The sequence below is a fragment of the Danio rerio genome, chromosome 20 (genome assembly GCF_049306965.1).
Source record: "Danio rerio strain Tuebingen ecotype United States chromosome 20, GRCz12tu, whole genome shotgun sequence".
Lineage (NCBI taxonomy): Eukaryota > Metazoa > Chordata > Actinopteri > Cypriniformes > Danionidae > Danio > Danio rerio.
In genome coordinates this window covers 196,051-317,946 of record NC_133195.1, presented here as the reverse complement: position 1 = coordinate 317,946, position 121,896 = coordinate 196,051, and the positions used below count along the sequence as shown (strand labels likewise).

General features: G+C 41.6%; 7 protein-coding genes across 12 annotated transcripts in view; 4 read left to right on the top strand and 3 right to left on the bottom strand.

Annotated features, from left to right (window-relative positions):
• Nucleotides 1-429: 429 nt before the first annotated feature.
• ccn6 (cellular communication network factor 6) lies at nucleotides 430-8,237 on the top strand. Its single transcript, NM_001166231.1, is given in 5 exon segments — nucleotides 430-516; nucleotides 4,688-4,940; nucleotides 5,941-6,180; nucleotides 7,593-7,786; nucleotides 7,956-8,237. Coding segments are annotated over 5 exon segments (1,017 nt in total). The 5' UTR covers nucleotides 430-468.
• tube1 (tubulin, epsilon 1) lies at nucleotides 7,800-22,286 on the bottom strand. Its single transcript, NM_200985.2, is given in 13 exon segments — nucleotides 7,800-8,233; nucleotides 10,988-11,140; nucleotides 12,490-12,664; nucleotides 13,222-13,362; nucleotides 13,881-14,021; nucleotides 14,096-14,268; nucleotides 15,451-15,638; nucleotides 15,720-15,841; nucleotides 19,138-19,253; nucleotides 19,712-19,766; nucleotides 19,842-19,894; nucleotides 20,454-20,527; nucleotides 22,036-22,286. Coding segments are annotated over 12 exon segments (1,413 nt in total). The 5' UTR covers nucleotides 22,061-22,286; the 3' UTR covers nucleotides 7,800-8,233; nucleotides 10,988-10,990.
• A 919-nt stretch (nucleotides 22,287-23,205) lies between these two features.
• lama4 (laminin, alpha 4) lies at nucleotides 23,206-64,063 on the bottom strand. The gene is given in 40 exon segments (NM_001039065.2): nucleotides 23,206-23,647; nucleotides 24,605-24,724; nucleotides 27,427-27,520; nucleotides 27,895-28,025; nucleotides 28,689-28,848; nucleotides 29,161-29,316; nucleotides 31,161-31,350; nucleotides 31,880-32,064; nucleotides 32,153-32,303; nucleotides 34,560-34,718; nucleotides 35,447-35,580; nucleotides 35,753-35,890; nucleotides 37,476-37,605; nucleotides 37,696-37,838; nucleotides 37,923-38,054; nucleotides 39,517-39,688; nucleotides 41,608-41,741; nucleotides 41,827-41,989; nucleotides 42,948-43,093; nucleotides 43,937-44,101; nucleotides 44,254-44,393; nucleotides 45,235-45,420; nucleotides 46,097-46,213; nucleotides 47,368-47,461; nucleotides 47,978-48,119; nucleotides 48,211-48,359; nucleotides 48,701-48,817; nucleotides 50,902-51,095; nucleotides 51,180-51,344; nucleotides 51,574-51,685; nucleotides 52,601-52,711; nucleotides 52,794-52,945; nucleotides 53,612-53,695; nucleotides 55,749-55,929; nucleotides 56,690-56,790; nucleotides 56,918-57,132; nucleotides 57,220-57,300; nucleotides 60,311-60,438; nucleotides 60,932-61,033; nucleotides 63,657-64,063. Coding segments are annotated over 40 exon segments (5,616 nt in total). The 5' UTR covers nucleotides 63,753-64,063; the 3' UTR covers nucleotides 23,206-23,501.
• Nucleotides 64,064-71,394: 7,331 nt separating this feature from the next.
• Nucleotides 71,395-86,473, top strand: znf292b (zinc finger protein 292b). 2 transcript variants are annotated; one of them, NM_001030212.1, is given in 8 exon segments: nucleotides 71,395-71,596; nucleotides 75,716-75,870; nucleotides 75,950-76,028; nucleotides 76,719-76,854; nucleotides 76,931-77,133; nucleotides 78,503-78,639; nucleotides 78,788-78,929; nucleotides 79,119-86,473. In NM_001030212.1, coding segments are annotated over 8 exon segments (7,860 nt in total). In that variant the 5' UTR covers nucleotides 71,395-71,434; the 3' UTR covers nucleotides 85,965-86,473.
• Nucleotides 86,474-87,082: 609 nt separating this feature from the next.
• On the bottom strand, nucleotides 87,083-94,164 carry gjb7 (gap junction protein beta 7). Of its 4 annotated transcripts, XM_073932920.1 has the most exons (3): nucleotides 92,930-94,164; nucleotides 92,800-92,861; nucleotides 87,083-90,795 (listed from the first exon to the last, which is right to left on the bottom strand). In XM_073932920.1, exon 3 carries the CDS (start codon nucleotides 90,779-90,781, stop codon nucleotides 90,017-90,019), a length of 765 nt encoding a protein of 254 aa, XP_073789021.1. In that variant the 5' UTR covers nucleotides 90,782-90,795; nucleotides 92,800-92,861; nucleotides 92,930-94,164; the 3' UTR covers nucleotides 87,083-90,016.
• Nucleotides 94,165-94,188: 24 nt separating this feature from the next.
• On the top strand, nucleotides 94,189-96,669 carry smim8 (small integral membrane protein 8). 2 transcript variants are annotated; one of them, NM_001271743.1, is given in 3 exon segments: nucleotides 94,189-94,625; nucleotides 95,899-95,989; nucleotides 96,102-96,669. In NM_001271743.1, coding segments are annotated over 3 exon segments (252 nt in total). In that variant the 5' UTR covers nucleotides 94,189-94,469; the 3' UTR covers nucleotides 96,107-96,669.
• A 24,406-nt stretch (nucleotides 96,670-121,075) lies between these two features.
• si:ch211-241j12.3 overlaps nucleotides 121,076-121,896 on the top strand; it is a 5,483-nt gene continuing 4,662 nt past the window's right edge. The window contains 3 exon segments of the mRNA NM_001030209.1: nucleotides 121,076-121,198; nucleotides 121,414-121,542; nucleotides 121,639-121,831. Coding sequence (NP_001025380.1) covers nucleotides 121,076-121,198; nucleotides 121,414-121,542; nucleotides 121,639-121,831 — 445 coding nt within the window.

Sequence of the window (121,896 nt, the reverse complement as noted above, 5' to 3'; positions counted from 1 at the left end):
TTTATTCTAAACAAAGTGAATATACACGACATTACAGCTGGATTAAACAGTCCAGACTGCTACAACTGAGAAAACAAATCAGGACTATGAAGTAACCAACTGTGGCTGACTTCTAATCTATAAACCGTTGCCAGAACGAGATAAACTTACAAAGGCACACTGTTGCGCATTTCACGATGTGCATAAAGAAAATGTTTTGCTGTCCATTAAAAACAGAAGACTGCAAGGTGTGAGGAGTGACAGCAGCAGCATACAGAGAGAGAGAGAGAGGAGAGGAGTGGAGGGAGGGTGGAATATTTGAGATAGAGTTCTGTGTGAGTTCTGTAGGGGAAAGGTGTGTTTGGAGAACAGACAGAGGAGAGCTTTGTGTACCTCTTTCAGACAGGTCAGCTCTCTCTCTCTCTCCAGCTTTCCCTCTTTCCGTACTTCAGTCATTCTGGGTGCGCAGAGCTCCTTTGCAAGCCGTGTATGATGCTATCACTACTGTGCTGGTTTCTGCTGATCTTTCTGAGTCGGGTAAGAGCCACCAATTCCATTCTCATTAAGCTTGACTAACCGTTAGCATCTTTATCTGCCCGTTTCCCCCACGATGGCTGATCTTCCTGTAGCAGGCCTTAAATATGCACTCAGACGCTACTGAAGTGATTCTGTTTGGGATGCTAACTGTAACACAGTTCATGGCATCCTATTCTAATATTAGCACTTAAAGAACGCGTAAAATCAAAACGTTAGTTCATGACTGTGCTGCTGGTGTTCATGCTTTTAGGGCTTACGCTGAATTATTTTAAAAGACAAAGAAGTTGAAGACGCTTGTTGAACTGCTTATTCTAAATGAGCTGAAACAACACAATCTGGAGGATTTGAGTTTGGCCAAGAGTTTATTGGCGGGGATAATGTACTTGTTTAATGTTCAGTCCACTTACATTTGTAATAAACTAATACATTAACCTAATTCCTACATGTTCTCCCAACACTTTAGAAAATGCAGGGTTCCACACATGTTGTCCCAACACAAACTGATTAAGTTAACTTAATTGTTTTTACAAATTGAAGTGGATTGGACATAAAACGTTTAAAGTTTCCCAAAACACTCAAGAATCATGTTGTTTCAGCTCATTTTAAATAAGTAGTTACTCAGAGAAACTCAGAGGCTGCATTTCGAGCAACGTATTTGTATGCAAGGCTGCGTCTATTAATCGTGAATCTATGGTCCGACGGCTTCGACTCAAGTGCGGACATTATAAACTCGCTTTGGTTTCTATTGTTATTTCTCTCTCACAAAATTAGCTTGTCCTGTAAACTTGACAGAAAGATGTAAGATTTTTTGGTTTTGACCTCTGACCCTTGTGTGAAAGAGACAGGCCTGCAGCAGACCCTAAAGTATAGAAACATGACAGCCTTAGTTTGATGATGTAGTCCATGCGATTATAGACACTAGACTAATGACATAAAGGAATAAACTTAAACTGTTTTTTCTTGATTTTAATTTGCCTGTCTTTGGTCAAATCTCTGACACTTGGATCATAGTATCAGTGTTCCCATGGGTCATGGCATTTCTGGAATATCATGGCATTTCAAAAGCTCTATTCTAGACATTGGAAGTCTGGAAAGTTTTGATATAGACTGTGTCTCAAACAATTAGTGCATCATTCAAAAATAAGACTGCTTATTGTTCAACAGGAATAATGACGACTGCATCTCTGACAGTAATAACAGCGCAATCTGTGCATTTAATCCTTCTATTTACTTTCCTTGACAATGACGTAAGGATGATGTATTTATTTTTTATCTGTGTCAGACACCGCTAATTAAAAGTTAATTGGTCAAAGGTTTACGAGAACTTTAAGGCTACAGCGCTTCATGTTTGTGACTTTATGAATAAAAACTGGTGCATTGGATTACTTGTTGGTGAAAATTGATCACACTGGATCAGTATGTTGTGTAGCAGGGAGCGGTCCTCCATGCACTGCCCGTTCTGTTGAAAATATCACCACTGTTGAAGAAGACACCACACACCCATTGAACTGTCTGACAGATTGCCGGGATTCTGCAAATTAATGACTCCAATATGTAAACGTTGCTGTATTTCTGTGCATGCTAATTTAGTTTGCAACCAATAAAATTGAAGCGTTATGTCAGTATTTTAACAAGGTAATGTGGTGATATAAATCAGGCGAGGTAGAAAACATACACATAACATAACATATCTACATTATTTCTATAATATTCTATAATAATCTATTTGCCAACTAATTACAAAATGTAATTAAGTGTATTAAAATTCTGACAGAATAAATTCTGCTTGGATTTGTTTGAGACACAGTGTATTTATATTGTGTCCAAGTCATGGAGTATCAGGGAATTTATTTGTGATTTTAAATTTGACGTTTATTAAACTGTATTGTTTCTATACCATGCATTTTTAACACTGTTTTGTCTATTGTTATGGTTCGGCTATTTCTCACTGTCATTTTATTTCTTTCCCACTTTTCCACCAGCAAACAAACGTAATCCTCAGATCCTCAATCCTTTACTTGATAAAATACTGTATGTGGCTGTTTTTTGCTCAACCAATTCGTTTTTTTTTTTATATTTGCGTGAAAATATCAGAATTAATGCAAATATATCAGGCTCATCTCACGAGGAAACGTAACTATTTTACATTTTGTCAGCTGCCAGCAGGCACAGGACGTCAACGTGATGTCAGATTAACACTGTATCCCAGCATCGTGGGGCATTGCCTTTTGTACGCAAATTAAAATCGGATTGACATCAGAACCCAACGTCAGACAGGGAGTACATTTTTGGACACTTTCAAAAGCAACCTAAAATCAACCAAATATCAGCGTCTAATGATGCTACAGCTTGATGTTGTGTGGACGCTACCACTTTAACGTCTATCAGATGTTGGATTTTGGTTGCCAGACCTGATGAATAAATGTCAGTAATTGACGTTAGTTTACGATGTTGGATTTTGGTCATTTTCCAACAATCTAAAATCAACCAAATATCAACGTCATTTCACGTCGTTATTGGATGTCAAAATAACAGTCCTTAGACGCCGGCGACCTAAATCTAACCTAATACTAACGTCTTATGGCCTTGTGTGTTTAGTGGCTAATTCATATGAATTCAGTTAAAAGAAAGTTCAGGTTATGAAAACGTATGATTTTAAAGGGGACGTGTGGCACTAAACCCCACCCCTAAACCCAATCATCATTCGGAGATGAGCAAGTCCCAGTACATTAATATGAATTAGCCACTAAATCAAAAATTATTTCTGTGAGATATCAATAGAAAATATACACGGATTTACACATCTTAATTACTAGACACCGTGGTGAAAATAAACAACTGTTAATCTCTTCAACAGCAAAATCTTTTAACGACAGATACACAGAACGGTGTCTTCTTTAAATAGGCTTTGGCTAAATGGCCGTAGCAATAATGTCACATGATGCATCTAAATCAGGTCACACACCTCTGCATGAGCACTTTCTATACACTAATATAATGCTAATTAGTATAAAACTATGCAGATGGTGCGGAAGCAACTTGAATAATTGTCGTAGCCGGCCAAAGTCTACATGGAATCTATGGCAATTTAAAAAATTGCCAGCCCCTTTTGAGCTATTTGTTTGATGTTGTGTTAAATTCAGCAGACTTTGCAGAATACAAACTCAGACTGAATCAGAGCATTGCTGTGTATTTGCTCTCTGCAAAGTGCCGACACTGTAAATGCAGCAGGGCAGTGGATGTTTTTCTTCCATAGGCAGGTCTAACAGTAGCGCAGTCAGTGCTGCTGAGTAAAGGAGCCGCTTGTTCACATCAGGATTGGGTTTGTCCTCTGCCAGACTCTGCATGTGGATCTGCTGCTATAACCTGACTGAAAGAGCCAGTGAACTACAGTAACTCAGCACAGAGTTAGGTCGAGCACAGCAACCTTATTAAGCAGAATGAATCTAGAAAATTGACATATTTAAAAAAAAAAAAAAAAAAAAAACCTCACAAAAAAAATAAAATTAAAGAGATTTTGGCTCGATTTTTGTTTTTTGGTTAAATGTCCTTTTTCTTCTGATTGGTCAACCAAATCTGAACTTGTGACGTCAAGTAATTTTAAGAGTGTACCCTCAGCTGATGATTGATTATGAAGCTTGTTTGGCATGCTGTCCCAGGAGAGAGCCCTGAGCTTATAAGATCCTCGAGCCCGGGGCTCCCTCCAGTTTGCATGCGAGAGGGGAGTTTGAGCTCAGGTAGATCTGATGCCAATTTATGGCTAATGACAAATTAGAAGTTGTTATGGAGAGATATACAGCTGACAAAGACAATTTTATTTTGGTCAATTCACCTATGTCGCATGTCTTTGGACTGTGGGAGGGAACTGGGGGAAACCCATGAGGAGAACAACTCCTTATAAACTGCACAGAAATGCCAATTGCCCTGGTAAGGACTTGAACCGGTGACATTCTTGCTGTGAGGCAACAGTGCTAACCCCTGGGCCACATTCTTGAAGACACTGGTTAGCACTGGTTCAGATGTGTTTGATTAGTGTTGGGGCAGGACAGTAGCACGCCAGGACCAAGTTCGCCCATCCCTGAGCTAATAGCGCAGTTGTACACCTGATGAGGTGAGGATCTCCAGTTCAGAACATTTTGCAATTTCAGTGTTATTTCTGCATGCATTACAGGGTGCCGATAGCAGGCGAGAAGGGACAGGCCCGGCGGATAAAAGGCAGTTCTGTAGCTGGCCGTGTAAATGTGGTGTCCGGCCGCTGTGTGCCCCTGGTGTCAGCTCCATCTTGGATGGCTGTGGCTGCTGCAAAACATGCGCACGGCAGATTGGGGAATCGTGCAATGAAAGGGACATCTGTGATCCTCACAAGAGCATGTACTGTGACTTCTCCAAAGACCAGCCGCGCTATGAGGTCGGCATCTGTGCTTGTGAGTGAGCCTATCTACTTACCTACCTACCAGCAGGCACCTTGATCTCAAAACAACATCAAACTTGAATATTTTGATGTGGATTGGGTATATGCACAGACTTTTAATTTTCAGCCAGTCAGCAGCAGGGCTTTTGGTGAACTCCATTACAAAACAACCTGACTTCTTTAAAAATCAGTGATCTTCACTGCTTGATTGATATACGATGTGAAGTGGACCAGACCAGACAAGGAGCACTGCATTAAATCACATTTCCCCCACCATGTCTTTAAAGCGACAATTTATTTTACCCCTAGTATTTTCAATAGAGTTGCTAGTACTACCGGCTGTAAAACACTAGCTGTGCCAACACAATCTCACAGCACTACAGAACTGTTTGATTTAGTGGCTAATTCGTACGATCTAATTCATATCAATTTAGTACGATTTGCTCATCCCCCAATGACGGTTGGGTTTAGGGGTGGGGTTAGGAGCTACGCCTCCTTTTCAAAATCGTACTATTCCGTACGACTAAACTCATACGAATTCATACGAATTAGCCACTAAACGTAAAATACTTACGCTTTCTCATGACATCAGGCTGGCTGTGCATATACCACATTGACTAACTTAAATGTAAAATACCCCATCAAATTAGCATTTAAGATTAGCATTAAAAACCCCAGTCAAATCAAATTACAAGACCATTTGTTATCAATTTTAAATGTCAATTTAAAGTCGTTTTGACATCAAGGTAGTTTACATGCATTGTAAGAATAGAAAATTAGTGTAAATTTGGATTTGAAGCGTTCAGATGAATACAGGTTTTTAATATTATAATACATTTTACGTAATTATTTTGATGTTCAAAAGGGAACCAATGTGTTGATGTCAAATAGACAGAAATGTTGACATCAAACTGATTTGGATGTTTCTTATGTCATGCTGTACGTCAGTTTGCTGGGTTTAATTGGTTGCCGGCAGTTATTAAACTAATTTAACTCAAATACATTCTTTGCAGACCTGATGGGGGTTGGTTGTGACCTGAATGGTGCTCACTATGATAACGGACAGGCCTTCCAGCCCAACCCACTCTACAAGTGCACTTGCATTTCTGGATCCATCGGCTGCACCCCTGCCTTCATCCAAAAGCCCACAGGAATGCTGAGTCCCGCTGCCCTCCAGGGCCAATTACCAGCAGGACTCAAGAGCAGTCGAAACCCCAAAAACCAACAGGACACCACCTATAGGACCATGTCAGGTGAATGTGACCCTGTGTGTTGAAATATTAAATTCAACAAAAACAGCATTCACAACATGCCACGTACTTTGACATGCTTCTGAATGCACGCTGTATTCTGAGGAGATGTTTGATGTCATTCTGCTTGATGGCACTATTTTGCACCAAAGTTTCAGTATGTAATTGTAAATTAATTAACTGTAGTTTATTCATGAACTAATTTCAAGAGGATCACGTGCTTATGATTTACCACCCAGACAGCATACCGATGTGGGCCACTTTAGGCAGTCATGCTGCACTGGTGGCCTTCCTTCAGCCCAGACAGAATGAATGTGAGCCTGAAGTGGCCCACCTGTACAATGGCAAAGGGCGGCCAAAGATTCAAATTCATACAAGGTCCATTTAATGCGAAGATTTGGCACTTATGCAGAATGTAATCTGAATGTGAACCTAATGTGGAAAATGATCAATTTGGCCCAAATGATGGAGGACACTTGTGGATCACAGTTGGTAAAATGTGTCCGAGTCATTTAAGGTTAATCTGGTCCTAAACCTAAAGAGGCTGACATGTGTAGGTGCAAATGTGGCCCAGTTATCTTAAGACATATGTGGGCCACTTTTGGGGAATATTCAGCACAGTAAGCTCTGGCTATTGTGGATTTGAGCCTATAGTGGCCCAGAGAAGATATGGCAAATATGGCCCAGTTATCCTTGAACAAATGTGGGCCACTTTTGGCAACTATTTGGCACTGTTAGCTCTGGCCGAAGTGGCTGTGAGCCTGTCGCCCAAGTGCTGTCACTCCATGCTACTGTGGGCCAGATTTGAGCCACATGAATTTAGCTAGCAGGGCACAGCCGGTCCTGTTGGCCCCACAGCAAGAACGCCGCTGCTTCTGCTCCTCACCGGGCCGGTGGGTGATTCTGTGTGGAGTTTGTATGTTCTCCTAGTGTCCGTGTGGGCTTTCCCAGGGTTCTCCGGTTTCATCCCACTATCCAAAGATATGCATCAGACTAAGCAGATCAGGCACTCTGTCTAGCTTCCTTCCTTCTCAAAGTAGTTTACCTTAGCCACTTCAGTCAGGGAGTTTTTGAGATCTACCTGAGCTCTGCGAACGGGAGGGAGCCCAGGACTAGGTGATCCCTTTAGCTCAAGGGTCTCTATCAGGACAGCATGTCAAACAAGCTTATAAATCATCAGCTAAGTGTGAACTCTTGAAAGAAATCCTCATGGAAATTGCTAAGAAAGCCTGTGATAAACTTGCCTTCTGGTCTTTACAAACTGCTGTGCTAACAGCTCTCTGTGACAGATCAATAATTGAAAGTCCTCATCAGTTCCCCGTTCCGGTCAGTATGTGAAGTCTAGGGTGAGGGCAGATGTTTGGATGTGTGCTGCTGTGGGATGACGTGATGCTCTGTGACTGTAACACTGAAAGCTTACAGGGATCCTCCTTTAGCCTGGAAGAAGAACTGTTTGGTCCAAACCACAGCCTGGTCGCCCTGTTCACGATCCTGCGGCATCGGCATCTCTGTGCGAGTCAACAACGACAACAGCAAGTGTGAGATGAGAAAAGAGCGCCGACTCTGCCTGCTCCGGCCGTGTGATAAAAACACCCTAAAGAGACTGAAGGTAAGAGAACAGCCCATGTTAAACACAGCCAAACCGGCATTTAATACACACTGCCTGAGAAAAGTCTAGTGGTGGATCCCAGCCGTAAGAGCAACACATAATAACTCGACTTCTAGTTGATCATTTGGAGTTAAATGATTGTACTGAAACTCCTCTCTGTCCTGCATAGATGCCAAAAGGGAAAACCTGCAAACCCAAATTCCAGGCCAGTAAAGCAGAGAAGCTCTCACTGTCCGGCTGCACCAGCGTTAAGAAGCACCGGCCGACATACTGCGGCGTCTGCACAGACAAGCGCTGCTGCGTTCCCAATAAGTCCAAAATGGTGAACGTCGAGTTCCACTGCAAAGGAGGATCCAATGTGCGCTGGAAGATGCAGTGGATCACGTCCTGCGTGTGTCAGAGGAAGTGCAGTAACGCTGATGACATGTTTTCAGAGCTGCACTTGATCTAAAACACAAACGGGAAGAACACAATGTTTTCAGCTTTACCTACCATAAGCTATATAGAGCTGTGTTTCCCAACCATGTTCCTGGAGGCACACCAACAGTGCATATTTTGGATGTCTCTCTTATCTGAGCCATTAACTTCAGGTTTTGGAGTCTATTCTGATGTTCTGCTGAGTAGGGAGAGGTTTAAAATGTGTACTGATCAAGTCAAGTCATACTGTTGGTGTGCCTTTAGGAACAGGGTTGGGAAACACAGCTACAGAGCATACATGTACAGCTACGGCCAAAAATACTGTAACCAAGAAGGGAAAGACGCAAGTGCTTTTTAAACGCACTTTAATTTTAGAGTACTGTCACGAATATTGAAGTGTTTAAAAAAACCTAATACATGTTGGGACAGAGTTACCTTCACTGGTATTAAAATCAAGTTATTTAAGTAGCTGTACGCTTTTATAACACCTAAAGGCCTGGTTCAGAAACACTTCATTTAAACTTATGGTTTACATGGACTGTAAATATGGTGTGTGTGTGTGTGTGTGTGTTATTTTAATTCACTCGCCATATCATTCCTTAATGAAATGGTGTGTACTGGAGTTCTGGCATTCTAATGAAATCAACCTTGTATAAATTTGTGTGTGTTCAGCTGTTTGTGTAGGAAATGTTTTGGCCACAAATGAGCAACTAACAGCGTGTTTTATGCTGATGTTTGGAGCACAGCGAGAAGGGGGAGATTTGTTTGGAAACGAATTATGGAGCCAGAACTGTCTAAAATCCAATTGTTAAATTCACAATACAGTTCATAAATACACAAAATCAATTCATAAATATATATTTATATATGTGTATGTATGTATGTATATGTATTTATACAACAGTTCTGTCTGGTTCTTGAATCTGATAGGCTGATAGGCCTCTTCACCCTTCACCTTTGTGTATTACTCCGCCCACATACCGCTACAGTTTGACAAATATTACTGCTTTTGACAACATAATGTGCTTTTGAGGCTTTTTACTGGAGAATGTAGTTGTTTAGATTGCAACTATGCAGTTTATTTATAAGAACAGTGCCTATTTAAAATATTTACCATTTCTGAGAGAGCTCGTTGGTAGCCATTAGCCTGCCATAGTGTAGTAGATTAAAGACGGTTGATGTTTTCCATCCACAAGATGGTGACAGAACCACATAATAAGCCTTTACGCTTAAAAGATATTACAGTCTGATTTCTAACTATAGCTGGTCAAATCATGAATAAACTGGTAAGTTACCATACCTGCCAAGACTTCTGTTTTTATGGGAGTATCCCATATTTCAGACCAATCTCCCGCGACAATCCCGTTTTTTATTTCTTCCGGAAAACTCCCGTAATTTCACCCACCCCCCTTTTTGGTACAGTCTGTAAACACCCCTGGGCTGCCAACTTTGGTACAGTACCCAATCGCAGTGACCGCCCAAAACCTGCTGCATCCTATCCCCCGGGTCTCTCGGATTTTCAGAGACATGTTGGCGGGTCTGCATTCTTAGTTGATCTCTCTCTTTTGTATGCTGTAGTGCTGTATTTATAACGATTTGCTGGCATATCAGGAATGTGTATGTTGTGTTGGCAGAAAGAAAGAAGCAAAGTCTGCAGGTGTCTATCGTTTTTCCTTATCGCGAACACAGCAGCAGTCTAGTAGTGAATGCGTTGCTTTTTTCGGGGTTATATATTGTGATGTCCTGATTGCAACAGAGAAATACTGTAGACTGTAACACTGTAAGAAGAGATCTCTGTGGATGGATGGCATTTCATGACACGTTCAGCCTTATAATCTTAAAGTGTGAGCAAAATGAGCAGTTTTGTCATCACTTTAGACATTACGCTAGAGAATCATTCCAACACTAGCTCTACAGTGGCGTTGGTGAATGAGTAAAGGCTTCTGCTGTTTTGACGTCAGCTGCAGATGTGAATGAATGGCGGAGGAAAGTTCCTAATAAAAAGGGTTTTTAGACTCTCCGTGTTTGATTTTATTATTTATATAGACGATTATGCTGTCAAATGTTGTATAAACAAAATATCACACTCGTAGCAGTGCCATATGGCTGTATATCAGCACTAGTGGGACAATAAGGCACCAGGCCACGCACGCCTCCCACCAGTGCTGATATACAGCCATATTGCACTGCTACTTGTGTGATATTGCTCATTTATATATATATATATATATATATATATATATATATATATATATATATATATATATATATATATATATATATATAAATATAAACACACAACAGTCCTATCTGGTTCTTGAATTTGATTGGCTGATAGCCGTTCGATATCCCGCAATAACAGCATTTGTACAGCCTCCTCACTCTTCTGTATTACTCCGCCCACACACAGCGACAAGAGGACACTTTACAGTTTGATAAATATTGCAGCTATTGGACAACACAATGTACTTTTAATGCTTTTTTAGTGGAGAATGTAGTTGTTTAGATTGCAACTATGCAGTTTATTTATAATGGTGCCTATTTGAAAATATTTACAATTTCTGAGAGACAGTGCGGTGGCGTCTATTAGTCAAAGACAGTTGACATTGTCCATCCACAAGATGTCACCAGGACCGCATAATATTCCTTGCTTAGAAGATTAAAACAGCGTGGTTCTTCAAACTTCAGCTGATCAAATCATTATTAATCTGCAAAGTGAAGTAAATTCACTTCCTCGATTACTCAGATATAGGTAGATGGATAAGAAATGTCTAATATACACACAGGTCAGGTGGCCATGGTGAGTCTGGGGGCATTGGGCATGAGAGGGCTTTCCAGGTGTGTGTAGTCTTCAATAAGTGTTGAGATTGATGACAGCGCTTCAGTGAATCCAGACTGCTCCATGCCATCAACGGCTAGATAATGATGCAAATGAGCCTGTGGGGTAGGGGCACAACAAACACCATTAACATACAGAGCTTCAGAATATCTGCACCGTGCACAAGAATATATCAACATTCCATAATCTGTGACAGAGCTGTTCAATATGACTATATATATATATAAACAATGCATGTTGTTATATTATATATATATATATATATATATATATATATATATATATATATATATATATATATATATATATATATAAAACAACATGCATTGTTTACTGCAATACTTTTTTATTATATTTATGATCAAAATCGTGAATAACAGCTCAGTGTCAGAGTGGTTTATATTTAGCATTTTATTGTAGTATTTTGTGTTGAGCATGTAATCATTCGTTTTTGAAATGAATCTCTGTTTTGTTTTGTAGTTTATTCATATTTATTTCATATTTTTTCCATCAGTAACCAAACAAATAGCATCCATAAAATAAATCCATCAGTAAGTGCTCCAAATAGCTCTACATAAAGTAAAAATATGAACGAGTACATCTGAGTATAAGATTTAAACTGTAAAAACCTGAAATAGTCCCTTTCATGTGGTCAATATGTATATAAATATTAATTGACTGAAAATGTACTATATTGTGACTTATATAGTTGTCAGGATATGAGATTACTGTCATATTGCCCATCCCTAATTTGTGGAACATTACACAAAATACTACAGCTATAATGACCTCAGTGATTTTCCTCTGGTGCTATCATTTACAATTTACATGAGCATCAAAACAGCTTCAAAGGAGACCTATTATGCCCTATTTACCATATGCAAAATAGGTCTCTGATGTCTCTAGAGTGTGTAGGGAAATTTCAGCTCTAAACACCACACAGATAATGTTTTACAACTCTCTAAAACTGACCCTTTCAGGCTTTGATACTAATGCTGTGGTGTTTTGGTGACTGTTGCTTTAAATGCAAATGAGATTGTGCTCTTCTCAGAAGAGGGTGGAGATATAAATGCCTGTGTGTCAGTATAGTGGCAGATTCATAAACAAGACTGACGTTTTATGCTAATGAGGGAGAGATGGTGAGTAGTGGGGGGGTCTTTCCCCCTCTGATGACACGTACAAAGGGAAAATGTCAATCACAGTGTTTCTGCAGACTAATTATATCTAGTCTGATTATAACAAACACAATTAATACATGTTTACCATTGCTGATATATTCAGACACATTTGAGTTTAAACCCCTTATAAAAGTGATTTCTGCATAATAGCTCCCCTTTAACTTAATCAAGGGTGACAGGACTGTTCAATTGTTCAACAGATGAAGTCATAATCAACAAAAGGGAATCATCACAGTATAATGTATATAGAGAGGTGCTTTAGGGTATACCTTCCTGCGGTAGAGCTTCATAAAGCGTTCCCTCAGTTCAGAAAAGGTGGACTTCACACAAGTGTTGTTGGCTAAGGCCAGCAGAGAATGTGAGTGACCCACAGGTGGGACAGAACACAGGCTGGTCTTCCATCCTTCCTGATTCCATGGGACAAACGGCAGGGTGGGCCTCAGCCTAGGAAAAAAAAAAAAGATTAGGAAGATCTTGCAATCAGAAGATGGCTTCTTTACCAGGGATATCCTGTAGAATATTCAAGATTTAGATCGATTTAATTCAGTGATTATACATTTAACACTTTGCTAAGAATGATTAGGGAACACTTTAATTTAAGACTCACGTGTGCATAAAGACATAATCCACCTCTCTATTGAAGATGCAATTCATAGCCATATTAACAGTCAAATATGATCAATTATCTTCTAGAAATATCCTCTTCTAAACGCAAATGTTGCCACTGTATTGAAGCACACTAGCTTATAGATATCTTAAAACTATCAATACTGACGCTAATATCTAAAACAATACATTTGAATTTCATGGAACCTTTAATTTTCAAGGTTTCCTCTGTTAATTTAATAATGAACTTTCTGACTGCCTCTTTATCTACATTCACTGATGCAATCTCAAAACATTTAACACTTAATTATACCTGATCTGACTTTGTGTTTAAGAGCTGACCACTCCGGATCTGTAAACACTGATATGGCGTAAACATTCTAAACAAGACGAACCTCTCAATGTTCCGCCGCAGGTCCGACAGCTGAACGTTTCCACGCAGCATGAGTGCACAGGCCAGATACAGGTTGTGTTTGGGGTCGGCTCTGATCAGCTGATGCTCCTTACTGAACGCATCCGAGAACATCTGATCCAGCCTACAGAAAACAGCATTAGCTAGGAGTTTTCTCCTGGTGTGTGTGCACCTCAGTTCTGTGTCAGGACTGTTCAACTGTTCATCAAGTCCTTTAGGGTCTCTTCCCTGCAGAGTCCAACTCAAAGGCCAGGTCATACCAAGCCGATGGGCAGTTAGTAGACGTCTGACCAGACACTTTCTTCATGAGATGTGATGAGACACTAGATTGGGTTCGCGAGAACGAGGTTTTTATACATTTTTATAGTTTTTTTAATCCTCAATGATGAAATGAATGGAAAATATTCCAAACTCTGAGCTACTGGATGGCAACATGAGGCGACAGTACAGTTTTGTCTGCACTAGTAGCTGTTGGCTTGGTGTGTCCTAGCCTTAAATGAGATCTCAATGGTTTCACAGTTTCCAATCAAACATAATTGGAAACAGGAAATATAATCTGCTTTGCTCTACAGTTTCCGCTCTTTTTTTAGGGGTAAATTCCCAGTACTTTCCCCCTGCATAAACGATTGACTGCAAATGTACCTGCGGGGTGGCACACTGACATCAGCGAGTGTGTAGAGAGGAGTCAGGCTGGACACAAGGTAGTGTAAACGTGGGAAAGGGACCAGGTTCATGGCTATCTCATTCAGATCCATGTTGAGAGAGCCCTCAAACCGCGCTGAACTAAGAATAAAAACAACTATATGAGTGATCACATCTCTATTTAGTAGAAAATGTATTAGCAGAGGATTTAGCACCTGGTAATATTAAGAAGCAGATTGGCCACAATGTTGTTCATGGCATCAAAGGGCTTCTCCACCTTCACCACCCCTCCTTGTCCAGAGATGATGGTACTGTCCTTCTTGATAGCACAGCCTGGTTTGCCAGTGTTGGACATGTGTTTTATCTTACCGACAATATCAACCAGAGACTAGAACAACAGCAGAAACAAGAACAGAAATCATCAAGATTATTTACCTTCAGGTTATTTCAAAACTATGAAAAAACAAAAAGTACTACACTACCGGACAAATGCATTGTCAACAGGTTTTATGAACAGCAGATAATAACAGCTCTTCTAGTTGGTGATTTGGTGTCAGAAGTGTCTCTATGAAAGGCGAAGGCCTCTAGATTTTGCTGATTTGAGCTCAATAAATCTGATCATGTCTTGATGTTGACTGATTTGATGAGGACAGTGCGCTCTGACTCTGCTCAGACGAAAGTCTCATCACTGAACAGAAATAATGTCCAGTATAGAATATAAAGTCCTGCTGCAGTGGAGACAGAATGAAGATTGTGTCTGACTCCATCATGAGCTTGGAGGACTGCATCTATACATCTCTGACATGACTCACATCACTGATTAATAAAGTCATCTGGAATGAAGAAGAAAGCCTTCAGAGTTCATCAAGAGTCTTTGTGTTCATCTTCAACACCTCCTCCTTCATCAGCTCAATATTGTTGATGTCTGGTGACTGGGCTGGCCAATCCTGGAGCACTCTCTGCTGTCAGGATCTTTGATGTGGAGGCTGAAGTATGAGCAGGAGCGCTATCCTGCTGGAGAATTGTCCCTCTCCTGTGGTTTGTAATGTAATGGGCAGCACAGATGTCTTGATACCTCAGGCTGTTGATGTTGATCATCCACTCTGCAGATCTCTCCATACTGAATGAACCCCAAACCATGATGTCTCCTTCACCAAACTTGACTGATTTCTATGTGAATCTTGGTCCATGCTGGTTCCAGTAGGTCTTCTGCAGTATTGGTGATGATTGGGATGCAGATCAGCAGATGATCCAGCAGAGAAATCCACCTTCTGACACTGAAGTTAGTGTATTTTACATAATAATAAAAAAAACATTGATCCGTTTTGGCGGAAGTGACAAACTACAAGTATTTGATGTTTATATCTTCTAAATGCTATATTTTGTCACAGTTTTGTAGCACACTAGCTTATAAATATCCTTCAGATTAACAGATTGATACTAATATCTAAAGACCTCTTTTTTATGTTACTTTAATACTAAATTCATCCTTAAAAACCTTCAGGCAGTTTTTTTCCATTGCAAGAAAAGAGAATAAAATTATTTAGTTTTACATAACAAGCTTCAATACCTGGTTGTCGACCGGCAGGACGCAGTCTGCATGTTCTGTGAGTTCTTTCATGGCTAGGACGCTGTTGTAAGGAGAAGTGATGACATCATCTTCTGCAGTGGGGTAAACGGAGGTCACGATCCGATACACCTCGGGGAACTCCTCTTCTAGAAGCTTCAACACAAACGTGCCTAACCCTGAACCAGTTCCTAAACACACAAACGCATGCTTAGTACACTTCATGTTCCTCAATCACCACACAGGTGACATGATAAAGAACCGAAGCTCACCTCCCCCCATGGAGTGAATAAGGAAGAAGCACTGAAGGCAGTCACAGTGTTCTGCAGCCTTGCGAACCTGATCCACGATCTGCTCTCTGTAGGCCAAACCATATGTGTGGTGCCCGACTGCCCTAGGGGACACAAACCAATCACACTACCAATCAATGATCAGCACATATTATTAATCACCTTTTTGACTCTTCTAAAGCACAGATAAACCATATGTTTGCAGATATTTCAGAAACTTGCTAAGTGAACATATTTGATTATCTGAAAAACAATGCTGAAGTCAGACATTCATTGAGTGAGTTACGTGCCGGAGCCTCGGTCTTTGTTTTGGTCTCTATAACTAGCCCACTGCCAGTTCAGCCAATTATATCTCAGAGCTCCAGGTTGCCTTGGTGGAAAACAGAGCATTTAATTTCAGTCTTGAACGCTGCCTCAATGCATGTCGCCCAAAATGCGACCTCTGGAGGACAGCAGATTTAGAGTTATAAAAATCCACAAGGTGATTTATAAACCACGATTATTATAAATATTAAAAATGTAAACATTAGCCAGGCAGGTTACATTGTAATACCGTGTCCGAACAACATGCAATGCAAACACGATTCCAGCAACAAACAATTTGTCTGCACCAGAGACAACTCAACAGAATGATTCAAATACAGCTACTCAGAATGAACACAATGGTAAGACTGAGTGTACGTAAAACATATTAAACCTTTAATATTATAAACACATGCTGAGTTGGCTCTAACATTCAATTTCAAACTATACGTTTATTTTCATGGTCTGAGGTAATCTGTCTGCTTCCGCTTTCAGTAAATGTAACGTAGTGTTGAAATTAGCATTGGTAGCATATAACACTGAATAACGCACATAATCAGCACCTGAGGTAACGGTTATGACAAAAATTAATTTTAAGATGGAAATATTCATTTATTATGTGTCGTCACTCATATAAGACTTGGTGTTGGTTCAATAGTCAGGCAGACTCACTCTTGTTGTTGTTGTAATTTGTGTGCAGTTCAGATGAATCAGTCAGACGTGTTTTGAATTTGGAATGCAATACCTAGTTCAACCACTGGGTGTCAACCTTTAAACTTAAACTAGATTTCACTCAGAGCCAAATATCAAATTCCCTGACTTTCACTGTAATTAACCTGAATTTCCATCACCTATAATGCATAGAAATACAGGCACCTGTTGTGTTTGAGTAATCCCTCCAGAATTGTTAGCTGAAAATAGCTGAATTTAATGCAATAAAATAAATAAATAAAATAATATATTTAATTATAAAATTCTCCTGAGGTGTGTGGCTAGCTTTAGACGCCTCATGTGATATTATTGAAATGCAAATTTAGACAAAGCCTATTTGAACAAAGCTGCATTTGACAAATCAATCAATAAAATGGTCCTTTTTTCATGATTTTTCCAATGTTATCATTGAAGACATTTGAACAGTTTTCTTTATTTAGATCAGTTATATTTATAGGGTTAAGACACACTTCTCTCTCACTACCAGTGTTGCATTTATATAAGTTATAGAGACCAATCAGTCCTGAGGTAAAAGAGTTTAAAATAACAAACAAATATCCCACGATTTCCATGAAAAATAGATAAAAATTCCCTGACTTTCAATGTCTGGAAAAGACCTTTTAAAATGCCATAATAATTAGTTTCAACATGTATTTCACTTTTATATGTACACGAACCAGGGCTAACAATAAACCCTTCTAAATGATTTGGCGTTTTTAAACCACACAAATGCGAGTCAGCGTGACGATATCAGACTCATCTTTGGCCTGAGGTTATGACTTGCTGCTGTCATTTTGATCAAAATCAAAAAATGATTTGACCCTTGTCTAGAAAGATGACAGGTAATTAAGTTTGAGCACTGAAACACTTGAACAGTCAAAAAGCATGAAGTGTGACTGTTTGGTAACATGCCTTGAGGACATCCAGAGAGCTTCTGAGGTATCAAAAACATGGGTGTGTTGAACAGATGAGGAATAATACCAGGACTGGTTTACACCTGATATTTAGATGCCTCCTGGCCAAAGGGTGGTCTCTGTGACTACATAAATCATGTCAAATCAAAAGAAAAACATTAAAAGTGTTAAAGTGTGAAAAAAGGGCAGGTTAAGGCCTGACGCACCAGGAGAACCATTTCCAATGCACAACATGGGTGTAAAATGCCGCAGAACACTTCACTAATCAGTTTATTTCAGTATGAAGTATTCTTTATCGATAAAGTCAAATAGATATTGCAAATATAAATTTCAGTCAACATAAATTAATACTTTTTCCTTTCTTTGGTTCTGTGTTACTTCAAGATTACAATATATATATATATATATATATATATATATATATATATATATATATAGTTTTAATAACTGATTTCTAATAACTGATTTATTTTCTCTTCTCCATGATGACAGCACATAATATTAGACTAGATATTCTTCAAGACACTAGTATTCAGCTTAAAGTGACATGTAAAGACTTCACTAGGGTAATTAGGGTAAAGTTAGGGTAATTAGGTAATTAATCATTGTATAACCATGGTTTGTTCTGGAGATAATCTAACACTAATATTGCTGAAGGGGCGAATAATATTGACCTAAAGGGGACAAGAGGGACCTTGTTGTGGTGAGGTGACAGTGTTACATATATTTTATATACATTTACAAATTCCATGACCTGGACAGAAATATACACATTTTCCTGAATCCCAATGTGTACAACAGACATTTAAAATTCCAGCATATTCCAGAAATTCCACGGCCTGTGGGAAGCATGCAGAGCCTTTCAGTGGAAAAATCAGAAAAATCAACAGTGCCACATTTGAGCACTCAGCCAATGAGTTTCCCAATCCTTACTCCAGACTTAAATCATTGGAGAAGCGCTCAGTTAGTTTGGATGTTCTGTTGATTTCATTTATTTTTTAAACTGTACAAATTTACCAATGTTGCCACCTTGTGGATGAAGCGATTAGTACAAAAACAGTAGGCACATGCAGAAATCAGGTTGCAGCATACAGGTAACAGAAGAGAGCCTTTGGGGATTAGCAGATCCAATGAACACCATACTGTCCCATGATGCCACTATGCTGGAAAACTCATGAACAGGATTGAAGCGATGCAACTAACGCATGTAGGTCATCTAATAATGACATATGGTAGATGGTAGTATTATATACTATGTACTTTTCTAACAGTCATGTAGTAAATTCAAACTCAGATGTAGTACATACTCGAGTAGTAGGCGATTTCTAGTCACAAAAAAACATGGCCATGGACTCCCATATAAACCAGCAGGTCTCGTCAGCTATCTGTACCTGTAAGGTTTTTTTTTGAACACATCAAAAGCAAAGCGGACATCCACACTGAACGGAGTTTGCACGTAAACAGACTCTCACCAGTTATTCCCTGAACCAGAGACATCGCTTATGAGCTGTGCGCTGCTGAAGAGAGAACGCAACGGCCCCTGCAGAATCCCTCCAAGCACTCCCTCCTCCATATCCACTAACACGGCCTGAAAAACAAACATACAGCGGTTTATCTATCATGGTGGAAATTAAGCATCGATTTCTGTTGTTCTGATAAAGCATCATCATCTTCTGGAGTACCTGACTAATTCATCAACCAAAGACTGTGTACTGTATACTGATGTAGGAGTTAGCATCTTGATTTTCATTCCTGGATGTGATGATATATTGTTATCAAGTAAATGTGATGATTCCTGCACATGGTTGAAAACTAGTATAATCTGTTTAGCTACATATATTTAGGAAGATGGTAAAACTCTGCTGTATAACTGTAGGTGACTTGTAAAATGAGCCTATTTCTAAAATAAGTGGAGTGTTCCTTCATGAACACTGTGTGCCCGTCTGTGCTGAACTGCACACATATCTCAAACTGACACACAATACATCCACACATGGCAGAATATAGGCTGCTGTTTCCATGCTCTAAATTCATCACGTCGCTCACCCTGGCCTTCAGAGCTGTGATCTTGCCGCCGGTTGCCTCTGCTCCGTACCCTCTCCTATAAATAAAGCACACACAATAATTCAAGAGAGCATAGGACATAGACATGGAGTGAAGAAGAAAGATAAGCTACCTCTGGTCAACGTTCCTAAAGAAGCTGCTCAGCGCATCATCATAAACTCCCATCTGCAGAGGGGGAAACACGATTGAACACCAGACAGGGCAGCACAGTGGCTCTCCTATAGCGCATGTGTTTGGACCCAAGTCAACACGGGGAGAACATGCAAACTCAGAAACACTAACTGACCCAGCCGAGGCTTGAACCAGCGACTATCTAGCTGTGAGGCCACTGAGCCACCGTGTCACCCCCTAAACAAACATATTTAACTTACATATTGACTTAATTGGACCACTTTAAATCACTGTATGAGCCATAATCATTAATAAGCTAATTAAAAATATGTTCACCTTTAGGAAGGTTCTGTGTATAAATCAGACCGCTGTGTTTTATCAGCAATAACACTTTGTTTTTAATCTCTGATGCTCTAAAAGGCAACACAGTGCAATATAGGAGGGATTAGAATGTATTATTTTGTTTTCTAGAAATTGAACTGAACTAATCTTCTGGTTAACATATTCATGCTTTAATACTCAGTTCAGCCTACATGTAACCTGTAGTAGTTGCCTGCAACAGGAACTAGATATAATGGTTTAAATGGCATATGTGTGGTGTGATGTTTCTCACTTGATTCACGTGTGCATGTTCTCTGAGTGCGAGATCCCAGAAGCGGCAGCCCACCTGATTCCCACACTGACCAACTTAAAGACAGAAGAAAGAAAAGGGGAAAATAAAGATTCAACACTGACACAGAGATAATCATCATGGACTGAACAATACATCGATATGTGTGATGATAATAATAATAATAATAATGTGCGATTCCACAATAGTCACATCGCAGTATTAAATAGATTATTTATTAAAGATTAAAAGATAAAGAAAAAATCCTTTACACAAGGATGAACATGCTAATTTACCTTTGATTGTTCAGTTTCTGTACTGTGAATACTGTTGGACTGACCAGAAAAAACAAAAAGTGCTGTATTTATTACTTTTATTTCGCTCTGTCGGATTTATAGATGCTTGTAATTTGTTATATTTAATGCAGATGTAGACTAAGATTTGATCATTTCAGTCCATCTAAATGAATGAAATCTTTTCAAATAGAGCTGTTCAATTTATATTCATATCACAATATATATTGCAATAAAACTAAATATTGCAGTACGAGATTTTTTCAATGCCGTGCAGCCCTGTCCATTTAAAGGGAAATAAAACACTGTATAAAAAAGCTGAGTTCTAGACAATCCCTTCATGTTGTCCCAACACAAATTGTTGTTTTTGCAAATTTAAGTGTATTAAACATAAAAAGATTAAGTCCCCCTCCCCACAAAAAGAAGAATTGCGTTGTTTAAACTCATTTTTGAGTGTATGGCAACAAATTTATTTGTTTGACAATTTTAGCAGTGATTAATGCATGTGTTTAACTGATTTCATTTTTTTAGTTACACCAAGTACTATATTTTAGTCTAGATTTCCCCCCCAAAGACCAAATTTTGTGTGTAAGGCTTTCTTGTTTTAAGAGTCTCTGATAAAGGTAAAATATAAGCATAATTCAGCCAAAAAAAAAAAAAAAACATAATTATTAGTAAATTTAAATGTATGAATGTGAAATCTTGTTTACAGTATAAGTAAATACATTAAATGTATATATGTTTAATCCTCTTGGTTGGATAGCCTTTGGATAGTCAGTAAAAGAGTACATTTCCCAATAACAGTAAGAAAGGGTTTAAACAGTGAATATTACAATTTATAAACTGAGTATACAAGTAGACCAAGTTTAACAGGGACAGATGGAACGACTAAATTCAGGGTTTCTGCAGGTTTCACCAAGCCAAATTTAATCATTTTATTTCTTTTTTTAGACCATTAGGAATAAAATGTCAGACTTTTATAGGGTTAAACGCTACGGGTTTTCTTGGTTGCCCAGCAGAATAAAATATTTACTTGACGCATCAATAAATGATAATAATTAGTTATTTCTGTCACATATTTTAAATATTGTGTTAAATCAGGCAGACCCCAATGAACTGAGGTAAAGTTGCCTTTATATTCTTTTAGTTATGAACATTTACAACTCGTGACGGGCTCCCTATATTGTTTACACTGAATATTCGGTCTGAAATCACATGTAACGTTAAATATGACTTTAAAACCACATTAGCACTGTTTAACAGACTGTGAACAATGCTGTAAACTCTCTTACCTTGGACTACGACAGACTGCGTCATCTCTTTATTTTACACACTCATCTATAACAGACAAGTCGGAGATCAGTGGTTTACACCATTTTAGTTCAACTGACATTGGTTAAGTTACATCGCCATCTCAGCAGTGTCTTTTTCCTCGTCTTGGTTCTAAGCGGCGTCTGGCATCTTCACAAGAGCTTCTAAACACCGTCCATTTGTACGGTTGAGTTGTCGCTATTTTGCCAATGTTGTCGTTGCTGTTTGCTATGGAAACAGTTAGTTTCCGTTTCGCGCGTTGAAATCAAAACCATGCGTCGCTGATTGATGACGTGTTATTACAGCGCGCAAGGATGTTGTGTATGTAGTTTTTTCCTCCTGCCGTTTTCCTTTAGATGTATGATTTTAACCACACATGTACATACTCAGGCCTTCTAGCTTCTGTACTCTTTAACAATAACTAAACTCATCATTTAAATGGTAATCTTTACGTATAGCTAATGTCATTTTATTTGTATATTATAGAACAGAAAGGGACTAAGCCGAAAAGAAAATTAATGAATGAATTATTGAATAGATTGTATGATAGATGCATACATTTGGAGCACATCAGTTACAATATTATTCATTAGATTACTTACAATGATACCAGTAAAGAAAAAAACGAGGAAAAAACTACCGAAATCAAAACAAAGAAATCTCATGGTTCTCTGATTTGAGGATAGATATAATATAAAGAAATTAGGGGCAAAACAAAATAGACAACAGTGATTTAGAGACAACAGAGTACACACATTAAAGGTTGTGTTATTGTATTCGTTTTGAGTGCTTTTCTTATTAAGTGAATCTGGAATCGTACGTAATTTTTAATCTCTTGCTTAAATGCTGCAAAAATTGCCACAGTAATTGTTATCATCTTTTGCCAAATGCCAACAGATTTGTAAATCAAGCTGCATTTACAGAGGAGTTCATAAATATGTCCATGGATGGATGGATGGATGGATGGATGGATGGATAGATGGATGGATGGATGGATGGATGGATGGATGGATGGATGGATGGATGGATGGATGGATAGATAGATAGATAGATAGATAGATAGATAGATAGATAGATAGATAGATAGATAGATAGATAGATAGATAGATAGACAGATAGAGATTTAACCTCAAAGCAAATATCAGAAAACATCAAGTGAAGCAGTTTATTGAAATGACAGGACAGTATATATATGACTGCTTAGTCTTTCTCTTGGTCTCTCACACACTTTTGTTTAATGTTTCAGCCTTTCACACACATGTAGATCTTTCGGTCTCAGTTGAATTGCCGTGATTAGGTTTAGTAATAAATGCAAAAGTAATAAAACAGTTATAAATGATGCTTAAGAGCATTATAAATGCAGGGGCGGTGGTGCTCCACTCTTTATTCCACCCAAGCAATAAACACCTCTTCCTTTGGGTGGTCTTGAAGACAGAGCGGGCACAGCTCAAGCAGAAGGACAGGCGCCCACCCCGACTGATCCACTGACCAGCGCAGCTTTGCTGAAGCTCACAGGGGTCTCGTTTACAGACATGCTCCTCATGCAGCCCGTGAAGCCTCTCCTGCTGAGCAGACTGTGGGACAGCATGGAGTCTGGAGCAGAGAAAGAGGTCAAACAGACATGAACAAGCTCTCACAATACAGTATAGCATGTAAAGAGAAACAGTGTTATGATATATATATATATATATATATATAACCTGCCAATATGGTAAGCCAAATAATCTGATGTCAAAAAGGAAAAGCAAGATTATTTTGCTCACACAATTGTCAAAATATCTAAATATTTAGCTTGTGTTTAGCTCCTGTGTGTAGATTCAGAAATTTGACAATTATGGCTAAGAAACTAACCCTAACTGAACTTAAACACTAAATCCTGAACCACACTGTTCCAGTTACTATGACCATTTATGTGAAGCTGCTTTGACACAATCTACATTGTAAAAGCGCTATACAAATAAAGCTGAATTTAATTGAATTGAAAAGTTTGTTAAAGAGAAATAACTGAACATAACCATAGGAGAAAGTGCTAATTTTAGACAAAAATGTCAGATGAACACTTCATATATATATATATATATATATATATATATATATATATATATATATATATATATATATATATATATATATATATATATATATATATAAATACACAGTATACAAGTCAAAATGTGTAGCCCTCCGGTGAAATTGCAAACCTTTCTAAAATATTTCCAGAGTGCTGTTACACAATTTGTTTTCAACATATTTTTAGATGTAATAGTTTTAATAAAACAACTAATTTCTTTTGTTTTTGCCATGATTATTTTGCAAGATATTAATATTCAGCTGAAAGGTTTTCCTAGATTAATTAGGTAAACTAGGTAAGTTAGGTTAAATTACAGTCAAGTCATTGAACAACAGTGGTTTGATCTGATGCTAATAAAAGAAAAAAATCCTAAAGGGCTAATAATACTGACCTCAACATAAAAAATTTAATAAAATCTACTTTTATATATCAGATGACTAAATGTGATGTGGACTACTGTCTGCCAGCATTAGACTGACCTGGAGCTCCACCGATAAACACTGGCGAACTGCTGCTCTGGGCTGCGTCACTGACAGACCCCACAACGTGATTCACCTCTGAGTCCACATCCAGCTGAAGCACGCTACCATCTCTGATCACTGCAAAAACAACAAAGCTTCATCATTTAATGCACCAAAATTGTCTTACTCATGTGATGATCTATGGCAAATTCAAGTGAAACCTTTAATGAGTACAGAGATTACATCTAGGTACCATTGCTGAAAAGAAAAGGAAAAAACATTTAAAGTAATTTTTATGAAATAAAACGAATTACGATTTTCAAAGCACAAGGATTAAAGGATTATTTCAGCCAAAATAATTTAAACTATTTTGTTAATTACTCAACCTCATATCATTTCAAACCCCTGAGGCCTTCCTTCCTTCATTTTCAGAACACAAATCAAGTTATTTTAGATGTAATCCAGGAGCTCTCTCATCCTCCGCTGACAGCACTGATCCCGAGACATTCAAAGTTCAGAAAAGGAACCCAAAACATTGTCAAAACAGTCCTAGTGACTTTAGTGGTTCGACTGTAATCATGAAGGAGCTCCAAGAACACTTTTGTACACCAAAAAAACTGCAAAAATGACCTTTGTATGACAATACGTTCCTCTTCTGCGACAGGTCAGGGTGTTTTTACTATGGGGAGTACAACGTATTATCATTAGAGTCAGCGGCGAAAGCATCGTATTGGCCAGAGTAAACGTGCACTCTGATCTGATGATGAAGACGAGTCATTGGTTAGTCATTTTTTTAGGGTTGTTTTGTTGGTGCACACGTGTAGAGGAGCTTCACATGATTACAGTCGAATCACTGAAGTCACAATGAATGTTTTGACAATATTTTTACTTCCTTTTCTGCACTTTGAACGTGTCATGAACACCACTGCCTATAGGAGGATGAGGGAGCTCTCGAATTTCATCTAAAATATCCTAATGTGTGTCCTGAACATGAACGTAGATCTCAGTGGTCTGCGATGACATAAGGCTGAGTAATGGCATCATTTTCATTGTTAGGTGAACTATTCCTTTAAATGTTGTCCAATGAGTTAGTTAAACGTTTCAATGATGCAGATGTTATAACAGTACAGTGTGTTGCACACTGAATCTGAAACTTCTGTGCATAAAGTTTACACATTTGACACACAGTATTAACCCACTGCCTCCAAAACCTTCGTCCGTCTTAAAAACATTTGCATATGGTTAGTTATATTATACTTTGAATATTATAATAATATATTATATTTTGAATATTATGTTATTATATTATATTTTAAATATTATATTATTATATTATATTTTGAATATTATATTATTATATTATATTTTAAATATTATATTATTATATTATATTTTCAATATTATATTATTATATTATATTTTGAATATTATATTATTATAATATATTATATTATATTATTATATTATATTTTAAATATTATTATATTATATTCTATTTTGAATATTACATTATCATATTATATTTTGAATAATATATAATTATATTATATTTTAAATATTATATTATTATATTATATTTTGAATATTATATTATTATATTATATTTTAAATATTATATTATTATATTATATTTTCAATATTATATTATTATATTATATTTTGAATATTATATTATTATAATATATTATATTATATTATTATATTATATTTTAAATATTATTATATTATATTCTATTTTGAATATTACATTATCATATTATATTTTGAATAATATATAATTATATTATATTTTAAATATTATATTATTATATTATATTTTGAATATTATATTATTATATTATATTTGAATATTATATTATTATAATATATTATATTATATTATTATATTATATTTTAAATATTATATTATATTATTATATTTTAACTATTATGTTATTATATTACATTATATTTTGAAAATCATATTATTATATTATATTTAGAATATTATATTATAATATTATATTATATTTTAAATATTATACTATTATATTATATTTTAAATATTATATTATCATATTATGTTATATTTTGAATATTATATTATTATATTATATATTTTGAATATTATATTATTACATTATATTTTGAATATTATATTATCATATTACATTATATTTTGAATATTATATTATCATATTATATTATATTTTGAATAATATATTATTATATTATATTATATTTTGAATATTATATTATTAAATTTTGAATATTATATTTTATGGTATATTTTGAAATTCAGGACTGTCTTAAAAGCGAAAATTTATCAGGACCACCTCCAAGCGAAAAGCAAAATGGCGTAGAAGAAACTAATACAAGACTAATTTTTTTTAATTTATTGTATGCTAGTTTGTTTGGTCTGTCTGTGTCTCCATACCTTAGACAGCCTGCCCCATGCCAATGTCCCCATTCAGGATCATTTGTTTCACAGAAATCTGTAGTCTTCTTTTTAACATGTGTTTTCTGTATTGCTAGCAAAGTATTAAACTGAGCCACGGACATCCTGAATAGATCCGAGTACTCCTGTAGCTGTTTGAGCTCCTCTCTCAATGAAGGAATAGGACGAACCCAATATTTCCTCCTCCTCTTTCTTTAGTTAAGCAGGAAGCAGTCAACAGCATCATCTTCACTGCTTGAAGACTCCATTTTGTATTGTATTGTGAGTTATTCAGCTCATGGATTAATCAATACGCTTTGGATTCAGTGTGCAGGGTTTGAATACGAATATGAATTTTGAATACAAAATAAAGTGGACAGACTTCAGTGTGCGACGACCTTTAGAACAGAGTTCAGGTCTCTACCTGTGATCTTGTGCCAGTTTCCATCACAGATTTCTTGTGTGGGAGAGACGTGGGTGGAGAACTCCGCGATACCATTATTCACCACAACCACCACCTGCAAAACACCATCAAATCAGTCAGTCATTTTCCTTCAGCTATAGGCCCTGATTTATCACAGCGGAATGAATCGCCAACTATTCTTCACACTTCTTATTAAATGCATGAAATGCATGCACAAGGCCACAATAAACTGGGTTTTTCCATTGTCAAGCTGGCCTTCGCTATTGCCTGCTCATACAACTACCAACAGCACACGGCATTAATGTAGGAATTATCAGCTAATACTGTTCCCCTGTCATGGTCACATCAACCTTAAAGAACTTGTATGATGGTCAACTTGCATTTTAAATCATGACTATATTATTGACAGAAATGTGATGGCAGAGCATGGAGTGTTTAGAATGACTGCTTAGATTAGGAGTTCCAGACCTGGCTCTGGTAGATGTACACGGTGAGATATTCCTTCTGCTCCATGAAGACATGCAGTAGCACCCCTGAAGCCACACGGGGGCGAACCTCCATCGCCATCTTAAAGCTTGAGCCGAAATGAAAGGAGTCATCTGCACGACAGAAAAAGAACATTCATTTATGTCAGCACATTATACTCCGATCCGATTCAAGACACACAATCCCAGCCACACCATCCAGGCCAGGGAGAACCAAACATGGTAAACGGCACCTTCTTTACTGGATGCAATTTAAAAATGAGCTGACGCAAGTATGCTAACATGATTTATGTGTACAATATTTATTAAAAGGGTGTCACAGTTAGGGTGGCGCAGTGGGTAGCACAATTGCTTCACAGCAAGGAGGTCACTGATTCGAGTCCCGGCTAGGTCGGTTGGCGTTTCTGTGTGGAGTTTGCATGTTCTCCCCATGCATTTTACACAGTGGATGCCCTTCCATCAGCAACCCAGCACTGGGAAACCTAACCTAACACTAGATGGAGTGTCCTGAAACGTGTGTGGGTCTGCAGCTGGATATTATAGGAGTGTTCTTTAAGATGTTTGGACTAGAAGCAAGACAGAAAATCCAAGTAATTAAGTAAAACAGCATTTTTTGCAGTGAATATCTGAGAGAGAAGTCCATACAACAACATTAAAGTAAGTAAATTCCTGTGGACAGACAAATCACTGAGCCATGGTGGAAATATACACTGTGCTCCTCGTTCTCCCAAACATTTACTTAAGGACGTCTGTGTCAAGAGTAATAAAGTACATTACCCAGCAGCACATATCCTCCCTCCTCAGCGAAGTACGTCCCCGGTTCCGAGGGGCCCTCGTAGCAGGGGGTGACCCCAAAACTGTGGGAGGCAGAGGTGAGCGAGCGGCCATTCAGCTGGAGACTCCGCACACAGCCAGTGAAACTCGACACAGATGTCCTCTAAAGTAGGAGAAGAAAGAGTTGAACCTCACACTTCTTATTACACCCTTTCCTCCTCAACAACATCTCGTAATATACTTGAGAGGGCTGATCACAACAGAACACAAGCAGATTTATGAATGATATTTACCAAACACATAAATGGAGAGACATAGAATACAATACTAATGTTTCCAGTACTGGGTTGCTGCTGGATGGGCACCCGCCATGTAAAACACATAAAATAGTTGGTGGTTCATTCCACTGTGGCAACCTCTGATAAGTACGGGACTGAAGAAAGCTGAATGAATGAATAACCTGAGAGCACAATACCTGAATGTTTTTCATGGCCTGATGAGGTGGGACTCCGCCAACATAGAGAGGGTCTTGGACAAGCAGCGAGGTGTTTCTGCCTGGAGCTCTGTCCTCTAATACCGTAAGACCATCGATTAGCATTCTGCCCATATTTCCAGCTCTGATAAAGATAATCTACAGAGAGGGAGAGCAAAGTAGAACATGTCACACAGAAAAGACTGTAAAAGACCGCAGCTCTGCAGAGTTTAGCTCCAACCACCTCCAACTCACACCTGATCAACAGTCTCTAGTAGCACCTTGATTAGTTGATCAGCGGTGTTTGATGATTGGAGCAAAACAGCAGAGCTGCGGCCTTCCAGGAGTCCAGTTTGAGGCCTATGATGTAAACAAACCCGTAAACACAGCTGAAGCTGATCGTGTTAGGAACTAAGCAGCTTTTGTGTGACGTGTAGTTACATATTCTGAAAGGTGTGCATCAGAGATCACTTCAGGTTACATCGAAGGGTACCAAAGGCACCGCCAGACCCAGGGGCGCAACCACACATTTACTGAGGGGTATGCGGGTTCAAGTTTTGCGCCCCCCCATCACCAATCCAATTATATTTTATAACAGGCAAGTGATAGTGCCAAAATATTTTCATCAATATATTAAAGATATTTTTTTCTCATTAACATGCTTCAAACAAATACATTTCGCAGTTCTGAACACAACTGAAATAGTATGAAGTAGTAAAAGTATAATTACACAAAGCATGTTAAGTCACAAAGAATTACATCTCATCCCAACCCAAATTTCTTCTCAATTTCATTTTCCTAACTAAATGATTATAGCACATTGACATGCCTTGCTTCTGTACTTTTTGTACATTTGTGAAAACAAAATGATCGATATGGGAGTCCTAAAGGGCAAAAGAACATAAAAATGCAATTACTTCTCATATGCGAGGTATAAGGTCTGTCTTTGCATAAACAATTGATTGAAACTGCTATTACACCCCTCACAAAGTTAAATAAAGACTGTAAAATGTTTAGTGTAAGAAATAAACAGAGACAAACTGCCCAAAATGTTCTATTTTAATAAAATGTTATGGGCAAACTTTTTTTTTGTATGTGACTAAAATTAAAATTGTTTTGGGCAAAAAAAGATACCACAAGGCCTGATGTATCAATATGATACATAATAAATTTATAAAAACTTGTTTATGGTTTAAAATGGATCTCGACAAAAGGATTAATAAACATTTTAGTTCCAAAAAAATGTGAATATTCTGACTATTTGTTCATGTGTCAGTTTTAACAAGTTTAGGAATCATTATAATCAAGTATATTCAAATTATATAGGGGAATTTTTAATCCAAATATTTAATCTGAAATACCTGTTTATGTGAAATAGGTCTGTACTTACATAAACATATATTTTGTGTGATCCCTCTTATTTTGGCAAAATAATTAATTAATTCATTATTTAATTATAAATAATAATAATAAATAAAGAAAAAAATGTCAGATTAATCTTATAACTTTTGACCTCAATTGTAAGTATGTATGATTTGACAGTTTATTTTGATAATTTTTTTAAAAATCTAAACAGTTACATCTACATCAATAGTTTACACTTGGCTGTGTGACTGCATGTTATTGTGTTAAATGATTTTAAATTAGAAATGTGTGCCAACGTATGCAACTAATTGTATCATTTTTTATTTATTAAAATGCAATATTATACACGTATAATATGCAAAATAAACATTTTTAACAAAGCATATTTATTTATTTTTATTATTTAAAACTTTTAATAAGGATAATTTCAAAAATAGTTTTGGCGCAATGGCACCCCCCCATGTGTAGCGCCCCTATGCGCCGCATATACTGCATACACCCTTTTTGCGCCACTGGCCAGACCCACCATACCGATATGAGCCAGCCTTTAGTGTGAATGTTGCTTAATGCAGCAGAAATTGTGTTGTTTGTCATCTCTGAATATCTTGAACGTGTGAATCTGAATACACCATCCTTACATCATGCCACTGTCCATCATTGTACTTCTCCTTGGATCGGATTCTGACTTGGCTTTGGCCCGAGCTGAACGTGAATACCAGTCTTGCATGAGTAAGGAACAGAGCCATTAAGTTCTCCCCAGACGTGTCGGCGAGGTAGAAGATCAGACCAAACGCTGAACGGGTTTTCAGAGACAGAGAGAAGTGAGATCTAGAAGAGTGGGGGAAGAGCACCGTTATTTCTCACCATCGCTATTATCAATTAATATTTGTATAATTTGCAGGGGATTATTGCTCGACCACAGCTCTCTGCATTGCTTTAAACTGTTTCAGTCGGCCGCTAGCTCTCTGCAAATCTCACATGGTCGCCCACTGAAGCTGACTGCGCTCAGTCAGTAGCTGGATGGGAGACCACATGCAGAGGTGCTCAACCTGCTGTCTGTGTGGGTCCTAATGCCCCAGTATATGATGGGGACACTACTGCTCAGTGAGCGCTGTATTTCGGATGAGATGTTAAACTCTCTGTGTGTTAAAAATCCTAGGATGTCTTCGAAAAAGAGGAGTAGGGCATCCTGGCCGAATCTGCCCACTGGCCTCCGTCCATCCCCATATCAGAACTGGCCTCATCACTCTTTTGTTTTGAGGTATTGTGTGTAGACCAAGTGTTGCAAAACATGTGAGAGAGGCAATTGAGCTGTTCAGAAACAGATTTGCTGGATATATTCATCATCAATACTCACTCGTGTTTGATGGCACTGGCGATGCCCGTGTACTCATGTCTGCTGTGGGCAGATCCACCATAGTGATTTGCATGGGGGGTTGCTCGTGGGCGGGACGACAGGTAACAGGACGCCTCCTCTTTCTCTGGAATGTTCAGAGGATTGCTCTTCAGGCCATGTGGCAGGCCGGACTCATCCCTGCCCACCTGATAGTGGAGACAACACTATGTTCAGATGTATAACAGTGTAGAGAGACAGTGTCTTCATGCAGCTGTGTGTGCCAGTGTGTTTCACCTTGCGGGAGTGCCCTGCACTTCTTCTAGAGGAGTCTCTGCTGTCTTTGAGCAGAGCAGACGGGGGTCTTTCAATCGGGCAGTCCTGTAGCGAAGCCTGCACATTCTCACTGTAGCGCTGGAAATCTTCTGGCTCTATATCTCTGTCCTGCCTGCATCACAGACACACCACAACCACACATGACCACAGTTTTAAGCTGTTCTTTAAACCTCCTGCTAATTTACCCCACACCGGTCGTTCAAGATGACCAGGGGACATTATTAGATGACCAGGGGACACTGAGTTGACCATTAGAGCAGATTTTGAGCTGTTTGAGATTCATATAATGGCAGTCAATGCTGATTTATGGTGTTTGAGATTAAAAATAAACATATGCAAATGAGTCCAAATCAATCACACTGAGGTCTCGTGATGTGAAATGATTCCTCATTGGAAGAAACTGAACATTATATACAATGCTGCTGGCTGTAATTATGGCCAGACAGAATCTGTGGACATATTTAGCTATTTCTAAAAAATATAGACAGAATTATTTTAGGAGTATCGTAGCTAAAAATGTACAAAAATAAACAGCTTTTAACTTTTATTTAATGTTTACAATGCAAATCCATCTAGATCCAGTTCTTTGGTAAACAAAGCAAGTCTCTCATATAATTTATCTCTACTAAAAGACAGAAAATATTACTGTACAAACTGTATTGCACATAAATCATATGAATATTTTCATATCAGTCAATAATATTACTGAAATTAATTTAAAAACTGAATAAATATAAGTTTACACACATTTACACAAGCAAATAAATACTCAACGATGAGCCGGAAACCTCCAGATTTCTGCACGTACAGATTTTGTGTGGTGCTGGCTATAATCCACAGCCTGGTCTAACAGTTCTCCACACATGTGTGAATGTAGTCCAGTCGCTTTGATGATGAATAAAATCACATACGCCACCCAGGCTCATTCTGAAAACGTTGTCCCGTGGATGTTTCTGGAGGCCGTGAAATATGTCCCGGGAGGTGCGTGTTTTTGCAGTCTTTGTTTTCGCAAATCTGCAAGAGGCCGCTTCGTATTACGAATTTCTCTCACAAGTGTCGTTCGCGCCTGCTGTTCTCGCGTAAACCCACCAGAGGCCGCTGTCGACTGACCGTTTGTCTGACTTGCCAGCTGACCAATCCAATCGATTGACCCACCCCCTCCTCCTTCCCTAAACCCAACCAATTTTACAGATTGACCCGCCCACCCGCTTACTTCCCTAAACACCAACAAACAGTTTCATAAGCCGTCCAGAAAAAGAAAAGCCCTCGTCTGATTTTTACCACGTTTTCAGATTTTACCACACTCTCAGCCTGTTATTCACTTTAATTTTTGGATTCTGTTTATGTCTTACCTGATTTCTGGAACCGCTTTTCCCCGGACTTGACCCCAGTCGTCGTCCTCATCTTCTCTCTGCGTCTCAAATCAGCCCACGTACACTACAAGCTACCTGGACAAACTGGTTGTGGCGGGAAAGCCCTTCACACGGAGGTAAGCGCGAAAAGGAACACCGCCCTGTAGCGTTCGTTTAAAAAAAAAGTAAATCCAGCCATGTGTACCTCCGGCTACATAATTCACGGTCTCCAGAAACGTCCACGGGACTACGCTTTCAGAATGAGCCTGTGTTGCACCGATGTCTATCAACAAACTGTGCCACCTGCCTGGCCTCCCGTTCAATCACACCCGCACGCTTTCAGCATCAGAAAGGTCCGGACTACATTCACATACGCAACGTTTGACCAGGCTGTGGATTATAACTGATAATATTGTGACTCTTCAGTTTCTTACATGGATTGTTTTGCTTCACTGTGTCTTCAGTAGTCATGGCTGTTCATCTGGACTCGTTTGCATGTGTTTATTTCTAAACTATTGACTGCATTTATACGAACCACAGATTCAGTTCAACTGAATTAAGAACAGCGCCGCCATCTTGGATGGCCCGTTGGTAAGTATATTTTGGATAAACTACACCTTTAATACAGTATTGTGGAATTAAATGTGAGAAAAATAGAGGCCATGCAAACATCGAATGTAGTTTTGTTCAATCATAACTCTGTCCAGAGCTGAGTTAGACGGCCTCAAGAGAAGTTCCCAATATTAAAGATGATTTTCAAAATAATAGAAATGTGTTTCCTTCTATCTATATTTGTATTATACATGATATAAGACCTGAAATGAGCACATGAGAGGAAAAAGGAAGCATGCAAAATGTGCAAGTTAGGAAGGTTTAGGAATATGTTTATCAAGGAATCAAAACAATAACAGCATGTGCAGAGAATTTACTAAACATCGACTTCGCAGAGAAGAGATTTCCTGAGAAAAGCATTTTGAAAAGGGCTTTGTTTGGTAGGTGAGGGTTTTATACATTACCTGCTGATGTAGGCATAACTGATGCACCCAGTGAAATTGAGTATGGAACTGGATGTAGAGCCTCCATAGTAGAAGGCCTTTGGAGTGTTGTCTGACTGAGACGTGGAAGACGGCTTCTTCTTATCCTGCTTGTCTTTGTCATCAATGACAATTTCATATCTGCCAAGAGATCATGGATAAACAGCTGATGTAACAAGCTTGCACACACAAACACACAAACGTGAATACATGGATTACAGGGACGCTCCACAGGTGTAGTGAACTTTATACTGTACTGTATTGCCATACTCTTAAACCCAACCAAGGTCACACTGCAAAATTTAAATGTCAATAGACCTCATAGGTGTGACTTTAAGCATTTTGTATTAGAGGTACACGAGGTGTGACCCTGTAAACCACTATTAAGAGTATAACTAAGAGTATAACTAAGTCATACCATCGTCATTATACAACTTAGTGTCCCTGCAAACCACATATACCAGTACAGAAACATACAAACTACACAGAAATGGCAATTGGCCCAGCTAAGACTCGAGCCAGTGATCTTCTTGCTGTAAGGCGACAGTGCTAACCACTGAACCACCGTGCCGCCCACATAACCTATAATGTCAAAGCTAAATTATATTTGTTATATACCAAGGATATTACATACATTTAAATAAAGCTGTCACTAGTCTGCGTTTCACGTTATCAGTATTGCATTTGGAGTGTAAATTCAGGCTCTTTTGGGGCATTCTGATGAACATCGCATAATACATTAATTTTTAAATGGTATATGTCACAGGAGTCAGTGTAAAGTGCACTAGGAATGGACTTATTTTAATATGACATTGTGGAAAATGCTGTAGGCTATAAGGATATGTCAGAACTCAGAGTTGGCAACTTACTTCTGATTGGTGACAGAGGCGACTAAGAAATGAGAGCGGCCATCATTGTAATGCTTCTTCTGGGATTTCACTCTAGTTCCTTTGGCCTGGAGTACCACAGCACCGTTCTCCAGAGAAAGAGAAAACTCATCCGACTGAAACAAAGACAAAGACTGGATTGGTCTAATGTCTTCAGAAAAAAAGCATACCCTTTATTTCAAACATCCACAAAACTTTCTCCTTCATTTATCAAGCATTGGGGCATTGCAATCAGCTTCCCATTACAAACTAGTGACAGAACTTTAGAGGAAATAAAGCAGACTGTACCCCATCTCTGTGGTAGAACAGGAGCCCGCTGGGTTGTAGTGTTTTGAAGCTCAGTCCTCCTTCAAATGATTGGAATGGAGAGATTTTATCTGAAGAGCTCAGGTAACCATTGCCAGTGAAATACGCCTTATGGGACATCTGTAGATACAAGACCATGACAGGATTTGGTCAAGAAGCCAGCGCTCACCACGGTTACACAGACTTTGGTAAGGCTTTCTGCATGTGCATTTAATTGGCACAGTCTTTGCGTGCATCATCTGCATGACGCTCCTCAGATGAGGCTTTACCATGGCAGAGCAAACTGAAGATGCACAGTGTACAGGACATCCAGCTTGCATTAGAAAATGGTCAGTTTACTGTTAGGAAACCCACATAAGGCAGTCTGATGTATGAGAGTCTTTTTCATGCAACAGATGCAAATGGAAAAAAAATGACCCTTTGTGCGATGTGAAAACACCTTAAAGTTTTACCTTTTAGCATTAAAGGGGGTCGCACACAGGATGAGCTGCGTGGTGCATCACCATGCATTTTAGAATTGTAAACACAGATTTCTATCAGGGCTTGACTGGACACTGTTCATGTTTTTGCTGCGCACCTGAATAGTTTCATTTTAAATAACATGTGAATGTGTGCATTTGGCTAATGTTACTTCCAACTGTCATGTGCTGATGGGCACTCATGTCTCCTCACATAGGGGCAAACAAACCTGACATTAGGTTGTGCAAAGATTGTCGACTTTTTTTATCTGTTTTTTGTTTTGTTTGTCTTGTTTGTTTGTTTGTTTGTTTGCTTTATTCATAGAGCACATTTGAAAACAACAGATGTTGACCAAAGTGCTTTACAAAAAGACCAGCATACAAAATCTATACCTATATATAAAAATTAAGCAAAATATATAAAACAGATAAAAATTAATTAATTACAATCAAAGGCAAGAGACGGTGATTTTTTAGATGGGACCAAGTGAAAATTCCTAAATTCCTAGTCGAGTAGAAAAGTATCCTAAGCAGGCAGCGGCTGAACAAACAGAAGTAAAAACCTCGGGGGAGTGCGACTATAAAAGCAGTCCCCCGCAGACGTCTACTGTTAAGCATCGTTTGAAGCATTTTGAATTACAAGGACATTAGGCATGTCCTCATAAACCACCATGATAAAGTACAACTGTGTCATTATACAAAAACCTGTCCCTGTAAACCACCAAATCCAGAGCATACAACTTCATCCACATTAACTGGGAGCTGATCATTTCAATGTGGTGAGACCTGATGAAGAAGAGAGCACGCAGACGGGAAGTTGTAGAAGTAATTTGCAATCTGATCTACGCTTTCTCTGATCGTCTTCACTCCCAGGAGAAGTCCTGTCACTCATTCAGGACATGTGCTAGGGCTTCCCTTAACATAATAAACCTAAAAACTTGGACTGGCGTGAAAAAAAAAAAACCTGTCAACGGCAGGAAAAGAGTTAAAGAATTCGTTCATCCAAAAGTCATGTTCTGAACTGATGCTAAAGACATTCTTGGTACATTTCAGGGCTTTGATTGTTTCAGCATCTTTGTTGTCTATGGAGGGTCACCGATATCTCAAACTGCATCCAAAATGTTCTAATCAGAATATGGTCTTACAGGTTTGGAATGAACTAGAGGTGAGTAATTAAATACAGAATTACATACAATTGCTGGGTAATCAAATAATCAGCACTGCCATCATGAAGGTGTGCTGCTTACAAACGATTCCTCAGGACAGCCGCTGCTGATACCAATAGTTCCTTGCTCCTCCAAGAGGTTGAAATCCTTTTTCTGGAACTGGAAGCCTTTTACACAACCCTTCAATCCAATCAAGGATGTCAGCTCTGGCCTGTTGGACATCCAATTATCTTGGTTAAAAGTATGAAATCACTAACGGTAGTGGATTTCTCTGCGCTTTATTTGGAGCATATGATCTTACCTAGACTGCAGAATTCTCGAAGGAGCTCCTCCTATATAGATATCAGAAAAGGGTAGGGGTTTCTTTTCACTTTCAAAGGACTTGACATGGCTTCTGTCCACCAACAAAATGATCTTCTTTGAATGATGATAGATCACAGACACCTGAGGGGAAAATGACAGGGTGTTACAAAGAGTGTCCACGCTGTGTTTAAAGATATAACGTGATGTACTGCTGGAAAACATTACCTCGTGATAGCGAGCGTCATTGATCTGCAGTTTGGCTAAGTTAGTCTCTATGATGACAGGACCGTTAGCAAAACCAAAGTCGTACATCAGACGGAGAAAGCCATTTTTCAGCTCCAGCACAAAGAAATTGGTCTGCAAAAGTCCAACACAAATGCATACATTTATTTATTTTGCACATTCATTTAGGAAAATGCGTGTATGTATATATATATTCATTCATTTTCTTGTCAGCTTAGTCCCTTTATTAATCTGGGGTCACCACAGCGGAATGAACCACCAACTTATCCAGCAAGTTTTTAGGCAGCGGATGCCCTTACAGCCGCAACCCATCTCTGGGAAACATCCACACATACTAGTGACAATTTAGCCTACCCAATTCACCTGTACCGCATGTGTTTGGACTGTGGGGGAAACCGGAGCACCCGGAGGAAACCCACACGAATGCAGGGAGAACATGCAAACTACACACAGAAACCCCAACTGAGCCGAGGATCGAACCAGCGACCCAGCGACCTTCTGGCTGTGAGGCGAACGTGCTACCCACTGCACCACTGCGTCGCCCATATATATATATATATATACACACAACAGTTCTGTCTGGTTCTCGAATACTCTGCTAGATCAGCACTCGTACAGCCTCTTCACCCTTCTGTATTACTCCGCCCACATTGCGTGACAGCAGATCAACATTCTTCAGTTTGACAAATATTGCAGCTGTTGGACAGCACCATGTACTTTTGAGGCTTTTTTAGGCAAGAATGTAGTTGTGTTGTAGCGGAGCAAAAATAGTTGACGTTGTCCATCTACAAAATGGTGGCAGAGTATATACTATAGTAATCTGCTAGTGTTCGCTTTGACTTTTTTAGGGTTAATTATTGTGATCTCCTGATTGCAGCAGATAAATACTGGGAGATCTCTGTAGACTGATGGCATTTCATGTTGTTCGATCCTAAATACCCTGTTTTGTCATCACTGTAGACATTACGCTAGAGAATCACTCAAACACTAGTCTGCTGTTTGACCTCAGCTGCAGATGTGAATGAATGGCAGAGGAAAGTAGTTCCCCGTACTAAAGAGTTTCTGAGACTCTCCGTGTTTGATTTTCTTTTTTATATACATGATTATGCCAAAGAACTGTTGTATAAACACAATATCACGCGAGCAGCAGTGCAATATGGCAGTTCTGTATATCATCGCTAAGTTAGTCAGCCAACACACGCCTCCAACCAGTGTCAATATACATGCCATATCGCACTGCTACTCATGGTCTATTGCTCATATATTTACAGTATGCACATGACATAAGTATAAAGCCCTTTTTAAGCAATCTTAAATGATATCCAGGGGTTTCTGTGTATGTGTTGTTTTAAGTTGCAGTCTTTCATTTACAGTTTCATGAACCAGTGACCTTCCTGCTGAGGCCACAGTGCTGACCACTGAGACACTGACACACTTTACTATGAGATTCAAATGTATGATGTTTTAAGTTTTTTACTAGATGTTTTAGGAATTATCTTCAGAATTACATGTTTGTTTTGTGCTAGAATGCAAGAATATAAACAAAGGAAAACCTTTGGAATGAATCTACATTTACCTCATTCACCATGAGGAAGAGGATGCCGTTGTTAGCAACAGTTCGAACTTCAATATCAAATCGAGTGACGACGCCAATCTTTCCTCGCCTCTCAATGTTGTTGACTAAAGCGTAGCCGGTGCCGTCAAACAAATAACTGGTGACACGACTCTGAGAGAAAGCCAGCTTGTGCCTGAAAACACAGAGAGATTGTCATTCTTAAACACACACAGCATGTGGAAATAAAAAGCCACACAACACATCATAAAGCAGGACTGATCATACAAATACAGATCTTTACAAGCACAGACAAAACCATGAAATAGAGTTGATCATAACCAAGTACTCACACTTCAGGATCACATTGAAACAGTTTGTTAGACACACATTTTGGTAGTTTGAGGACACTTTGATTGTCACAACACTGGAATTTGGTACTAATCGATACTGTCCAAAACTGTTCAAAAACGTACATTTCCTAATAACATTTGAGCGCTGTTGAGGATGTAAACAATGTGCCTGAAACTTCAAAATAACTGTTGCGCTGCTCTGAAAAAAAAAAAAAAAAAAAAAAAAAAAAAAAAAAAAAAAAAAAAAAAAAAAAAAAAAAAAATCGCACTAAACACGTCTTGCCCCTTATTGCGCCGGGGGTTTGTCAGGGCCCATATGTTTATGATAGGGCCCATATGTTTATGATAGGGCCCATATGTTTATGATAGGGCCCATATGTTTATGATAGGGCCCATATTTTTATGATAGGGCCCATATGTTTATGATAGGGCCCATATGTTTATGATAGGGCCCATATGTTTATGATAGGGCCCATATGTTTAGTCAGTTTGAAGTTGAGATGACGACACTGCAAATACAAAACTGCCGGTTTCCACACAATCCACTCATGTTGTCTCCACACAAATCGATTAAGTTAACGTAACATATTAAAGTAACATAACATGAACATGAAACAATTAAGTTGTCCCAAGGAAATCTTAAGAATTGCACCTTAAATAATGCTGGTTCCACACAATTCCTCAACATATTCCCAACACAAACTGATTAGGTAAACTTTACAGATTCAAGAATTATAAGTGGCTTAAACATAAAAATGCTGTCCCAACAATTTCTCAATAATTGTGTTGTTTCAGCTCATTTTAAGTAAGTGGTTTAAACAAGCAGCAAAAATATAAATATGTTTTGAGTATGGAAAAGTTTTTATTTATTATTATTTTACAAATTAGAGCAGCAATAATGCTTTACAGTGTTGCTTTTGCAGTGTGAAAAGATATCAGTTACTTAAAGCGAGTAAACCACCTGCCTTAAAAGCAACAAACTGACTTTACTTAGAAATAAAGTCAATAAAGCACTGTTAAGCTGACGTCATTTTTATAATTATGCACATTTTTACTTAAAATAAAATAATAGTTTGTACAGTGTAGATCTGCTTTTGGGCTTAGTCCCTTTATTAATCTGGGGTCGCCACAGCGGAATGAACCACCAATGATTCCAGAATATGTTTTATGCAATGAATGCCACTCCAGCTGCAACCCATCACTGGGAAACACTTATAAACTCTCCTTCACACTCATACGGACAATTTTAGCTTACTCGATTCACCTGTACTGCATGTGTTTGGACTGTGGGGGAAACCGGAGCACACCCACGCCAACACAGGAGACCATGCAAACTCCACACAGAAATGGTAATAATAATAATATAATAATAATAATAATAATAATAACAACAATAATACTGAACCGCTGTGATGACAGACTTTGGCTGAGGGATTTTAAAATGACCAAAACAACATTAGAGGTGTTTTACAATGTGCTCACTCCACTGGTTTATCCATTCATGCAGTCCCTTTAAACTCGTTTTTGATATTATGATTTGTTAAAAAAATAAAAATAAATAAAAAAATCACCTGACTTGATCACCTGATGCGCATGCTGAAATGTAATCACGTTATTAAGCGATTTTTCCAAATGTATGGCCAGGGGCTTTTCCATTAAGCAGTTTTTATGTGACTTTCCAGTATATGCATACAATAGGTGAATGGAAACCTAGCTTGTGTTGACTCTCAGTGTTAAGGGGTGTCTGGACAGGCTTCTTTACCTGGGACAAGGCACCGATGCCTTAACATCCATTTTGTGAAGTTGCTTAAAGTTGTACAAACTGATGACATCATTATTCAGGGTCTCTAACTCAATGCAGCCAACGAAAGGAGCCAGGCTCAAAATCGGAGGAACCTGAAAAGGACATTTCTGTTACAGACCAAAGCAGATTCTCCATTTACTCATCTGACAAATGAACAGAGAGGAGATGCTCACACACCGTGACACCAGGAGGCACTCCTCCAACTATGAACACCATGTCTTTAGGGTCCAGGTCAAACAGCGAGTCTGTCCCGTCTGGCTCTCCTTTCTGGATGAACTTCTGCTCGGCTGTGGTGTCTTGACTGGGAACCGTCAGGAACACTTTGCCATGGCGTCCCAGCCTACCGAAAAGATGAAGGAAAAGAGTAAATCCTACACAAGGTCCTTTAATCAGCTGAAATACAGAGGAAAAATCAACTCAGACTGAAAAGTTTATTTACAAACGGGTATGACTTTTAAAGGATCCTGTTCCTACAGCTTTCACAGTAGCTGTTTGATTACAAAATGAGTGTATTTTCATGATAGTGGCAATTTTAGTTAAAAACAGCACTGAATGAAAATCAAACTGCTGATATACAGAATACATATAAGCTAGCTTTGGCTTTTATGCTTTATTTTTGTGAATAATTCAATTTCTTTTCAGCTTAGTCTCTTTAATAATCTGGGGTCGCACAGTGGAATGAACCGCCAACTTATCCAGCATATGTTTTGCCCTTCCAGCTGCAACCCATTACTGGGAAACATCCACACACTCTCACTCACACACAAACACTATGGTCAATTTAGCGTACCCAATATCCCTTCACCGCATGTGTTTGGACTGAAACCAACACCAACAAGGGGAGAACATGCAAACTCCACACAGAAACACCAACTGACCTTTTCGCAGACTACTCTTCGACTGTTCTACTGTTTGCTCCTGTGATTGACCCTTACCTGTCTGACTACCCTTATTAATAAAGACTCTGCAATTGGATCCTAGTTGTTAGCATCCGTATGTTACAGTTAGCATCTTGCTCTTAAAATTATACTTATTATATTATATTATATATAATAAATATAATATATAATTAGACTTAAATACTTGGATACCTACTTAAACTTGGACTTGAACCACTGACCTTCTCGCTGTGAGGCCACAGTTTTAACCACTCAGCCACTGTGCCACCCTGCCTTTTAATTGGTTTATTTCATTATAAAACATATATTGGGTTGCCAGAGTGTGCAGGTTTTTTCTGGCGTGAACACACGGTAAGAAATTCATGATGCATAATCAGATGATGGAATCAGTTGTTGTACCTCTCCACTTTAACAAGGTTGAAGACAGGAGGCCAGGAGCTGACTGGCTTGGAGCTGAGTGGAATCTCCACTTCCTCTTCACCCAGTTTGTAGACGTACACCAGATTATCGTTCTTTATGGCGAGTCCCATGTAGTCCCTCTTTCCCTGCAAAAGTACAAACAATGTTATACAGGACAATCTATTGCATATGAATCTGAAAACAACAACAAAAGTAACCCTTAAACCCTTTTATTAGAGTCATGAGATTTTAACACGGATCAGAACAATTAGTGTAAAGTTGGTTTATATTGGCGCATTAGGACTTTCTCCTTGATAAAAGTATTCAGGGTTTCTACAGGTATCATCAAGGCAAATTTAAGACTTTTTAAGACCCTTTTAAGACCATAAAGAATGACATTTTAGACTTATAACAGAGTATACAATAATTTTTCTAATGGCCCAGTTTTATCATGAGGAATGGTGTAAATGTTTTTAGTTTATTTTCCCCTGATTAGGGAACATAATTTGGGGAATTTGCTGTAAAATGTCTAACAGATACTGTGAACTGTGTCTAATTAAAAACCTAAATATAAAAGATAAGATTTTATTAAGATGTATTGTTGGTCATTGGATGGAAATCAGCCCAAATTGAGTAGCTTTACCTGGACAAAGCAAAATTAAGACCTGATTAAGGGCAGAAGCAAGACATGCCCTGACAGCCCCAACCTAAAGGCATCAAGTGAAGTACAGGTGTTTTGAGGGGGCAGGGATGGTTCTAGGATTATAGGAGATCTAGATTGTGGAAGCACGAGCACCTGCATTAACCATATCATTCTCATACAACAGATCAATAATCAAGACATTAGGTAACTTACATCTTACACTCAGGAATGACTAACTCCTGTTCAGTTCTGCTGTGCTAATCAAACCATTTCATGTCTCCGCCAACACACAGCTATGGTGTTCATAACACATGCTCAGGCCCACTTCCCCCTCGCCGGTGCTCACTTGTTTGTCTCCGAGGTAAAGCAAGAAGCGATCCTCTATGGGGTCTTTATCTGGGTCTACTCGGATGTAGAAACTAATGGACGTCACCGTCTTCAGCTCGTCCAGGTTGGTGTGGGGATGAACTTCTACAGCAGACTGGCCATCAAACTTCATGGACACTTGCACCTGCAATTATAGAAGAAAAGTCAACTTACTAAGATGCAAAGTAATCCTGGACGTAATGCGATCCTCATCGATGTTCAGTGTCTGTATGTTTTAGAGGAATGGAAAGTCCCGATGGAGACTCTGCATGTGTTGCGCTCTACAAGCTGATTTACCTTCTTTGCAACGCTGCGGGCCTGTGCGATGAGCTCTCTGATTTTCATGATGTTCGTGGTGACGTTATTCACAGGTTTTTTCTCCTCAACCACACGCAGCTTGCTGAGCAGCTCTGGCACAATGGCTGACAGGTCCTTCACTAAGCAAACACAAGGACAGACATCATTAGTTATGGTAGACAGCATGAGATCTCTATTCCAGAGAGCTGCTGTCTGACTCGATGTGTACGTTAGCAGTTGCCTTCTACGAACTGTGACCAGATTTAGGTCTGTGTGAACCGGAAGTCACTAAGACTTTAATTTCAGTATGTTGATGTACTTGCAAACTAAACTGAATATTAAGTAGAAGGCAGGCAGGAAGGGTTTCTCTCCCTAAATCATTCCCTCATAGCAAACTAACGGTAAGAGGGGCTAATTCTGTATCCCTAGTCCTACACAAAACCTAAACCCAACTTCAATCGTACTATTAATAAGTAGTTTATTAAGCTAGCAGGGTTAGGTAAAGGTCTGGTAATACTGTAGCCCTGGACACATATTTCCAATGAGCCTGGGTTACGTCAACCTCATTACTAGTTTGATTTTACACAATATGATGATGTTCATAGTAGGTTTTTAAAAGTTTTGAACAGATTTATGATCTTTTTTTAAATCAAACGACTTTAAAAAAACAATATACAGTAGTATTAGTAGTAGTATTGCTATTAATAAGCAGCTAATTAGTAGTTTATTAAGCTAGCAGTGTTACTTAATGCTCAATTGTGATCTAAACTAAAGTGTTACCTGTTTTTCTTATTTGTGTTATAATTTCTAATAAATATTCAACAATTAAAAATGTCTAAAAACTAGGACTGCTGTAGTCAAAGCAAGAAGGCAGCAGTTGCTGGGTGTTTCTGAATCATTTTATGAAACTAGCTAACAGCATGAGTAGAAGCCAGTGCACGTGTTATTTTCAGCTGTGTGGAATTAGACGATCCGCCGTACCCGCCTCGCCAGCAGACAGAACAGTGCGGTCGAACGCTGCAGCAGAATAGGCTTCACTCTTCATGTTGCCGTCCCACTGCTCCACTCTCTTCAGAATGGGAGTCACTTTCTCCAACACCTCAGCGGAGCGGTTCAGAGTGCCCTCAGCCACTTCCTGAGTGAACTGCAGACGCTTCGGGGTACGATCTTCAACAGAGACATGCAAAATCACTACAAAATGTGCATATACACGTAGACAGGTGAAGTCAGAATTATTCACCCCTCTGTTTATTTTCCCCCAGTTTCTGTTTAACGGAGAGCAGATTTCTCCAACACATCTCTGATCATAACAGTGTTAATAACTCATCTCTAATAACTTAACTCTTCTCCATGATGACAGTAAATAATATTAGACTAGATATTCTTCAAGACACTAGTATTCAGCTTACAGTGACATGTAAAGGCTTCACTAGGGTAATCAGGGTAAAGTTAGGGTAATTAGGCAAGTCATTGTATAACAGTGGTTTGTTCTGGAGACTATCGAATATAAATATAGCTGAAAGGAGCTAATAATATTGACCTTAAAATGGTGTTTAAAAAATTTAAAACTGCTTTTATTCTAGCCGAAATAAAACAAATCAGACTTTCTCCAGAAGAACAAATATTATCAGACACACTGTGAACATTTCCTCAATCAGTTCAACATCATTTGGGAAATATTTACAAATGTAAAAAAATAAAACCGAAGGGGGGTGAATAATTCTGACTTGAACTGTAAATGCAATGTTAGTAGACTTATACAACCTCGAATCAGTAAGGGGACAAACACTTTTTCACACCCTTGTAGCAGTTAAACGTAAAGCACAGGACAATGTATTCTTACCTGTGTGAATTGCATTGATCTCCGTGATAATCTTAGCTATTTTTTTAGAGGAGCCGTCCATCATTTCATTGGTCTCTTCAATGTATTTCTTATTGTCGAGTACGATAGATTCACTGTCTGAACAAAGAAACAAACAAGAATCACACACATTCTGCATCATCTAAAAGGACTCCAAGCACACAGCCAGTGTTTCCAACTTACTCAAGTCAAATAAACTATGTTTTATTTTATAGTGCTCACACATTACCACCGTCTTCACAGAATTCAACAGGAAAATAACAAACAATAATGCTAATCAAAACTGTTTGCATGTCCAGTTTGTTATCAGGCAGATGTAGCAGAACAGTGGTGTTATTACTTATTTTAAGTATTTGGTTTTTAATACAGGTTTAGTTCTGGGCTTCATTTCCTGAAACCTTTTTTTGGCAACACCATGTTCCTTTTAAAAGCGTGATTGGTGTGATATTTAAAATACAATTCAGAGAACGGTCTGATACAGTCTTTATAATCTACTCAGAAATGCATGATGAAACGCAGCATGAGTTATTAAATAAGCTTCATTCATTTTGGAACAAGTTCACATGTCATTCAGATTCATATCTGTTAAACTGATGGTATTATGGTACATTCAGTGTCAAGACAAGATGAAAATAAGCAGGGGAAACCAGGCTAAGTGATATTAGGAGCTCTATGGCCTATTAGTACACTTTGTGATACTGACACAGGGATCGGTCATGGTGCCGTTGGGTGGGAAAGAAGGGTTGTATGTCCAGCAGGATAAGCTTAAACCGATCATTTAGTCTGACTGTCAATAATCTCAAGAATACATGAATGTAATTAGAACTGTTTACAGCTAATGCTGTTTAATCTTAATGCAAAGAGCCTTTTGTGTTCACCATCTCCTTACTGAAAAAAACAGCGTAAACCAGCCTAGGCTGGTTGACTGGTTTTAGCTGATCAACCAGGCTGGTTTTAAAGGGGTTTTGGCCATTTCAGGCTGGTTTCCAGCCATTTCCAGCCTGGTCTTAGCTGGACATAACTGATTTTAGCTGGGCTCCCAGCCTGACCAGCTAAGACCAGTATGGAAATAGCTGGAAACCAGCCTGAAATGGCCAAAACCCCTCTGTTCAACCAGCTAAAGCCAGCCAACCAGCTATTTTTTCAGCAGGTCTGTCAATTTTTACATTAAAAGTTCAATGTTAATATATTTAATATGGAAATGCTGAAAAACAAACAGTAGAAAAGCATGGAAAGAGCTCTCTCTGCTTTACCTTGCTGCTGAAAGTGTAGAGACGATGCTTCATTCAACACTTTTGCACTCTGAGAGCGCATGAGGTCCAGCTGAGAGCTTAGCTTATCGACCGCCTGAGAGAAACATGGGAAGAGAGCACATTAACCACACTTTCTACACAGAGATACAGTACAAGTCAACTCTTTAAAATCAATTAATTCAATCAAGACAGTCAATTTCTATCATGTCACTATATCCTTAGAGTACTCTGGAGTACCACACTCAAATGAATCTGCTAGTCATTTAGCGCTGTGGTATAATGTAGACTGGGGTGGTTTGCTGCGGACCGCGATGTGGCAGGAATGAAATCCAGCAACTCCATGTCTGAGATCACATTGCTGAGTGGGAAAAGGTGATTTGCCATCTCAAGGCTGTAGGAGAGTCTTTACCCAAGGTGGAGGAGCTCAAGCATCTTAGGGCACGGGCACAGCAAGTGTGACAGAGTGCATAGGGCCCTGGCAATTTAGGTGCCCAGTGACATTCACCACCCCAGCTCTTCGCTCATGTCATCTTCCCTCAATCCACCTTCCGTTACGTTGTTTTCCCACCACAACTCTTTACTTACAGGAAGAATGTGAGTAAATGCTTACACCGTGAGTCCTGCTGGAGATGTTGAGGGCGGTCAGGCTAGTGATGTTAGCATCGTCTACGCTCTTGACAATATTGTCGTACACGTTGAAGGCGTTCAGGGCTTTCTGCACATGTCCGTTCGCATCGCTTCCTTTCAGATTACTAAAAAGGAAGAAGAGACGGTTGTTTTTTCATTTTGTGGAACATTTCAAACAACATACAGATGGAGAAATGTGAGTGGTTTGAAACTCACTGCTGCAGCTCTTCAGCGTGTCTCTGCAGTTGATCGGCATGATCCTCGGCTCGCAGAACTAGTTCTCTGTCTGACTGAGATATCTTCTCTGTCCTTCTCTCCAGTAAGACACGGGCTCCGTCAATTTCTGCATGCTGTTCTCTCACATTCTGCAGATTCAATAACATAACTGTGATCATAAATATATATATATATATATATGTATCAAGAGGTCACTGGCAAGTAGAGGTGTCTAATGTTTATATTGCTTTAGATTTTGATCCATGAGTTTGGTTTGGATTCAAGAGTGAGGTGCATCTTACCATGCTAAGGTCTTAAAAATTCTGTTGTGTTAGCTTTACAACACTTTAACTTATAGGATGGGTTACAGGCTTTTTAAATTGCTATAATTATACATGTGTAACTGTAAAGGCATGATATATCTCTATATAAAATATTATATTTAATCTCTGTTCCAGGACAACTAGAGTAGAAGTATTCATAACATTACCGTGATCACGTCTTCCACCTCAAGAACAGTGTGATTTGCCTCAGAGAGAACTGCCGTAGCATCAACAATTGTTTGATCGACGCCGTCCTGGATGTCTTTCAGACGTTGCTGCTGTGCCTGGAGAAAGGGGGAAATGTTATTAATCGACATTAATCGACAAAGACGGGACAACAAAATACTGTGTTTCAGGCAATCTGCATTTGTTGAACTCATTTGTTGTGCCTTAATGTTTCTAGGGAAAGACACCAATTGCAAATATTCCTTTTCTATCAAGGATACTACAAACAGAGTAAAATATACTCAAATATTACTGCATTTCAAATCAGAAGAGTTAGGACAGTCTGAAAAACGCTAATGAAAAAGAAAGATATGCTTTGACTGGTATTTCATTGCAGACCAAAGTAAAGCATTTACCACCCAGTAATGTTGCCAATGCTTTAATGGACACTGTTAACATAGGGCTTCCTTTTGGTATAGTACAGTTTTAACTGGCATTTGTGGAAGTAACTACATAATGTGGTACTTGACAGGTTTGCCGCAGTGTGAATGAGTGTGTGGGTGTTTCCCAGGGATGGGTTGCGGCTGGAAGGGCATCCGCTGCATAAAAACTTGCTGGATAAGTTGGCGGTTCATTCCACTGTGGCGACCCCAGATTAATAAAGGGACTAAGCCGACAAGAAAATGAAATGAATGAATGAATGAACTGGTATTAGTATTGTGTGGCACGGTAGGTTGCTGGTTTGCTGGTAGGTGAATAGGGTACGCTAAATTGTCTGTAGTGTATGTGTGTTCGTGCTGGTCCTCCATGTTGGGGGTTGAGCACTGTGCTAATGACCAAACCTTATAAAAATCAGATGTTACGAAACACCAACATGAAGCAGCTAAATATCAACTTTAATATTAAAATGGCACAAACTAATTATTACGAAAGCAACACAACTACATTCTCGAGCTGTTTCAAGCATTTACACATGTAATTCAGTAGATGCTGATGGGTCCAATAGTTTTATTGTTTGCTCTAAGATACAGAACTATTGAAGCAGAATTTCTGAGGTTTTTAGGGTGGAATTACTGCCGACTGTCTGAACAAATGCCATTGCTGTCAATTACACAACACAAACTGCTCACATACAGCGCAACTACAGACAAGACGCTAGTGCTATTGTTTTAAAGGGAAAAGGAAGCTCCTAGATGTAAACACTGGCTTGGAGATATGATTTCAACTTTGCATTTGGAGAGAATATGGTAAAGTATATGGGAGAAAACTGGAGAAATTTGACAAAATCTGACATCCCTTTATCCCAAAAAACAGCCTGATCTCACGAGAAAACGTAAGTATTTTACGTTTTGCCAGTTTAGTGGCTAATTCGTATGAATTCGTACGAGTTCAGTCGTACGAAATGGTACGATTTTAACAAGGAGGTGTGGCACCTAACCCCACCCCTAACCCCAACCGTCATTGGGGGATAAGCAAATCGTACTTAATTGTACAAATTAGATCGTACGAATTCATACGAATTAGCCACTAAATGAAAAAGTTACGAATTGCCGTGAGATTGTGTTGCAAAAACTCTACAGACTAACGCCTCATCTGTATGTAGTGTGTTAATATATTGTTCATATTATTATGATCATACTCTGCAGTTCCTTTGAGGGATGTTTTGTGATATGGCCAGGCTTTTTCCTTCCAAATTTAATTGCATTCCTTGCATATGTAATGGTTGGACAAAATTTGAAGAGTTCAGATGCAAAAACCTCTAAGTGCTGTTGAAAATTTACCTCAAATTTTTCTCAGCCTCCTTTGTTTATGTTAAGATATTTCACTTTAAAGACCAGGAAAATGACTTATTCTCTGCCATAATAGTGATATTACTGTACATACACACAGGAGCCAGATATAAATGCTCATTTTAGAGGAACATTTCAGACGGCATTTGGAGGTTTTTGCATCTGAACTCTTCATATGTAAAATTGTGAATCTTTTTATTAGTTTTTGAGAGAAAGAAATATCATCACAGTTGAAGAGAGAGAAACAGAAGACGCGAAGCAACAAGATACTGGAGAAGACAACAACTTTCGATAGCAAAAATGATGAGAGATTGTGAAAGTAAAGTCTACAATTCCACTTTAACACCTTATTGGTCATCAGTTCTTGAAAGAAAATGAAATCTGTATTTAATATATGCATAATAAAAAGGCACCTCTCTCCTCTGTAGTTTGAGCTGGTTGCTCTTGTATTTGTGGATGGCCTGTTTCAGTGCGTCTTCAGCTCTGCTAAGGAGATCCTGAGCTTGAAGGAGTTTAGAAGTAAACCGACCCAGAACTTCCTGCATAGGTGGCAGACGGCCCTGTGTAGTCATCAGATTTCTGTCAAAGCTGCGCACCCGTCTGAGCACTACAATCAGACATATAGAGAGAGAAGGTGAAGGAAAGCACACGGGTAATGCAGTTAGACATGAGCGAAATCAAACAATCGTACACTCATGCGCCTCGGAGGACTCATCTGTAGCAAGCGGTTCTTTGGGTGACAGGTTCAGTTTTCTCATCCAGCCCAAGATCCGTTCAGCTTCATCCAGTTTCTGCAACTTCACTTGAGGATCCAACTCCTGATAGACACCGTATAATTCCCAGTCCCTGATCATATCTGAAATGCACACACAAGCGTTGGGTTTCTGTTTAAGAGGGCATTACAGATAGACTATAAAGCTTTACAAAGGGTTGAAGGTTTGGCAGAAACATCCTGAGGTAAATCTGAGTAGGTACATCAGATACATATCAGTTACCGGGCAGCCCTTTCTCCAGGTACCACAGACATGCTTTACTTAATCCAGCACAGCATCACACACAAATACAGAGTCAGAAGGTCTCGATACCTTCAATGAGGACATTGAGCGATGACAGGTTAGCAGTGAGGGTCTTTGCTCGTGTGGAGCTGTTCAGTGTCTCTTGATCCACTTGGTTTCCCAAATTCTGCACTTCATTCTCCTGACAAAACAAAATAACCATCATTTCAGTGTCATCTCTAATGAACACACGGGAAGCTGTTCATGTTAATGCAGACTCCATGTGAACACAGAATGAGAATGTGCTGTTGTAGCACTGCTGCAGTTGAAGAGTCATGACGTGAACACACTGACATGATTATGCTTTCTTTTTTTCATTACACATTTGTGAATGGCGGCACGGTGGCGCAGTGGGTCACGCTGTCGCCCTCAGCTGGGTCAGTTGGTGTTTCTGTGTGGAGTTTGCATGTTCTCCCCGGGTGCTCCGGTTTCCCCCACAGTCCAAACACATGCGCGATAGGGAAATTGGGTAGGCCTAATTGTCTGCAGTGTATATGTGTTAGTCCTGGTCCTCCAGGTTGGGGGTTGAGCGTTGCGCTAATGACCCACCTCAAAAAAAATTAGATGTTACGAAACACCAGAATGCTGCGGCTAAATATCAACTTCAATATAAAGCGGCTCTGAGAGTAAGTGAGTAAGTGCTGTACTGTATATTGGATGTTGAACACATTTATAATGTATTTTCAAAAATGTAATTTCACTTAGCACCATTTTGCCCACAACCCAAACTCATATTCATCACATGCCTGATTGTGTTGCCCTAATTCCTCATGTTCGAATAGACGCAGCCACTGGAATCTGTTTGGCTCGAGACTTCTGGTCTCATTTACTTCCACTGATTGTTACACATCTTGACGATGGTGATTGATCAGATGATTTTCTGATGGTATTATTCTATTTTTTAAGTAAGTCCTGAACACACTTGTTTGTAAATAGTTTGACAGTTTTCTGCCGTTTATTTTGCCAAGTCATTTCTGACTGAATCGGAAGTTTGAAAACAATTGCAAAAACGAGCACACTAAACGAATAATCGCAGGGAAATGAGGAATGATGGCACCTCTTCTGCGAGCTGGTCCATGTCGGTCAGCAGATTTTGAGTTTCTTCTTCCAGGACATCTGTATCTCCACTCATCATGGCATAATTCTTTCTCCAGCCCCTAAACTGAGCCTGTTGAAACAGCATTCACAACATGAACATGATGTTTGACAATACATGTCTGCAAACTCCAGTGCGGTTTGAGAGTTGTTACCTGTAGCCGGTGCGCAGTGTAGTTGTAGTACTTCAGTCTGTCATTAGCTGCAGCTCCTGTGGAAATGTTCAGCACGCTGTTCCTCACCTGGTCCAGAGTTTTGTTGGACTGGCGAATGTCTCCGATCAGATTCCAGATACACGCGTCACAGCCTGGGAAGTCAAATGATGTTGAACAGATTCAGCAGTTGTTCACAGTGTTTCCTCTAATATTTGTTCTTTTGGAGAAAGTCTGATTTGTTTTATTTGGGCTAGAATAAAAGCCATTTTAAGGTCAATATTATTGGCCCCTTCAGCAATATTAGTGTTGGATTGTCTCCAGAACAAACCACTGTTATACAATGACTTGCCTAATTACCCTAACTTTACCCTGATTACCCTAGTGAAGCCTTTACATGCCACTTTAAGCTGAACACTAGTGTCTTGAAGACTATCTAGTCTAATATTATGTGCTGTCATCATGGAGAAGAGGAAATAAATCAGTGATTAGCGATGAGTTATTAACACTGTTATGATTAGAAATGTGTTAACCCAATGTTTGGTTGAATATGGCAAATCAAGCATGGCATAATTCTTTTATTTTCTATTAAATTTAAATGACACTTTTTAATGCAACGGCTGAGTTTTATTCGAGCCAGTGTTGGGTTACAACAACCAGCATTTTCTTAGAGTGTAAATCTATTATATTTTCTAAACAAAACCGCCAGATTTTGGGGTTGTGGACATTGTTGGATCCCCTTAAAATGTTGGAATTATTTGAACTGCTTTGTATGTCTCGCTGAATTAATTGACCTGGTTTGTTTGTGTGGCTAAACTCACTGATATTACACTCGCTGATTTGCGAGAGCTCAGGCAGACACTCTCCTGTGTGCAGGTCACAGTTCTCTTCTGGACAGTCGCATTCTGACAAAGACAAACATTCAGATTAATGGACATTTACATGAAAAAGCACATGTGTACACATTTATACACACACTACTAAAAATGCAGAGTTTCAGAAAGATTTTGCAGCACCTGCTCACTTCTGAAAAACACAAGCGTTAGCCAAATAATAGTGGTCACATGAATTTAATGCACACAAAAAATGTTGTATTAAATGTTGTTATATGAAGAACAGAGTCATTTAAGAGATTTTAATTCGATTTTTGTGACGCAATTGGTCATAAGACAAAGACAGCCAATAGCAATCGACAGCAGAAGCTGATCTGTGAATATTGTATATCCTGTCTATTGACAGACGAGCTAAGCTATGTGCTCTTCAATGTGCTCATAGTGTAACACAAGTAAAATAGCTCTCATTACTTTCACATTTCCTATTTGACACACATGTGTAACACACCAGTACTCACGCATAACTTGGGCCACAGTTAAGGCTGGTGTTTCAAGATGTCATAGGAAACACATCGTCATGTAAATCCCTGTTCTGATGGCCAAGTGAGTGTGTGGGTTTTATGAAGTCGTGAATGAGGGAGTGTGAGAGCAGCTGTTCAGATTTTCTGCACGATATAAGGGTGATGAACAGTGACTCTTTGCAATCTCCTATAAGATTCACTTGTCAAATGGAGGGGTTATTGCGGTGAAGCGGAGAAGAACAGTGACAGCACTTTTACAAAACATTTGGGATAATGTAATACACAAATCAGCAGAATGTGTAGCAGTTCATAGGTGTTTGGATATGCATTCATTCATTCATTTTCAGCTTAGTGCCTTTATTGATCCAAGGTCGCCACAGCGGAATGAACCGCCAACTTATCCAGCACATGTTTTTACGCAGCGGATGCCCTTCCAACTGCAACCAATCTCTGGGAAACATCCACACACTCATGCACACACTCATACACTACGGACACTTTAGCCTACCCAATTCCCCTGTACCGCATGAGTTTGGACTGTGGGGGAGCACCCGGAGGAAACCCACGCCAACACGGGGAGAACATGCAAACTCCACACAGAAACACCAACTGACCCAGCCGAGGCTCAAACCAGAGACCTTCTTTCTGTGTGGTGACAACACTACCCACTGCGTCGCCGGTTTTTGGATATTTAAATGAAAGTTCTTACATATATCGTGCCATTTAAATCAGCTGCTAAGTCTTGCTTTCATTGTTGATCTGATGCTTTGGTACTTAGATAAGAGGATAAAGTGCTGCTGAAGTCTCTGTCCAAATATAAAAGCGCTTGATATTAAAGACGACAGATGTCAGGTCAGAATGACGTGCCTATAAGCTTATGAATATATGAAATAATACCATTATATTTTTAATAGTATGTAAATATAACAAAACCTGTGTTAGCCTAAATATTACACAAAACAAAGCTAAAGATCTGAATGAATTATGCTCCAAGTTTAAAGTAGATATCTCAAAAATATATATATATATTGTAAAATGTTTGTGCTTTTGATGACATCTGGATTACACTGGTGAAGTTACACTGGTTACACTGGTGAAGTGTATTTATTAACTCTTTTAATAACTAAAATGTGTGTAATATATTTCCATGTAGTTTGATAATTATGCAGCCTCTCCTCTTTGCTTTTTCTCTTTGTCTTTTTATTTAATTTATTTTTTTCTCCTTTATTCCATTCGTGTTAAGAAATGTAAAATGAGTTTGTTGTGTAAGAAAACTGTACATGCTGGTTCTTGTTAATAAAAAAAGGAAACGCACTCCTCCTCCTGACTCTAGCGCTTCACTTCTCTCGTTGAATCGCTGAATGATTCCTCCATTATAAGTCATTCTGGATAAAACCGTCTGCTAAGTGACTGACTGTAAACGTGATGCATGTGAGAGAACTGACTGATGAAATATGTGGTGTGTGAACATGTTGTTTCTCTCAGTGTGCACTTCATTATTTGGATGAATGTTTTCTTCTTGCGAAACAGAAACGCCAGAGGAATGTGCTGAATCTGCTCCAGCACTGAATCAAACCATATGCAGTAAGACAGCGCAGACTCACTCCTGCAGCCGGATGGGCTGTAATCCCAGAATCCCGGCAGGCAGCGCTCGCAGTATCGACCTCCAGCCCCCGGGCGGCACTGGCAGCTGTGTGTTAGAGGGTGGCAGGTGGCACGCAGGGCAGCAGAAGCACATTCACATCGACGGCAACCCATGCAGGTGCCAAATCCAGAATGACCGTCCTAGACAAAGACAGACAGAATAGCTTTGCAGATTTTCTCCGCTTCTGATCTGCATTGCAGTCTAGATTAAAGGAGACCTGTGATGCCTCTTTTACAAGATGTGAAGTAATTCTGTGTGTGAAGATCCAGCTCAACATATAACTCTCTGATCGATCCTGATTGTGGTGTTTTGGTGTCTGTCGCTTTAAATGCAAATGAGATTGTGCTCTTTTCAGAAGAGGGCGGAGCTACAGACGCCTGTGTGTCAGCATAGTGAGAGTCGCAGTTCTAACAGCTGCGTCTCACTCAGGACTGTTTATGCTAATGAGGGAGAGATGGGCACTAGTGGGCGGAGCTTTCCCCCTCTTATGACACGTACAAAGGGAGAATGTCAATCAAAGCACTTCTGCAGACTGATTATATCCAGTCTAATGATAAATAATTGAATGAATTCCATTAGACACTAGATATATTCACACACTGCTGACACACAGCTGGGTATAAACTCCTTATTAACGTGATTTATGCATCATAGGTTCCATTTAATAATAGTAATAAAAACTCTGTAATCCAGAGAAGATGAATGTTACTTTAGTCCCTTGTTTCATTTGTCCCACCTTTTCACCTGAGAGTTTATTTCCAAACCCATTAGTCTGCTTCAGTTCAGCAGGTTTGTCAGCCTTTTACATGTTTACCTGTATAAATTTGACTTGAGCACTACATTTAAAGCCAGACACTATAGATATTTGCAGCTTTTGCTGTGTTGTATGAATGCCCTCACCTCACACCTGTCACACAGCTGACCTGTGACCCCAGGCTTACAGTGGCACACACCTGACCTGTCATCACATGATGCAGTACCACACTTATTGCACTGGCACTCTGAAACAGAGAGACACCACATGACATACACAAACACACGTCAGCTAATGCGGGACCGGACGTGTTAATTAATTAATAAGTGTTATTAGTTAATAAGTAAACTTCACTTAGTAATCCTGCCCCCTACCTTGACAGTCTTTAGCACTGATGGCGTCGCCATAGAAACCAGGTGCACACCTTTCACAGTTGTCCCCTGCAGTGTCACCCCAGCAGTTCAGGCACTTTCCTGTCACATTATGGCACTCGTTGAAGATCAGGTTGGGGTCAGAGTTGCCGTTACAATCACACTTTTTGCAAGAATTGCCCAACTCCATGGGGTTGCCATAATAACCCGGAGCACATCTTGTTGGTGGGAAATGGAGAACGAGAGTTAAACAGAAAGATCCAGAGCTCCAAAACCATGCATTATGAGAGGTGTTGAAAACTGACCTCTCACAGTAGTGCCCAGCATACCCGTCCTGGCAGACACATCTCAGAAACTCACCCCTCTTATCACAGTGAGCTGCAAAGCTATAAACACACACACACACACACACACGCACACACACACACACACACACACACACACACACACACACACACACACACACACACACACAAAAGATCACACTCATCGTACACAACTTCACATCCTCCGTCTCAGAATTCACAATCAGCCATATTATTTCAATATTACTGGAACTTTATTTAAGATTTTTTGAGTTTATTCACTGTAAAAAAAAATACAATTTGTCTTGTTTCTAATCCAAATATCTAAAAGTTCTTAAATCAATAAGCATTTTCTAGACAAATATTAAAAATATGGTCTTGTTTAGAAATAATCTTCCTTAAAACAAGCAGAATAATCTGCCAATGCAGTAAACCGCTTTGAAATAAGATTATTTTGCTGGTTTTAAGTTAAAAATCACCTAATTTTACAAGCATTCATTTTCCTTGAGCTCAGTCCCTTTATTAATCAGGGGTCACCACAGTGGAATGAACCGCTAACTTATCCAGCATATGTTTTACGCAGCAGATGCGCTTCCAGCTACAACCCATCTCTGGGAAACACTCATACACACTCATTCACACTCCTACACCACAGCCAGTGTAGTTGATAGCGCATGTGTTTGGACTGTGGGGGAAACACCTGGAGCACCCGGAAGAAACCCACGCCAACACGGGGAGAACATGCAAACTCCACACAGAAACACCAACTGACCCAGCCGAGGCTCGAACCAGAGACCTTCTTACTGTGAGGTGAAAGCACTGCCTACTGCGCCAATTTTTTTTACTTGTTCAAACTACTTAATGAAAATGAGGTTAAACAACACAATTCTTGAGATTTTATTGGGACAACTTAATTTTTCATGTTCAATCCACAAACATTTGTTACAAGTGTTAAGTGAACTCAATGGATTTAATGAATGCATTGTGTGCATTTTGTACAGATTTTTTTTACCCGTCCAAAAAAAATGCTTCTCGATTTAAGAACCTTCAGATATTTGGACTAGAAACAAGACAAAAACTGTTCAGGCAGTGTTTATTTCCACATGTCTTCAGTGCTGGAAATATGTTGAAGAAAGATGAGAAAGTTCACACAGGCAGCCCACTCTCAGCCAAACGCCCAATTCTCTGACTAGAAAGCCGAATATCCACAGCCTCTGATGAAAGGAAAAACAAGATGCTATTGTGCTTTGCATAACATTAAAATAGTTTGAGCTGGAATGTCTCTCAATGATTTTAATGGCCATAATGAGAGCTATGGATAGTTGATCTTTATTTATTGAGGAAATTTACCTCAGAGGTTTAAAAGAAATGATAAGAAACAAGATCGCTCAGTCTAAAGGCCCTGGCATTGACCTTAACCGTAACGTATGCAGCAATTGGAAGCTTTTTGGCTCAAGACCTCCAGTCTGGTTCACTTCCATCCCACTGATATTCTCTAATTATATTGCTCTGCTTGTTTTGTATATGGGATTTGGTTGTGCTGTTGACCTTATTCTTCACGTACGTTAGAATCTTTCTGGCTTGAGGCTTCCACTGATTTGTAGATGTTAAAGACCGCTTGTTACGCTGCTTGATGTTGTGATCTGACATGTTCTCTTTATAGTTTGTATAGTGATGAACACTTGTTTGTAGAGTGAGTAGTTTGACCGTTCTCTGTGTTTATTATTCCTGGTCATTTCTCCAATAAGCGACTGAATCTGACGTTCTAAAACAAATCGCAAAAACAAGCGCACATCCGCATCACTTTCACTAAACTAAAAAAAGAACTGAAGTGATGACGATTCTGACCAAAACAAAGTTCCAGATTTTGAGGAGTCAGAAACCTGACGATAAGCATAACAGTGTAGCGCCACTTCTGATGAAGTCAGAGACACTGCCCATGCCCAGGTGCTGCTTCTCTCTGGAGAAAGCTGTTTGAAATGCAAGTATTTTACGTTTTGTCAGTTTAGTGGCTAATACATACCAAAACCCGTGCGAAAAACTACGATTTTTAAAAGGAGGCGTGGCAAACAAACCCCACCCCTAAACCCAACCGTCATCGGGTGATGAGTAAATCGTACTTAAATTGTACGAATCAGATCACACAAATTCATACGAATTAGCCACTAAATCAAAAAGTTACGAATTGCCGTGAGATAGCTTAGGAAATGTCCTGTGAACTAAAGTAACCCACGTTCCCCGAAGAGGGACCAGAGATGTCTCTCTTTACACTGTGCTCGTCTAGCAATCTACCAATAGTGTGAAGACACACGTTGAAGTTCCCACTGAAGGGGAACTGTTGCTCTCTCAAAGCCACTATTGTTGTTACTTTAGGAGTCCACACAAGCTGAGTGACGCATTTACAACCCTGCCTACTGCAGCGTACGGGTGTTCAAAAACAGACCGTCACTCAGCCTTTCCTCTTTGGCCTCAAACTAATTGTTTCACGTAAATGTACATTTTCCTGCCATGTTTGGCTGAGCTGTGCTGAAAAAAAGCCTAGAAGTAACAACAGGCAAAAGTGTAAACAACATGACAAACACAATACACTACCTGACAAAAGTATTATCGCCTATCCAAGATTTAGGAACACAAATAATGACTTGACTTCTAGTGGATGATTTGGTGTCAGAAGTGTCTTCTATGACTGTTGATGTTGATCATCCACTCTGCAGATCTCTCCATACTGAATGAACCCCAAACCATGATGTCTCCTTCACCAAACTTGACTGATTTCTATGTGAATCTTGGTGCATGCTGGTTCCAGTAGGTCTTCTGCAGTATTGGTGATGATTGGGATGCAGATCAGCAGATGATCCAGCAGAGAAATCCACCTTCTGACACTCTTACACATCATCAGCTAGAAGACCAGATACTATCTGCTGCTCTTACAGCTGAGATCCACCACAAGACTTTACTCAACATAATGTTACTGATGTTTATTTCAATTTAATGGCTGTCTAAGAGAATGAGAGCTAAATGGGTAGGGTTTTTGCAGGGATGATGTTGTAATTCTGCATGTGCAATAGTGTAAGCTAAGTTTAAGACTCACTTGTTAGACTCCAGTGACAGCGGGCAGGCACACGGTCTACACATAAAGGTGCCATCAGGAAGAGACACGGGCAAAAATCTGTCTTCACACTGCTCACAGAAATCTCCAAGAGTGTGGTCCCGACAATCCTGAAACAGATGATGCAGAAAAGGAGTGGGGGGGGGGGGGGGGGGGGTTAAGCAAAGAAAAACCCAATCATTCCTCCTGATCCTCAGTTTAGCTGGAGTTAGTTGTAGTTATGCACTTGAGTAAAGGGAAATCTTCGCTCATGACATTTCTTCCAAATTCATTTAGAGGATTGTTGTTAAAATAACATTGTGCCGTGTTTATTTTTATTGGTAAACAACACAACGCCAATGTTCTACCATCTGAAGAGTTCAAGCTGCTGTGACGTGCTTTGAATCGTGCACTTTTACTTGCTGTTTAATCTCAACCGAACCACAAAGAGAGGGTGGGGCAGTGTAGCTCCTCCCCTTTTTAAAAATCAGCCAATAGCATTGTGTTTGATCACCGCTCTGCCAGTGAGAGTGGCTGAGCTCAAGCACATCAAAAGAAAAGCAACTGAGACGCATCTTGAAGAGGGCAGGGCAGTTTGGAAAGAGTTCCTAAACTAATACTCACAATACAGATCCCGGTGATGTCCTCACAGCTATCCGCATGGCCTTTACAGTTACAGGGCAGACATGTCTCCTGATCACTCAAGAAGTACCCTCGAGCACACACCTGCAATCAAGACATTCATTCATTCATTTTAGGCTTAGTCCCTTTATTAATCAGGGGTCACCACAGCGGAATGAACCACCAACCTATCCAGCACGTTTTTTACGCAGCGGATGCCCTTCCAGCCGCAGCAATGAAGACATATGAACATTAATTAATTAAGGCAGAAATATAATGATCTATTATATATATATAAACTAATTCTGAACACAAAGTAAACATTATTGAACACAGAACTTCAATTAGTGGATAAATCAACTGTAATAATGACTTATTAGAATAACTTGATGTAATAACTTATTAGAAATTAAATATTTTCCAAATATTTCAGATAATTTTATAACACGTGTGTGTCTGTTTAAATGTTGTCTTTAAGAAATTATATAGATAAACCTTTCACACTTTAGGGTAGGATCTCTTCCCCAACACTTTACCCTTTATTAAAGATAATTGTTCTTTACAGGGGACAGTGGTTCCAGTAGAAACACACAGTATCAATGCACTAAAGCTTCTTCATGGTTGAACAAGTTTTCTGAAATGCTCTTCACACTGGTTTATTTAAGTAGCAATGCCTGAAAAGCTCTGGAATAAAGCATAACTGGTTCTTTGTTTTTACCCCAGACAGTAATAAAATGAGTTTATATCTTTAAGAGTGAATGAATGAACATATCAGGGGGTCTTTGTAGACTGAAAGCCCTCATGTAAACAGTTGCTAACATAAACTCAGAGGAATCTCTGGACAAAGGATCGTGGGAAGCTGAAGTTTCCTGTCTGAGTCATCATCACTGCTTAAAAGGAAGAGCCTGAGAAACTGAACCTCTGCTTCACATTTGTGTCTAGATTAGAGTCATAATTCATAATGTTTATGCCTTTTTGGTGCATAATTTACATTTTTATTATTACAAAAGGATTCAGCTGAAGTCATAATAATTAGACTTCCTGAAAAATTTATTGATTTAAAAAGTATTTCCCACAGAGAAGCCTTTTACCAACACATTTTCAACATAACAACCTTAAAAACTAATTTACCTGATCTTTAGTGTTTATAGTAGATCATCGTATTCAGCTTAAAGTCCAATTGAAAGACACTAGATTGTTATATTGTGTAGATAAGTTAGCTTAATTAGGCTGAATTAGGAAATATATAAGTGATTGTATAAAAGTGATTTGTTATATAGACAATTCAATATTTTTTTTTCTTAAGGGGCTAATAATATTGACCTTAAAATTGTTTTTTTTAAATGTAAAAACTGCTTTTATTCCAGCCAAACTGAAAGAAAAAAAGCATATATAAAACAGAAAACAATATATATATATATATATGAAATACTGTTAAAAGTTCCTTGTTTGGTTAAACAACACTTGGGAAATAGAAAAGAATAAAACATGTCCAGGAGGGCGAATAGTTTCACCTGTTCTCTTCTGTATTCTTTATGTTTTATAGAAGTATCTGATCGGGTTTCAGTATCAGCAGATGCTCAAAATCAAATGATTCGGACTCAAGGGGAGAAAAATCTGATCGGGACATCCCTACTAGCTACTAGAACGTTTTTTTTTTTTTTTTAATCGTCTCCAAAACTGATATTACTAATCTGGTGTTATCTAAACAAATATTTTCACATCAGGGAACTGTAAAATAAGACAGCTTATAACTGACCCCATGTCTGTTCTAGTGTTAGTGTAAGAGAGTTAATGTGTTGTTAATCTAATCAGTAAATGTAATATTATTACCAGTCAATTATTAGATTCTAATTAAGTCAGATTTGCTCATCCTCTAATAATGATTATTACATGATAAAAGTTTCAGCAATTCAATCACAACTAGAAATCCTGACACCGGCCGAAGCCAACTCCATAAAGTATCGGAACACAGCTTGAATCTTTCTGATCCGCATGGAATGTATTGGTGCAGAAGCGTTCCCACTCTCTTCACTTTCCAGAGGAGCAGAATGTCTCCCCCAACAGATGGCCTCCATTCGCCTGTGCTGCATTTCCGGCGGGGAGTGATTATTAGACCATCTAGACTCTCAACAGCTGCTGCTCCGGGACGGTGGGGGTTGGAGCAATTTTGCATAGCATGACACGCATAAACCCTTCTATCAATGAAGATCTCACTGTCGTGGCATATTCAACAGCGAATCTGATGTTTAAGGGAACGGTCCATTCAAGAACAAGTCCACACCCAAAACACCCAAGTACAACACTTCCCCCTGATCAACAGCTCCTGACGAATCTCAGTATCAGTACCGCTTCAACAGCCCAGAGAAAAGTACAGCATCTCCCACAGAGTTTACAGTGCATTATACAACACACATAATGCTAAAAAACCTGCTATAATACAGAAATAACCCTGCACTACTGAGCAACTGCCGGACAGACTGTACAGTGAGCCTCAGCATAGACAACAGCTCAACTGATCTGAACTTCTCACACACACACACACACACACACACACACACACACACACACACACACACACACACACACACACACACACACACACACACACACACACACACACACACACACACACATAGAAATAACTCTGTATTAAATGTGCAGCATACATGTAAACAAGCATGGCATGAGATCCAGCTTACACAGTGTTCATAAAGCAAGGACTCACCCTGTAGACTGTGTTGAACTGTTGTGTTGAATCTGCGGGCACGAGTGCTGACAAGACATACAGAAAGCAGACAGATCCAGACAGCAGAGAGGCCATGATTCCCCCTGCAACAACTTTTAAAGCCCAGGCGGCGCGAGCGGTTGTGTTCCCTGCTGTCGAGGCTCTCTCACATCTGCGTCTGCCCCGACTTCTCTTTGCCTTCTGTCCTGTGTAGTTTCCACTGCTGTTCTCTTCTTCTCCTCTCGCTTACGCCCTGCCCTGCCAAGCTGGACTTCCTCCCTCGAACACCCCGACCCCCCTCTCCCCACACATGGTTTCTTCACAAGATCTTGATCAGGATTCACATGCAGCTGAGCAAACAGCCCAAGCAGAGGACGTACATCTCAAGCGTAATGTTCTCGTGTCCTGTAGGCTGTGTGTTATTATAGGAGAGTATTCATTTGGCTTATTCCTGACCGCAGTCTGGTCATTATACTACCCTATGACCTTGGCTGAGGCCCTCCCCCTGCCTGCGGATGCCTCTTAACCTCTCTAACCTGCTAGAAACACTATCCCCTACAACACACACACACACACACACACACACACACACACACACTCTCAGCTGAAATGCGTGACAACACCATGTGTTCAGGAAAGCTAAACAGGGTGTTTTCACTGCTCTTCTTGCAGTGTGTTGATTGTTCTTTGTGGGAAACTCCATTAGTGGAGATCATTTTGACTGCTGAGGTTCTGAGTTGTGTAGGCCGTGAACACATCATTTGCTTAATGAACAACAATATTCAGTCATTCTCCTTCGGCTTAGTCCCTTTATTATTCTGGGGTCACCACAGCGGAATGAACCGCCAACTATTCCAGCAAACATTTTACACAGCGTATGCCCTTCCAGCTGCAACCCAGTACTGGGAAACACTCATACACACTCGCACACATACACTACAGCCAATTTAGTTCATCAATTCCCCAATTCCCCAGGGCCTGCACCTCCTGCAGGGGTGACCTCAGGCTTGAGTTGGATGAAGGGCTTGCAGGCCAACAATCAAACAGGCTGGCAATGTGGTGCTGTTAGCAGATGCAAGGTCACATTGTACTGGTGAATTATGGGAGCACACGTTGGCAGATGTTGAGAAGAGCTTTGGACCATTAGGAGTCAACATCCTCTGGACCTTAAACTTTCCCCAGACTCACTGAAAGCCTCCTGCTGCTGGATCTGGAGGAAATATTTTGCTCCTGGAGTTGGTAAGGAGTGCTGCAGCCCTGCACTGACTTCTTTTGAGCTTAGACGATGGAGTAGCTTTAGACTGCAGAGAGTTGGAGATTGCCAGGAGATCTGCTGACTCCCAGTGCTTGGCAGAGGTCAGAATGCTCTATTTTCAGTGACTGGAAGAAAAAGCTGAGGCAAATGACGAAGCTGAGGAGATCCCAGTGATGATGACTGGAAGGGCATCTGCTGCGTAAAACATATGCTGGATAAGTTGGCGGGTCATTCTGCTGTGGCAACACCAGATTAATAAAGAAACTAAGCCGAAAAGAAAATGAATGAATGAATGAATGAATGATTCCATGTATAAACAAACTGTGGATCTGCGGTCTCAGAATAGCAACTGGATAGGCTGTATAATATAGCCATGTTGTCCTTGATCTAGACCACTGGTTCTCAAACTTATTTCACCAAGTACCACCTCAGGAAAAAAAATGTCTCTCCAAGTACCACCATAATGACCAGTATTGAAATACAGAGTAGCGTATTAGACTTGATAGAGCAGCGACAGCTCTGCACAGTTCCAAAACGTGGCAGATTAATTCCTATTGTTATGAATATTTATTATTGTCAGCCACTTTTAACATTATTAATAGCCTAAACATGAACTACAACATTAAAAATAAAGAAAGCATCCACGTGTGCTTTTGAAAGTTCATTTAAAATGGCACTGTTCTTAAAGTAAACAGAAAACTGCTGTGCTTACATGTAAAGTATTAACATATAGTAGCCTAAACCTGGAAATGTTCCTTGGACCTCATAAACATCATCATATTTATTTATAAACTCTTGCTGATAAATGTTGAAATATATGTTTTATAGGACTTTTTTGTATATCTTTAAATTGTAAACATTAATATTATATTTATATTACATAATTAAATCAGAAATGAGATCTGCTTACTGTGCATTAGAGCAGGCTTTGTGTGACAGAAAAGTGATTAAACTATAGCTGTCAACATTGGGATATAAAAATACGGGATACACCCCAACAACCATTACAAATATGGGAAGGAAATTAACTTCAAATGATAGAATACATAACAAACATTAAAAAAATGAAAATAAAATATAAGGATTAGCCTATTAAAAGATCACATCTGTGTTATCGTATGCGTTAAAAGTGTGTTTATTATTTTACTTTAATTATTCAGTGATTCCTGCGCGTACCGTACCACTAGTGATACACGTACCACAGTTTGAGAACCACTGATCTAGACAATAGGTTACAGGGTTAACAACATCGTGTTGAGTCTGGTTGTGTTCCTGTCTGTAAATAGATCAGTCACACATCCACCTGAATAAGCAGGAAATGAATTGATGAATCTGCAGCTGGATGCGACGCAAATGAGCAGGGTAAGATGGGGAAGCGTTTAGCCAAGTTAAATACATCCACTGTGAAAAGGCAGAACACTTCTAAAGAGTAGGTCAATTATTATGGGGCATGAACATCACACCGTGAGTGAATTAAAAAAAGAGATGGTCTGATGTAAAGGAGCAGGTGAAGAGGAGAACAGCGGCGCACCGTCTCAGTGTGGAGCGAGCAGGTGGAGGAACAGGGGAGCTTTTGAAGAGAGAGCTGCCTCACTTTACTGTCTGCAGTAGTGCCCGTGTCTGTGGGACACACAGATGTGTTAGAGGAACACTGTCAGGGCGGTATAGCAGCACTCCTCCGCTCTTATCAAGGCAGCACCACCAGCATTTCAGCTGCCCAATCGCCCGCTCTACAGCTGACCGAGTGGAGAATGGCCATCACTGTATCTGCACGCTTGTTCAGTGTTAAGGGGGTAAACAGCCACGTCTTTAATGGATAACCACACTCTCCTGATATGCAGATAAATAATCACTCTCAATAAAATTAAATAAAATAAACTTTTAATAGAAGTTATAATAATAATAATAATATCTTTAAACACATCACTCACCCTAACACCTTGGAGATTTCGGATTCCCCCATTGACAATGTGATCTAATATGGCCAACACTGCCATTGCCATAGACTAAGCGTTGTGTACATCTGCAAATGCTTTTATATGTTCTAAATCACATAATTGGTAAAACAAAACAAAAAAATATTGTGTCAAATAACTCATTTGATTAATTATTAATGAGCAGCAATGTTCTTCACACGTGTTGGTGCCATACTGTGTAGTGTGCAATTTAACACAACTGCCTCTAGGGGTCGCCAGTGGAAATAAAACAAACACACACACACACACAAGAAACACACGAACATACGCTAGACATTACGTTGGCATGGACCGACACACATTCTCACGCTCATTTCATCGTTAGTGAATCCAAACGTGATCATGAAACCTGGTGTACGCAAAGTTTGTGCATGCGCAGCGCAGATGCATGAAAGTGTTTGTTTTTCAAGGTAAAGCTTTGTGAATGTATTAGTTCATGTATATGAGGCATCCATGTGTGTCTGCGCCAGTAGCCTAGTGGATAAGTGCGCCGACATACAGCATCATGGTGCTCATGATGACCCGAGTTTGATTCCCAGCTCGAGGTCCTTTGCTGACCCGTCCACTCTCTCTGCTCCCATTACTTTCCTGTCTGCTATCTACTGTACTGTCCAAATAAAGCTGAAAACCCTCTAAAACTATTATTAAAGATGAATGTATGCATGTGTAACCCGTGTTGCTTGATGTTTTCATATGTGAATAAAGCATTTTACGTTTTATTTGACGTGGATTTGTTGTTAATCTGCAGGAATGGAGCGTTCACTGTGTGTTCTGCTCACTCGGCATGTTTTTTCTCCATTTGGAGCTGGAGCAGGGATTTCCACACAGTCTGTGCTAATTAACAGCAGATGTGGAGGAGCGAAGAGCCCATAACACACAACAGTAAGCCGTTTATTTGTGTCTCAGTAATGGAATAAAGAACAGACAGTATTGAGGAAGGACAGAGGAACGCCTTCGCCTGTCTGTCAATGAGTCTATTCATCCCAGAGTTCAAAGTGTTGGAGGTGAAAGGTCAGCAGATCATGAGTGTGTATGGCACACACATTGTGTCTACTGTACTGCAGAAACAGGGAGGACTTCTGTAGCAGCCCACGAGCCTTCCCATCCCTCATTCTGCCGACAAACACACAGTTTGGTTCAGATATCAGTTTTGGGTTTAGAATCCGGCACTTCCAAGTCTATCTTTAGTAAATGTTCATGTGTTTACCTGCACTATTATTCTGCAACTTCAGCCCATTTTTGCAGGTTTTTATACAGAAATGAACTCATGGTGGCAAACCCACAGCTTTTCCCTTAAGGTGACACTTTTATTATTAATTATTCGCCCCTCATATTTCTGTTTAACAGAGAGATTTCTCCAACACATTTCTGATCCTAATTGTTTTAATAACTCATTTCTAATTACTGATTTATTTTCTCTTTGCCAATTGCCCAGGTTAGGGTAATTAGGCAAGTTTTGTATAAGGATGGTTTGTTCTGTAGAATATCGAAAACAAATATAGCTAAAAGAGCTAATATTGACCTTAAAAGGCTGTTTAAAAAATTAAAAACTGCTTTTACTCTAGCCCAAATAAAACAAATCAGACTTTCTCCAGAAGAATAAATATTATTAGACATACTGTGAACATTTCCTGAATCTGTTAGAAATAGTCAAAGTCAAAGTCAGCTTTATTGTCAATTCAACCACATGTACAAGACATATAGAGAATCGAAATTGCGTTACTCTCAGACCCAAGGTGCTTAACATTAATATAAAAAAATACATAATATATATAATTATATATATTATATTATACATTAATATATAAAAATATTTTTTAAATAAAAAAATAATATAAATCAAAGGGGGTGAATAATTCTGACTTCAGCTGTATATATAAAAGTTTTGCTGCGATTGGCGCACCTGCTGAAAGAGTGAGTTATTAAGGATATATGAATGCTTTAGTCATCATTAATAATAATTTTGTATGTACACTATTTAGTTGAGTTTAGAACATGATCTTATCTTAATCTAAACAATTTTCAAAAGTGATGATGAGGTTTGAACCAAAGTAATCCTTTTACAAAATAAAAATTACAAAAGTCCAAAATTACAAAGTCTTTTACAAAATCTGCTTATTACAATTAAATGAGTGTTTACATATTTATGTGACTATGTTTTGATCCGGGTGTCAACAGGGTCTTAAAAAGTATTAAATATTGATGTATCAATATCGAGAAATTTAAGCTAGCCCCTTAAAATTTATTTAAAAGTCTTTTGTTTTTAATATAGTTTTTGATTATGCTCAAGTTTGCCTGAATTTAATCTGCGGATATTGGGATGCGGTGTAGTTTATGAAATCGAGCTGTTAATCCTGCAGTACTACTGGCGCCACCTGCTGGAGAAGAGTGAATCTGTTTTTATGAAGTGTTTATGAGTAATGTTTAGTGTATCATTAATATTAATTATTATGAACATTTCTACATGTAAATATATAAAGCATTTAGTTTACCTTGCAATGTAAAAATATTCAATCGATTTTAAATGACTATCTGATGTAGGCCTGTGTTGAATCTTTGTATGGATTATCATGAAAGTAGGGGCGTAAAACAAATGATGGATAAGTTGGCGGTTCATTCTGCTGTGGCAACCCCAGATTATTAAAAGGACTAAGCCAAAAAGAAAATGAATGAATGAATAAACAGGCATAAACATTTTAAAAGCGAGTTGAAATGTTGTAGCTTGTTTTGTTTGCTCTTATTTTAATTTAAATGTATTCTTCTACTCTTAAAGATGTTTGGTGTGTGTGTGTATATATATATATATAAGTGACTAAAGTTTTAACGTTATTAAGAGGTTACGTGAAATAAAATGGTATCAAATTACAGCAGGTGAATGTTCACATTACTTTGATTAAGCTGAACTTGACTTAGCCGGAGAGTTATCCTGCCCTGGACCAGGCTGGTGTCCCAGCATGAGTTGCCAGAGTAACTGAGTTTGAACTATCATAAATTTGATTTATAAAACCGAATCTGCCATTAATAAACCCGACTTACCAACATAAGCCTGGCTTATTCTCTAAGCTTGGTTTATGGAACAGGCCCCAGGGCTTAAGGCTGAGGTTTACATGAATAAGGCTTCATGTATTGATCAAAGCAGATTCAGAAGCTGCTTCCATCTTCACCTGTCTCTGTAGAAGCTCCATTATACTTTCATAAATTCATCATCCACACATGAGTTATTATTAATTTATTATTTTTTATAAAGCAGAAAAGATAAAGATAATTCTGCTCACTGCATTGACTCCTCCGTTCCGCTTTTCACCACAAGATGTCGGTATTGTGCGCTGTGCGGCGAGTGATGAACCTCTTCACGACCCTGCTGAAGGGAAAGCTTCATTTCACCATCACTACTGAAATCCACATAGCACAGTGCAAAAGGCGCCATCACAACCATCACAGACGGTAGGAAGGCAGGGTGACAAAAGAAGGAGCGTGAGTAAAACAGTCTGCCTCCTGTAGATAGATCTCAGCTGGAGCGGTAATCAGCGCAGGTATGGGGTTGATGGGAAATGTAGTGCAGAGCGAGTGAGAAGCCCGTCCATATTCAGGTGAGGGCGCCCTCTGCTGGTCAGAGGAGTGAATCGCGGAGTTTGTCTCTAAGTCGTCTGAAATGAGGTATTAAATGGACAGTATAGTGATCTGGAACAATGGTACTACTCAACAACTTACACTGACACTGAAATGATCCACTTTTGTGGAAATATGTGGCTCACCAGCGACAAATTAAACACTAATTGTGTCATTCATTCTTTCATTCATTTTCTTTTCGGCTTAATCCCTTTATTAATCAGAGGTCACCACAGTGGAATGAACCGCCAATATATTCAGCATATGATTCATGCAGCGGATGCCCTTCTAGCTGCAACCCATCACTGGAAAGCATCCATTCACACTCATACACTACGGTCAATTCAGCCTACCCAGTTCCCCTATAGCGCATGTGTTTGGACTGTGGGGGAAACCGGAGCACCCGGAGGAAACCCACACCAACACGGGGAGAACATGCAAACTCCACACAGAAACACCAACTGACCCAGCCGAGACTCAAACCAGCGACCTTCTTGCTGTGAAGCGACAGCACTACCGCATCACCTTGACTATTTATTATTAACTTTTATTATTATCACTATAATTATGATTATAGTTTCCCAGTACTGGGTTGCAGCTGGAAGGGTATCCGCTGTGTAAAACATATGCTGGAATAGTTGATGGTTCATTCCGTTGAGGCGACCCCTGGAAAATGAATGAATTAAAACAATCTTTAAGATGAATCAAATAAATCATCAATATATAGAGTGATATCTCTGCTTTAGCGGTGATCCGTTCCAGTTGTTCAGTCTGAGAGGAGGAGTGGGGTTATGCACACAGCATCACTTACAAGATCAACACTCGAGCGCAGAGCCTCAGTGACGTCTCGCTCACGTGACTTCGTCTGTACGTCAGCACGCACAGTGATTAGGCGTCACGTGACAGGCTGTGCGTACGCGGCGGAATTGTAAGTGAAGATGGCGGACGAGGAGGCCGAGCTGGAGCGCAGCGCGCGGAGCGACACTTCCAGCGCGTTGCAGGCGCTCGCGACGCGGCTGCAGGAGATCAGGGGTGCCCTGGAGGACCGCGCGGAGCCCGCGGAGGAGTCCGCGTCGCAATACTGCTATCAGTTCTGTCAGGTGAGCGCAGATCCGCCGCGCCGCTGCCTGCCGACACCACACATAAACACACACAAGAACACACAAACACACGCAGCCTCCGGTAAACCCGCCGATCAGCTCACAATCCACCGCACACCGAGTCCCCGCTGCCCGCCGCTACTGTGCGGGCGCTCGGTGTCTCTTTCAGGTCCGGTGTGCAGCATTGTAAACAAGCACGCAGCGCACGCACAGCTGCAGGAGAGCAGGGCGCGCGCACACACACACACACACACACACACACACACACACACAGCTGACCACCATCGCACACATATAAATACACACCGATGCAGCTGACCATAACACACACATATATGTAAACACACACACAGCTGATCACCACCGTTATACACACACTCATCTATAATCGCACATACAGTTGACCATTACTCACACACACACACACAGAGATGACCAACATCTCACCTATATATGTATATATAAATACACAACCATGCAGTTGATCATAACATACACACATGTAAACACACAAAAGCTGATTACCATGCTGATCACCAATGTTGTGCGCACACACACCCAAATAAATATAGAAATACACACACACACACAGCTGACCACCGACATCAAAGTGTACATACATACACACACGCATACATAAACGCATACACAGCTGAACACCACCATCACACACACACACACACACACACACACACACGTATATTAGAGATGTGTATTTCAGGACTAAGGTCTGTTCGACACACATTTCAATGCCAAGCCTATACATTAAACACACACACACACACACACACACACTTGTAAAGCTTCCCTCACAGCTGAGCATCTGCATCACTCACTGACTGAACAGACAGATCATACAGTATTCCTGCACTCCTCCTCCTCCATCATGATCTATAACTATCTGCACAGATCAGCATAATCTCATCATCATCATCATCATCTGTGAAGATGTGCAGGGATTGGCTGATTATGATGATTATTATTATAACACACCGCATCATCTCTGCACATCGCTCGTCTCTCACTGCATTTCATCACTGTTATTGTATCTAGTGAGTAGCAGATCATAACACAGCAACACTTCCACAGTCACGTGGTGTCAGGATTACAGATTAAACGAATAGTTTAAATAAAAATGAAAATTCTGTCGTTAATGTGCTGTAAGGTGCTCTGAAATGTGCATTATTATTGGATGTTTGTCGTAATCTCAACTGAAACGATTCGCAGAGTAGCTCCTCCCCTTTTTAAAAAAATGGCCAATAGCATTTTGTTTTTATCACCGCTCTGCTATTGGTTGAGCTCAAGCACATCAAATGAGAAGGGGGCGGGGCATGTCAGACACTAGAGAGCATTTGATTGGTCAGAAGATTTGATGAGAAACCGAACTATACGGCGACAGCAAAGAAATCAGCGATTCGTTTAGGTGGAAGAGACAAACTGCAAGCTCTACATGTTCATCAGGGGTATATCGTCTACATGTGAATGTTGTCTCTGTTTTGGGGCACACTAGCTTATAGATATCCTAAACACTAACAATACTGATATATGAACATCTAAAACTCTTGATTTGAATGTCTTGGGCCCTTTAGATGCTTGTTAGGGCTGCACAATACATGCTATTATCTCGCTGTGATCATCCACAGTAGTCTCGTCGCAGGATCTGCAGTGTGGAGTCTGGATTATAGCTGTTATATTTGATGGCCGCAGTCAGAACACATGAGATGAGTCTTAAAGGGTCACGATAGTCGAGTGAGTCCCACATGTGATGGATTGATTACGCCTGCCTCTTCTGGGAGATTTTAAAGTGGAAATGCTTCATCAAGTGATGGATCTGGCCACTGGAAACGGCAATATGAGATGCCGATGCTTCATTTAAACTAACAAGATCATCCATAATCCCACAAACGCACATGGCCTGCACTAGGCATGGGATGATAACCAGTTTCGAGGGTAACTGTGATTTGGAGAAGTCTAGGTTTGTGTGTGCATTACTGTTATTATTTGATTAATTTTTAAAAATTTTTAAACAAATTATTTACACAGAGTACAACAGACGGTTCATAAAACTGATATGTTTATCGAAGGTCATCATATCGTCAGAATATTACACCGGCCCAGGCCTACCCTGTACACTTGTGACGTTTGAAGCCATCGTAAACGCCTCCTGTTCTGGTTTGTCAGTGTTGAGTAGGACTGCATGATACTGGGACATATGCAGTAGTGTAGAGTGTCTCACGATATAACTAGTGAAATGTTGTTTCATCAGCAGTTTAAAAATGTACTTATGTAATGATACTATACTAAAAAAAAAAACAGGTTATAGATAATTTTCTGAGCTATTAAAATAAAAAAGAATGATCTAGATGCAAACATTTAAGCCTGGTTTATACTTCTGCGTCAAGTGACCGGCGTAACTCACGGCGCATGTAACGCCCGTAGCTGTGCATTTATACTTCTGCTGCTGTCTCTGACGGTCTGCATTAACACTTCTGAAACACTAGTTGGCAGTGAGGTGTAAATGTGTCTCTGTGTCGAGATTCTTCACTGCTGTTTTGCTTTTCCTGAACACTTTCTGGAAGTACAAGTGGCTCAAACTTGCTCATTTTGAGGCAGGAACCGGCGGACGTGCAACAACTTTAACTATGAGGTAAACACAAAACAAAACTTTCCATCCGGAGCTCCTTCACGCGACTCCACACTTGTAAACAATCGCTCCATCGGGCTCGCGCAGATCTCGGTTCCGCCCTGATTCGTCAGGGCTACCAAGCCAACCAATCACAGAGCTTGCGCTATGCATTAGTGCGACGTGTAGTTAAATTTTTTGAGAGGTGCACGTCAGCGACGGCCATAGCGTAGGGCTATGCGTCGTGTAGGCTGCGCCGTAGCATACACGTGCACTTGAGGCAGAAGTATAAATCAACCTTAAGAGTTTAAAACAGCACAAATGACGGAAAAAACGGTTATTTTTATTTTCTGTTAGTAATAACGTCTTTACCCTGACATGTCTTGATAATGTCTGTGTGTCTGTATTTTATTCTTAAATATGTTTAAACATCTGAATAATTTTCATATTAGTTGATTTCTATATATATATATATATATATATATACACAGTTGAAGTCAGAATTATTTGTCCCCCTGAATTATTAGAGCGCTTATTTATTTTTCCTCAATTTCTGTTTAACAGGGAGAAAACTTTTTCAGCATATTTCTAAACAATAGTTTTAAAAACTCATTCCTAATAAATGATTTATTTTATCTTTACCGTCATGACAGTAAATAATATTTTACTAGATATTCTTCTATACAGCTTAAAGTGACATTTAAAGGCTCAACTGGGTTAATTAGGGTAATTAGGCAGGTTATTGTATAACAGTGGTTTGTTCTGTAAACTATCGAGAAAAAATATAGCTTAAAGAGGCTAATAATTTTGTCGCTAAAATGGTGTTTAAAAATTAATAACTACTTTTATTCTTGCCGAAATAAAGCAAATAAGACTTTCTCCAGAAGAAAAAATATTATCAGACATACTGTGAAAATTTCCTCAATCTGTTCAACATCATTTGGAAAATATTAAAAAAAATTTTTGAAGGGGGTGAATAATTCTGACCTCAACTGTGTATGTGTATATATATATATATATAATTTGGTGTTTGAGGGTTTCGGGCCTCCATCATCAGTGCTTCAGTATTCTTCTTCTTCTATTATTATTCCCTCCAGAACAGTCTTGAGCATCTGTCTGCGCTCCCGTCTCACTCTTCCCAAAGCCACCGCATTGATTGTGTTTCGTTCTCTGAGGTGCAATAATTCACACAACTCTTTCATGAGCATTTATCTGCATCAGAAGTGCTGGATCTGTTCAGCAAAACATTTGTCTGTGACTAAACAACTTAACAATAGAACTAAAGCAATGTCCACTGTGCTGAGCGAGAGCGCTTCCCTGTTAAACTGAGCAGAGCGTCAGTGATGAGGTGAGTGCAGTGTGAGTGCAGGCCATTCGGGGAGGGGGGACAGTCGCACCCGGGCACGGTTCAAGGCAGCCGTGCCTAATGTGAGTACACCTGAAGTTGGCGCTCTGCTTGTTTCAGTGGTGTTTACGTGAGTGCTCTTTGGTTTCAGACGCTGCTGGAGTACGCCAGCCTGTGGAGGATTGAGGATGAGCCCCTGCCGGTGCTGGAGGTGTACATCACAGCGCTGCTCAGCTTCGCTCAGGCCTGTCCGCTGCTGTCGGCGCAGTGTGAGGAGGTGCCGCTGCTGCTGGAGAGACTCTCGCTGTGAGCTCATCTTCATCTCTTCTCTTCTCTCTGAAGCTTCATTTAGGTTGTTCATTAACTGTGGGTCTTTCTTCTGCAGGAGTTGTGCAGAGCTGCTGCTTTCTCTGCCGTGGAATATCCCAGATGCGTTGTGGGACAGGTTTAGGACATCCGTTCAGGTACATTTAGCAGGCTGTTGCTATTGTTGTTGTTTAGTATAGGAAACTAATGCATGCTAATACTGAAATGATGAACGATGATCAACCAGTCGTGCGTTTTTTTTTTTTTTTAAAGCAAGATTTAAAGCATTTTAGTTCATTCATCTATGCATTTACATCTATCCAAATTCATTTAGTCAAGTAATTAAACTACTTGTCAGACAAAACAATTAGAAAAGTTTAAGTTTAAATACTGTTTTAATTATGTAAATAGTGATTAATTACTTTAATTTATTTACCCTGATCAACATCCTGGCATCTGGACCAAACCAATTGTGCAGCATATCCAAAGAAAGCATATTAAGTGCAAGGAAAGGGAAACTGGTGGAGATTTGAGTGAATTAGTGTTGGAAATATGGATTACAGTCAGAATCTTCTGGAGTTTTTTTTTTTTCAGTGCAGAATTTTATTAAATAAATAAATAAATCTGCAGATTAATGCAAGATACCTGTGATGGTATAGAACTAAACACAAACATATACAATATAAAACTGTAAAAGTCTTAGTTAATAATTAAATAGCCCCTTATAGCATTGACCGGTCTGCCGCTTGCAGTGTGGGTTCCAGAACTGTGCATCTTATTGTGTGTGTGTGTGTGTGTGTGTGTGCGTGTGTGTGTGTGTGTGTGTGTGTGTGCGCGTGCGCGTGCAGATCGCTCATCCTCTGGTTCAGGAGAAGGGAATCAGCCATCTGACCATCCTCTCCACCATCGCCAGAGAGCAGGGCGTCTGGAGTAACCCGACCCTGCAGGCGATCCTGTCCAGTGAGACGCCGGCCGGGGAGGAAGGTGCTGTCCTCATCCTCATTTCACAGTCATGTTAGTCTGAGTTGGCCGGCTGACCTGTGTGCTGTTTTCTGTGTAGTGCACGAGTTCCTGACGGCGGAGGGGCCGACGCTGCTGCGCATGCGGCTGAAGCAGCTGATGAAGGAGGGCCGAGCGGATCAGGCTGCGGCGCTGGCCAAGGCCTGTGCGGACCTCTCCGAGTTTGAGGAGAAGGGACACTTCAAGCAGATGCACCTGGTGTGTTTGTGCACGGTTGCTCCACAGGACGTCATAATGGAAGAGGTAAGAGACTGTTCATGAAGAATTAGTGAGGGGAAGATCAGATCTTTTCACTAATCAGATCTTTTCGGATTTCACAAAACTGTTCACCGGTTCTTAAACTACAACGTAATCATGTCATCGACTTAATGACGACAATCCTCACATATTAGGACTCCACATATCAAAAATATGCAGTCAGCAATCGAGATTTCAATCAGTTAAACATCACTATGGTCTGTGGAAGCTCCAGTATTTTCAATGGGGTTTCTGTTCTCGCCTGCAGCTAATGATGGCGCCTGCATGTAAACCGTCTTTCGTCTATTTTTAACACTTGAACAACTAAATGAATGCTGAAGTCTGTTTAACTGATTGTATTTTAATTACATTACAACATCCATGCTTTTAAAGGAAGCGCGTGAAATTGAAAGTCTTGGAAAAGTCATGGAGTTTTAGTAGTGAAAATGTGTATGAACCCTGCACTAGCTGTGCATATACACCAGGGGTGCCCAAACTCGGTCCTGGAGGGCCGGTGTCCTTCAGAGTTTAGCTCCAACTTGCTTCAACACACCTGCCAGGATGTTTCTAGAATACAAAGGAAGAGCTTGATCAGCTGCTTCAGGTGTGTTTGATTAAGGTTGGAGCTGAACTCTCCAGGACACCGGCCCTGCAGGACCGAGTTTGGGCACCCCTGATATAGACCCATTGAATGCAAGCAGAGAGTGGGCTCATTCTCACCCAATGCATCTTAACGCGGCGCTCAGGAATGTGTTTTAAAAAAGCATAGCTTGAGGTCCACGTGATGGAACATCATGAAGGTGATGTAATGACAATAACAAACCCATTAGAAATATAAAACAGTATGTTATGATAAGCACATGAAGATGCATCAAATAAATCAGCTACAACGATGATATAATGGTAAAAGCGTTTGTCATGCTGGCTTTCTACTATACTATAAACAGATGCTTGCAATGGTTGCCCCGCCTTTAAGATCTTCTGATTGGTCCTCTGCTTTTGGACCTGACAGTGATGAGCTGCTCTGTGTGTGAAAGTTCAGGAACTTTCAACTTTACACGGTGTATAAAAACTGGCACAAAAGACGCAAAGCCTATGTCTGAAAACCAATAGAAAGGCAGAGCAGTGGAGAGGGAAAATGCATTCTGTGTGACCTCACTGGCTGTTTGTAAAGCATACAGCACCATCTACTGTTCAAATCTAATCTCAATTCAAGAGAGAAAAGCAATGCATGACTTGTTTTCTATTTGCCGCGGCTCTGTTCAGCAGATTCATAACAAGTGTCACATCATGGCTGCTTGTTTTCATACATACAGCAGTAGACAGATTTAAAATACAGCATTTACACCCCTGATTTCTTTCTCTTCCTTTCCAGCTCTCGAAAGTGGACTGCCGTGATGCTTTAGAGATGATTTGTAACCTCGAGGCTGACGGTGAGGAGAAGGCTGCGTTCACTTTGTGCTCTGCTTTTTTGACACGTCAGATTCTGCAGGAGGATTCCTACTGTGCTTGGTAGGTTAAAACATTGCCACTGCTAGGAAAACATTCAAGATTTCTTTTGCATTAACAAATGAGAATTCTGCGGTTATAATAAAGTCTGCTTGATTTAATGTGTCGTTTTAGATTTAGACACTCAGAGATGTTGTATGTTCTCTGGCAGGGAGTTGACTCTGTTCTGGGGGAACCTGCTCAAGCGGTTAGAGCCTTCAGAGCAAGGCTTTTTGGACAGATGCCGTCAGATGTCGTTCCTGTCTAAAACTGTGTTCCACCTACTCTTCTTCATTAAATTCATCCAAACAGAGGTGAGCTGTGCCTGTTCACACTTATAGCTGTTGGTAACGAAACGAACATTTCCTCAGCATTTTCTCCAGTGCTTCTAAACTGATCAGTTTCCTTTTCTGTTGAACACAAAATAAGATATTATGAAGAATGTTGGGAAAATCTAGCTCTATACTTCTTATAGTTATTAATTTTGTCCTCCATGTCAACAGATGGGCAAAGTTGGACTTCCAACCTGTGTTGAGATCTGCATCCGCGCCCTGCGATTGGACTCATGTGAAGGAAGCACCAAAGCCACTGTCTGCAAAACCATTTCTTGCCTCTTACCCTCTGACCTGGAGGTGAAAAGGGCCTGCCAGCTGACGGAGTTTCTCCTGGAGCCCACCGTGGACTCGTACTATGCAGTGGAGACTCTCTACAATGAGCCAGACCAGAAGCTGGACGTGGAAGATCTGCTGGTATCAAACTCGCTGCGCTGTGAGCTCCTGTTAGTCCTCAAAACCCAGTGGCCTTTCGACCCCGAGTACTGGAACTGGAAGGCCTTAAAACGCCACTGTTTAGGACTTATGGGAGAGGAGGCCTCAATAGTGTCCTCCATTGATGAACTGAACGATGGAGACCTTGAAGGCCTGGGGGAATTTAACGAGGACTTCAAGGATATGTCTCAGTGTTTTTTAGACACAACAAATGAACTGAATGATATGGCAGATCAGAAGCAGAAGAACAGAGAGATGAAGAAGTTGCGAGAAAAGGGCTTCGTTTCCGCTAGGTTTAGAAACTGGCAGGCCTACATGCAGTACTGTGTTTTGTGCGACAAGGAGTTTCTCGGTCATCGAATAGTGCGTCATGCAGTGACTCACTTCAAAGATGGAAGCTACTTCTGCCCGATTTGTTTGGAGACCTTTGAAACTAAAGAGACTCTTGAACCACATGTTGCATCGCATGTGAAACTGTCTTGCAAAGAGCGTCTCGCTGCAATGAAGACTAGTAAGCAGCTAGCCAGCCCCAAAACAGCCACTCCTGACATACCCTCCCTGAAAGCTAAGAGCAGTGAAAATCAGGTGCGTAAGCCCAAGACAAAAAGCAGCAGCGGTGGGCAGGCCAACAAGCTGAGTAGTAAGGGCAGCAATGACTCCGAGGGCTTTGGAGGTGAAGGGAATACTTGTCCAGTGCAGTACTGCAGGAAGGGATTTAAATATTTCCGCAATCTCATTGCCCATGTGAAAGATCATGGCGACAATGAAGAAGCCAAGCGCTTCCTTGAAATGCAGAGCACTAAAATAGTGTGCCAGTACTGCCGTCGCCAGTTTGTCAGCGTCGACCACCTGAACGATCACCTGCAGATGCACTGCGGCATCAAACCCTACATTTGCATTCAGCTTAACTGCAAAGCCAGCTTCAACTCCAACACAGAGCTCATCGTGCATAAGAAAGAACACACTGTCTTCAAGGCTAGGTGCATGTTTCCAGGATGCGGCAAGATTTTTCACGAAGCCTATAAACTGTATGACCATGAGGCACAGCATTACAAAACATTTACCTGCAAAGCACCAGACTGTGGTAAAGTGTTTCATTCACAGTCTGAGTTGGACCTCCATGCCGAGAGCCACATCACAAAAGTGGAAAGCAAAAACACTGAGAGTCAAAGTATTGAACCAGCAGAACCTCACCCAGAACAATGCAATCAAACAGAGCAGGACTCAGCCCAGCCCGACCCTCTCTCAGTCATGGATTTAAATGACAGAGGCGCAGAGTCTGAAGAAGATCGCCAATCAGGCATGGTCATAGTCAAGCATTCTGTTGAAAACATGCTAAATAGCGAATTTGCAGTTTCTGCTGACTGTGTTCAACCTGGGACAAGTAAACCTGATCAACTTCCCACCCACCAGCACATCCCTCAGATCAATGACCACCCCGGCAAGTCAACTGAGGGGACTCGCGCGTCTCGGTTAAAACCACATAGACCAGAGGAGTCTCTCTTGGAGGCATTGATGAGCAATTCAGATCCCATGCCATCTACGTCTTCATATCAGAGTGTATTAGAGGACTTACTGCCTGCCCCAGCAACTAATGGTCAGCTGCAGTCGGCAGACTCTGCTTCTACTACTCCACTATATAACAATGGAGTATTTAGGCAGTACAATCCCAATCCCGTAACTCCATCTCAGGCATCATATCAGAGCCTGCACAGTAGTAGAAGGACGCCTCCACCACAGGCTGCACACAACGCAACACCGCTCGTCTCACTGGGTCAGATGCTTCCTCCCGTTTCTCAGACACTTCCTTTGCAAATGGCTTCCGTACCAAACGATGGACAAGTTTTGGAAAACAAATGTGTGAAACCGATAGACACAACGATTGTCCAAGTGAAAGAGAGACACAAATGCCCTCACGAAACTTGTACTCGAGACTATAGCTCGTATAGAAGTGTTACGAAGCACATGAAGGCTGTTCATCCCGACTTTTACACGCAGTGGAAACTTGCCAAGAAGAACAATGTGGCAGGCCGCTCAAAACACCGATCTGTAAATGGAGGCCACAGTTCTGTTGTGACTCCTCGAGACCAGCCGGCCCAAAGACGCCCTGCTGTTCAAACACAGAAATCCCTCAGTCAGCCTACGTGCTACCCATCTAACTGTGCAAACCCCAAATATCCTTCCGTCTCTTCTCACATCGCCGCTTCCCCAGGGCACATCCGTTCCAATGAAATGGACAATATATTAGATCCTATTGTTCTCTCTCAGCTTGGCAATGGTAATAATCAGCCTCAAATGGCAACAGACCACTTGTGGGACCCCAGGAATAATTCAGTACTCCAGCAACAGAGATGTCATTCAATGACGCAAAGCATGAACACTCTTTCTAGCAGTCATTTTACTCACATGAACCCAGCTTCCAATGATGATGCACAGCAGAGAGGCACAAGCTATACCACCCTGCAGAGTAAGCGTAATGGCTACCCAGTGCCAGCTCGAGCAGACATCAATCAAAAACTCAGTAACACCTCAAATGATGACCTGCATGCAGTTGGCGAACTCAATCCAACTCAAGTCATGGGTCCTAATGCGGTGGTAACTGCGCAGTCTTCAGCCGAGACAAACCTGGGATCTGCTCAGATGTCTGTGTTGTCCTCTTACGCAGACACTATGAACAGTTCAGTTCCCAAAGAGTCCTCAGCGGCTTACCTGCCGCAAGCAGAGGATTCCTTTCCTCCAGTACCCAGCGCACAGTGTTTGGTGAAGTTGGAGAGGGAAACCACTGTAGGCTTTCCACTTTCTAACAATGCTCCCCCATCAAATGGCAGTTCTCCAAGTTCACAGGATAACACTGGGAATGCGTCGAGTGATGGGGAGCACAAAAAAGTTAAGCGAAACAGAAGAACAAAATGGCCTGCCATTGTTAAAGATGGCAAGTTCATCTGCTGCAGGTGTTACAGAGAATTCAATAGCCCCAAGTCTCTGGGTGGACATTTGTCTAAGCGCGCTTATTGCAAACCATTTGAGGAAGCTGACCTGACAGCAGACCTCCCCAGCTCATTTCTTGATCTTCTCAACTCGCCTCACCCCGCCCCATCCTCACATGTGACCCTGCCACAGATCAAGGGCCCCCTTGATCCGAAGCTGTACCCAAACGTCACTTTCCCCCAAGCCAATGGCACTTACACTAGCATTGACAAACAGATGGGAGGAACATTGCAAAGCCAGTCGAGTCCGTGTGTGGGCTCTGCACAGGAACAGCAGATGGTGCCAAACCCCTGTGGTTCATATGCTCAGAGCAGTCGGCTGTCTGAAACCAGTGTCATACAACACACAGGTAGTGTCAAACATCAACTTCAACCAAGTTATTCTGAGATGTCCAGCACGCTGTTTAACGACAGTGTCAGTGATCCTTTGCTTACTCAGCTGCTAGCAGATGACCGGTCTACATCCAGCCTGAATAGCAGTTCCTCAGATCAAGTTTTTCAAAATGAAACTTTAAACAGAATGAAAGACAACAAGGAGAAGACACCCAACATTAATGTAAGCGATTTATCAAATGATGGACTTCTGGCAGCCATGGCAAACTTCACTCAAAATATGGTGTCTGAAAAGAGTGTCAAAGAAAGATTGCGTGAGCAGATATTAGCTGGAGAGTTTCACAAAAAGGGCAGCCTGCCTCGTGGATCAAGTGTTGACAGTTCCTCCTCACAAATGTCTGTGTCGAGTCCTGTCAGTGGGGATCTACAGCGTACCTCAAACCTGGTTACGAATACGCCTCAGAGTGAGCAGCAACCTAATGTAAACGCATCTGACGTCCTTGTTGAGACTGTTTCACAAATGAGCCCAAACGATGGCTTAAATCACACCATGTCATCTGTGCTACCGGAAGGTGCTGTCAACGATCAGCCTAGCAATATGCCTATTACCAGTGTCGATGAAGTGTTAGAAATCCAGAAAGCACTGGAGAAGCTTGATCTAGACAGAGAAATTAGTGAAGTTATCAGAACTGTAGATGTTCCCGCTGTGATACCTGTACAGCCTACTAAGCCAGAGCTTAAGCCTACTAAGCCCAAGGTTTTACCTACTGTGAAGGCAAGTTACGTGAAGCCATTTGTGTGTGATGTAAAAGGTTGCACTTACAGTGCTATGACAAAAGACGCTCTTATGAAACACCTTGTCAAGACGCACAATTACACAGAGGATATGCTTGCGCAAATGAAAGACCAGTTTAATGTTGCCCCTTTCAGGTGTCAAAAATGTTCCAAGGCCTTCACGCGCAACTCCAACCTCAAAGCCCATTACATATCCATTCATAACTATTCACAGGAAGAAGTAAAGAAGATGAAAATTAGGCCTCAGTCCAGTCAACGGCTCCTGGAGAGTGATAAAGGCAGCCCTTGCTCAGTGCCGGAGGTCCCCAGAACAGTTAAAAACACTCCAGTTGTGGACGCACGTCAACCGCCGAAGGATGTTACATGTCCATCAGGCTCCATGAGACACGATACTGTCAAAACACCCCATTGCATCCCTCCACCATTTGTCCCACAGTCTGCTTTTGTGCCTCAGAGTAGAAGTCTTGCTGCAGGAACACCAACAGTAAATCAGATGGCTGTTCAGCCATCAGTAATCATGTCTAGCCATTCTTCAGTGACTCAGAGAATAGATCAGAATGCAAATGGGTGGTTTCCCACTCCTACCCCTGTTCCTGCTCAAGCCCAATTGTCTCCACTTAAAGAGATTCTACCCATAGCCCCATTTACACAAAATCCTTCAGCACTGCTTCACAAAGTAAATTTGCCCTTGGACAAGAAGCCCAAACCTAGCAAGCCTAAAGTGGCCAAGCCGAAAGAATCTCCCAAAAAAATAAAAGAGAAAAAACCTGAGGCGGATGATGCTTTTAGCCCCTATAGACCCTATCGGTGTGTTCATCAAGGCTGTGTGGCGGCATTCACAATCCAGCATAATCTGATCCTGCATTATAAAGCTGTGCATCAGTCTGCTTTGCCCAAGTTTGAGATCAACAGCCATGACGAACAGAACGATGAGGAGGCCGAGGACATGGACCAAGTTGAGGAGCGTGAGGACAAGCTGGATGTGGATGTCAAGGAGGTGGATGAGTTCAGGTGTCAAGTCAAAGACTGTTCTTCCATTTTCCAGACAGTTCCAGACATGCTCCAGCACTACCTTCAGCTCCACAAGTTACCTCTTGAAAAAGCAGGTGCCATGATGTGCAGCATTAACCTAGGTAGATTTCAGTGTGATCAGTCTGAATGCTCTGAGACCTTCACCGGTTTCTGGAAGTACATCCGCCACGTTGACAAAAAGCATAAAGAAACCCAGCTCTCAAAGGTTAACGCTGTGGCGGGGGTGTTCAGATGTCCGATGGAAGGATGCGAAGGCGCGTACAGTACACGATCAAATCTGCTGCGGCACACAATGAAGAAGCACCAAGAAGTGTACAAACGCTTGCTCATGAGCCCACGTGGAACCAAGACTGGGGTAAAACTTGGTCGTCCCAGGAAGTTCCAGAGTCATGTTGTCGAGAAAGAAAACCGAGCGATGAACAAGAAGTCTATTAAGAAGCCAATCCTTAAAAAGAAGAAGCCCAACACCAACAACTGGACCAAATACGGGAAACCCATATTGAAAACGCAGGAAGAAGCCTCCGCCATGTGCACCAAGCGCTTACAGCTGCAGTACGCATGTATGATAAAGGGTTGTGAAACGGTGACGAGTTCAGAGCGAAATATAATGAAGCATTATCTTCAGCATGGCCTCCCAAAACAGTACTTGGAAGAACAGAGAAGCAACTTCATCTACTGTAAAAAGATCCCCCGGTCCAAATACAAGCGCATCGCTTCCAGAAGCGACGACACCGATAAATCCGAGGAGAGCTCCATCGAGACTACTGAAAACGAGGAAGTTGCTGAGCCCGGACAGAGTGAATCTGAGTTCTCGAAGCCCACGTCTGGGAAAGAAAGCACAGAGGACCCTGATCTGTCCGATGGCAAGCCGTCTACAGACACCTGCTCAGAGATATCAGTGGTGGTTAAGCGGCGGAGGGGACGGCCGCGCAAGGGCAACGTGAAAGAGCGCAAGCCCACTGGACCTAAAAGGATGACCCGGCAGGGAATTGCCGGGAGCTCCTCTGTCAGTTATGCGGACCTGAACTCTGACTCCACGTCCTCCAGTACTACTTTAATACAGGAGGAAGCTTCCAGTAAAAACACGCCGCTCAGCTCCTTCAAGCCCATGGGCTTCGAGGTGTCCTTCCTTCAGTTTCTGCAGGAGTCAAAGACATCCCAGAAGAGAAAGGCAACAGTGCCGCTCAATGGGAATGCACACAAAAGAATGACTACTTTCCAACTAAAGACTGCCACAGTGGTCTGTAAAAGAGCGGACGCGGAGCTGCGTCCCAGAGAAGCACTCAAGCTGGTGGAGTTTAAAAACCCGCAGAAGCTGACCTCGCTCAGTAACGTCAAGTTTGAGGTGCAGAAGGTTTTTACCAATGTCCTGGAGATCCTACTCAAGCAGCTTCAGGAAATGCGACCCACAGTGATCCTTCAGAAAGAGAAGTAATGCGCAGATCCCTCTGAGCATCAGGATGATGGCTGACTTTTATTAGTTTTAATTGGACACAAAGATCGAGCGTTGATTGATTGATTGTCTGGGAAACACTACACACTATCTTAAAGGTCCCCAGTGTGATGTTTTTTAACAGAACTGTGTATGTTAAGCTCACTTCATAGCCGCAGTAGTCGATGAAATACCTCTTAAAGCATGTATGTCCTTATGAAGCTGTTCAGCACATTTCTGTTGCCTTCGGAGTTGATTTCGTTTTGTTTTGAGTATTGGATAGACCTGTACTTTTTAATATTCCATTGGACTCTTTTTCTATCCTGCAGAAGTGAATCTTGATTCTGATGTTATGTAGTGCTGTGTATAATTCGTAACTGTTTTGGTCCTGTTTACCTTGTACATTTTAAATTTGTCAATAATGTTGTGTGTGGCTCTTTGATCAACTACTGCCACCAGCAGTGTGTATGTTAATCAATAGCAACCAGTTTAATACAGCTTGCGTTTTGTTACGTCGTGTTGCGTCTGGTCATTGGATGTGTCTAGTCTTGATGTTTTTGTACAGGGGTGTCCAAACTCAGTCCTGGAGGGCCGGTGTACTGCATAGTTTAGCTCCAACTTTCTTCAACACACTTGGCTGGAAGTTTTAGCTAGAAGGAGCTTGCTCAGCTGGTTCAGGTGTGTTCAGCTGGAGTTGAAACTAAAATATGCAGGACACCGACCCTCCAGGACTGAGTTTGAACACTCCTATTCTAGTAGGATAAGGCATGGGATGATAACCGTTTTCAAGGTATACCACTGTTCACTTTAATTCTAGACTTCAGAGTTAATCACTTTAATTTGCTGTTGCATGATCTGTGTCTGGTGTGAGACTGAACACTGGTAAAGCTTTAGTAATAGCCTGCTCATGAACTGCTGTAGCGCTGGAGGCTCAGACAGTGGCCCTCTGTGGTGTGGAGGAGAAAAACTTACAGCAGGGAACACTAATGTAGACCTGATCACGTCAGAAAGGGAAGAGGAAGTGTACACAGGCTAATACGGTTGCATTAGTAGAGGCTCGCTCAGCCTGTCCAAACACATGAAGAGACAGCACACATTACACAGAACAAACACACCGAGCAGCCGGCTGAGCAGACACTAATGAACTGATGTTCATTTATAAATGATGATCGATATTGAGTAGCTGCTGTATCGTTTGTGCTTCATTTATGCGTTATTTGAAGTGAATGATGAGGAGTTCACAGTTCTATATGCATTTATTTAGTTCAGTTTCTCCCAAACATGTCATGTCTGTCCTCATTTCCTCATCACTTGCTCCAAACCTGACCGTGTTTCTTTCTCCTGTTGGACATGAAGGGAGATTTACTGTTTATTTTTATTCCTACTATGGAAGTAGATGTCTGTTCTTTCCAGCATTCTTCTGAATATCTTCTTTTGTGTTCAACAGAAGAAATGAACTAGTACATATTTTAAATAAATTTTAGTATCTAAAGTTTATTTTTCTGGATTTATTTTCAGTGAAAGGGTCAGTTCACCCTAATGAAAGGACAATTCTGTCCTCATTTACTCGCAACTTCCAAACCTTCATGAGTTGAACATAAATACAGATGTTTAGAAGAATGCTGGAAACCGGTGACCGCTCATTTCCATGGTATTTGTTTTTCCTGTATGGATGTTGATGGCTTCAGGCTTTCAGCATTCTTCTGAATATCTTCTTTTGTGTTTAACAGAAGAAAGAAACAGAAGTTTACCACCACTGAGTGAGGAAATGAGGAAGAGATGATCATGTAACTGATGAAAATGCCAACATGTTGTCTTTAAATATAAACCCATGAGATTCTATTGAGAGGACAGAAAGATCTGCTTATTAAACAGTAACTGCAGGTGTTCTGCTCAGACGTGGAGCTGAACATGTTTTAAAGATGAGGAGTTTGTCCAGAAACACTGATCCAGCACAACTGTTCAACACACATTCATTCCCATCATCTCATCTGGTTTACATTAATATAAATGTTCATCCTGCACAGATAAATGCATTAATATTGAAGAACCATTTGAGGACATGACAAGACTCACAGTTTGAGCATACATTAATGAACTGTCACTGACTGACATCTGAAACTCTCCATCATCCCTCACAGCGCTCGCCCGTCTGACAATTACCAGATCTTTCAAAACTGAATCAGATGTAAGATGATCACAGAATTTCTGATGTGTTTACACCGCTCATCTTGACTAACTATATTTCTGACCATCATTATTAGACACATTTTCACAAGTGATTTGAAGCATTGAAGTGGACTCTGCGTGTGTTTATAATGCTGTCAGTGTGTGTACAGTTACTGTAGTACATTTCATCTGATGATCAACATGACGTCTCCATTTTTACCTTTATTCTTAAGTTGAAATAATGGAAATATTCAGCCAAAATAACAAAGAGTTTTGTTTTATTCCAATAATCAAAATATTAAGTACAGATCATCTCGGTGTATTACTTTTGTGTTTATTTAAATGCACTTAACAAAGATAAGTGAAGTAAATTGACACTAATTAAACGCATTACGTGTATTCAACTTATAGGACACATTAGAATAACTCTTATCTTTTAAGTAGAGCTTACTCAAGTTTTTAAAGTATTTTTTACTTAAGAATTTAGGGCAACCGTTCAATTATTCATTCATTCATTCATTTTCTTGTTGGCTTAGTCACAATATTAATCCGGGGTCGCCACAGTGGAACGAACCACCAACTTATCCAGCAAGTTTTTTATGCAGCGGATGCCCTTCCAGCCGCAACCCATCTCTGGGAAACACCCACACTCACACACATACACTACGGACAATTTAGCCTACCCAATTCACCTGTACCGCATGTGTTTGGACTGTGGGGGAAACCGGAGGAAACCCACGCCAACACGGGGAGAACATGCAAACTCCACACAGAAACACCAACTGACCCAGCCGAGACTCAAACCAGAGACCTTCCTGCTGTGAGGCCGCAGTGCTGACCAGCGTGCCGCCCAGAACTCAATATGAACACCTGTATTTCCTCGTTGTTTAGATGTTTTCTGATCCTCATATTGCAGATTGTCTAATAGTTGTATATCAGGAAAATATTGACCAATCATAAAACAACAACAGCTGAATCCAGCTTTCACGTCTCATTTACATATACATTTAAATAAAATGAACATTTAGGACTGCTCCACACATACATTAACATTAAACTGATTTCAGAAAGTGAAAGTGAGAGTCTCTGCAACTGGCAGACGTCAGATATCTGCAGTCAAACTATCAAAGATATCTACATTTCTGCTGTTAGTTTCAGCTAAAGACACATGCAGTTCCCCCAAACCTGAAGAGTCTGTCCTCATTTACTCGCTAGTTCCAAACCTTTATGAACACTAAAGAAGATATTTAGAAGAATGCTGAAGACCGCTAACAACTGACTGCCATAGTATCAGTCTTACTACTACTGGATGGAAGTCAATCGTCTTGGGCCCTCGCAATTCACAAGCACAGAGTCCCACACATTGCCGCAGGTCTCCACCCAGAGCGACAGTCAGCTATGAAGCCGCTGCTAGTGTGGATGAGGCATTAGTCATGTTTATTAAAAGTGTGAAAGAGAGTTTGTGCTGCTCTATGCATGTGCGTCCACACTTACACCCCATTCACACGGGGCGCCAGCGTCAACGCTTCCCATTCACTTTGAATGCGAGACGTCGGGCGTTTCTGAACTGCATTGTGGATCCGTTGGCACCGCTTTAGAGGTGTTGCTTGCTGCAGACGTTGGGACTTTCTTAACCTTTTAAGTGAAGCTTCAGCCAATCAGATCGCTGTATGCAAATACACTAGCTAGACAGTGGCCGATTGCTGACTGAATTTCATTGGCTGATGCTGCTATGACGATCGCGTCAGCCCCAAACTTCAGACACGCCCTCAGTCAAGCGTTGACGCTGAGCCCCGTGTGAATGTGGTGTAATGTCAAGAGCAGATCTACACCCTCTGCCTGACCTGCACTGACCGACAGTGGACACACAGCTAGTGAGTCTGTGTTCAGGCTGTCTCCTGTCCCGCCGGCGCAGACTGATCGCCCTCCTCCTTGGCTGTGCATGAGGGTTGCGGTGGGCCGAGAGTAAAGGTGGAGGGCGGGCGAGTGGCCCCATCCCGCACCGGAGTGTATCTCTTGCTGAAGCTCTTCCAGCACTGCTTGGACACGATGTAGCCCATCTCCAGCAGGTTGAGCGCGATGCACAGGATGGAGGTGCAGCCCATGATGTAGAGGAAGATCTTCTTCTCGGTGGCTCTGGCGATGTAGCAGTCCACGCTGTTGGGGCAGGGGCTCTCGGTGCAGCGCAGCAGCCGCGGCACGTGGAAACCGCTGTACAGCAGGTAGAAGGCCAGCAGCGTGCCCACCTCGAAAGACGTCTTGAGGACCAGGCTGGTGATGTACGTGAACAGCAGGCCGCCGTCAATGCTGCCCTTGTCCTGGTAGAGCCTGCGCTTGTGCTTGCGCTCGCGGTGCTCCCGGTAGGCCACGTGCAGAGCCACCAGCAGCGACGGCGTGGACACCATGATGAGCTGCAGCGCCCACAGACGCACCTGAGAGATGGGGAAGAAGTGGTCGAAGCACACCTGCTCGCAGCCCGGCTGCTGCGTGTTGCAGACGAAGTCCTTGAACTCGTCCTTCCACACCTGCTCGGCGGCCGCCACGAACACCAGGATGCGGAAGATGAAGAGGATGGAGAGCCAGACCCGGCCCACCACGGTGGAGTAGCGGTTCACCCCGCTCAACACGTTCTCCAGGAAACCCCAGTTCATGATTCACACAGCGGCTGCGGAGACACAGAAGAAGAGCATCAGGACCACAGCACAGCAGAACCATCAAGACAGTCATCTGAAGATCACAGCAAGAATAAGGTCAGGCTTCATTTGCAGATATGCCATGCTAGTAAAACAGAACTGATCGTAGCACAAAGACAGATTACACAGCAAGTTTGTTCCTGTAGTCAAAAGACCAAGAGGAGTCTGGCTGCAGACTCAGTGCAGTGCAATCTGAGCTGCATCCAGTGCTTTTTAATCCACTCACCTAACCCCACCCCTAACCCTACCCGTCACCGTGACAACACAAGTGCATTGTGTCTGACATTGCATCGCTGAGTGATGCAATCTCAGCTTGCATCATAACGGCTGCATCCAGGTACTATTGAAAAGACCTGTGCTCTGGATGCAGATCTGCGGCTAGAGGACATCATTAATCTCTCAGCGGCGTCACTAGTCTCTCAGAGAACATTACTTGTCTCTTGTCATTCACTCGTTTTTATTCAGCTTAGTATTTATCAGGGGTTAGGGTTATCAGGTTGCTGACTAAAGTGAAGAGCTGTTGGGTGGGGGGGCAGGTAATGTAATAGTTATAGTTATAATACTCATAGTAACTCTGTGGGCCTCAAAAGTGTGTGGGCTTTTAGAATCGTCCTAACTTTTCCTCCGTAGTAGTGTCCCTGGCTGCATGCAACCCCTAACCCCCCACCCCCCACAATGACCCCTCATTTGCTCCATTGAGTGCATTGTGTCTGACATTGCATCTCTGAGATATGCAGTCTCAGCTTGCAAACCCAGGTCTGCATGATGAACATACCCACTTTCAGCTGTATAGCAGAGCTCAAACTCACATTTCAGTATTCAGAAATAGTGTGCTCACAGGTGGCGCTGTGGTCAGCACAGTCGCCTCACAGTAAGAAGGTCTCTGGTTTGAGTCCCGGCTGGGTCAGTTGGTGTTTCTGTGTGGAGTTTGCATGTTCTCCCCGTGTTGGCGTGGGTTTCCTCCGGGTGCTCCGGTTTCAGTCCAAACACATGCGCTATAGGGGAACTGATCAACTAAACTGGCCGTAGTGTGTGTGAATAGGTGTTTCCCATTGATGGGTTGCAGCTGGATGGGCATCCGCTGTGTAAAATATATCCTGGAATAGTTGGCAGTTCATTCCGCTTTGGTGATCTCTTATAAGTGATTAAGCCGGATGAATGAATGAATAAGCATGATCACACTATACTAATGTTGCAGTCACCAGCGGTCCAGCTACTGCAGATTGCTGGAGAACTACAAATCTGCTACCAAATGGACTACAAATCCTGTCATGCACCTCACACAGCTGTTCCAGACATACAGCTGAAGCTCATCGTTGACTCATTACCTGGACTATAAAGACACCTCTCATTTCCGCACACATTGCTGAGTCTTGTTTGGTTTATACGCTGTAGGATTGTCTTGCCCTGTTTTCAGACCCTCGCATTGTTAATTATTGCATGTTGTCTGCCGCCTGAACTCATCTCTTTGCCTGTGACCACGGACTACTCTTTTAGATAACCTGCATGCTCCTGCTTCGCTCCTGTGTTGACCATGACCCGCCTTACTATTCTCTGTAGAATAAAGCAGCTATGCTCAGAGTATTACTAGAGTTCTGGTGTGAGTATTGTATGACTCTTAATCCTGTTGTTTTGACTCATCATGGTGTAAGAGTTGTGTAAGTTTGCCTTGCCTTATCAGCTTTACAGTGTCCGCACAGTATGACTCAATATTGTCTTTATTTCAGTTCTAAAGGCAAAACAGTGATATTATAAAGAGGAAAGCGGCTCTTCAGCTGATGAAGAAGAAGAAGACCTGTCCACTGAACACTTCCTCCATGACATCAGAAACTGAGGAGAGCGTCTGACGATCATGCCGGAGGATCACTGTGGAGTTTGCTCATGCGCACTGAAGCTGGGACACTCCTACGCCCGACATCACACACACACACACACACCTCACACACACACACCCTGAAGATGAGCGCTTTACTCACTGTTTTCAGCAGCGTGTCTTCATCAGCACATGTTCAGGTGTTCAGTCCTCCTCCTGGAGCTCCTGTGCAGATGAACAGCAGTGGGATGATGAAGTCTGTGTGTGTGCGTGTGTATCAGTGAGCTTCTCACCTGATGTTCACTCCTGTGGTTTTGTGTCATTTGATAGTCAAACACACCTGCGCAGGTGCTCCACCTGTTGGGTTTCCATAGCAGACCTGCTGATCTCTGGCCAATCAGAGCAGCCGAGATCTGTTTGCTGATGCGCAGACACTGTTTCCAGTGTAAACACCCTGTGTGGTTGTGTGTGTGTGTGTGTGTGTGAGAGTGAGAGAGGTGTTTTCCTGAATGTACACACACTTGTACACCAGCTTTAACTCAATTTCTACTGTACAGACTGAAATCTTCTGCATTTGACATCTTCAGCTTGCCTCATTCTGTGTGATTTATGAGCCGTTTCCTCACAAGGACCAAAAAATGTCCCCACAAGGTCAAAACGTACTGGTATTGCTATATTTGTGGGGACATTAGAGTTACAAGGTAATCCACATACACACACAAAAGTTCATAAGCTATTGTACAGATACTGTTTTAAACTAAGCCATGCTGAGAGGTGTGTGTGTGTGTGTGTGTGTGTGTGTGTGTGTGTGTGTGTGTGTGTGTGCATTAATAAGAGATGTGTTCATCAGCTCTGCATATACTGTTACGGAGACGCTGCTGTTCAACACTGTCCAGCAGAGACCGACACTATAATCCCTCATTATGCACAGATCATCAGCAGCACATTACTCTGCATACACACATCGTCCCTCATAACCCTCATTACAGCTGTCATACACAGATGAGTGTGTGTCACGCTGGCCACTGATTCCCGCAGGACTCCCAGAGTTCATCAACACTCTGTGTTCATCTTCAACACCTTCTCCTTCTTACCCCAGACATGCACAATAATGTTCATATCTGGTGACCGGGCTGGCCAATCATGGAGCAGCTTGACCTTCTTTGCTTCCAGAAGCTTTGATGTGGATGCTGTATGAATGTGCATGTGCCAATGTTTAGGTGTTTCCCAGTACTGGGTTGCAGCTGGAGATGTGTAAAACACATGCTGAAATAGTTGGCGGTTGATTCCACTGTGGCAAACCCTGATAAACAAGGGACTAAGCAGAAGCAAGATGAATGAATGATTTGTTATTGATATTTAATTAGACTGACACCCTCTCCCCGAGTGGTGCGTGCACATATAGATGGGTATTATATTGAGTTTGACAGCAGGACATATCACTGATCAGATGGACAGTCTTCAGTGTGATGATGCAGAACACTGCGCAGGCTGCTGTTTACATGTATTCCACTGCAGTTGTGTTATCTGCCACCAGAGTGCGCTGTTTCCGCCGGCTTCTGTCCTCCTGTGGGTCAAAATAACGCCTGATCATCGATGTTCAGTGTCAGTTGGTGAACTCAGAATGGAAACGCTGAGCAGATGATGGCTGCGGGAAACACTGAGGAAAGACAGAGGCAGACTGTGAGGACGAGTAAACACTGACGAGTAAATATTAACTTGTTCTCTGTAGCGGTAACAGGACTGAAGGTGGCGGTAATGCGGATTGAGCCGCTGCTGATCCGCATAGAAGAAGCGCAGAGGATCGGCTGGCTGTAGCGGGTCAGCGTCAGCATGAGCTCCGGGCAGAGCAGCAGCAGCAGCGGGAAAGCCGGGCCGCAGGAGCCGCCCAGCAGCGCGGCGGAGCCGGCATACAGGAGCCCGGGTCTGCGGGGGGTCAGAACCACATCACTGTTCCGAGCCGTCAACCCGGAGCTGTTCATCCGACCTGTGAGTCTCACACACACATGTTGGTGCTTTATGAGGACTCTTCATTGGCGTAATGTATTTAATACAGCAAAACTAGCTTATTATTTGGTGCCTGTTGAGGTAATGTTGGTTTTATATGTGCACATTCGTTCAGTGACAGCTTGTGACTCGCTCCAGATATTGTTTACCATGGTACTCTGAATTGTGGGTCTGAATGTGTGACTTCAGATCAACATTAGCACTGTTTAGTTGACTGTGAAGTGCTGTACTTTGACTATTGGCTGATCATATGATTCCCCTATTTAGAATCTTCAAACTACTCTTCTGAAATTATATTATTAAGGAGAAAGTCGATTAATAAACCAACTTTACCTCAATGTCATACCCCTAAACCCAGACCTCGTTTCGTCAAAAGACCCCGTTAAGTATATTAAGCGTTTATGAATTACAAGGACACAAAGACATGTCCTCATAAACCACCTCAATGCTGTAATACCTAGGTCATACCAATGTCATTATACACACATTATTATTGATGTGTCAATGCAATGACCAAAACAAGACCAAAACACACACACACACACACACACACACACACACACACACGCGCGCGCGCTCATATTTGTTTTTGTGAATTGTCCACGCTCACAGGAAACTGCAATTTGAAATCATATAAGAAAATTTACTGTGAGTTATTAGACATTTAGAAAAATGTGGACGTGCATAATATGTGCTCAAAAGTCGCCTTTTCCAATAACACACGTGTCATAACCGTGATATTATACAAGTTTGTTTGTCTTGATTCTTCACCAACACACATTTAAGAATGACAGTACTGATTGACATGCCGTTCAGTATTGACTGATGTGTAATAAATAATACAATATCAAAAATAAAACCGCAAAAAAACAGAATCAGAAAGAGCTTTATTGACAGGTATGTTTGCGCATACGAGGAATTGGTTTTTGTGACAGAGCTTCTACAGTGCAACAGAATTACTGAGAAATAATCAAGTGAGAGGAATAATGAGATGGTCTGGATCTGGGTTTAACTTGAACTGGGCTCTGTTGTGTTTGAGGACTTCTCCATTGTTTAATTTCTCCACTAGCGTACACTAAATAATGTTCTGCATATCTGTGATGTGCGGATTATTGCTGCACGATTGTCCACTCACCGGCCACTTTATTAGGTACACCTGTCCAACTGCTCGTTAAAGCAAATGTCTAATCAGCCAATCACACGGCAGCAGTCACTAAATCCCTTTTCTTCTCCATTCTGATGCTTTGACCTGCAGCAGATGGTCTTGCCCATGTCTACATGCCGAAATGCAGTGAGCTGCTGCCATGTGATGAGCAGTTGGACAGGTGTACCTAATAAAGTGGCCAGTGAGTGTATAATATTTTTTCATATAACAGACGTTAATCCTGTTCTGAGTGCAATTGTTTTTAAGTGTGTGTGTGTGTGTGTGTGTGTGTGTGTGTGTGTGTGTGTGTGCAGAATAAGCCGGTGATGGCTCTGGGTCTGCTGGCTCTGTCCGTGTGTGTGGGCTATCTGGGTTATCTTCACGCCATCAGAGACAGCGACCAGCAGCTGTATGAGGCCGTGGACAGCGATGGAGAGACCTACATGAGGAGGAGGACCTCCAGATGGGACTGAGAGCTTCATCTTCATCATCAAACCAGCCGAATGATCTACCCGAGCGCTCGTTTGTGTTGTTGATGATCATGAGCTGGACGTGTTGTGGTTCTCCTCTTTTGCACTGTGTGTGTTCAAGATTCAGTGTTTGTTCTCATATGTGCAGTGAGGAAACTCTCTCTGTTCAGTACGGTTGGTAGTTTGCTCAGTTTCTGTCTTCCACTGAATGCCAGGGAAGATTTAAGGTATAGAATAATCCTGAATAATTATAAATAAAATAATGCAACAAAACGTGCAATTAGAAGAGCAGGCAAAAGGCAAACTAACCATAAACACATGAGGGAAATGTTTGAGCTGTATAATACTGGAGAAATGTGTAAATAACTTTATTATTGGCAAACATATTTTCAAATAAATACTTTAAGATTGATCAGTTTTCCTCAGTGGTTTGATGTTGGTCGTGTCCTCCTCTATGAGCATGTCGTGTGGGTATTTCCCCTGATGGCCTGATATGTTGGATGAGAACATTCCCGGGTTTCTCTCACAGTCCAAACACATGCGGTGTATAGGTTCATTGGTTAACTTAATTGACCATAGTGTTTGAGTGTGTGTGTGTGTGTGTGTGTGTGTGTAAATGTGAGTGTATGGGGGTTTCCCAGTACTGGGTTGCAGTGAAAGGCATCCTGGAATATTTGGTGGTTCACTCCTTTGTGGTGACTGCTGATGAGCACCCGGAGGAAGCCCACGCCAACACGGGGAGAACATTCAAACTCCACACAGAAACACCAACTGACCCAGCTGAGGCTTGAACCAGCAACCTTCTTGCTGTGAGGCGACAGCACTACCTACTGCGCCACTGCGTCGCCCCAAAGAAAAATGCATCAGTTAATAGTCTGGCTGCAGTTTCAGACATGTACTCAATAGAGCTGGTGACGGTATTAAAGCACTGCATGCAGTCAGCTGCTGGAGCAGACACACACACAAACACAGATCAGCACAGACACTGCTGGTGTGTTTACAAATGTGTGTGTGCAGGTGTTTCTCCACAAGGAGGCAGTGTTGCTCCTTTTTGACTCAACACAGCTGAGCACACACACTCACTCACACACGCTCAGTGTCAGGTGTAATCAGTTAGGAGGTAACTAGTTACTGTAATTAAATTACTTTTCCACTAAACAGGGAGAGTAAAGAATGACTTTTTACTTGTATATAATTTAATCACAGTTTCCTATAATACACTTACTTTAATACTGTGCCTGTATTCAATAGCTGTATAAATGCAGAGCAAAGTCATATACAGTGTGCAGAATAATTATATTCTACTTTATATTTATACTAAAGAGGAACAATCATGAGAAATTAGTTCAATATAAGGTATAAACTAAGAAAAGCAGAGTAATTGTGTGTGTGTGGGCTTATTTATATGGGTAATTGTTCAACTACGGGCACTGTTATGTGTTTTAATCATATATCCAAAAATATCTATTATTTTGTTCAAATTCCTCTTTCTGTCAAACTAACATTAAAACCAACTTTAATAATGCCCCAGCTTTCTGTTAAATATTTTTATATTATTTAACCTCCTTTTATGTGTTTTCGCCTTGTTGCACACCCAGAGTTATAAATAACATTATAAAATATGATTTATCTGGTGTCTGTTAATGAAGCACCAGTGAAATAAGTTAAATATTGTGTAGTTATTAATGTGAGACTGTCATCAATATTATTATTTATACAAAATGCAGCTGTCGCAGTATCAGTGTCATTTCAGCACTGTAATGTGCCTTTAACCGTGTGTGTGTGTGTGTGTGTGTGTGTGTGAGAGATTATTGAGGCGGTTTCTCTGAAAGTGAACAGTGTCATCTGAACATCTTCAAGATGGAGGAACATTTACACTCATCAACACTTGAAGAAAAATCAAGGTAAATAGTGTTTAATAAGGAAATACATTTATTCTCCAAACATGCTGTACCTTCAAAGATTAAAATCAAACAAAATGAAGGTAAATCAGAGTGTTTTGCAGACATGAAAGGCCAGCATCAACTCAAAGCTCATCGCTGAAGATATTCTTCATTTTTTCACATTAAACTGTTGAAATGTAATTTCCATCAACACACACACACACGCACACACACACACACACACACACACGTTTATAACTAATTATTAAAAAGTTCTCATCACACATTCTCTTTCACAGTGTATGAGTGCATACTCTAATTAATATACAAATTCAGTTTATTTATTTTCTAATGAGCTCCTAACCAAATGAATATTGAATGTTAGAGTGTGACAGCTGTACAATTCAGCACACGGCTCATTCATTTCATTCATAAATCTATAATTATTATTTACAGTAGGGAAAGATTGGTTAAACTAGATACAGAACTGATCTTAGACAATGTTTGAGGGCCATCATTTACTTCCGTTTGATATAAGCTGTATATTGAGCTGTGCTGGAATTGACCTGTGTTCAGTTCATGATGGAGAAATGCTCCTCTCCTCATCTGAGTTCTTACAGGTCTAAAACTGGACAAACTGTTTAACCTATTGAGGCGGTGTTTCGTCATTTTGAACAAGTTTTTTACTCAACTTCACAAGGATAAAAGTGCACATGAAGAATGGCTTTCTCACACACACACACACACACACACACACCCTACCTGACAGTAGTCTTGTGGCTGATCCATGTTTTATGAACACAGATAATATCTGCTCTTCTAGTTGCTGATTTGGTGTCAGAAGTGTCTCTATGAAAGGTGAAGGCCTCTAGATTTTGCTGATTTGACACAATAAAATCTGATCATGTCTTCATCTTGACTGATTTGATGAGGACAGTAAGTGATATGTGAATCCACAAGAGCAGCACAGGTTGTGTGTGTGTGTGTGTGTGTGTGTGTGTGTCATCTGAGCTGACATTACATCCTCACACGATCACTTTCTGAGGAATCACAACTTTCCAAACCAGTGATTCCAGTTTTGGACATCAGAGCTGTGTGTGTGTGTGTGTGTGTGTGTGTGTGTGTGTGTGTGTGTGTGTGTGTGTGTGTGTGTGCGCCTCTGACAGAAAGACGGGTGAAGAAGAGAGCTGACTGAAACTGAGACATCGTTTCACACAAAATCACTCACTCACTCACATTCTCACATTATGGATAAGGCTATGTGTGTGCGTGTGTGAGAGAGGGAATGAGGCTGTGTGTGTGTGTGTGTGTGTGTGGTTCATCATGAGATGCTGCAGCTCCTCCAGTGTTTCTCACAGCAGTAGTGTGGCATGACCCGAGTGTTGCTGAATGCTGGATTTTCCTGTTCTGTCAGGATGTCTGCAGCATGATGTGTCTGTAAGCTGAGCCATGACTAACTTTACAGAGCTTCCTCAGAGTAAATGTCTTAATTCAAAGAACACAAAGGAAGATATTTAGAGGAATGCTGGAGACGGGGAACCATCTTACATCTGAAAGTCAATGGTTACAGATTTATAGCTTTCCTCAAAATAGATTTGTGTTCAACAGAATGAAAGACGCACACAAACGACTTGAGGACGAGTAAATAGTGAAGACATGTTTAGTTTGGAGTGAACTGTCCCTTTAATATCAGTACTGATGCGTCTGATTATGTTGGCAATAATAACTTATATTAAATTAATTAGTAAATATGTAAATGGGCCAGGTATGACTTTAATGTTAAATGTTTTGTGTTTAATAAACAGTATGAAGGGGCACTGCTCATTGTTTTGACGCGTGTGTGTGTGTGTGTGTGTGTGGGCGCGGTTTGGCCGTGGCCCCGCCCACATGCTCTACATTATAAATGAGATCTGCTGCCAGCAGCTCCGATCGCCCAGCCGCTGAATGAGCTCAACATGGCGGAAACTCGCGCTCACTCTCCGTTTCTGCCCGTATCCCGGCGCCGCTGCACAAGTTCACTGTAAAGTTTCCCTGAGCGCTTCATATGAGAAGGCTGGTGGAGGAGAGACCGTAAAACGGCCGAGATGAGCGGCGCACGCGCAGGTGAGGACAGGTGCAACTCCGCAGGTGAAGTTTGTTTGTCGGAGTCGCACCGCGGGCTCAGCTCAGACCGGCAGCACCGACTCTGAGGAGAGTTTCTGAAGTGTGTGTCTGTGTTTCAGAGCTGCAGAGCGGCCCGTCATCACCAGCGCTGCCCGCAGAACATGTGCTGAACTCCGGAGCGGTCACTTTCCCCGGTAAGTGTGTGTGTGCGTGTGTTTCTCAGCGTGTGCTCGTGTCTCATGATGACCGAGGAGTGTGTCCATAGGAAGGGGCGGATTTAGTGATTTGGGGGCCCTGAGCAACTCCTGCCATGGGGCCCCGAGTCCTGAAATGCACCCTTTCTACTTCTTTAATTTTTATTTTAACTTTTACATCACTCAATCTTCTTTTTTACGCTTTATCTTTATGTAAGCTTTACATTTTAAATAATTAGGTGTCTAAAAATGAGTTTATCTAACAATTATAATGTTATTTTTATAAGTTTGACTGCTCCATATGGTGGATATTTTTATAATATTATACTTTATTGTATATTAAATAATATTTATGTAAAAATGTATTTGTTTGACTCTCACTATACAAAATATGATAGAAAATTATGTTCTATATATAGTTTATAGGTATAATTTATACTTGTAGATAAGTATTGGGGACCCCCAGATGTCCTGGTGCCCTAAGTGGCTGCTTGCCTTGCTCATTGGTTAAACCCCCTCCCCATGTCTACAGGTGTGTTTGACCAGTACGGCTGTCCACTGGTCCTGTTTCCCTCTGAGCATCACTGTAAACTGGAGGAGGAGCTGAGCAAAGAAGAGGCGGTGCACTTTATACACTACTGCCTGCGCCTGCACCGGTAACACACACACACACACACACATATATATATATATTTAATTTTTAGTTATTTATTATTCAGTTATTTAATATTTATTTATTTTTATTATTTTACAAATATTTTAAATACAATTTTTGTCAGTTTTATTTGAATATATTTTTATGTATTAATTTCTTATTTTTTTTATTAATTAATAAATATTTTTATGAAATTTGTATTTTAATTCATTTATTTTTAGATTTTTATTTATTAATTTTCTTTCTTTCTTTCTTTCTTTCTTTCTTTCTTTCTTTCTTTCTTTCTTTCTTTCTTTATATAATTGTGAGGCTGCAAAATCTAAGTTGATGATCTTGCATCTCTTGGTCTTTGATTCTGTATTTTATTTTTAACCTTATAAAAATGCTAAAAGTATGCCTCTAGATCAGTGGTCTCCACCTCAATTCCTGGAGGGCCGCAGCTCTGCGCAGTTTTGATCCAACTCACACCTGCTTAACAGACTCTAGTAGTCTTGAACACCTTGATTAGTTGATCAGCTGTGTTTGATTAGGCTTGGAGCAAAACTGAGCAGAGCTGCAGCCCTCCAGGAATTGAGTTGGAGACCTTGGTGAACAACAAATTCCACTGTCACACTTTACAGTGTTATGTGAACAGACATTATTATTATTATCATCATTATTATTATTATTATTATTATTATCATCATTATTATTATTATTATTATTATGGTTGTTGTTGTTCATTTTTGTTGTTAAAAAAAAAAAAAAAAAAAGCAGCTCAGACTGGTTGATGTAAGTGTGTGTGTGTGTGTGTGTGTGTGTGTGTGTGTGTGTGTGTGTGTGTGTGTGTGTGTGTGTGTGTGTGTGTGTGTGTGTGTGTGTGTGTGTGTGTGTGTGTGTGTGTGTGTGTGTGTGTGTGTGTGTGTGTGTGTGTGTGTGTGTGTGTGTGTGTGTGTGTGTGTGTGTGTGTGTGTGTGTGTGTGTGTGTGTGTGTGGCAGTGTTCGTCTGGAGGATACTCTGCTGTCGGTGGTGGTGGATCTGAGGCAAGCAGATGTCCGCATCGCCCGCTTCATCGCTGAGACTCTTCTGCTGCTGGAGGTATGATCTCTGCTCTATCGAGATGTTCTGTCTGACCTGATTCATGCACTGTTTCTGCACTGTCTGCTGTGGTTGAGTGGCACTAGATGGATGTTTCTCCAGCTGTAAATGCGTCTCTGCTGTGTCTAGAGAGTGTGTTTGAGCACACAGATAATGTTCTCTAAAATGCTTAATCAAGTAAAATATATTGAATTCTCTCCTTCAGAAGACATCTCTCAACATTGAGTTTGTTTTCCTTAAAGTGAGCAGCATGATCTGCCATTAGAGTGAGGAAAACCTGTTTTATTGCTTATAAATGCAGATATTTGGACTAGAACAAGACGAATTATACGTAAGATTTAGGTTTTGCATATTTAGTGTAAAATCTAAATAATTAAATGCAATTAATCTGTTACAGCTCAAACATCAAGTGTTTTGAACATTGTTGAAATGCTCGTCGCAGGCCTGAAGAACACATATTGTGGTTAAGCCTTGCTGTGACTCTGTAAATCGCGTGTGTGCGGTGTCTCCTGCTCAGCTGTAGTTCAGATTAGGGCTGCGCACTGTATGGTTCATGTGATCTCAGCATCGATATCTCAATGTGCACATTCACAATCGGCACATCACAGGATCTGCAGTGCTGAGTCTGAGTCAGGCGAGGGCTGGGAGAAGTTCTGGACTGTATGATGACTTTAGATAAATAGCGCAGCTTCATGGCATGACAGTGTAGTGATCACTGCTAAAGTGAAGTGTTTTTAAATGTCTGGGTAAACAAATAACACTTTTACCCCATTAAACACAATCTGCTTTATTTTAGGAGGCATTTCTAATATTTTAGAGCAGTGAACATGTCAGGCCGAGTAATTAAAATAAATCCCTGACCTCACTGTCAACGATGCGGTTTATATGCATTAGAAGAGGCAAACACTCACACACACACACACACACACACACACACTGCTTTATTAATGCAGGATATTCACAGTGCGAAAGACTGATAATACAGGACACTGAAATAATCAAATAAATATCAATAAACGAGAGATGGAGGTGAAGTCCTGCTGCTGCTGAGTGTGCTGCAGTGCAGCTCTAATGAATGAGCTGCTGATTCTGGAGTGTGTGAGAAACTGTGGGCAGAAGATCACATGCCTTGTGTGTGTGTGTGTGTGTGTGTGTGTGTGTGTGTGTGCGCGCGTGTGTGTGTGCGTGTGCGCGCGCTTATCTAATAATGGAGACACTGTAATGTGTGTGTGTGTGTGTGTGTGTGTGTGTGTGTGTGTGTGTGTGTGTGTGTGTGTGTGTGTGTAGGTGCACAGGAGGACGGTTCACTCTGTGTATATTGTTCAACCCAAGAAGAAAGATGCGCTGAAGCTGCTGGAGAAACTGCTGAGCCCGAGCGCATCCCGCCGGCACAGAGGAGTCCTCTTCAGAGTGAGTCTACATGTCTGAAATACGGCTGATCGATTATGGGGGAAATCATAATCTCCATTATTTTGGTCATAATTGTAATCTCAATTCTGCAGATAATCGTTCTGAATAAGGTAAAATTATTCGCCCTGCTGTGAGTTATTTTCATTGATATTTCCCAAATGATGATGAACAGATTGAGGAAATGTTCACAGTGTGTCTGATAATATTTTTTCTTCTGGAGAAAGTCTGATTTGTTGTATTTTGACTAGAATAAAAGCAGTTTTTAATATTTTAAACACCATTTTAAGGTCAATATTATTAGCCTCTTTAAGATATTTGACTTGGGCAGGACTTAATTACCCTAACCTGCCTAGTTACCCTAATTACCCTAGTGAAGCCTTTACATGTCACTTTAAGCTGTATAGAAGTGTCTTGAAGAATATCTAGTCTAATATTATTTACTGTCATCATGACAAAGAGAAAATAAATCAGTTATTAGAGATGAGTTATTAACACTGTTATGATTAGAGATGTGCTGGAGAAATCTGCTCTCCGTTAAACAGAAACTGGGGGAAAATAAACAGGCGCTAATAATTCTGACTTCATCTGTATTTATATAAAGTGATTAGCTTAAAGGTGAGATGGAAGTGTTTTAGATGTCAGTATCAGTATTGTTAGTGTTTAGGATATCCATGAGCACGTGTGCATTTAAACAGTGACAGCATTCACATGTAGATGATATAACCCTGATATAAACATGTACAGCTTGACTCTTCTGCCTAAATATATCAACGGTTTTATAAACGTCTCCACATACTTCAGTTTCTCATCAAATCTTCTGCCCAATCAAATGCTCTCTAGTGTCTGACATGCCCCGCCCCCTTCAAGACGCTTATTAGATGCGCTTTAGCTCAACCACTCTCACTGGCTGTGAGCTGAGATGAAACGAAACACTGTGACTGTTTTTTTTAATAAAGGGGAGGAGCTTCTCTATGTCCCGCCCTCATGTTTCTGTTAATATACATCTGATAACATATGCACATTTCAAAGACCTTCATGGGAGCTTGATGAATGAAAATGTGTAGCAGTGCATTGGATCCGTGCAGCTCTTAAAGTGGCAGTGTGCTATATGTCTGTGCTTATCGTGATTAATCAAACAAGAAACTCACTGCTCTCGACTCGAGGACTGTTGACGCTTTTAATAACAAACAAATTAACTTTATTCTTTTGGAGACTGTCCTTAAAACACTGTTTCTTATATATTTACGGGATCGTTGAAGAAGTCAGAAGATATTTGCATCTTATAATGAATAAAACGTTTATCTTTATACTATAATATAGAGCGTTTTAATCAGAGAGTATTAAATGAGGAATGTTTAACAGAGATTTCACTGATTAACTTGAAAGATCTCTCATCAGTATTGTTGTTATAACTTTTGTAGTTTCTGCTTTGAGTATAGACATGACTAATGCTGCTCATATGGCTTTAAGACAAACAACCATATCAGTGAAATATGCATATATCAAATATAATTGAAGCATCTCGTTTTGTTTATATTTGTAATATTCTGAAGTGTTTTGCTGTGTGCATAGTCAATGAATCTGACATGGCTTTAAAAAAGATTTAATGTTATACATGGATATATTAGTGTATATATATATATATATATACTGTATATTTTTACATCACCCTGCTTCATGTGACAGACACTATAGCACTTTACTATTTGCACTATAACATTAACCAACTACATTCAGATGTACTGATGCGTTTATTTTGTGTAAAGCCTGTCAACGTTGCGTTCTCTAACCGCTTTACAGCAAGCAGCATAACAGAGAAACACACGAGTGAAGCAGCAATGAACAAAACAGATACTCAAACATCAGCACCATCACTAATCTACAGCAAAGCATCCTGAAACAGCCAGCGAGAGGAGTGTTTCTAAACCCAATAACACTGAACGTTATTAGTGTTTACTAGAGAGTATTTCCTGCCAGTGGTGGGCAGAGAGTTCACCTGCTGCCTAGATAGTGCACACTTGATGGATTTGGAACCAGTCAAATCTGACAAAGCAGTGTCTGCTGTTCATTTCAGTCACGAAACAGGAGAGCAATAGCGATAATCTGAACAAATCTCTCTATTTTTGGATGATAATAAATGTCATATTTCTTGTCATCATAGGTATTAATCTAGCTGGTTTGTTGATTGATTATCAGTGTTGAGCAGCCTGTCACCTGATATCACCTCAGCGGAGATGTTCAGAGTGGATCGTGGCCTCTGAGAGCTGCAGAATCGACGGTCTTCAGGAGTTCTGCGTGAATAAAAGTGGTCATGAGTTGACGTCCAGCATCTAAATTAGATGAATAGAAGAGGAGCCTCAGCTTGCTCATTTGACTGCTGGAATATAATGAGACTCATTGTGTTGTTGACTGTGGCGGATTTACAGTGACCCGAGGGCAGCTTCTTACATTCACTATGCGTTTATAGTCAGCGTTATGAAACACGGTCATGTACAGTTTAACGTCAGCATCAGCGGTGGGTGTTCGCTGCTAGAGTAATGAAGTACTGTACTTTACCTTTATAGTCATTTTAATTAGTTGATTTTAAAGCAGCTTGCTTAAACACTGTACATTAACTCAACATCTGTGGATAAATCAGAGAAGCAGAGCAGTCGTATTTGTTGTTGTTTTTTAGTGGTGCAGTGGGTTGCATGAACGCCTCACTGCAAGAAGGATCGCTGGTTTGAGTCCCGGCTGGGTCAGTTGGTGTTTCTGTGTGGAGTTTGCATGTTCTCCCTGTGTTGGCGTGTGTTTCCTCCAGGTGCTCCCCCACAGTCCAAACACATCCGCTATTGGGGAACTGATAAACTAAACTGGCCACGCAAGGAAATGAGAGCTTTCAAGCACTCGCACACATCACATCAGCTGTGCACGTGACACTAAAGCTCTCGTCAGTGCGTCTGGATCATCAATGTCTCTCTCTGTGCCTGATCATCCTCATTCAGTGTTCACCTGCTTTCTTTTGCTCTCGTGAACACTCATCAGCCGTGCTGCTTCTCATTCTAAGAGCACATTTGCAGCATCAATGACTAATGACCTTAAACTAAAGCTCAAGTCTTCTGCAGCTCTGGCAATCTAAACATTATTTTTAACCAGCCAAAGTGGCTAGTGGAGGAGTCCGTCTCACACACCAGTGTTAATGTCAAACCCTGCCGCTGTGGAGGTCAGAGGTTGGAGATTAAACACATTTCAGTGTATGGTCTGTGATCGGCATGAGAACGAGACTCGGGTTAGGAACAAGTAAAGAGTAAATAAGCATCTCGTAAAAAGAGTCGTGTGTGTGTGTGTGTGTGTGTGTGTGTGTGTGTGTGTGTGTGTGTGTGTGTGTGTGTGTGTGTGTGTGTGTGTGTGTGTGTGTGTGTGTGTGTGTGAGAGAGAGAGACTTTAAAGTGTGTGTTTTCTTGCGTGTGCACAGCGCTTCTTCCTGCGGGAGGTGTTCCAGCTCTCCAACTACATCGACCGCAGCCAGCTGATCTCCAGTCTGGGCGGATACCTGATCTACTGCCACCACAGCTGGGTTAGCTTCGTCAAGGTGAGAAACATCATCTATTACCATTAATGCCATTAATTACCTGCACTCATGCACTCCTTCTATATATATATATATACACACACACACAGTACAGACCAGAAGTGTGGACACATCTTCTCATTCAAAGAGTTTTCTTTATTTTCATCAATATGTAAATTGTAGATTCACACTGAAGACATCAAAACTCTGACTGAACTCATGTGGAGTTATATACATGACAAAAACAGTGAAACTACTGAACACATGTCGTATTCTAGCTTCTTCAAAGTAGCCAGCTTTTGCTTTGATTGCTGTTTTGCACACTCTTGGCATTCTCTTGATGAGCTTCAAGGTGTTTTCTGTCTTGTTTATCCTGCATTAATGCATTCAGTGTGAGCTGCACTATTAATCAGTGAAAGATCAGGATCTCAACACCCACGCAACATCAGTTATAAATGATGCTGATATGCATGGTTATTAATCCTAAGAGATTGAGTCTTTAGTCTTTTAAATTAGTGATGAAGTTACACACAGTCCAATAACACAGCAGCACTGGGGGAACAGTGTCTAGTGCAGATACACCACTGATGCTTATAGTGAAGATTCAAATCTCCATCATCTGCATTTAACCATGCTCAAACATGAAAGATGTATGCAGCAGCTGCATTATTTCACCAGTAGATGGCGACACCGGCCATCAGAAATACGCCACTGAATAATTCTTCAGAAATGATCATCTAGCAATGAAACATGAAGATTAATGAGTGAAGAACTGAATCATTTACTGAAGATGAAGCTGAATAAATCTGGCTTCATGATCATGATCATGTTCGAGTTCTACATTCAGCATTATCTGCTACTATTTCACACTTGATCCTTATTTAGCTGATGATTTCTTCAGTGTATTTGTAATAACGTTACAGCTTCTCTGTTCTGTTTATCAACACTAGAAGTGTCCTGCAGTGCTGTTTCTCTAATAATGGACAGCACATGGTGTTTGTCTCGTCCTCTTTCTGACGGATCTGATAAATGGTCCAATCCGAGACTAAAACAGCAGAATGTGGTCTGACCCGGGAGATGTGTGTCCGCTCCAGCACTGCTTTCCTCATCTGTGTGTGTCTGCAGAGTAGTCCTCATAGTTGATGAGCTCAGAGCGCAGGCAGTGAGTGGGAGAGCATTAATAATGATCACAGCATTATCAGTCTTCCTGTTCACTCAGTGAAGTAACCTCAGCACCAGTATGAAGACTACAGGAGAGAGAGGAGACTGATGACGGCAGCCAGGAGAGCAGTGCCCCATACACACACACACACACACACACACACACACACACACACACACACACACACACTCTCACACCTCACAGAAAGCACTCGTAATGTTCGATTACTGATGTTTTGCTCTAATTTATGAATATGATGCCAATATATATGGCGTATATGTAATGTGACGTATAGCTGTATTGTACATGTGCTTTACAACACGTTAAACACAACGATTAATGATGCTGAGGACCCCTAAACCAGTCATGTGGAAAGCTGCATTGCCAATAGTCAAAAACACTCCTGCTGTCTCTCAGATTGACGTGTGTGTGTGTGTGTGTGTGTGTGTGTGTGTGTGTGTGTGTGTGTGTGTGTGTGTCTGTGTCTGTGTGAAGATGAAGGAAGGTAGGATGAGGGAGAGAGATTAATGAGTGAATCTGCATTTGTGTGTGAACTGACCCTCAGTGTGCTCAGTCTGAGAGAGGGGCTTGTGTTTGATCGCTCACTCATGAATGAAACATGAACAGACCCTGTGTGTGTGTGTGTGTGTGTGTGTGTGTGTGTGTGTGTGTGTGTGTGTGTGTGTGTGGGATGGTATGGAGGGCTGATATCTGCATTCATGTGATGCTCTTTGTCCTCCAGTCTTTTATTCACATGTGAGACGCGCGGGCGTTGTGTAAGGATGCTGTGTGTGTGTGTGTGTGTGTGTGTGTGTGTTTGATTCTCAGCAGTTCAGATCAGTCACAGCAGCGTCTCATGATCAGCTGTGATCGCCTTAGATAACACTGCTGACGCACACAGCTGTGTGTGTGTGTGTGTTCTCTGTTTCTGCCATTCGGTGTCTATGAGGTGTGTGTTTGTGCTGTATACTGTGTGTGTTATGTTCAGTGTGTGCTGTAATGTTTTCTATTTTCTCTGTTCACTGAATAATGTGTGTGTGTGTGTGTGTGTGTGTGTAATCTTGTATACTGGATGTGTGTTTGTGCTGTATACAGTGTGTTTTGTGTTCTTTCTTCCCTGTGTGCTGTTTAGTGTGTGTGTGTGTACTGTGTGTTTGTGGTGTATTGTGAGTTGTTTACTGTGTGTGTGTGTGTGTGTGTGTGTGTGTGTGTGTGCGCATGTGTGGTGTGTTTGTACTGTACAGTTTGTGTACTGTGCCTGTGTGGGCGCTGTATACTGATTGTGAACTGTGTGTACTTTTGTGTCTGTGTGCTGTATATTGTTTGTAGTGTGTGTGTGTGTGTGTGTGCGCGCGCGCGTGTGCTGTTTACTGTGTGAACTGTGTTGTCCATTGTGAGTCTCTGTGCTGGATCTTCAGAGGCTGCTGGACAATGGTGTGTGTGTGTGTGTGTGTGTGTGTGTGTGTGTGTGTGTGTGCGCGTGCGTGTGTGTGTGTGTGTGTGCGCACGCTCTCATTAGCATCTGAAAGGGCTGCTCTGCATCTCTCTCTGTCGTCTGTGTTTCTCTCAGGGTTTCATAACACACTCGATCACGTTCACACACTCTGTTCAGTCTTGATCTGGACCCGCAGCCTGGCGGGCCGGTGCTGTCATTACAGGCTGGACTGAACTCGAGGGCCGTCAGCTGCAGTGAATGAGCAATGAACACACAGATGAGCGGCGGCGGCGGCGGACCCTCACTGTCCAGCAGACGTCATCATTAGCGGACACTAATACAGCAGGAGATCTCCAGCTGACGGGTCTCCACTACACTCAGCACAGCTCTAGAACCAGGACTGGTGTCCTCATCTGTCATTAGTGTCGTCTGCTGTCGTGTCATTGTCAATGCACAGATGAGCGTGTTGGACATGACTGGACGGTTTATCTCTGGGTCAGATATTGGCTATACGTGTAGACCGGGTTAATCTCTCCAGCGAGTGTTGTACGGTCCTCCTCTTCAGCTCGTCTCTCTGTGTGCTGTGCAGGAGGTGGACGTGTTTGCGCAGGAGTTCCTGACGGTGGTGAACAGACTGCCGTCCTGCATCTCCACCCTTCAGTCTCTGTCCAAGCAGCCCGTCCCGTCAGAGATCCAGCGGCTGCAGCGCTTCTGCTCCGTCAACGAGGCCCGCTTCCAGCAGCTCCGGAGGTAAGTGGAGCCGTTACAGAGAACTCGCTCTATAAGGGTTAGGGCCCAGCAGTGTCTCCAGCAGCCCTTAATGCTCAACATGCATCAAGTTTATTTGTCACATTCTCCCTCTGTACGTGTCATCAGAGGGGGAAAGCCCCACCCACTAGTGGCCATCTCATAAGCATATTCAGCAGGCCTGAGTGAGAAGCAGCCGTCTGTCCATTAGCCATGAGAGTGTTTGAGCTGCTGAAGATCATGTCAGCATAGACTAAGAGGATTATAGATGTGGAGTTCTAGATGATGAACCACATAGACTGACAGAAGCATCAACACACTTTAATCTCTATTTATCGGCTGTACGTGCTCTTTACTGCTGTATTTGAGCACTTTGTGTTAAACTCTACAGTAAGACACTGATTATATCTGAATGTTTAATTAACAGGACAGTTCACCCAAAAATAAGCATAAATAAACTGATTTCCCCTCCGTCAAGTGCTGCTAAACTTACAGTGACGATCTTTTATTCTATATGTGTGTGTTTACGGCACTGAAGAGGGATCTGGGTGAGTGGAGTTGGGGAATGTGATCAGCTGATCTGCACAGATGAGTGTGTGTGCGCAGTATTAATCTAACAGGAGATGCTGGTGTGCTGCTGTGTTCAGGGATCTGGGTCTGGACGAGCTGCTGAAGCGCTGCGAGTGTCTGATGGAGAAGCTGCGATTCCCTGAGAGAGACGCCTGCTTCCACGCCATGGCCGGAACTGTCCTGTTCACACAAACCACTCAGGATATGCTGCGCCACTACAGCGGGTGTGTGTGTGTGTGTGTGTTTTCAGTCAGCGTGGCTGCGCTCTAATGCTTGTAGACTTACTTACTGTGTGTGTGTCAGGATCATGACGGCGGTGGAGAAGGTGGAGCTGCTCTGGAAACAGGCCTTCAGTAAAGCACACATGCAGCTGCAGGTGCTCCGTCTGCAGAGAGATGCACAGCAGGTCAGATCACCACACTGACTCACACTTCTGCTGTGTTCTGATCTGATTTTTGACTGCACTCACCGGCCACTTTATTAGGTACACCTGCCAACTGCTCATTAATGCAAACTTCTTTTCTCAGCCAATCACATGGCAGCAGCTCACTGCATTTAGGCATGTAGACATGGTGAAGAGGATCTGCTGCAGGTCAAAGCGAGCATCATAATGGGGAAGAAAGGGGATTTAAGAGACTTTGAATGTGGCATGGTTGTTGCTGCCAGACGGGTTGCTCTGAGTATTTCAGAAACTGCTGATCTACTGGGATTTTTGGATGTGCAGCCGACAAATCTGCAGCAACTGTGTGATGCTATCATGTCAATATGAAGCAAAATCTCTGAGGAACATTTCCAGTAGCTTGTTGAATCTATACCGTAAAGCATTAAGGCAGATCTGAGGGTAAAAACATCATGGTACTAGTGAGGTGTACCTAATAAAGTGGCCAGCTTGTTTAATTATTCAGCAGAGTGATGTGCAGCTGTAATGCGCTCTAAATCTGCCGGAACTTTAGCTGTGTCTTCAGAGTGCTCCTCTGTCTATATAGAGAGTGTGGATGAAGGCTATATGATGTGTTTCAGATCGAGCAGCAGATGCTGGAGCTGATGAAGACCAAGGTTCAGTCCTACACACCTGAAGAGGCCCGGGACGCCCACACCGCTGACCGGCTCCGGCTGGAGTTTCACTCTTCGGTTTACACTCACGCTATGGTGAGCGACAGCTGAAGCTGCATATTCACAGGGCATGAACAGATTGGGATTAAATGAGTTCAGCTGATGTGTTTATATGCTCAGCCGTGTGTGAGCCGTGTTCAACATGGGTAATTCAGTGTTAATTACATAATATTGCAGTGTAGTAATGTTGAACCATGCTGAAACCATGTAGTGTGCACCCTAAAGTGAAGCCTTATAGAGTCCAACTGAACACAGATGAGTGCTGAATGTGGATAACTCTGCTGTCGTATTTATAAGTGTGATGTGTGTGTGCAGGCGCTAGTGCGGCGAGCGGAGGATGTGATGCACACACTAGCAGAGACTGTCCCACCAGCAGACAGGAGGCCTGCAGAGCCCTGGCTGGAGGAGCTGACCCACCTAAAGGACCAGCTGAGCTCTGCAGTCCAGAACCAGCTCCAGACCCTCAACAGAGCCGCACACTTCCAACACTCCTGCAACAGGGTGGGTGTGTGTACATTTTGTGTGTGTGTGTGTGTGTGTGTGTGTGTGTGTGTGTGTGTGTGTGTGTGTGCGCGCAGTCAGACAAAACAAGTGCTCTTAGCTAGTGTAGTGTAGGTATGCAGAGACTCTGTTCTTAGCTTGTAGACGGTCTGTTTTACAAGGTTTGGTCTCTGTGCTAAAAATAAAGCTTATTTATATTTGCAAACTGTTTATTTAAACAAAAAAGGCTCATTAAAGTAAATATGAACAGATATAATCTCTAATATTTGCTCAAACCAGATGATTTTTGTCTTGAGTTTTACTGTATAGTGATCTTACATCTGGAGCACGAGAGACTGCAGGAGTGTCTTTACTGGCTGTTTGCAGGAATCTGGGTCTTATCCCAAAGTCGCCCCAAAGTCGCCCCAAAGTCGCCCCAAAGTCGCCCCAAAGTCGCCCCAAAGTCGCCCCAAAGTCGCCCCAAAGTCGCCCCAAAGTCGCCCCAAAGTCGCCCCAAAGTCGCCCCAAAGTCGCCCCAAAGTCGCCCCAAAGTCGCCCCAAAGTCGCCCCAAAGTCGCCCCAAAGTCGCCCCAAAGTCGCCCCAAAGTCGCCCCAAAGTCGCCCCAAAGTCGCCCCAAAGTCGCCCCAAAGTCGCCCCAAAGTCGCCCCAAAGTCGCCCCAAAGTCGCCCCAAAGTCGCCCCAAAGTCGCCCCAAAGTCGCCCCAAAGTCGCCCCAAAGTCGCCCCAAAGTCGCCCCAAAGTCGCCCCAAACTCGCCCCAAACTCGCCCCAAACTCGCCCCAAACTCGCCCCAAACTCGCCCCAAACTCGCCCCAAACTCGCCCCAAACTCGCCCCAAACTCGCCCCAAACTCGCCCCAAACTCGCCCCAAACTCACTGAAGTGGAGCTGCCTTAATGGTACCTAAAACCCAGGATTGTTGCAGACTGACCAGTCCTGGCTCTCCATCTGTCGCAGCTCCTGTCTGTAGTGTTGCTCCTGCAGTCTGCTGCAGCCATTCCTCTAGACCAGTGATGTCAAACTTGGTTCCTGTAGGGCCGCAGCTCTGCACAGTTTAGTTCCATCTCTAATTAAACAGAGTCTTTCAGGCTTATTTGACACCTACAGGTAAGTGTGTTGAAGCAGAGTTGGAACTAAACCGTGCAGGTCTATGACGCTTTAGGAACTGCGCTGGACACCCTGATGTAGACACACTGCTGTAAATGACTCTGCTGTGTGTGTTTCTCCTCCGGCAGCTGAAGCTGTGGTACGGTCAGGTGCTGGCTGAAGACCTCCTGCAGGAGCTGCTGTGGACGGGACACTGTGAAGGTGATGCCGGCGGCTCCTGGAGGCCCCGGGTGGAGAGCTTCACCAGCAGGAGCCCATGTCCATCGGTGGAGGAGCTGGTGACTCTGGCACAGCTCTCTAATGCCATGAGGGAGCCCAGCCTGCAGCACAGCGGCACACAGCTGGCGCATAGGTACAGACACACACACACACACAGGAGGGTCACTGCTGCTTACACACACTGCTCTACTGCTGTTAGGACAAACATCACCGACTTCCATTATAATCACATTTATTGATCATAAAGCCATGATGGCACATTATCATGCATTGATTGCTGCTGGTTTTCCCTGTTGGGTAGAGGGACAGCATTTCATTTTTACGGTTTACTTTATCAGCTGTCAGCATTAACCCTTTAGATCTGCCTGTGCTGAAGAGTTTCTGTCAGTTATCTGGAGATCAGTGGAGTAAAGCAGCAGATTATAGTGTGTGTGCTGAAATACACTCGCTGTGTTTACTGTGTTCTGACAGCTGAGGGGGCAATGTCATTACACCCCAAACCTAAACGTATGTCCTGTAGCAGTGCAGGTCCTGAACACAATCAAGCTCTCGTTCAGCATTAGTGTGTGTAATGAATGCTGATGTTTGTCCGCAGATGCATGACCCTGAGGAGGATCCTGACCGCTCCTGGTGCCGTTCCCCTCCAAGACCTCCAGCTAGCCCTTCAGTGGCAGTACGAGTACCTGAAGGGCCACCGCTCGACCTCTGACCTCTCCACTGCTGACCCTCCAGGCTCGGCGCAGTGCGGGAGCATCAGTGATCTCTCCAAGTGGCCCGCGGTCTCCTCCACACGAGCTGCGCCTAAACCTCCATCTCTCAGCTCCTTTGACTCTGGCTTTGATGGAGCGGGTAGCAGTCTCCTGGACCTCAGGGGCCGGAGAGACACGCCGGGTATTCTAGTTAATGGAGATCCTGTCTTTAAGCCGAGCCCCCTTCACGCGCAGATTCATGAAGAGATCATAGTGAGTGTGTCCGACTCTGAGGATCAGCAGGAGGAGCTGACGGGGTTCGGGCTGAAGCGGGACGCTGCTCATGCCAGCATTCAGATTGTCCCCAAAATCAGTTCTGACTCTGTGAACCTGGAAATCAAGGTGAAGCGCTCTGCAACGCTGCCCACCAACCCCTGGCTGAGCCTCCCCATAGAGGAGCTGGAGAGCTGCTACACCGTCAGCATCACGCCCCGCTGCTCCTCGAACCCACGCAGCCCCAGTCTGTCCGAGCGATCGCGGGACCGGCCCACACAGGCCCACTGCACACACGAGGACCAGAGCCTGCAGGAGTCCGGCCTGAGTGCTGAGGGGGTCATCCTGTCCAGCACACTGACCGACGCTGAAGAGCGACCGGTGGATGGAGACCCATCTCTCCAGTGGGACACCTTCGACCTGCACAACCTCAGACCAGACTCAGTGGAGCGGTACGCTAGACTCCGATGCATCTCACTTCAAACACCTTCACAATCTTAAAGATAGAGTTCCCCCAAAAATTTAAATCTTGTTAATTTCTTTCCCTCATTTCGTTCCATACTTAAGACCGTCATTCATCTTCAGAGCGCAAAGGAAGATTTTGGGATATCTTCTATTGAGGGATATATTTCTTCATGTGCACTAAGGACACATGGACTGTTTTGAGCAGAGGGGCCCAATGTTGGTCCAGGAGGGTAGGTGTCCCACAGAGTTTGGCTTTAACCCCAATTAGACACCTGATTCAGGAGATCAAGCTCTTTATAGTCGTGCTTCTAAGTAGGTCTGTTAAGGGAAGTTAAAGCTGAACTCTGCAAGACACTGGAGCTCCAGAACAGAGTTTGGGGACCCCTGGTTTTGTTTATGTTGGTTTCTTTCTGGGGTATGAACACTTCATGAATCGTGTGGTTCTGTTGTATAAAAAATGAAAAGTCTTGATTTTTTTTTTTTTTTGAAGGTGAATAAAGGTCTGGTTCAGAGTGTCATGGGTGAGCAATTTACAGAAATGGAGTTTTTGGGTAAAGCGAGCCGTCCTTTATGGTCTGCTTTAACCCAGCTATACTGAAATGAAGAACAAACCGAAATTACAACTTCAACCTATATCTGGCCAAACCGAAGTTCATCTAGAGTTTTTCAGCAATTGGAAACTGCTCACCTGACGATGCCTTTGACTTGATTCTTGTCTCAGACCTACAGGGGTATGATGCAGGTGGTGTTTTTGGGCTTGTGGTTTATCCAGGATGGTGCAGCTGTGTAATGGGTGGTGTTTTGGGGCGTGTGCTGTAGTTCTGAGGCTCTGTTCTCTGCAGGCTGGACACGTCTGTTGCAGACTGGCTTCAGAGAGAGCAGGAGCAGCTGGAGGAGGTGCAGGAGACTCTGGAGCGAGCAGCTGGGATTATACAGGTGAGATCTTTTTCACATCAAGTGTATTCATGACAGGTCCTTTATGAATTTGTGTACACTCTGTGTGTAAATATAAGTGCATACAGTTATTTGTGAAGCAGTGTTCATAAAGACTCAGGGTAAAATGACCTGTTTTGAATATCATCATGTGTGCAGTTATAGATGTTTCACGGTTGAGTCCTGAAATCACGCATCTCTGCTCTGAGTTTGACCCTATAGATGTGGTGATCTGAACTGACCTCTTTCTGCAGGAGGAAGAGGAAGTGCTGGCACAGGAAGTGGCTCTGGATGATCTGATCTCTGAGGATCTGCACGGACACTGGCCACCTGTGTGGACTGAAGGACAACAGTGCAGTAAGGTGAGTTCATCTCTGTTCACCATCAAACCGCTGTGTGCGTGTGTGTGTGTGTGTGAGGTTGGTTTCTACATTTCACATTGGTGCATTTTTCACTCTAGATGTCATCGAGGGAACTGTCTGAGGCTGGTGTGATCGGACTGGACAATGATGAGCTTGAACATGAGCTTCCTCTGGATTCTGAGTCTCTGAGCACTGCTGATGCTGGAGAAGGAGACTGTGATTCTGCGTGTTTGTCGAGTAGAGGATTGTTTATATGTGGCAGACCTGCGCTGCTGGAAGCTGATCCTCATGTGGACAGAAGTGGGATCCTTCGAGAGCTTGGAGATCTTCAGCTTTTGGAGGAACAGATCCTGGAGGAGTGTGTGAAGCTGGAGGAGCTGCGGCGGCACACCCAAACTGAAGACCAAACCCTGGACGTGCTGCAGTCACGCCCCAAAGCTGAAGACCAGACCCTAATGGAGATGCAGTCATACACCGTAACTGAAAACCAGACCCTAGATGAGATTCGGCAGTGCACTGAGACTGAAGACCAGACCCTGGAGGAGCGGTGGCAGTGGACTGAGAATGAAAACGAGAGACTAGAGGAGATAAGGCAGTGCAGCGAGACCAAAGACCCGACCCTGGAAGTGCTGCGGCGATGCACTGAAACTGAAGACCAGACCCTGGAGAAGATGCAGCAGTGCACCAAGACCGAAGACAAGCGGCTGGAGGAGATACAGTGCAATGAGATTGAAGACCAGACACTGGAGGAGATTACAGAAGTGGGAAAGAAGAGCTCAGAGGTGGAGAAGAGCAGATCAGGCAGAGTCATCAGATGTTCAGCGATGAAGAATAGTTCACAGTGGAGAGATGAGGAGATGCTGAGGAGACTCCAGAATCCTGAACCTGCTGACCCCACAGACCTAGAGCTGCCCGACTCTTCTGATGGATTACCTGAAGATGAGTGCAGTGGAGATCCAGAAGCAGCAGGTCTCTCAGGCTCCAGTCTGGGCTCTGAGATGTGGAGCGAAGTCCTTCCTCATGGAGAGCCCCTCAGCAGCTCATCTGCCTCTCCATTTGCAGTGTCTCCATATCGGCCCGACACCAGCACCTCAGTGCTCATCCGTCCTGAAGCAGCACATCCTCTGGTGGGTAAGTCCTCCACCTGGGAGCCTACAGATACTGCTGTGGATCTGGAGGAGCTGCAGGTCTGTGGTGTTCCCTCGGCCCTGGAGAGCAGTGATGTGCGCAGTGAGTTTGATCCCGGAGGCGTCCCGATTGCTGCTGCTCCACAGAGGACTGTTTCTCTCACTGGTCCACATGGAGAGAGTTGGGCAGAGTTGGGTAAGTCACTAAGTAATTAAGGATGCACTGAATATTCAGCCACATAACATTATCAGCTGAATGTGGCGTATTCGGTATTCAGACAAGAGACTCTTAGCAGATGGGTTCATCCAAAGTGACTTAAAGTGAGGATAAATGAAGCACTTGATGTCATCAGTATATGAATGCTGTCTAATGCAGAGTTTACAGTCCAACATTTGAGTCCTGATTTCACTCGACAGGTTTGGACTTGGCTGAAATCGAAGGCAAATCAGTGCTTGTTGATGAGTGACAATCAGTCCGAATTATCCTAGACGTGATAGGAGAGAAGATGTGGTGCAGACTGTGTCCTACAGGTAGTTTAAGCCCTCTCTGGAGCATTGTCAGAATTTAGGTGGATGTATTGATGAAACGGACCATTATCAAGAAGCATCTAAAGACGGGTCAGACTCCTTGGTCAGACAAACAAGGTCAGAAAGTGGTCAGACAGCTGCACTCAGAGTTAAACAAGTCACTCCACCAGGATGGACTTATAGGTGAAGGGTTTTTGTGCCTCCCTGTGATGGGACCCCTAAACGGTGTTCAGTTGCAGAGCGCAGGATCCTGCCAGGCACATAAGCCTGAAGTCCTGGGCTCAGGTAAATGGTTGCAGAACCTGCAGTTGTTTTGTAGGAGAGTGACAGCACCTTGATTTGGCAGCCAGTGTAGACTGATGAACAAAAGGTGTGCCATGCATTATTGAAGTCCAGTCTCTCTGCTTCTGAATCAGCTGCAGAGGCTTGGTGGTGCTGGTTGGGAGGTCAGCCAAAAGAGCCTTGCAGTAGTCCAGCTTGCACAGGACAAGGACTTGGACAGGGAGTTGAGCAGCATGTTCTGTTAGGAAAGGTCTAATCTTCTTGATGTCATATAGGGCAAAGCTGCAGCAATGTGATCTGTACATTTCAGCTGAACCACTCCTAGGTTTCTGACTGTCCTGGAAGGATTTGCTGCCGAGGTGTCCAGTAGTACAGTGATGATGTGGTTAAGCTTTGGACTGGTCGGGAGAGATTCTGTTGAAGGTGGTGGTCCTTCATCCAGCAGGAAGTAGCTGCCAGAAATGCTGATATTTAGGCAGCAATCATTAGATCATCTTCCTGGAGTGAGAGGTAGAGTTGTGTGTCCTCAGCAGAGCAGTGGTGTTAAACGCCTTATTTCTGAATGACAGACCTGACTGAGGCCATGTAAATGGATAACAATGAAACCCCGATGTCCTGGCCAAACTCCCTCCATCAGCCCTTACCCATCATGGCTTCCCAATCATCCCCATCCACTGAATTGGCTCCATCACTATAGCTGGTGTGTGGTGAAGCACTGGTGCTGTTGTCCTGTGGCTTCTGGATCATCATCCAAGTGGAGCTGGTGTGGTGTGGAGAGACCAATCCTGATAAATGCACTATAATAATACACATTACATTAAGTGAGTGATTCTTGTAGTTTCTTTGTCGCTCATAGCACCGTCTCTGTCCTCCTTCAGCCTCTGAACAAACACACACTGGAGACCTGGAGGAGTCTGGGTCCTCCTCTACCTCAGAGCACACTGCAGATGATGAAGATTATGAAGGTGAAGATGATGGTGATGAAGGTGAAGAACACACATTGAGCCGACCTGCAGGCCTGCACATGCAGAACAACAACAACAACACGGCAGTGGTGCAGCGCTCCGAGCAGAGCCAGGAGATGCAGACGCTGAGCTCCACTGCAGACGCTGGAGGCTTCATGAGGACCTGCACATCTACAGTTCAGCAGATCTGCACAGCCACAACACAGGTCAAACACACAGACAGACAGACAGACCACACACTCACAGTCATGCATTTCAGTGAACTGACCTAAAATGTGTCATTTCTCTGTCTTTAACTGATCATGTCACATTCTGGAAGGCAGAGTTACTGCAGTCACGTGTCCAATGGCTTACAATTAGTGTCGACAGCACAGATCAAGTCAGATGGAAAATCTATTTTCAATTTTATAGCAAGATGAAATTATAAATAAACAAAGTTTGCTGAAGTGGGCAGTGTAACCACCTGGAGAATCTGGAAATAAGAATAAATATCTGGATATACCTGCACACAGCTGAATAAATACATGCGATTGTCCTTCTGTGAGCCTCACACAGCCCTGTTTCCTCATTCTCATGTAGATCTGCTGTGTATAATCATCATGATGATGTTTGTGTCTATGGTTAGGCTGCTTTATGGATTGACTGATGAAATTATAGATGGATATTGTATTTCTGATCAAACTACACACATTCTGTTTAACCTGTTTAACTTTTCACAACCCTAAAGTTTAGTGATATTTCACACCCAGAATGGCTGATTTCCTTTTTACCCAGTGAGTTCAAGGCTAGATTATTCCTCGACTCGAGTCACCTGGGTGTTTTTCATATTTAATTTTCACTTCTTTAGGTTGTAGATCTGTTCACCTTCCTACCACAGCTGCACGAGTGCCCAGTCGATGCTTCCTCTGTAGCACCAGGATTTAGTTCTGATTGAAGCTTAGTTGGATTAAACGAACATGACGCATGCTTCTGATGAGGTGCAGGTGTTGTTTTAACATTATTAAGGTATAAAGCAGGCATGTCCAAACTCTGTCCTGGAGGGCTGGTGTCCTGCAAAGTTTAGCTCCAACCCCAATCAGACACACCTGGGCTAGCTGATCAAGCTCTTACTGGGATTTCTAGAAACATCCTTGCAGGTGTGTTGAGGCAGGATGGAGCTGAAATCTGCAGGACACCGGCCCTCCAGGACTGAGTTTGGACACCCCTGGTATAAAGGAAACCCAAAACCAGATCATCTCCTGTTGACCATTGCACTTGATCTGACACTGCGGTCCTGAACCAGCACAGAAACAGGCAGACAGCAATATAATAAAGATCAGCAGAGCCCAGTCAGTGTAGTTCTGGTTCTCCTGTGCAACTCCAGATGGCGCTGTAAGCTTTGTCTGAAGATGATTTCAGCAGAGTCTGTGTTTGAGATGTGTCTGGCTCTCTGAGATGATCTCTGAGCTGCTGTTTCTCTTCTCCATTAGATGATGGATTATAAGACTCCGATCGTTCTGGACTCAGGATCTGGCTTGATGAAGGCCGGCTTTGCGGATCAGGACCTTCCAGCTGCGGTGTTCCCTACAGTCATCGGCCGTCCCAAATATGAGGTACACACTTCAGCCAGGACACTGCGCTGTGTGCACACACTGTAGAGAACAGCTGCACTGCAGGAGTGTTGCTGGTGTGTGTGTGTGTGTGTGTGTGTGTGTGTGTGTGTGTGTGTGTGTGTGTGTGTGTGTGTGTGTGTGTGAGAGCGAGCTGAGATGTGGAGTAGCATCATATCTGTAATCCATCAAAGCTCTGACCTGTTGTTGTTGTGCAGGAGGTGATGAACTCGTGTGTGGACCGAGAGCTGTATGTGGGCCATGATGCGCAGCACATGCGTGGCGTCCTGACCCTCAGGTATCCCATCAGGCACGGCGTGGTCAGCAACTGGGATGAGATGGAGATGGTGAGCTGGCGGAGCGTCATTAACACCACTGTTCTGCTCAGATGAACATCTCTAAGCTGTGTTTCAGAGGAGTTTCATGCCGTCTCTGTGCTGCAGCTCTGGACTCATGCGTTCCAGCTGCTGTCTGCGGCCCCCGAGGACCACCCGGTTCTGCTGACGGAAGCGGCTCTGAACCCCCTGCAGAACCGCCAGCGCATGGTGGAGCTCATGTTCGAGGCCTTCAGTGTCCCGCTCACCTTTGTGGCGGTTCAGGCTGTGCTGGCGCTCTACGCCTCTGGACGCACCACCGGTCAGTTTCAGTCATCAGGTGTTTGCAGAGCTCCTGCAGGGTCTGAATGTGCTCACATGACGTGG

Excerpts from the sequence above, each read along its gene's own strand:
- znf292b (XM_073932922.1), top strand. The coding sequence starts at position 71,435 with ATGGCGGACGAGGAGGCCGAGCTGGAGCGCAGCGCGCGGAGCGACACT. Across the intron at positions 76,029-76,739 it reads GGTTTAGGACATCCGTTCAG|GAGAAGGGAATCAGCCATCT; the intron begins GTACATTTAGCA and ends CCTCTGGTTCAG. Across the intron at positions 78,640-78,787 it reads GAGGATTCCTACTGTGCTTG|GGAGTTGACTCTGTTCTGGG; the intron begins GTAGGTTAAAAC and ends GTTCTCTGGCAG.
- gjb7 (XM_073932920.1), bottom strand. The coding sequence starts at position 90,781 with ATGAACTGGGGTTTCCTGGAGAACGTGTTGAGCGGGGTGAACCGCTAC.